Source organism: Gossypium arboreum, chromosome 2 (assembly GCF_025698485.1).
Source record: "Gossypium arboreum isolate Shixiya-1 chromosome 2, ASM2569848v2, whole genome shotgun sequence".
Lineage (NCBI taxonomy): Eukaryota > Viridiplantae > Streptophyta > Magnoliopsida > Malvales > Malvaceae > Gossypium > Gossypium arboreum.
Window position 1 is genome coordinate 109,308,545 of NC_069071.1, and position 125,128 is coordinate 109,433,672.

Sequence of the window (125,128 nt, forward strand, 5' to 3'; positions counted from 1 at the left end):
CATCTGGTTATGGATACGACCTTTCCCACCCCTTTCAAAAATTTTGGCCAAAGATTCTCTGTCCAAATTGTTCACTCATTCATGTGTCTACAACATTTTCTTATATTTATTTATTTTAATATTAAATTTTCAAAATTCTAAAGAAATCGAATTTAACTTTTATTTAATTGGTATTATTGTTGTTATAGTAATTTCGAGAATACAAGTTTAAGTGCGTTTAAACATATTCTTTTACGTTTTAAAAATTAAAGAAAGGCTATAGATAAACGTGGAGATTATATAAATTTTTTAAAGAAAACATAGATAATTAAAATAAAATAAAATTTAAATATACAATTTTTTTAAATAATCTTGGCATTAAATGAAAACCTCATTGGCATGATAATTTTTTGTTTTTATAAACTGGAAAATTTAACTCATGCATTCACACAAACACCCATTTAATCAATCATATAGACAAAACCTGCAAATCAATCCCATTAACCTTAAAAATATCATGTTGACTTTTTACTTCTTATCGAATATTGATTGCTTTTTGGAATAGTGCTTAATGCAAATAATAACATAAGACCTAATTTTAAAAATAAAAAAAATTACATAGGACTTATAGATAAATATTAATAATTTATTTAAATACAATTAAAGATTAATTAATTAAAGTTTAAGATTTTAAGTTCATATATTAATATTTTTATATTTATTTATAATTAATTATATTTTAATAAATCTATTAACATTTATTTATAAGTCCTTCATTTTTTTTGTTTATTCAATGATTATATGTAAATTATTATTTGCTCATAATAATTGAAATCATGAAATACATCAAATATTATTCTTGATTTTAGAAGTAATAATTTTATTGCTTTTTCTAAATGAAGTAATATAATGTAGTAACAAATCAACAATAAAATAAGTTATCTCTTTTTTGGTTCAAAAGGAATTATATTTATAAATTAGCAAAAGAGTCAAGCTCGATACACAACACAACCATGATTGTTCGCTAATAATAAAGGCTCCAAGCAACTAAGAGGATTACTACATGTATTAAACAACGTAATGGAGAAGTAGATTGGAAGTTACTTCCTAAATGGGCAAAGGTATCAACACATTTGTTTCCTTATCGAAATACATGAGACAACAGTCTAGGAGTCCAAGATCCTTGAAGCATTCTGCAAAAGGTTAGAGGATCACATTAGTAGAGATATTGTTAGTCATAAGATAAATAATAGTGGTAACCTCAACTTTAATCTCTAAGCCTTTGATATTTAATGAGGGCCGCTAATTGTAGCCCATATCTAAGAGCCTATAACTCAACTTGAACACTATGTACACAAGGGATATGTCTATAAGATCTGATCACTCAATTGCCTTAGTCATCCTGGATGAGGGCACGCGCTCCTTTCTTTCTCGGGTTTCCAAGAGCTGAATCACCCATATGGAGTTAAAACAAGTTCCTACTAAGAGGTTTTCAAGAAACTGGGGTAAATGTGGGGAGGGGAATGTGTCTTACCACATTTGAGGAAGCAACAAATTCCCTAGTTATAGAAATGAATCTATTAACCAAACTTTTGATGGGGCGATGGTTTCCAAAGATAACAACATTTCTAAATAACCATAGTTTTCAAAGGCCAAAGCAAAAACCGCGTACCAATGGAGGCTAAGGGAGGTTGTCCATTTTTTTGATGACAAATTATTCATGAAGCAGTCTATCTATGACGAAAGAGGGTGCGGTCTACACTGAACCTTAGTAGCCAAGGATTCTTAGAGGCCCTAAGAGATAGCACAATAGCAAAGGATATGAAAAACATCTTCAGGGGTCGAGGAACACCAAGGGTGGGGGTCCCTCGAGATGATATATTTTCCTCTAAGCAACGTTCACGTAGCAATAGCATTATGCCCACACTTTCATAAGAAAAAAATTAAACTTTGAGGGAAGTTTGGTTTTCTATATGATTTTCCAAAGTGATGCATTAGGACAAGGGGACTTGGAATCGAATTCAGCCGCAAGGGCATACGCATTAGCCAAAAGAAATTTCCATCATTAGAATAACTCCAACATAAAGTGTTTGACTCATTGGGGATATTAGGACGGGTGTACTAGGGAAGGTATCAATAAAAAACTGAGGTAACCTTAAAAATATGCTAAGAGGCTCTTGAGCCTCCCATCTATTACAAATTTGTTTGAATGACAAGAGCTCTTCACACCTAAATAGGGCTCTTTTAAAGGCCCCAAGCCAGACCAATTATTAAACCAAAACTTGATAGATTGGCCGTCCTTTATCACCCATCTAAATCTAGAATCCAAAAGTGAACTAATCTTATGAAAGGAACTCCATGATGAGGAAACATTGACAATCGCTAGAGGGTTTCTTAGATCTTGGGCATATTTGGAGAAAAGCAATTTGGCCCATAGATTATCGATCTCATGGATTAACTTCATTCCCACTTCATATGGAGAGATTACTTCTTATGTTTCACGATAGGGATACCTAATCTTTAGGAGGTGATATACCATACCAACTAATTGGGTAGAGTTTCCTTGCCCCTTTCATACCAGCCCATAAGAAGTCTTTATTAAGTTTATCCAGTTGAATAAGAACACTGACAAGCAAGAGCCTAATATACATAAATTAACTTGGGATGAAAGAAATTATAGATTGAATGAGGACCAATCTACCAACAGGAGAGAGAAGATTAGTCTTCCAAGCTTTTAATTTGCTACGGATCTTTTCCACAATATAATTAAAATCCCTTCGAAAAGAGCGACTGGTCATAGTCAAAAAGCCAAAGTTCCTTCCTATATCCTGAGTATCTTTTCCACAATCCATGATTTGATACTTTCATGAAAATTAGGGGAAAAATGATCTTGGATTTGCTAAAGTTAATACATTGGCTAAATTCCTTCATAAACATCTTCAAAACTTGCCCAATGGAAGCCACAATCATAATATCCATCTTACTAAAGAGAATAATATCATCAACAAATAAAAGGTGCGAGTAGTTAAAACCACTCCTCAAAGCTCGAACCAGTTTCCACTTATTATGCTAAACTGTCAAATAGATATAGAGATTAAGGAATTTTTTACATAAGACAAACAGGTAGAGGGCAATGGGTCTCCCTATCTAATTCCTTGAGAAAGGCAAAAAGAATTAAGCTTAGAGTCATTCAACAAGATTGTGGTGGAAGTAGTAGAGACACAACTCATGATAAGATTGACCCAATGAGCTAGAAACCCAAAGAAGTATAGTACTTTTCGAATAAAGCTTTATTCCAGATTATCTTATGCTTTTTTTCCAAATCAAGTTTAATAACAATAACCCCTTTTTTTCCTTTCATCTTCTTAAGAGAATGCATGAGTTCTTGGACAAGTATGGCATTGTCCATAAAATGCCTACAAGAAACAAAGCTACCCTAAAACAGGGAGATAATTCTGTGCAGTATAGGTATAAGTTTCATGATTAGAACTTTGGTAATGATATTATAAATCGTGTTGCATAGACTTATCGGATGAAATTGGGAAATAGAAGTAGCTTCTTTCAATTTGGGGATAAGGGTGATAAGAGTTTCATTTAGTGATGGAGGGATAGAAGCCTTAGCAAAAACCTCAAATGTAGTTTAAATTGCTTTTTATTCCACATCAAGCCAACAACGTTGGTAGAAAAATGGGTGTAGGTCATCCAGACCCAGAGCCTTTAGAGGTTTAAGAGACCAAATTGCCTTAGTAATGTCCAAATGGGAAATCTATGCAATAAGAGATTGGATTTTCGGATTGGAAAGATGAGGCCAAACAAGCAAATTGCCCTAAAAAACAAATGACACTACTTTCTCAAAGGTGGTAAAGAGTTGACCAAAATGATTCTAAACCAAATTCTCAATTCTTGTTTGCTCAGTAATCCACCTACCATTATTATTAAAAAGCCCAACAATACGATTGAAGTTTTTGTAAACTAAAGTGGATAAGTGGAAAAACTTGATATTTCATTTTCCATTGATAATCTAATTAACTCTGAATTTAAAAGCCCAAATAAGTTCTTCCCACTACAAGGTCTCATTAAGGTCACTAGACAAAAATTTATGTAGGTTAATTAAGAAGTCATTATGCAACACCCTGAATTTTGGGCCTAGAAGTAATGGGCCTTGAGTTTGGGATCGGTTAGAAGGCGGCTTAAATAACTTAAATGTGTTTAAATATTTTATAATTGCATGTTTAGTTTAATTTTTAAATGATTTAGGAAGGGTTGGTAGTATGGAAAAAGTCCTGGGTTCGAACCAGGGCTTTAGTAAAATTTTGCATTTTTTTTTCTAGAAGACCCTGAGCATTAGGTGGAAGGCTTATTAATAGGGCCTGGTAAAATTTGACACAAGAAAACGCTTGGCCTAGTGGAAAAAGGCATTGGTAGCAAGCAAGAAGTTTAAGGTTCAAGTCCTGGCCTTGGCGAAAATTTTATTGCGCATATGATTAGTAGGGAAGCTAGCGTTTAGGCTTTATAAATATGTTTGGTGGAAATATGGCACAAGACCGCTTGAGGGGCAGTGGCGAGAAGCATGCTATGGATCTAAGAGGTTGCAGGTTTGAATTCCAGGCCTGGTAAAGCTTTAAATTTTTATTCTTTAAGGAAACTGAGACTTAGGCATATAAGCCTTATAGTTAATTGTGATCGAATGGTAGCACAAGATAGGTGGCGGTGCAGTGGCCAACAGTGTGTTGGGAAGTTAGAGGGCTGGAGTTCGAGTGGTTTCATGTGCAAAAGGGAATTCAATTTTGCTATGCAACGCAATGAAGGATTGTCATTTAGTGGAAGCAACTTGAATGCAATTATTGGATAAAATCAAGGTTATGGTGGAGATAAGGATAATGATTAAGTGTGGATATGATGGTGATAAAATTGGAGAAATTGAAGGGAATTTAACTGGACGAGTTTAAGTTGATTAGAGAGTGTAGGTTTGTATTTTTTTTTAGTATATATACGTGTGTCATATGGGCAAGTAAGGGCATTTGTTATTTTTGTGTGATTCAGTCGCATATTCTTGGGGGAAATTTCTTCCAACCTCTTGACTCTTTTGTTTTGCAAATACCTGAGTAATCTCAAACCCTTCATCTCCTCTTTTCTTTAAGCCAAACTCTTGATCTTTTCTTCCCTATTTTAATCGAATCAACCTCTTCCCTCTTTAACTTAGCCGGTTGCTTCATTGTTCATTTAAAAGCCGATTCATACACTTTGGGGTTGATTTCTTGTTGGCAAGTGATCTCGCGATCGGTAAGTGAATTAGATCTTCTTCGGCTTTTGTTAAATATTTCTAAGTTCTTTCATTTCTACACTCTTAAAAGCCGATTTTTCTTTATCCTTTCCAATACCATTACTTTCGTTAACCTATAGTTTCTTCATTTATTTCTCTTTCTCCCTCTCATTCAAGAGTGTGATCGCTGGCTAAGTATTAGTTGATGGAAAAAGGGGGTTCTAGCAGAGAGGTTGGGATAGAGGCTCTCAAGTTTAAGCGACGTAAGGTGTCAGCCGTTAGGGACTTTCTGCCTAGATGCGGAAGGGGGACTACGTCATATTTCGAGTTACATAGGCAGATCGCAGCCGATCAATCTAGTCAAGGCAAGTATAGGTTGTTCTTTGGTAAGTAGTGGATTTATTTTGAATTAATGGGATGTGACTAATGGAGTATAATGTTAAATATAGGTTCGAATGATTATGAATACTTAGTACTCCAGGTGATAAGGTGTGTACTTCTACCCTATGATAGCTTGATATAAAGCCGAAGGTGTGTACATACACTGCACACACGTTAGATCGGCAAATCCCGAAATGTCGAAAAGTTGAAATGCCGAAAAGCCGAAAGTCTGGCTATGATAGTCTTGCGAGTGCACGAACACTCGTAAGGGGGAAATCAATACGTTATCAGAGACCCCATCAGAGATTTCATGGATCTGGGCCATACTTAGGCCATATGGGCCGGAATGGGCTAAATGGGTCCGACGGACCGTAGGCCCAAAATAAGCGAATTTGTTGATTTGGTAATAAGTGATGAGCTAGTCATATTGGTTACATGGCTTGAAATTGATCCGGGCCGGATGGGCCATATAAATGTGATTTGGGCCTAATGGGCCATATGAATGAGATTGGGCCTAGTGGGCCATATGCATGTAAGTAGACTTGTTTGGGCTTTGTAAGGGGTTTTGGGCCTAGTATCTGATAACTGCTTAAACAGACATAAAACTTAATTAATTAATTAATCGTGACTGTCGACAAGTCATAAGGTTAAAGTGTGGCAATAGGTATATGCATGTCTAGGATTGGATCTAGGAGAGCTTGGTACTTAAGCGGTCTTAATGACTCACCTCCTCTTCGCTAGAATCCTATCTGGCGCATAGTATCTGTTCACTTTAGCCAACGGGGACTTGTTAACGGGCTGAGATAGGTAATAAACTTATAATAAAGAAAAATTATCAAAATGCCCGTAAGAGCAAAAAATGACTAAAATACCCCTATGTGTTGAATGTAAGAATTATGGATGTTATATGTATACCTGCTGCATTCATATGATATTCTGTTTAGGTTGCATATGGGTTGGGAATTATGGAACGGAGGAAGTATATGAGAATCGCATGGTTATTTGACGACTGTGGATCCACCGATGGCTATTAAGCCCATTATTTGATTAGCAGCTTGCTGCAATGAAGGTAGTATCGCAACCGGGCTACCATTGATGTGTATCGGATGGGTGGGTCGATATTTATATCCCCACATAATGTGTACCGAGGGACGGAGTTGGTGTGTAGTGATTGGATTATTGGGGTGGGTTGCACAACATTGCTTGTATGATATTATTGTGATATTATTACGATGTGGTTTTTGACCAACTGGGGCTAATATGGACTAAGGCCCAAAGGCCACTGTTATTGAATTGGGCTCAGGCCCAGAATGACTGATGATTGCTTTATACTCATTGAGGGTTGTGCACACTGAGTTTTCGAAACTCACCCCCTTCCTTTTAAATTTTTCAGGTGATCCTCAGTAGGCGGTTCGACGGATTGAGGGACTTGGAGGTGGCCAATTAGCAAAAAATTTAGACTTAGTCTTTTATGTAATTTTTAATATTTTGATTTTAAATTATTTTTTATTTGGGGTGTAATAAGGCCTTTTTTTCAAATTAGGATTATTACTATTTTTATGCTTTATATTTGTTAGAAGTAGAACATGGTTTTTCCTAAACCATAACTTTTTTTTTAAATACACCTCGCTTTGAAAGCAACAAATATAAGCTGGGATTTTACTCAAGGTTTTTATTTTAAAGAAGGGCTTTTAATGAAAACAAGGTTTTTGAAAAACACTTCAATGTGACACGCCAAGTTCGACCATAACGTCTAGGTCGGGTTTAGGATGTTATACATTAAGATCATCAGCTAGGGCTCATTCAATTCTCGAAATTCTAGCTAAAAGATGTTTCTTGAATCAAAAGGCATTACCAAAAGTAGACATATTCCAACCCGATAAATAAGAAGTAAAATAAAAAATGGTTGACGGGAAAGAGCTATTTGAATCCAACAAAAAATGGTGAAGCATGTATTTAAACTCAAGGTGATCAACCCACATTTTATGGAAACGAAATGGAAATCTTCTAGATTTCTTAAAATCAGTTATCTCTATCGAATATAAAAATGTAAAATTTTCAAATTTGATGTTGTTGTTGGTATGCTATTATTAATAGAATTTCAGTTAAATATCTTATTATGGAATTTAAATCATATAAGAGTACCCACTACCTTCTTTATCAATTATTATTATTATTATTATGATTTATGTTTAGATTTGTGGTTTTCTTTTAACAATATAATTTTCAAAGTTCAAACCTACATTTACTATTGAAAATACACTATGCTTGATCATTGCACTCAACACTTACTAATAAAATTAACCATTATCTTAATTTGATGAGCCTTTAAGATGATAAATTTAAAATATTCTCATATATTTTTAATATGTCTAACTTGTTTTAAATTCTACAATAAACAAACAAATATGTTACCTTTACATAGAATTATAATATCAAACTATCAGGCCTATGTTTTGGGCAAAGTTTTCAAAAGGTCAATTAATTTGATTGGCTCGATTTAAAATTAATGCATAACATAATAAGTTCATCCAAGCATAACTTTGTACTCGATTATATTTTAGGAAAATCTTGCATTTTATCGTCTTAATTAGATAACATATTATAGTTATGAATATTAGAAAATTAACTATCTTTTGGCTAATTTTGTCAACTATAGTGTTTACAATAAAATTTGTACAATATATTTTTATGAATTAAATGATACATACACATCTTCAGTCTACTTATCTACAATTGACTATAAGTCATGTAGAAATTCAATTCCGAATATAGTAACACTTGAGATGGAAACTGTTAAAAAATTGAGAAACTTGAAAAATTCATCTGATTTTTCATTCATATATCTTACAAGATGATTTACAAAAATATATACAGTTGTCAAACCATCACCCAAGAAAAAGAAAAAACTATATCATCTGCTAACTAACTCTAACTAATTGAAACTAACAAACTAACTATTTGTTTCAACACTCCTCCTCAAGTTGGTGGTTGAAATACATCTTTAACCCCTAACTTGGATACTAAATGCTCATGTTGTTGTACCCCCAAAGTCTTTGTAAAGATGTATGCCATCTGCTCTGTGGAGGATACATGCTCAGTCTTTATAAGACCATTCTGAATATTCTCTCTGATGATATGGCAGTCCACTTCTATGTGCTTAGTTTGTTCACGGTAAACTAGATTTATTGTTATCTGTAAAGCAACCTTACTATCAAAGAAAAGCTTTATTGATTGCTTTCTCCTGATTCCAATCTCAGTCAGCAAACCATCTAGCCAAACCACCTCTGCTGCTGTGACTACTGTACTTCTGTACTCTACTTCTACTAAAGACCTGGCTATAGTGGATTGTTTCTTTGATTTCTAATAAATCAGTGACTTGCCAAGTTTTACATAAAAACCTGATATAGACTTTCTTGTCATTGGGCAGAATCCCAGTTAGAGTCACAATTTGCAACCAACTCACACTCACTTAAAGCATCAAGAAATATTCATTGTCTTGGATTTTTCTTGAAGTATCTCACCACTCTTAATCTTATATCCAAGTATGACTTTTGGGTTATTGCATGAATTGGCTCAAATGATGAACTGAGAAGGTTATATCTGGTCTGGTATGAGTTAAGTAAATAAGTCTTTCCACAAGCTTTTGAAAAACTGAGTTGTCATTCGGCAACTTATCACCATTCCTTTCACCATTCTTTTGCTGTAGATTTTCATCATATTCTATTGAGGTCAACTTATTATTCAGTTCTAGAGGAGTTGCAGCTGGCTTTACTCCCCTACCCCAATTTCTTCAATCAATTCTATTGTATACTTCCTTTGGTTGATTAAAATTTCTTCCTTTGTCCTTAGTATTTCAAGACCAAGGAAATATTTTAACTCTCTCAAATCCTTTCTTCTGAAGTTCTGATGCAGAATTTCCTTCAGCTCTTCAATCATACTTTTACTACTCCTAGTAATGAGTAAATCATCCATATAAATGAGCATGATTACTATCTTATTCCTTTTTTTCTTGGTAAATAAAGGATAATCATTGCCTACTCTGTTCATATCCAGCTGCTATAAGAGTCTCTGTCAGTTTTAAATTCCATTAACTTGATGCCTGCTTCAGGCCGCATAATGATTTTTACAGTCTACATACCTTACCTTCCCTCTAGCTACAAAAACCAGCAAGCAAATCCATGTAGACTTCTTCCACTAAATCACCTTGAAGGAAAGCATTGTAAACATCGAACTGAAATAGTGGCCAACTGAAATAGATGCCAATGCAAGTAAAAGCCTTACAGTAACCATTTTGGCAATAAGGGAGAAAGTGTCAACATGATTTAACCCATCTTTTTTATTGTAACCCTTAGCCACCAGCCAAGCTTTGAATCTCTCAACTTCACCCGATGCTTTGTACTTAATCTTGTAAACCCATTTACAACCAATAGGGACCTTTCCAGTAGGAAGAAAGACAACAGACCAAGTCTTATTGGACTCAAGAGCTTGAAGTTCCTCATTCATAGCATGGATCTAATGAGGATATTGAATAGCTTCATTATACGTGGTAGGGTCAATCAAGGAAGAAGTCAAGGAAATATAGTGTTGAGTATGAGAAGGTAAATAGACATAAGAAATGGCATTTGAAATAGGATACTGAAAAGGAAATGAGGTAGATTAATTGATTACTACAAATGAAAACATTCAACCACTAAGGTGGGTTTGAAACATGAGAAGACTTAGGAACTAGAGCTTCTGGACTAAGAGGACTTGAAGATGATTGTACTGGATTACTTGTTTTAACACCCTCACCTGTATACGATGCTAGGATAGGGTTCGTGGTGCTACCTGACTCAAACTCAACCAACTGTATAAAACTGGGCCGTGAAATTTCAAACAATTTAAAAACTTCTCTTTTCACAAGAAACTATCTCGTATATGGGCTTACGAGGCCCAATCATAAATTCAGGGTTGTTTGCAACCCAACCGAGACCTCATGAAAACTTAGAAAATTTTATGCATCAAGACTCCATACGCCCGTGTTCTAGGGACACGCTCATGTCCCAAACCCGTGTCTGAAATCATAAGCATCTTGCCAAAACCACACAGCCCACGAACACACCCGTGCCCTATAACCGTGTCCTTCACACGGCCAATACACATAGATGTGTCTCTTGTCTGTGTGCTACAAGTATGCATACTGACTTTATGACACAGCCTGGGCACACGCCTGTGTGGCCTACCCGTGTGGACAAACTAGGCTATTTCCCAAGCCCTTTTGTCACACATTTTGCACAACCTATACAAGATCATTTCAATATATAAATCTCATCATATTGGGCACTAATTCATCTATAGAAAGAACATTATATGCATTCATCAAAATGAATAATAGCCATTATTCCAGGCTTGATTACAAAATGAAGGGCCTTTGACTTAAGCCAAAATACATGAATCATTCTCTTAATACAACATCCTAGTCTAGCCCTATACATGCTACCATCAAAAAAATATAAATCCAACTATACCGGGTATTGTGGCTGATAGTGTGATCGATATCTCTAACTTTAAGGGATCTTTAAGTTAGCTTGATAACACTGAAAGAAGAGGGAAAGGAAAGAGGGTAAGCATAAAGCTTAGTAAGTTGCATATAAATAATTATACAACAACAATCTCACCATTAGTCATCATACTTATAGCTCGAAGGTAAACATAATTTCACGTACTCATTATCATCTACTCGAGTCACATTCTCTAAATTAAGCTCATTACTCATGCTTACCATATAGGTACCTATACCACTCACAACATGATTATTCTTTCTTTATCAAAATTTATCTATAACTCTCATCATTGAAACGTTTGAATTACTACTGGATATTCTATGAACCTTCAACATAGGATATATTGCCGATGCCATGTCTCAGACATGGTCTTACACTAGCTCTCATATACGCGTTCTGATGCATGTCCCAGACATGTCTTACACTAGCATAACTTTTAGCCGATGCGTGTCCCAGACACATCTTACACTGGCTATCTCTGTCGAGGCCGATGCATGTCCCAAACATGTCTTACTCTGGCACTCATCTCTGTACCGATGCCATGTCCCAAACATGGTCTTACGCTGGCTCTCATAATGTGGCCAAAGCATGTCTTAGACATGTCTTACACTGGCGCACAAATCACCCAATGCCTTGGCACGAATATCCAGTTCGTATCCTAATGTTTCAACGGGATATTTCTATTATCTCAAATATTACTAGACATTCTCAATTCATAACTTGAAAACTCATATAATATAAATTAAATGGCGATATGAATACAAGTATTAACAGTGTAGTTGTATCATTTACATACAACTTACCTCGGTTTACAAAAAGTACTTAGTTATTCGGTTTAGTCGGTTTGCTTGGCCTTCCCCCGATCTAGGTTTGGATTTGGTAATTCTTGATATATAATGACAAATGCACTCATTTATTCATTAATTAGGATTAAGCAATCATAAATTTACATCTTTGGTAAAATGACCATTTTGCCCCTAGATTTTGGCAAAATGACCATTTTACCCCTATGCCTGAAAATCGATTTTCATCGAATTTCGTTGTATCTTAGGCCTAACTGAACTATTTTTGCTATTATAGAAACTTCAAATTATCACTATTTCACATACTTATTAACTATTTTACAACTTATGCAAAATAGCCCCTTTAGGTGTTTTCATGCTAACACCTTTTACAAGAGTTGTTTATAACACAACTAGGACTCATATTCCTCCATAAAAAATCAATAAAACTCACAGATCATTTCATGGCAACATTCTAAACTCTTGACCATTTTGCAAGATATCACCCTCATTTGAAAACTCATGCTTCAGGGGTCTCAAAAATGCAAAAATCATCAACAAAGGGTGTGGGAATCACTTACTTGTGAGGGCTTTTAGTTGCTGAAAATTTTTAGCCTTCAAAACTCCATTTTTGCTGATATTTTCGGTGGAGAAAAGAGATGGAGAAGAAAGAAATGATAGCTAGGCTTTTAGGCATTATTTTTTCACCAAATCATGACATCATCCACCTAATACTTTGACTATTTGCTTAAAACCCATCACATGGCCGGCCAACACTAATAAAAAGGGTGTAATTGCCCTTTAAAATCCCTCAATCTAAGTTCTTTATCTATTTAACTCATTTGGGTACTAAAAAGCAACTTTTACCTTTTATGCGATTTAGTCCTTTTTCGAAATTGAGCTAGAAAACATTAAAATTAGCTCACCAAATTTTTTATGCACTAATAAAATCATACTATAGCCTCATAAAAATAATAAAATAATTTTTTTAACTTCAAATTTGTGGTCCCGAGACCATTGTTCCGACTAGGCCCTAAATCGGGCTGTTACAGTTGAGGGTGTAGAGCTTGAAACAATAGGTTGTAGTGAAAACAACTGTGGTGAGTGTGGGGTAGAAATAGTAGGCTGTGATGGATTTAAAACATGAAATTCTGAATTAGAGAAGGGAACTGAAGAAGGAAAAGAATGAGAAGATTTAGCTAAAGAAAGGTGAAAAGGAAAAGAATGCTCATGAAAGATCACATCCATGTTAACAAAAAATTTATGTGTTTCAAGATTGAACAAGATATAACCTTTCTATTAGTAGAGTATCCCATAAGCATATAAGGAACTACTCTTGAGGAAAGCTTATCATGATAATTAGACTATGTAGCATAACAAAGACATCAAAAAAATCATAAGATGAGCTAGACTATGAGGTTTTTTATAGAGACACTCATAAAGAGTCTTCCCTTGGCAATCTATTGATGAGGTAACAAGCAGTGGTGACATACTCACCCCAAAATTTAAGAGGTACTTTGGATTGAAAATGAATGGCTCGAGCTATTTCTAGAATGTATCTATGTTTACGTTCAGCCACCACATTTTGTTGAGGTATATGAACACATGAACTTTGATGCACTATACCAAGAGAGGAAAAAAGAGTAGAACATTCTATATTGAAAAATCTAGTTCCATTATCATTATGGATATTCTTATCTAAGACAGAAAACTGGGTTTTAACAAAGGAGAAGAAATGTCTAAGAAACAAAATTCTGTCACTCTTAACCCTCAAGAGATAAATCCAAGCCATGCGTGTACAATCATCTACAATAATAAGAAAGATCCTAGTCCACTATGTGTTGAAACACGATAGAGACCCCAAAGATCAACATGAATGAATTCAAAAGGTATGTCAGACCTTGAATGAATAAGAGGAAAAAGTAATCTATTCTGTTTGGCTAAAGGACATATACTACAATTTTTCATAGTATCAGTATCAAATTTGCAAGAATTAAAAACAGGTAACTATTGCATTATAGTAATAGAAGCATGCCCTAAACGAGCATGCCATACATGAGTATTTTTGTGCAAAACAGTAGATTGCTAATCAGCAGATATTGAATCATCATGAGAAACAACATTAGAAAAAGGAAAAACACTACATTGAACTAAAGATAACAAATTAGAAACTCCTTTAACTGACTAAAAAAGATACAGCCCTCTAGACTCTCTACCTATCCTCTTAATCATGTCATTCGAGAGATCCTGTAAGAGACAAAAGTCAAGATAAAACACGATGGAACAATTAAGTTCTTTGGAAAGTTTAGACACTGAAAGCAGATTGTGAGAAAAATTCAGAACAAGTAAGAAATTCATAATGAGGTGATCATGGGTCAACCTATAAGAACCTATATAGGTAATAATATATGTTTTACCATTTTGTAGATGAACATAACAAGGTGTAGCACATGAAACAAGAAATAACAAACTCTCAAAGTCAGATAAGATATGACCTATAGCCCTTGTATCCAAAATCCAACAAAGAGATCCATTAGTAGCAGGTAAACATCCAAAAATCGTACCTGCAAGATTCACAATGGAACCCTTCAAAGGAGCCTTGTTGATGAGACTCATAATTTGGTAAAGACAAGGCAATAGAAGTAACCGATGAACCAAGGTCAGAAGTTGACTGATCAGTTACCTCTGAATTGATGGCCATAACTGCTTGTGGAATTTTCTTCTTTGTGAACTTAAAATCTGAGGGGAAACTAATCAGTTGGTAGTAATTATCATGACGATGGCCCTTAATTTTGTAGTAGTCACAAACCCCATTATATCGGCAGTGATCTAAACTTCTGGAGGCATTTGAAAACATTGTAGTCGTCTCCACAATAGGAACTCCAGACAAGTGAACACGTGTGCTTCCTCTTGTACTATCATCGAATATGCTTGATTTACTGAAAGAAGTGGTTGCATAAGCAAAATCTGACTCTACTGAACCAGATGTGCATGATTCAATTGAAAAACCTCACAACCGCATGATGCAAACGGGACCAAAACACTATACTCATCCCACAAAATTTTGAGACGTGTGAAGTAAATAGAAACAGTAGACTCACCTTGGTTAAAAGTTGCAATCGATCGAGAAGGAAGAAAATCCTTGACCCATTAACTTTGTCAAAGCATTCCTTCAAATCTTGCTACGCTAACGCCACACTGGAAGCAAACACAATCCCAACCGAAAGTTCTTGATTCACGGTGTTGAGTATCTAGGATAACACGATTGCATTACATCTCTTCCATTGTGGATGCAATGCCAGCTCATAATCACTACAGGAAAACAGACTTTTAGCGGCGCTTTTTTTAGCCTTTAGCGGCGCTTTTAGGCGCCACAAAAACTTTTAGCAGCGCTTTCTAAAACGCCGCAAAAAACGCTGCTATATGTAACGCCACAAAAATTTGTGGCATTTATTGGAAAAAAACGCCGCTAAAGGTCAAGGCTTTTAGCGGTGGGAAAAGCGCCGCTAAAGGTCAAGGCTTTTAGCGGCGTTTGTGGGTAAAGCGCCGCTAAACGTCAAGGCTTTTAGCGGCGCTTTTTTTACAAACGCCACTAAATTTGGCAGATTTGTAGTATTTTTTTTCACCAATATCCAGCCCTTCCTGCATTAAAATCCAACCAAATACAACAAATATAATATAAAATGCAGCCAAAACAAAGAAATTTAACATAAAAATACAACTAAAAATATTAATTCTAAATGATACTTCAAATTTAACTAAAGATATATGATATAATTAATAATAAAGTATAATTTAAAATATCTTTACAATAATGTTAAACGTGACAAAACTTAAAACATTCTTACAATAAGAAAACTAATGTCTAGGACGGCTTTTGCGATTGTTGAAACATATGCATCATCTCTTCAAGTCAGAGTGGAGGTCATCGTACTTTTTGCTCGTTCGCTACCATCGCTCGTGCCTCGCCTCTCTCATTGCAGCATTGCCTCCCTCTCTGTTGCCTCTGCTCTAAGTTGTTCTTGGAGTTCTTCATATTTTCGTTGAGCCTCGGCAATTTGCTCAACCGTGTTCGCTTGCATCCGAGCTATCTGGTCTCTTAACCTCGAACTTCACTTGAGCTTGACTTAGGAAAGCATGTATTCTTGGGAGCCGGATCCAAAATATTGGGTCGGGTAACACCAGATCCTTGAAATCGAACCCGACCGTACCTTTCAGACCCAAAACTTCAAAGATAATTACATTATCAATGTTCTCAAGATTAACAGAACTATCACTCGAAGCAATCGCTTCATATTCCGCCTTCTTTTCCTTTAGTTTCTCCTAAAAATCAATTAAAGAGTTAGAAACGAAATATATAATAAAAGAAATGCAACATAACTTAACATTTTTAAAACTACTAATGATGAATTGAATTAAACAATTATAATTAAAGATTATAAATATTTAGAATAAATCAAATATTATTAAGTGAATATACCATAATTTCTCCACTTGGATGTCTTAGGAGATCCATCTTTCTTCCTATGCGTAATCTCAAAAGTCAAGGCGTCCAACTTTTGTCCGGATTTGACTTCCTACAATATAGTAGTAAGAATATTATTTAATAATAGAAAGTTGTTAATATTTGAAAGAATTAATAAATTCATAATACCTCGGCCTCATTCTGAAGCAAAACTTCTCGACCTGCAGGTAATGCGTGAATTTTTGTTTTTGCTCGCTTGTTCCAACTCGCTCACGGTCCTACATAATAAAATTATTATTACGTATATAGTAAACACTATATTTAAGAGTTTGGAAATACGCAATACCTCTCCTTTCTTTGAATTCCAAAATCTAACCGCATCTTCCCATTGATACCTCAAAGATTCTGGCGGAACATTTCTCGCTTTTCCTCGAGGCTTATGTCTTTCTTAAAATATTGTTTCTTTAAAGTGCTTTTATTGTCTCTCCATATTTTACCTAATGCCTTCTTGATATAATCATCGGAGACTTCTAAAGCAAATCTCTCTAAAAAACATAAGTTTAGAATGTAAATATAAATGAAACTTAAACCAAAGTATTATAAATTGCATTCACATTTTGTTACCTTAATATTAGCAAGAGCCGGTTTTTGTTGCTATCGGGCATGTGATGCCATGATTCGTAGTTGATGGGCAACATATTTGCATTTCGTGCTAAAATGCCCAAATAGCTCGCTAAAAGTCGAGCTTCAGATCCAACAGTGACCATGAGTATTTCTACTTACTTTAACACGCCGACAGGATCTAAGTCGTATAAATCTCTAAGTAGCGTCGTCCTCGAACTCTGCGCGTCCCACCACTTTCAATTTGAAAAATGATATACTATTATTATAGTAAAATTGACAAATAATTCAATAATAAAAGTCAACACATGTAAAATGAACATAATATTACTTTGAAATTCTTCAGTTCATCAAGTGTCTCCAAAGACATTCAAGATCCAACAACATCTCATGCTCACTATTTCTTTCTTCCGAATTTGGAGTATTCGGACAATACTTAAATCTCGTACTCTTCTTCTACCACTTTTCCTACAATACACATAAAATAATTAAAGTTTTAGTAACAAATTACAACAATAGTAGTACATATAAAATAGTTAAATTATATAACATGACAAAGATTAAAATTATAATATTACATATAATTAAAAATTGTAAAATCTTACTACATCATTATTCGTAAATATCTTCATCCATATCATGTCGAACCCATTGATGTTGTGTATTAGTACTAGGATATTTTCATCTAAGTTTTGTTCGGAAAAGGTAATGTTTCGATCTTTCGACGATGTCATCTCTACTTCCATTACCCATGTCAAACAAGTCTCTAGGGTGTTCCGAGTACAACATACCAACCCTCATCAGTTGGATCTTTCGAATAAAAACTTGTTTCACTTGAGAGGAAAATACATATGGCTCGTCCATCAATTGTTGTCCAGGTGAATCAAGCGAGAGAAATTCACAATTGTAAAACCAAATTGATCTTTTTAATTCCTCGGCAAAGATTAACATCTGTCCAATCACACGAAATAAGATAACTTTCCATCCGCCATAGTAATCCAACTCAATAATTTCGGTAAGAAGTCCGTAATACTCCACATTACCCTCAACCGGATTACTATCCCTAGCACTAGCATAACTTGTAATTGAAGAATTAACAACAACTCCACAATTTTGAGTTCTCCTCATTCTCTCGCGATACTTTGTATGAAATCTGTATCCATTGATGAGGAAGGCACTATATCTTTTATTACTCGTTAGGACCTTGGGAAAGCCATTTAACTTCGTCATTGACGTCCTTCCCACTCCAAACCTATTGAATCGAAAGTAAATTAAATAATTAAAAATGTATTATGTAAAAACATTCTTATTTGATTAACTAAATTTCGCGATTATATGTAACTTATTAACTTTAGTTACATACCGTTTGACTTAACCATTCATGAAAAGATTCTGTGAATAACTTATTAATCTCTCAATGTTGTAATCTTCGAGAGCGTGCACGAGATCTCAAAATTTGTTTGTACTCACTATATTAAAAACAAGTTTAATTGGTTACAAGATAAACAAATCAAAACGACGAATATGTAAGACAATTTTATAACTTACTTGCGCAACGGTTCAATTGAATCATGGTTAAAAAGTACATATCGATGTGCCTGTATCCACGATATATCATCTAATTCTACAATTTTAACTTTGCCGATTAGTTCTCCATAACTTTGAAATAAATAAGTTTCGCCAAGTCATTATCATTGAGCCCAAAGATTTCTACTTGGTCTATTCAATCGTGTTTCAAAGATCTTCTAAATATCTAGAATGAAGGTCATGCACTCTTCGCCAAGTAGCCTTCAAAGAATTGATCCTTCGGATAACGCTTATTGCGACAATATGACTTCAATTTGCTTAGGAACCTAAACACGATATACAATATTTATCAAAAGTCGTAACTAAATGTATAGAGGTGAATGAATGAATACTTGAGAAATAAATTAGCACCTTTCTATAGGATACATCCATCGATAAAAACCGGTCCACCAAGGATTGCTTCGTGAGGAGATGGATTACCAAGTGCACCATAATAGTGAAGAAGGAAGGTGGAAAGATCTTCTAAATTGCATAAAGTCAAAGCCGCCGATCCTCAGACTTTCTCAAGTTCTTCGACATTCAAAACTTTGCCACGATAGCTTTCATTATATTGGATAAGTTATATATTTATCTAAGCTATATAAGTTATATAAGTTATGTATGTTATATAAGTTATGTAAGTTATATATGTTATATAAGTTATGTAAATTATGATATCAAATATATTTATGTATTATGTAAGTTTTTATTTCACGATGTGGAAAATCACATGGATAATACATATCAAATATCAAGTATCTACAGGTAAGTAAGCGGATTAAATAATATTTAATTAAATAATATTTATAAAAATTATTTTAATTAAATAATATACATGTCGTTCGCTTTTATTTGACAAATCACATGTGCGCTTAAAATAGTCCACACTTAATTTAATTTATGTTTTACAAGTCATCTTTTCTTAAGTACATATTAAAGCACGTGTGGACATCCGTATTTAGCTTAAAAGCTATGATTTAGTTTGAATAAAAGTTTAACTTAAATGGTAAAACGGACGATAATATTTGTAATAAAACGGAGAATAATATTTGTGATAAAACGGACGAGAATATTTCAATAATAATTTAAATTTAAGTTAAAAACTATATAAAATATTTTATTAAATATTTGTATATTAGATGGGACATATTAAATTGAAACATTTGAATTTTTTAAGATTCATCATACGTGGCATTGTTACACCTAGGGAGGATCCATTATATCTTGCAGCTCGATATAAGGCAACCCGTCAGGTTTCCAACCTATATACTTTGAATCTTTAAAATATTTAAAATAAGATTGGAGAGAATGTCAGCTATTGTTGTAATTTTGATAAAAAGTAGTTATAACTTTTAAAGAAATTTAAAAATATTAAATATTAAAATAAAAATTATTAATATAAAAAATAGTAATTTGAATATAATAATATCAAAAAGAATCGTAGTTTAATTTTTATAAGTAAATTGGAAATAAATTAAGGTTATATAAATATTCAATAGTAAATGAGCTCGATAGAACTTTTTCAAGTCTTTTGAATTTTTAAGATTCATCATACGTGGCGTTGTTACACCTAGGGAGGATCCATTATATCTTGCACTCGATATAAGGCAACCCGTCGAGTTTCCAACCTATATACTTTGAATCTTTAAAATATTTAAAATAAGGTTGGAGAGAAAGTCACTATTGTTGTAATTTTAATGGACAAGCAAGCTACACGGTAATAAAATTAATTCATACCTATTCATACTTAAGTTGAATCAAATAATAATTAAGTTGAACCAAATATTTAAAATTAATTTGGAAACAAAATAGTTCTACTCCAAAAAGAACTAGCAATTAAATCTTTACAAAATCGCAACCCCAAAATATTAATTTTTCCAAAATCATCATGATAAAACTATTATTGATTAGAATTTTGAAATAAAGCCTACCTTAATAAAACGTGCACTGGTCTACTCCACTCTCACCAAAGAAAGCAGGTTTGGAGTCAAAAAGTAATATTTGTTAAGTAATTTAAAGTGAAAATGCATAGAAATAAGGAAAAATTTTAGCAACGAAACTTGTACGCACCTAGAACAAATGCCAATGGTCGTGGTGTATTTAGTTGCACCAAATATTAATTCAGTGCTCGATAGTACCTAGAACAGATGTAAGATTATAAGAGTAGCACCAAATATATTTCAGGTTTAAGCAAATATAGAAACTTTACCTATATCGGTTTTGCAAGTGCCCACTTGTACCAGGATCAAAGACACCGCCAATGAAGCTATACACCTTAGAAAAATATGGCAAAACGCACAAGAAACACATAAGTTGGATAGAAACATGAAAATGACCAAAAGAACATCTAAAAACAAAATGGAATCACCATTAGTATGTAAACATGAAAATGCACACTTTAAACAAACCAACTTTGCATGTGCGTAATCATACTCCACAAAACTCATAAACATTAACTTCTCCTAACCGAATACCAACTTTATGTTTACAGAGGCCTTGATCAAAACTAACATAATCTGTTGATTTATAACTTATCTAATAAGAATCACGAGATATGCGAAAGTACCGAGCATTTAATTTCAAGAGAACCATGTATTCGAAGGAAAAGAGCCAGAAAATGATCAATGTATGCAAAACCTGGTCTATATTTCAAAACTGGAGTAAAGCTTTCATCTAGTACCAAATACATACATATATAGAGACACAAACACACAGGCATACATCTTCCATTACCTAAATCTGTTTCTTGCAAATAAAAGATAAGTACCTAGAATAGATGTAAGATTATAAGAGTAGCACCAAATATATTTCAGTTTAAGCAAATATAGAAACTTTACCTATATCAGTTTTGCAAGTGCCCACTTGTACCAGGATCAAAGACACGCCAATGAAGCTATACACCTTAGCAAAATATGGCAAAAGCGCACAAGAAACACCAAGTTGGATAGAAACATGAAAATGCACCAAAAGAACATCTAAAAAACAAAAATGGAATCACCATTAGTATGTAAACATGAAAATGCACAGCTTTAAACAAACCAACTTTGCATGTGCAAAATCATACTCCACAAAACTCATAAACATTAACTTTATGTATTTATTTATCTATCATCAACCAAATATAACATCTCATCACTGCCATTTCCGAAACTAATGAATAAACAAATTACAGTCAAAATGTAATTCAATAATAAACCATACCCAAAACACATCCAACAACCATACTTAATTCACTTGAGATGTAAAAATAACAACCACAAATGCATATCATACCAATTAACAATCTTACCAAGATAAGCTAATTATAAACCATACTTATCATTACTTCATACCAAATCATATATCTAAGTAAAATGATTTTTTCAAAATCATCATGATGAAACTATTCTTTATGCGAATTTTGAACTAAAACGTACCTTAATAATTTCAACAAGTCGGTCTACTTCACTCTCACCGAGAAGCAGAGGTGGAGTCGAAAAAATAGTATTTGTTAAGTAATTTAAAGGAAAAATGCATAGAAATAAGTTAAGTAATTAAGCAATGAAACATGTACCTAGAACAGATGTCAATGGTTGTGGTGTATTTATTTGCAACAACTATTAATTTAGGTGCTGGACAGTACCTAGAACAGATGTAAGAAAAAAACAAAAATTGCTTTATGTATTCGGATATTTTCATAAGTTCTAAGAATTAAAGGCTCAAAAGAATCCATAGATTCACAATAATATAGCTAAACATCATGTACCGCATAACCGAATGATGATGAAAGATGAAGCATATGATTGAGTTCCTAAACTTATTGATGCCCACTTGGAGTATCATTAGCTTATTGATTTTTTAAGAAGATTTCTAAAAGATCTTGTGTTTTGAAGTAGTAAAACCACAAAGTGCAACCGACAACTAGAAACCGAGCATAAATAGTAAGGATGGCATAATAACCAAGAACGAAACAACATACCGCATATAAATGCTAACAAACGGTTCAAACTTTCTAGTAATATAAATGCGTAAAAGCACACAAGAATGCTGAATGGACAATTAAAAGCTATGCTATTTAGACTCAAGTGTAACTATCATATGCATACTATATTAGTTTATTTGAGGTCCATTTTATGACGATTTTATGGACAATAGGCGTATTGTTTTACCATTGCTGTGATTTCTCTTACCAATACATTAATAGTATTACTTAGAATCTTCAGCTTTAAGAGCCAAGTCTTATCACTAATCTCCGGTTTAATCCTACTATTACTATGAATCTGTTATGATCGGCTCCTAGAAGCTACCAATATAGTACACGGTTAAACTTTTAGAGTCGATGGACTTCTGTCCAATTTGGAAACAGGCTTATGAGTTGGGATTGACTTCAACTGCTATGCTCAATTGTTTCTTAGAAAGATGGCATGCCTTTTAATTGAAATAATGTTGTTTGTGACGTAGTTAACCGGTATATTGATGAAGGTGTTGCATAGCTTGTACCAGAGTTCTATTCATTGATGAGGTCTTGTTCTTTTCTTTAGTTGAGCTGTTTTAGCATACGATATATGTCCTTTAGATGCATGGATGCAATGTATGTTTCTATGCATAAGCATGCAAACAAATGTATATCTAAGATACTTCTTAGGTCTTGACCTGCACATGCTCAAAGCATTTTACACATCATGCATGTTTATGTTCACTAAATCATGGTTAGCAGTGCATATGTTGGACATGGAGTGCTTTTCATACTTGAATCGTGCTTTAGAGAGCTCACTATCTCCAATAGTAATTTTCGCTACAAATAGAGGCATTTGTAATGTAAGGTAAGTGAAATCGATTTTGTCGAATTTTTGAAATATCGGCACTTTTAGAGGGCTAGCTTAGTTTTACATGTTAACTTTCCGGCATGCGATGCAATTTAAGAATCAATATATTAGACCTCTTCGCAAGATGAATTGTAATTATTTTTGTTTTGGGCCTGAGTTATATTTTCTATCATCATAAAAACAGCAACTCAATTCAGTAAAACTAATGTTCCTACTATATTAGTTTATTAGTATAAAATTTTGGGGTAAAACAAATAATTCATAAAATTCACAAACTTCAGAATTTATGTATTTAGAATTATGTATTTATATAAACACACAAACAATTCATATAAGTTCAATCACGAAGACGACATCTAAACCTGACTAAGTTATAGAACACACACATGGATAAATATATATATATAACTCTTATTAAGCTTTCCAAGAACAAGATTCAAATTTCCAAATTCCAGTTTTCCAGCAGGAGCTATTAAAAGAAAATACAACTCCACTTAGTACAAAACTGAATCAAGCAACACAAACCCAGATAATAAACTTGAATGAACTTAGATTATAACATAGCAAATAACGAAAATAACCAGTCAAATTGAAATCTGAAGCAGAAAAGAAATATGCTTTTCCGTTGAACCCAAAAATTATCGAGGAGATGAGCAGAGAAGAACTTACAGGTGTAAATAAAAATGGCAAAAGGGATAGTTAGAAACCTTGAAATTAGATTTGAGCATTTTAGTGTTTGGTGTATGATAGTGATATCCCGATAAAACCAAATGAGAGAACCCCATCCATTCACAGTCGTCCATGAGAAGAACATTGCACGGCATATTAATTGAAGGTTTCAAAGAAAAGCAATTAAGTAAATCAAATAAGATAAAAAAACTTTTAACCATGGGTACTTAGTAATGCGATATATATAGTGGGAAATGATTTAAGGCTTCCGTTTTCTATCAATCACAAGAGCTTGAATGTATGGAAGATTAAATTACTTCATAATTTACTAGTGAATAGATATAAAAGAAAGGGACAAAGCAAAGACAATAAGCTAAAGGAGGCAAATTACTTGGAGCAAGGCTTTGCCAATGGAAAATAAACCTCGCTGAAAGGAATAACATATTGTTAAATTGGTTCAAGAATCAAGTAAGCGAACAACGCAATCCGCTTAATTCAATCTTTTACTCTTTGCTCTTTTATTTATTTAATTTTTCTTTTCAAAATTTCTTATTAAAGACTAGTCTCGTTTTGCTTGCACAGATTAAGTTAAACAACAAGTAGATGCCTAGATGACACTATACATGGACCAAAACATTTTTCCTTTCTTCGATTCAATACATGCAATCGCAAGATAAACAAGTATGTAATTAAAAAGCCTTCAATATCACATATTTGTAGAGCGTTTATCCTCCAGCTTTGACATTATCAAGGTCGGTTTAGGTGCATACAATAAAACATTGATACGCCCAATTACTTATCATCAAACCATTCAAATATCACATGCATAGAAACTCTTATCTTTATTTGCGGTAATCACAAATGTAAAAAAAAAAAAAGTCATCTTAAACTTTGGGAAGCTTTACGCGCATACCAACCCGCCGAAACAAGATTAGATTCTGTAAAACCATGAGAACACTTGTAGTTATACAAAAATAAAAAATAAAAATAAAAGAGTGCTTGAGCATTGTTGATTGCATGCAACTCTTTACCTTGATACAATCCAACTGATGTTTTAGGATATACAAGAAATAATAAAGACCTGGACACAGTTTGAAGTTGTAGTGTGATAAGCTTGAAAAATATTAACGCAAGAAACAATTCATAAAACAGACGGATGCATGTACTTCATAAAACATTTCAAACCTTGAAATGGCTCAAATCATTAATCGTTGAACTATTTTCTTACCTTGAACTGTTTTCTTCAACCCCGAAGCCAACTTCTGAAACCTTTCCTTTCTTAATCCAATTTTCTATAGATGGAAAATCAATGGCCGATGGGAAGGGTGGATTTTAGGATTTCAAACCGGGAAGAATGGGCTATTTTCGGATGTCGAATTGGGGAAAAAATGTGATGATTCTTTAGGGATTTGGGAGTAAGGCAGAGAGGGAAGGGGAAATGAACTGGGGAGACTTAGACAAAATTTCTAAGTGTTATCGTCTCAAAAATGAAGACAACAAAACGACGATGTTTTGACAAACTTAATTTAACATTTGCGGCGTTTTTGCAATAGCGCCGCTAAAAGGGTAAGCTATTGCGGCGTTTCAAATAAACGCCACTAATAAACTAACAAAACGACGACACTTTGATCTGAACAAAATAATATTAGCGGCGTTTATACACTAGCGCCGCTAAATCCAAACCTATTGCGGCGCTTCACAAAAAACGCCACTAATAAATCCTACAAAACGGCGCCGTTTTGTTTAAAAGATGATGCTCTTTTGCGGCGTTTTTCAATAAGCGCCACTAATTCTATATTTTTTAGTGGCGTTTTTGTAAAAACGCCGCTAATGTCTCTCAAGACACAAATCATAAAACGACTTCGTTTTGCCTGATTTGAAATTTTTTTGCGGCGTTTTTTACAAAAACGCCACTAATGCATTTAAATTTTAATAGTTTAATTATTTCTTAAATTCCTTTTAAACTAATTTTGTTTACTTTCAAACAATATATCTAATTTGAAAAAAATTAAATTATATTGAATAATTATTATTTAAATATTTAATATTTAAATTTTAGGTAAATAATTTCTAATAATTATTTAAAACATGAAATGAATTCAAATAAAAATATATATATATATATTCGTATAATACTAAATCCATGCGTAATTATCTGGGAATATAAACATATACATCGTAAATACATGTATAAACATGAGATCAAGTATTTAATTAAACCACACTACGAGCACTCCAAAACCTAGATTCAACCAGAACATCATTTAATCAATTAACCCTTAAACCCTAACACTAACCCTTATAACCTTAAATATTAAGACCCTAAACCCTAAATTAATACTTTAAAATAGTACCAAACCCCAAACAACAAACTAATTTAAAACACTATACCCCAAATCCAAGATAACAAACCCGACCCATACCATTAACTTAATATATATACTATACCATTGAACCGGCCTAAACCATAAACTTAAAATATATATATTAATTCTACCATTGAACCCTAAACCATAGGCTTTAAACCTTAAATCCTAAACCCTAAATCTAAAAATAAATTTAATCAATATTAAGTACTTCTTCCACAATTTATTATAAACATAAGCTTTTACATTAATATCTATATATATACACATCAACATGATCCATATGATTTCTTGTGGGGGGGTTTAGGGTTTTGGAGTTTATAGATTAGTGTTTATGTTTTATGATTTAAAATTTAGGGTTTAGGGTTTAATGTTTAAGATTTAAGGGTTTACAGAAAGCCATAAAACGTCGATTTTAACAGCTTGGTAACTTAAATAAAAATTTGTAAATAGTTTAGTTATCAATTTGTAACTTTTCATAATTAAGTAACAAAAATGAAACTTTCTCATAGCTAAGTGATGAATAGTGTAGTTCCCATTTTTTTATAAAGTTAGCTTTAAATACAAAAATAATCAAATTAAATTCAAAATAAAAATAAGAAAATAATATGAAAATTAAATCAGATCAAATCAAAACGAGTGCCTACCTACTAAAAATGCTCTAAACTTTTTGCGGCGTTTGGACTAAAAACGCCGCTATTAATCAGTTTTTAGTGGCGTTTTGGATAAAAACGCCACAATTGATCAGTTTTTTGTGGCGTTTGGGACAAAAACGCCGCAATTTAGTGGCGTTTGAGATTAAAACGCCGCTATTGATCGACTTTTAGTGGCGTTTTGATAAAACGCCGCTATTGACTGATTTTAGTGGCGTTTTGGCAAAACGCCACTATAGTTTAGCTTTTAGTGGCGTTTCGAACAAACGCCGCTAATGTATATTATTTGCGGCATTTTTTGTTAAAACGCCACTAAAAGCGCCGCTAAAAGTCTATTTTCCTGTAGTGAATCGTCTTTGTGATAGTTTCATCAATGAATCCCAGCTTGTTTTTTTACAAGAAGGGCAATCCACATCGATTTGCTCCATATATATAGTTTTTCAAACGCACAAGCTAATGAGAGACTAGATGCACTCTTAGCGTATCTGAGAGGTGTAGAAACAATGGATGATTGAAATCAACGATGCCTTTCATGCTTCACGCCTGAAACCTTAATTGAACTCAATGAAAAAAAATAAACACAATTGGGGGAATCTGATTAGGAAATTTGAAGGAAAAAACTTGCTCTGATACCATGTTAAAAATTGAGAAACCTAAAAAATTCATTTGATTTTTCATTCATATATCTTACAAAATGATTTACAAAAATATATACAGTTATCAAACTATCATCCAAGAAAAAGAAAAAATTGTCATCTGCTAACTAACTCTAACTAATTGAAACTAACAAACTAACTATTTGTTTCAACAGAAACTTGATTTATATTATGATTCACGCATGATCTCTTATCTCCTTACTCACTTTGATGTTTGATTTTAAGTATTGGGAAAACTCACAAATTTAGCTGAGTAGAGAAACGGATAAAAGGCTCTATATATAGTACTTTTATAAGAAACAACTCATTATGGTGTCAATACACATGCCTTATTCTTCCTCCTATTATATATAAATGTACAATTATATGAATCATTTTAATGTGATACAATTAAATTAGGAAGATTAACGTTAACTATCGTTAATCATTAAGAATACATAATTCGATTAATAGACTCGCAAAATTTTAATATATGTATTTTAATTTTACTTTCAACATAAAAAATACATAAATTTGGTCAATATATTTAAATAAATGATCATGAAAGCCACAAATTCCAACAAGAAAATGATATGAAAAATGTTTTATTTTTGGGAGACTACATTTAGATGGCAATTTATCCATATATAGCATGATTTCCATGCTTCATGGGAGAACAATTCTCATGATAATACTTTTCTATTATGATGAGTTTTTCCTGTTGATAATCCTAGTGGCAGTGGTTCATAATTAAAGGAAAAAAGAAAAGGAGAAGGAGAAATCAAAGCAGGGGTTAATTATATAATTAAAAGGACGAAGGGAAATACAAGTGATAGGACTGCTTGGATGCCAATTTGGTGGCAATGTTGGACTACCTTACCTATACCTCCAGCAAAGAATGTTTTAACGGAGATTTTAATTTATTTTGTTTCGTAAACTTCACATTCCATCTAAAAATGTGAGAAATATGAGCCAACCTGTTGCTTGGAAGAAAAAGGGTCTAACAACTGGAATTTACATCCTAGATTCCAAAATAAAATAATTATTTTAAACAATTGAAAATCTCAAAATCAGAAATAAATAAAATAATAATTTAACCTCTATCCATAGCACTTAATTGATGTTCAACCTATATACTCAAAGAGCTACCCATAAATCATAACTACCATATAGATGAAATTGATTGATGGATTGTATCTAATAAGGCTTATGAAAAACTCTCCGCTAATATAGGTAAAAAGAATTTTGAGAAAGTAAAAGACATAAGGTAGGGTAGTTACTAGACCTGATTATGAGTCGGATTGATACATAATTTTAAGTCCGCTTTTTAGATTTTAGTCGAAAATTTGGCCTAAAATTTTTTCCAAACCCGACTCATATTAAAAATGTTAAACTTGAGCCTGATCTGACCCGACCTTAATAAATTTTTTATATAAAAATAAATTTAAAAATTATAATTCATCAAATATATTGAAAAATTAAAATTAATGTTTCCCAACAAATTAAAAAAAATTTAAAAATAGTATAGGCATGTAATTTGGACCAAGCTCAGATAAAAAAAAAATTTCCCAAGACTCGGTCCATTTAAAAAACATAATTTTTGTCTAAACTCATTTTTTGAATCTCTATTTTTACCCACTCTCTCACTTTTTGAATAGGTGAGCCAACCTATGATTAAGTCTAGTAGCTACCATCAAATTCTCCCTCTCATTGTATTTAATCTCAGTAAAATATGATACTTACCCAAGTCAAAACTTTTACTTAATGGTAATTACTATAAATATATAAAACTATTTAATTTGTATTATAAAATTAAGCATCACTTGTATATGTTAAAATTTTTATTTAATAAATAAATATTCTAACATTCTTTCACTTTGTCTGAACTTTATAACAATATCTTTAAGAGATAAATATTAAAATTATAAATGAATTTTGGTATAATATATAATTGTATGTATGAATTTTAATTTGGTGTAATTATGTACGTGAAATTTTAATTGTGGTTCAAATGTATACTTAATAATTTAATTTTGATTTAATCATATATATTTAAAGAAATAAATCCATTAATTTATTTTTATATTGGATAAATATAATTATTTATATATATAATTACATATTAAACTATAATTAATATATAATTTTAGTATTTATCACTATCTTTATTAATATTTTTATACATCATATATTTAAGTAGCAGAATATATTTAAACGAGTCATGATAGTAAATGTATATAGTTAAAACAGAGGTATCATGATAAGTCCTATCAAAATTGTAGGCTTGATTGATAGGACTGGGTTTTACTCGGACCGAAAAATTAACTTAGATTTTGATTCAAGAAAAACCAATAATGTTCAAGAATTAGAATTCTTAAATAACAAAAGCCATAATATGGCTTCATAGAATTGTTGAAGGATGCAACAAACAATACTCTCTAGAAAGGAGTTAATCCCAAACAAAAATAAAACAATTTTTCTAGAATTTCATAGGGAAAGATGAAAAAATCCAAGAGATACCCACAAAAGGTAATCAATCCCGAAAATCATAACAACAGAAAGATACATTAAAAGAACTTAATTGTTTTAGAGCATAATAAAATTCAAATCAGAACAACCCATAAACAAATTAGATCTGAAGATAAGATAATACATCTGAAACTCCCACTTAGAAATCGCAACTATAGTGGAGAGAAAATAAGTATCAGTAGGCACTAAAGGGGAAGCTTAGAGACGAAATCCATGGCTGGTGAATCCATATTTATGGGCAAAAATCAAGGTGAATAGTTTCTATCTCTGTGGGTATATATATCTCAAGCATAAACATTAAACAATTGCAACTAACACAAGATTTCATCTTTTTAGTTCAATTTTTAGGAGGGAAAAGAGAACCCCCTTTTTTTTTTTTTAATTCTCCTCCTATAAATCAAAGGCAGAGCTTTAAAAAAAAAAATTAAGAGAGTTGAAAGAAAAAAGTTCAAAAATGGTGGAAATATTTGTGACTGAGAATGGACTTAAAGGAGACCCAAGGCTTCAAGCTATATCAATCGCCATAAGGGTTGTTACCTTCGGTTTCTTAGTCAAGAAGCCATAGTGGTGATTGGTGAACGATGATGAACCAGTGGGTGTGTGGTGGATCGGTGGTGATCGGAGTGGTCAACGACGATGGTGGTGGCCGGTGGGTGTTGGAGTGGAGAAGGGATTTAAAGGTGTTAATATTAGGGATTATTGGGAGGGCCGGTTGAGGATATCAGGGAAAGAAAAGGGTAGCCCGTTAAGCCATGCTAGTTTCTCTATTTTTTTGAGGTTATATTTTTACCTAAATTCTCACCTTTTAGAACGAATTTTGAATTTTAAACCAAATTGAGAAAAAAAACTAAATAAAACATTAGTGACAGTTGTAGGGATAATTTCATTTCAACCACGTAATCCTGAACAAGTTTGATGGTATGTCTTTTTTAGAGGATCAACAATCATCAGTTTTGTATATGTGTTTCAATGAGCATTTCGAAGGATAAGTACTTAAAGTTGATGTTTTTACTTCCACTTTCACTTTTGTTGTTCTTGGTAAAGAACATAATTGTCACTGTAATGCCTCAAAATTTTTGACATTTATAATTTTCACCATTTTAGGATATAATTAATTAAATTCCCAAGAACATGCATTTCATTATTCATATTATATTGTCAGATTAAATTAGACACTGATAAATATCGTTAATCGAATTTAAACATGAAATATTGAATCGGGGTATAGACTAACTTGTAAAAAGTTTAAAGCATAAGGTATGAATGTGAGATATAGAGAATTGTCATTAAAGTGGAATGAAGAGGACTAATATTAAGATTTTTCCAAGGACTAAAGTTGCAATAAGACCATGGGTAAGCCATTATTGGAGGAACTCCATCTAGACCGTTAATCTCCACCAAATTTAAGCTTGAATGAATCTTGTACATGGTTTATGTTAGTGGAATGTGATGAGAAACCACTAAGGAAATATTTAGAACCTTCCTTAAGACATTTTCTCACCATCTTTATTCGGCTAAGACTAAGGAATTAGAGGAAAAGAAGGGAGAACCTAGCCAAACTAAGTCCATCTCTTCATTCTTATGAATTTCAGTGTTATTTTGATTAAAAGGATGATGCTAAGTTTAAGTAGCTTTATTACCCATGTCAAGAGAGGTTAATTTGGAGACTTGATTGTCGTCAAGGTGGGGTCTTGGAAGGAGAAAGGTAAGAAGTTGTGCCATTCATACATTCATAAACCTTGAATTGAAAATTTGGAATTTGGAATTTGTCATTGTGTTGTCTTATAGTGATTAAGGTCTTAATGTTGTATATGTGTATATTTTGAAGCTAAGGAAACTCTTGGAGAAGGAGCAAGTAAAGGAAAGACTAAAGTGGTAGATTGATAGCTTGAAAGGTGGGAATTGGTATTTTGGAAGCTTAATCAAGGTTAGCGCTCCATGATTTCTAGTGTGTTTATTATTGATTATTAATGTGGCTAAAATGTGAGGTAATAGATAACTTTAGGCTTAATGGTAAAATAAGTCGTGAATTTTTTAAAAATCAAGTACGCTCTTTCAATTGAACCTTTAACTAATTAAATTAGTTAAATAGACCTTTTGATTAACGTTGTCCGCTAATATTTAATGGCAACGTTAACATGGTTGTTAACATACGTCATGTTAATATCGATTTGTTGACGTAACTGTTAACAAATGCCATGATAGCATTGATTGTTGACTTGACATTATCACATCAACAAAAAATAAAAAGATAAAAAGATTTTAAAAATAAGTACACAATAAATCTATTGTCCAGAAGGTTCATTTGATTAAGACACCGATTTGTCTAGATTCATTCTATAATTATAAAAGAAACATATTTTTTTATAAAATTATTAAAATTTATAAAATATATTAGATATTGGTTAAAATTTTAATTTTTTATAAAATTTATAGAAATAATTTATTAAAACCATAAAAATTTGAAAAAATAATTTTCTCATTTTGATCAAATTATTTGACTAATATAACTTGCTCAAATTGAAAAATGAGGGTAAAAATATAACAAAAAATTATTAATCTTGATTTTATGATATAAGTTGGTGATGCTTGTTTTCAGATTTAAAATATAAAAAATAAACTATTTTTATAAATTTTATAAAATATTATTTTTTAATTAATTTATAATAATTTTATTTTTTATAATTTCAGATTGTATTTGGATAAAATGGTGTCCAAATTCAAATGAATTTGTACAAAAATTTATCTAAATTCATTGTGTACTTATTTCTAATGGTCAACATTAGTCAAAGGGCCTATCGGCCAGTTTTTTTAGTTCAAAAGTTCAATTGGGTGCAAAAATTTTAAAGGGATTTAATTGATTTTTTTTAAAAAAAAAAGTTGGAGTACTTACCATTAACCCTTAACTTTAGTATGGAATAAATTGATAAGATGTGATATCTACATGAAGAAGAGAGTACTGTTTAAAGAGCTTAATAGTTGTTCAAAAGAGCTTTTAAAATTATGTGATTGATGAATAAGGATGCGAAAAGAATTATTAAATGATGAACTAAAGAACTTATGAACTATCTTGAATATAGAATTTATATAAATGTAAAAGTGAATTTATATAATGGTGTTATTGTTGTTTGATTGAAGAGATAGCAAACAAGCATGGCTTTATAGTGATCATAAACATGTTAAATAGTGAGTTAAAGGTATGGTTAACTTCATTTTAGCGATGTTAATAGCTTATTATGTGATTATAATTTTGTACGAATAAAGAACATTGATTATAGCCTTGTAAATCAGGTGTGAAACTAGTTAGGTATAAATAACATGTCATAAGATATAGATAATAATACTGCATAATTATGACATATGTATTGTGTATGTTACATTTTACATCTGAGAATATCATTTGCACTTCACGTATTGTATTTTGAACGATTATCGTTATCACTTTGCAACCCGTAAGTACCATTAGCCCTATTATTGGTGTAACCGGTTAGATTTTTGTTAGTGTTTATTCTCAATGGAATAAGCATTTCCAAATTAATAAGAGATGTTACTTTAAAAAAATTATTAAAAGAAGTGTCATCTTTCTGGGTATTTTCCCACAAGAATCCGATCGATTTCCCTTTTGTTTAAATTTCAAACATAATTTCAAAGTATATTGATGAAGGTTTAAAGAAATAATTAACTTTTCTGCACCTGTAAAAATGGCATGGGAGCAATCTATTATATATAATAATTTTGGACCCTTTCTTTTTGGGGGGCCAGAATTTTTGTACCCCTTGGATTATATATGTGTAACATGTATGTATATATATATATATATATATGCATTTGCATGTACATATATTTGTTACAAAAGATGTTTTATTCCGGAAATAGAAAAAATATATTTCAAAGATTGATATCATATGTATAAATCAATTTAACTAATTTTATATTTAACTAACATCTATTTTAGGCTTATAGTCATCGTTTGCCATCTAATCATGTTACTCGAAAGTGAGTAAACTATAATATTTCGTAATTATATATTCTAAAGAATCAAGCATATGAAATTATTAAGAGTTGAATGGAGTTACTAGTAGAAGTAAGATTTGTATATATATCTATATATATATATATATATATATAAAAGCTTTCTTTAATTTAATGTATGTTATTCCGAAATCATATTAACTTTGCATAAAGAAGTTTCATGTTTTTAATCTTAAGAGGTTAGAATAAAACTTTGCATAAAGAAAAGAACAGAGAAAAGTAAAAGATATCGGCATGATATTCCGGGCCCCATTGGGTCATAGTACAGGAAAAAGTTTTTTTTTTTTATTGTTTATGTTCAGATTTCATTACTACATCTCTTAATGATGTGGTTTCTAAAATTTAAATTCGGATGAAAAACTTGTGGTTTAAAGTACCATTATTGAAACTAAGAAAAGGGCACTAAAATCTCTCATTCAAGCCCAAAACTTAATTCAAATTATTAGAATTTTAATATTTATAACTAGTTTTTTTATTCATAGAAATCGACCTCGTTTGAAATAAAAACAGTTGCCAGAAATCCATGGCACTAGTGAAAGTGCAAGTGTCAGAAGACTGATAAAGTGAGGAAGAGATGACAATCACTGCAGGTTGCAGAAGCTGAAAGTCGAGTGCATCTTTGGGAACTGGCAAAGACTTGCTGTTGTTTGAAGCCCCCCACTGATTTTAAAATGTACCAACCAAAAGTGAAAACAAAGGATGAATGGTTTTAAAATCTGTCAATGCTTGAGATTAGCTCTATTGTTTTTTTCTTTTTTCTTTTCCAATCTATTTCTGCAATTTTCTTTTCTTTCCTTTGATGTTCTATTGCTTCTGCCTAGATTTTGGCATGTTGGTAGCAAATTTTCCCTACTTTTAATATATGTCCTTGTACCATAGTGTGAAGTTCAGGTTGGTCCTAGATTTTGTAAAAAATGGGAAAAAATCTGTTAATTTTACTAGGTGGAGTAGCATTTTTAAGTGAGGGATATGGCATATTCAGTCAACTAATTATAAGATAACCCGAACCCTTGTAGTTAACCTATACTTATGAAATAAAGTCGAGTTAAATGCAATGATTTTAAGGTACATGAGGTGGAAAGAAGATGACAGACACACATAAAATTAACAAAAATGTAGATGGACCAAAAATGAATTCCGTACTATAGACCTTCTTTTACCCAAATTTTCATGCTTCTTTTAAAGGCAGTGTTGATCCAAAACCAAACAGAACAGAAAACTGAAAACAGAAGAGGACCAAGACAAGGTAGGGCAGGGGGTGGAAAGTTGAAAGTTGAAATGTTGAATTACAAGGGACATTTTATGGTTACCACAAGTTATTCTGAGGGAATCAAATAAAGAAAAGATGATGCATTGCAATCTTCCAATGTCATTGATTTTATCTTTATCTAACATATTAAAGTTGGTTTGGTTTTTTTTTTTTCCCCTCACCTGTCACCAAGCAAAACCCTTTGCTTTATTTCACTGTGTTCCATAGATTCTCTTGAAACATCCCTGGTAATGTCAGGAGAGAAAAAAAAAATACAAAATCTTATCTTGTAATAACTTTACAATTCATTGACAGATCTTGGTTTAACGAACTTGTGATCGTTTTTTATATGGGTTTAGCTGTTCATGTTTTGTGAGGAGTTTTTATCTTGAAAATCTGTTGTTATTTGAGATACAAATCTTGATTATTTGCCCAGGATTATGTTTGACGTGACAGCTTAGTTGAAATGTTCCAAAGGATGCCTTTCTCATGGCAATGGGCATCTCATTTTGTTATTTGTGGATTAGATTCCTCACATTCAACAATGGATCCTGACATTACAGGGATTTGAACTGATGAATTGTTAAAATCCCAGCACCTTCAATGGAAATTAAAGAAAACATGATCTTTTGTCTGTCAGAAAAAATGACTTTTTCAATATTTAACTTTGATACAACCGCACCATAATATAGTTTTTGTTTAGATCCAATTAATTGAACTAATCAGCTATTAATACCGTATTTTAGATAAAATTACAAGTTAAGATTTAAGTTCATTTCACTCGCTAAATCTAAACCATTTCTTCTCAAAAATAGTGTAAATTGATTGATTCAATTTTATTTACATACAATTATACAGTAATAAAAAAAGTTTCTATTTAAACAATTAACGTGCTCTTCAATCCATCTAAATAACCTAACCGAGTTGTCAATGTATAAGGGTAAAAAGACTTGTTGAATTCACTTATTCCACTAAAATAGTCACTTAAAAAGATTTTCTGATAATCAACACGGTGGTAAAGATGTTCTCGATATCAAAACTCTGTGAAGATAAACTTTTCTATTTAAGGGAACTTTGATTATATTAAAAATATCAATTAAAGGAACTAAAACAATTTAATTAAAATATGTCAATCAAGTATGGCAAGCTATACCAATTTTTCTCAGTTATATATAGCACTAACAATCTCTTCTTTCGACATTTTTCGACAAAACCTTTAATAGTATATCAAAAAAGATGAGGAATCATCAAATAATATATTGGCGACATTTCACCACCAAGTACATATCGAAATATTATTAGTATCATTATCAAAAAAATTCTCCAAAAAAAAAAAACTTCAAGTTCATCGACATCAAAAAAGAACTTCAATTTTTTTAAAAACAATTCTTTAAAAAGAACCGGCAATCACCTAGCTAGCAACCAAAACTCTCACTATCTTCATTTGGAATTATCTCCTCAAAATCTACTACAACATGTTTTCCTGCCACTTGAAAGAATACTTCAATTTAGGAAGCATAGGCTTCTTCTATGTCAACTCTCTCCGACCTTTGCTTCATAAGAATCTAGAATGTGAGGGAGGAGAAAGGCGATGCCAGCCTTGTATTCTTGGTCTCTACGTGCTTAATAATTTCATTAAATATCATCTGGCCAAGCTCAGCTTGAGCAGAAGAAACAACCTTTCGAAGGAACACAACCAGCTTCTTAATAACGAATTCCTTGTTGCTATGGCTTGGAGTGTTGCATATATAAGCTCAAGCTCAAAAGCTTTAGTTTTCACATTGTTGGTTAACTAGGTTTCAAGATCATCATAGTCTACCTCTGATGGATCATCATCCATTGTTGGTCAAAGAAGGATTTTCCTTGCATCTTTCATCCCTCCTCAAAGGAAATTTCTGTTTATTTTATCAAACTTTGTCAAGATATTTATAAGAAGCAATCGACATGGCATAAAATAGGAAGGAATGACCGTTTTGGTAGATTAGAACACTGTAAGTCTATTAGCTTGAGAGAGGCAATTTCTTTTCCAAGCAATAATAAGCTTGTTTTTATTATACTTGAACAGATATAGAAACTCATTCTTCATTTTTGCATGCACAAACGGCATTAGGTGCATCCTTTTCATACCGTAGAAAGTAGTTTTTCAAAGGTGATCATTGCTTGAAATGTCTTTTTTTCTTTAATTATTATGTGTACATTAATGTATGTGTTGATACTAACTTTTGAGGTTCTTTGTAAATATTAATGGTTCACTTCAGCTAATAATTTTCATTTACAAGGCATTTACGGGTCATAGTAAAAAGAAAAAATAAATAAGGATTGAGGAAAATAACTTTTCCTATAATTTTTTATTAATTAATAAATATTACTTTACCAAAATAAATAAATAAAAATTCATTCCATTTATTCATTCATTCATATATAGTCAATAATACCATTAAAAAGTATATTTTAGTCCTAATATATTATTTTATTTAATTCCAAGAGACGAAAACTCATATTTAACAAATCTTAAATATCATTTTAATATCAAGTCATGCACCCTTACAATTAATATATTACAACTCATCACGTTTGATAATCTTAATACTTAGATAAATTAACTTTATTTTATTTTAATTTAACTTGGACCCAACACTAAAATATCGATATCACATTCCAAGTAAAATCTTTTAACTTTTTATTTTATGGTAGAATTCAAGCCCCGTAACTTCTGTTTTTAAAATCATTATATTTAACCTTCATTTGCTATAATGGGTCTCAATCAAGCTATTTTTACCATAATAATAGTAAGTTTGGATGGGTGGTATATTTACATGTAATTAAAATAAAAATAACAGTGATGGTGAGATTAGATATTATAACAATACTGTAGCGTAAAACAAAAAATAAGCTAAACATACTGTATTGCACCCAATTACCCATCCAAACCCATCTTCTAAGTCTACCAAACTCTCACTATTACTCTTCTTTTCCTTTTCAAGATCTTGGAAGAAAGTGACAAGTTTGGATTTTGTTTCTCAATTATTAGCAAAGTCAAAACCCCTATCATCTTCAACTGTATATAGTCAATCTAGTTTTTCCCCAAAGTCTACAACAACTCCCCAATATTATACATAATTTACTTCCTATAGCTACAACAATAAGAGCAAGACTGTCCAATATAGCTAAATAAGTGCTCGCAAGTTGGTGAACATGACTAATCTCAAATTGTAAAGTGGATAAGATGCATGTAAGTATGATACTTTCAAGGTTTGAGTGCAAACAAATAACCAATATGTTATTCCTTGGAGTGGTAATTTTGGCTGATAATAAGCCTTAAACATAGCCGATGTTGAGTTTCTTGTACACTGTTTTTAAAGATTTTTAGATGCTAAAACCTACGATAGATGATAGACCTCGTCCAAGTTACTTTACTAGTCTTGGGTTAATGCCCGAATGGCCCCAGTTACACTTTTTAAACAGTGAAAAAAAGTGACACAATTTCAAACTATGTAAGCGGGTCTTGTGAGGGATTAGAAAAGAAAAGCCTTGAGATTTGCTTGCTACCAAAATCCAAAAATTTCCCGGCCATGGCCTAAGATTCCAAGATATATGTGCTTATGAAGCAAATTGATAAAGAAATTACTGAGCTGATTGATGTTAAGCAGCAATTAAACACAATATAATTTAATAGTAGACTGTAATACAGGCTAAGGGTATTCAAGAAAGAGAATATAGGATTACTTATTAATCACATATGGTTGCTGGAACCAAACAATGTCTTATCAAATTCTAAAATCCATAGAAAAAAGGCAAAAGTAGGCAAAGAGTATTCCTAAATCTGCAAAGTCGATGGCAGTGTTTTAAATAACTCAAAAGTTGAGTGTAAATTACTAATCAACACCCTTTATAAACTCCATTTGAGAACATGGTTCTGGATTCCCCTTATACAATAAAAATGGTGGTTGGTCCTTCTTGCCTAAAAACCTTGCACCCCCTTCAAGCCTTTTCATTGAAATCACCATCTTCAACCTTAGGCTCCATGAAAATCAAAACTCTAATTCACACCCTTGTCTATGCTCAGTTTTGTCGTCTAATTCGAGCATTTTCCAAAGCAAAATCTACTTTCATTCTAATTTGTAAACAAAGCAAGCCTATTCAATATTTGATTTCCAACTCAAAGACCACAAGAAAGAATTACAAGCACAAGAAACTTTTCTTTGGTTCATTCAGGCTACACTATAATTGGTGCTCTTCTCATGTAACACCAGTTCCAGCTCCAGTTCTAGAAGCAACTCATTCAACCTGGAATTCAGTGGTTTCAACTGATCAGCAATGTGATGAGGACACTGTGGAGTCTGAGCTTTCAGGTTACCTTCAATGGCTAGAAGAAAAGAAGGGTAATGGTAATTCTACTGTTGAGATAGATATCAATGAGATTGATAAGCTAGCAGAAATGTTTATAGCTAATTGCCATGAAAAGTTCAGGTTGGAGAAGCAAGAGTCTTATAGGAGATTCCAGGAAATGTTGGCTAGAAGCATGTGAAGGGTTTTCTTAATTATTAGCTAATAATCCTTCTTTTTTTGTTAATTTTATATCCTAGTAAAACTTTTCACCTCTTATATATTTTGTGTTTGGAGAATTGTATACATGATAAGAGTGTGGGGTGCTTACTCCTATTCTTCCCTTAAATTTGTGATGACAATCCCTCCTTTGTTGGAATAGAAGAGAAAAATCCAGTGCAAATTTCCAGAATTGTATGATCACTTTCATTGAGACAGCTGGTAGATGAATGCTTATCCACTTTGATTAATATATTAGGTTAATTTGGGATCAGTAACTTCATCATTTATTAAAGTTATATATAGAGTTGTTATACTTCTACCAATGTAATTAAGCCAACTTTTTCAACCAACTTGTGTAAGAAACATGAACTTCTGAAATTAATTATTAGTTCACTGATTTTGTCATGGGAAGTGTACTAGATTCAATGTCTAAATGACATATAATGTTCCTTGTTCTAATTCCTTTATACCTAATTTTTTACGAAGTCAAAGCAATTGGGGGATCTTCTTATGTAATCAAAACAATGATATGAAGCCCCACAAAGAAAGGCAAACTAAAGGAAAAACATTTTGTTGAACCTACTCCAAATCCTAAAAAAGGAATGATGATCTTGATGAATCTCATATATGATGAAAGGCACATGTATATCGCCATGGCGTGAAGCTCTTGTGACATAAGGTACCCATTGACATAATCAAAGTCACATCCTAGTTAGCTTAACTTTGATGAATAAATTAGTTCAATTGATTGAATGGTAAGGAGTTTGATATTTTTTAAATAAGGTCTTGATTTTGAATCTTGTGAATGGGGAAAATAGATATTAAAAGAATTTTTCTTTGTCCGACTCGATATAATTTTGAAATAGTCAATGCCAATATGACTGCACTAAGAGATCTTTAATTAGATACAAAACTTTCGTAGAAGTCAATGATACGTTACACTCACCACTAAGATTTATGAGAAAATTTATATAAATATGAACCCCTATCTGTGATTTATTGATCAAATGTTAACCTTCCTAAAAAAACTTAAATTCAAATCATTGTTATAAAATTTATATAAATATTAAAATTGCATTATCATTTATTTTTCATTTTACATTGTGATGATTATTTTTAAACTTGTCAAATTAATTGATTTGTTGTAAATATTAATTTACAAATAAAATGATTATCTCTTAAGAGCATGTGATACATCTATATTGACCATGACAACTTCTTCATGAAAATTCGTTTGGGTCAAAGCAAGGGCATCAAAATTTCAAAGTGTTGTATGTTGATTACCATGAGCATAGATGCTCATTTGAATAGGCCTCAATTGTTGTTAGCTAGTTGATACTCGCATATGTCACTGATAGGGTTGATAGGGCATGGCTCGACTTTTTTAATTGTTGAAACTTCTCTTGCAAAATCTAACATAGTTGTTGCAACTTATGCAAGAGCACGTGAGGGCCAAATAAATACTTATACTTGTGTTTAGAACGATGCCCACTAGTCGTGCAATCCATGAGTTTGAGAACTGTGGAGAATATCCAAATGGTTAAAAACTAATATTGAAGTTATGTTGAAAATTCGAAATAAATCTAGTAAGATTCCATAGTGCCAACTTTGATTGGACTTACCAAAGTCTTTTTGACAATCTTTTGGTGTGATTCTAGCGTCTAATGAAGTATTATACGTCTTTTAATTTCATTACAAGTTCAAATCATATCTACTCTTTTTGATACAATGTCTAGAACTATCCATAACCACTCCTCAACTTATAAATAAGAGGATAATATGCTCTAACGCACTCGAACCCACGTCCTCTTGTATTAGCAACAATGTCCATGCTAATTAAGCTAAGATTCAATCGACTTATATAGAAGATTTCTAAAACCAAGTGTAAGATCCAACAATTTCAAAAATTGATAAGATATAAACACATTTGCATAAAACCAAGCATAATCTAAGATTAATCATTTCACTAGAAAAGCACTTCATATTTATGTTTATGTATATAAAAATAAGATTATCATGTATAGGAATTTATAAACAATTTATAAAATCTTTTGATGCGAAACTTCATGGGTTATATAGACTATACCATTCCCAACATTAACCAAGGAAAAAAAGTATGCAAGTGAGAAAGCTAATGCAAAATGGCATAAACTTTGACATTTACAAAACAAATATAAGGGTGTCATTCGGCATTAAAATTGTTTCAGTTTCGTTTGCTAAAACTTGAGATCATATAACTTGACAGGCAGCATGACTAAAGCTGAAATATACCACATCAAAAAATGGAAATCCTACAAAAAGAAAAACATTCTAGTACACAAGTTGTGGTTCAAATTCAGCAAAATCAACAGATCCAGATTCGATCGGCGGCATCAGATACGTAGCTAGGAGCTCTGAAGCCAATGCTGCAATTAATGGAATCCTCTTCAAGTTCTTCACCAATGGAATATCAGAGGTCTCCCCAACAGCAAGCAACTGTTCATTGATCTCAACCATTTTGTCCAACCTTCTCTTGAACTCTGGATTCTCCACATCCAGCACAGCAGGGAAAATCCTGGCTGTTGTGCGGTTTGTCTGTATGCAAGAAATTTCATTATTAACAAGTAAATGATGACCAAAACTCTAGAGTTCATCATATGTTATATGCCAAGGTCTTATAGAATGACAGTGGAACCAGAATCTAACCTCAATGATGACATGCATGTCAAATTCTTTGGTGTCGAGTCCAATGCCCTCATAGAAAGCAGTGCGCTGACAGTCGTTGAGGTACATAGTAACATACACCTGCAGGACAAATTTGTTAAATTTGAAGGCTATGTAGTATTGATATAAGTAACAAAAGAGCTGTACGCGATCAAAGATGATATGGAAACAAATGGATTACCGAGAGGCAGAAAAATCTAGACCATAGCTTAGCCTTCCAATCATTAAGGAATTGAGGCTGTGCCTTGAGCAATGCAGAGAAGAAATCACCGTGACGGTTTTCATCCTGGCACCAGTTCTCAAAATACTTGAAAATAGGATAACATTGGTACTCTGGGTTTTCTTTGAGATGCCTGTAGATTGTAATGTATCTCCAGTACCCAATTTTCTCAGATAAATAAGTGGCATAGAAAATGAACTTTGGCTTGAAAAAAGTGTACTTCCTAGCTTTTGTCAAGAAGCCAAGGTCTAATGCCAAATTGAAATCGGATAAACCCTTGTTCAGAAACCTGTAGTCAATCAAATGGTAAACTTATTTGGGTTTTTTGTTAATGGATTGGCCATAAATAAAGGGAAAAGTATGACTGTGACTGTGCTTACCCGGCATGCCTGGCTTCATCCCTTGACATAAGAGAGAAAATCTCAGCCACAACTGGATTGGTTTTCTGTAGTATCAAATATTAGGGAAACAAATGAATATGAGGGGAGAAAAAGAGGGTTGTGAAAGACTAAAATGAATATTACCTTGAGCCTCCTTCCAAGTTCTTTGTAGAGGAGAAAACCAGAGAACTCAGCAGTACAAGACCTCTCCAAGAACTCAACGAAGATTTGTCTCAAAGGACCATCAATCTTATCAGCAGCTTCTTTGAACTCCTTGTTCCTTACAAAGTGAGTCTGATTGTAATCAGTCTTGAACTCTTGCAGCAGTGCCTCAAATTCGGACTGGTTAAGGTTCTTGTTAATCTCAGTGTTGAAAAGCGCCTCCATTTCATCAAAGTCGGTTGTGTAAAACCTTGGTGTCAAAAGGGTCTCTTTGATGGCGGTTTTGGCAGCTTTCTTGCCACCCTTCGCGGCGGCCTTTGTTGTTGACTGGGAAGTAGATGACATTCTGACGGTGGTGAACTTCCCATATCGGGAGTTGCTAAAAATTGGACTGCTTGTACTGAATTTGGAGATAGGCTTCACAAGGGCCATCTCCGTTGCCATTTTTTCTTTGCTTTCAGTGGTAGAGACAGAAGAAACAGAGCAGAGGACAGTGGGTTAAGCTATTTTGTTTTATAGTGGACTAACAGTTGATTGAATCTCATCTAACGAAATCTGTGTCTGTGAATCGAAACCTGACACGTGTGATATCCTATAGCAGGTCTTGATTACTCTGTTTGTTTCTGATTATGGGCTGTATGGCTAAGGATTTGTGGTCTACCTTTCATGCCGCTGGATTTTAGTCCATAACCCAAATATCTCTCCCCATCCTTCCTCTTCTTCTCAATCCCCACCCCTCTCGCAAGGAGGAGTGAGTAAAATTTATTTGGGTAAACTATTTAAATAGTTTTTTTTTTTTAGATTATATTTTGATTATTTATGTTTGAAATGTTACGTTGTAGTCATTTGTGTTATCATGTTATAATATTAATGTTAATTATCATTAACACTATAACGGTAAACTAATGTAGTACGTTAAATCATCATTTTAAACGAAAATTTTAGGTTAAATTTTAGCTCTAAATGAAAAATTATAGGGACCAATTATATAATTTAACTTAAAATTTTTATTTAAAATGATGATTTAACATGTCTTGTTAGCTTATCGTTACACCTTTAACGATAATTGACTAAAATGTTACAATACGCTAACATAAGTAATGAAAATGTAATATTTCAAACATAAGTGACTAAAATATAACATGAGATAAACAAAAGTAACTATTTTAGTAGTTTATCCAAATTCTTAAACCCATTAAATAAATCAATTTAATCTTAATTAATTTATTCCATCGATTTTCAATTTTAATCGAATAAATTAAAATTAAATTTTAATTATTAAATACTAAATCTCTATTCATAACAAAGCCCGAATAAAATAAATATTTAATACTCAATATCTTAACACCCAACAATACTGTAAAGTCAAACCTTACTTCAAAGTTAGCTTAATTTCAAATAAATAAATAGATCTAATTACTCCAACATATATAAAAATTACAATTAATTTAAATTAAATGAGATAAATATCAAATTTATTTATAAATTTTATTCAATTTGTAACTTGATATATGATTTTTATTTCTAATGAGAAACACACTTTAGGAAACAAGAATGAGTAATTCTTCCATATATCATTTAACAAAGCAATATCCAACGATATATATACAAGCCATAGTTAATAGTTGAATAACAACAACTGATCAGTAACAGACTAACGAACTGCTAACTATACAAACAAACTAACTGCTAACAGCCACAACCATTAATTCCTTAATATGCCTCCAGCTTTCTCATGACTGATGACTGACCAGGTTTAACAATAAGCTTGAGACATGACCTGAACTTTGTAAACAAAGGCGCAGACAAAGGCTTAGTGAATACATCAGCTATTTGCTCTTGAGCGGGAACATGTCCTACTTGCAATCGCCCAGCAGTAACTCTTTCCCTGACAAAGAAGAGATCTAATTCCACATGTTTGAATTTCGAATGAAGAACGAGATTAGCAGAAACAGCAACAGCTCTAGAGTTATCGCACCAAATAGCAGCTTTGCAAGTAGGAGAGATATGCAGCTCAGAGAGGAGAGACTCGAGCCAAACCATTCCAGTGACAGTGTGAGCAAGACCACGATATTCTGCTTCAGCAGTGGACCTGGAGACTACTTTTTGTTTCTTGGATCCCCAAGCAACCGGATTCCCTCCGAGAAATACACAGAACCCGGTAGTAGATCGTCTATCATCCACATCAGTTCCCCAATTAGCATCCAAGTACCCTACTAAATCTAGATTGGCAGCTTGAGTGAAATGCAAACCATAATCCATAGTGTTTTGAAGGTACCGAAGAATACGTTTCACAGCCTTAAAGTGCTGATCTAAAGGTTGATGCATGAATTGGCAAAACTTGTTGACAGCAAAAGCGATATCAGGCCTGGTGATGACCACGTACTGTAATGCGCCCACAATACTTCTGTAATCCGATGCATTCTCCACTGCACTGCCAACATGGCAAGACAAAGCATAGGAGGTGACCATGGGCGTAGGTGAACCTGTTGCTTGATCCATCTTGGCTCTCCGTAGAAGATCAAGCACATATTTCTGCTGACTTAAAAATAGCCCTTCAGTAGTAGGAAGAACCTCAATTCCAAAGAAATAAGAAATATGCCCCAAGTCTTTCAAGGAAAATGTTGTATTCAAAATTGTGACAAACTCATCAATGCTACCTTTGTCCTTCCCAGTAACAATGATGTCGTCCACATAAACAAGGACATAGAGACAAATATCCTTAGTTTTCCGAACAAATAAAGAGCTGTCAGATTTTGTCAAAACAAACTGAGACATGAGTAGGAAGTCTCTCAACTTGGAAAACCAAGCTCAGGGAACCTGCTTAAGACCATATAGAGCCTTCTTGAGTTTGTAGACCAAAGTTTGATTATCATGTTTTTGTTCAAAACCAGGAGGTTGAACCATGTAAATTTCTTCGGACAAATCACCATTAAGGAAGGCATTGTCGATGTCGAGCTGCCGGATATGCCAACCGAACTTTACAGCAAGCGTTAGGACAACACGAATGGTTGTTGGCTTGACAACAGGACTGAAAGTTTCATGGAAGTCAATGCCAGCTTCCTGAAGATACCCTTTGACCACCAAACGTCCTTTGTATCGGGCTATGAAGCCATCAGTATGTATTTTAAACTTAAACACTCATTTGCACCCCACAGCTCTCCGGTTGGCAGGTAAGGAAACCAAGTCCCATGTTTGATTTCTAATCAACGCATCAAACTCCTGTTGAGTGGCCAGAGCCCATTCCTTAGATGACAAAGCCTCCTCAATTGTAGTGGTTCAGAAACACCAACCTCTGCTGAGAAGACACGAGGTTTGAAAATTCCACTCTTGGACCGGGTCTGCATGGGGTGAGTGTTCACAGGAGGAGCAAGTATCGACTCAACAACCGGAACACTACTGGACACCATTTGAAAGGCTTGTAGAAAGACCTCAGCAGGAGAAGGAGAAAGCCGAGTACTGCTAGTTGGAATGGGGGACAACATAGTAGCAGTTGGACGAGGCTGAATGGTAGCAGACCCTAAAAAGTGAAGATCAGACGGATAGCGTACTACTGGAACTGAAGATTCGTGACGCTGGAACTGAGATGAAGCAATAGCAGACACAGAACTATCTGGAGAAGCAGGAGTAGCAAATAGAAAAATAGCCTCATCAAATACTACATGGCATGAGACAAACAACTTGCCAGTGTCATCTAGGCATTTATACCCTTTGTGAATGGGACTGTAGCCAAGAAACACGCAAGGTCGAGAGCGATACTGTAGCTTATGAGTATTAAACGGCCTGAGATAAGGGTAACAGCGACAACCAAAAATTCGTAGATGCATGTATGGAGGAGGGGCTTTATGTAAGACTTCATAAGGAGACTTGCCATCAAGAACGGAGGTGAGAAGCCTATTAATAAGGTAGAAGGCACTGATAAATGTATGCGCCCAAAAACGAAGAGGAACCTGAGCTTGAGCCAACAAAGTCAAACCAACATCAACAATATGTCTATGTTTTTTTTCCACCAACCCATTCTGTTCTGAAGTGTGAGGACAGGAGAGGTGATGATGAATCCCAACCTAAGCAAGAACCTTAGGAAATGACCGAAACTCTCCTCCTCAATCAGACTGGAGGACCTTTATAGAACAGCCAAATTGAACAGCAACTAACTTCTGTAAATGAAGAAACTTCTCAAGAGCTTCAGACTTGTGTTTGATGAGATACATCCAGGTATGTCGTGAGTAAGCATCAACAAAAAACACATAATAAGACTGGCCTTCAGAAGAGACAGAAGCCGGCCCCCAAAGGTCTGATACAATAAGCTCAAAGGGAGCTCAAAACTTGGTAGTGGATGGAGAAAAAGGAAGTTTGTGAGATTTTTTGAGTTGACATGCAGAACATACTGATGACAGCTTACAATTATTAAAAGCTATTATTCTTATTTAGAACTGCAATGACAATCTTAGTACAAGGGTGGCCAAGTCTCTTGTGCCACAAATCAAAAACACAACTACTAGCACTGGAGGACTTCAAACATGCAGTATAAGCCATGGCTGAAGAATCATCATGGTTGACTTGGCTGGAATGGAAAGAATCAGTACAAGCAGTAGCTGTTGAAAAATCATTATTCTGAAGTCGCTTAGAGTTGCACAAATCAAACTGGTACAAACCATTATGTATGCAGCCTTCCAACAATACGATCCTTGTCTTGATATCTTTCACAAAACAATGGTGAGGATAAAATTCAAAGTAGACTTGGTTATCACCAGTAAACTGGGCAACAGACAATAAGTTTTTACAAATATGAGGAACATGCAAAACATTTTTCAAGTGAAAAACTCGATTGCCAGAAGTAAAACGACTGGAACCAGTGTGAGCCAACTAGTGTGAGCCACAGATACTGGCACAATGTTTCTCATAAAGAGCCTGTTGGTACCTGCATATGGTGCTGACTCCTGCAAGTTGCCTAGATCATTGGTTACATGATTAGACGCACCTGAATCTGGATACCAGACCTTGCCGTTTGTGGAACATAGCCCTTGTTTGGAGGAAACATTTGCTTGCAAACTTGATCCTTGAACCGGGCTAGAGTGAGAACAACAATGCGAACCATCACAAGACAAAGTAGAGGAACCTTGAAACTGATTATAGTGCACCTGCATAGGTTGATCAGAGACACCTTCAAAGGATTCATCGAAGCGATAATAACACTTCTGAACCGTATGACCAATCCGGCCACAGAGCTGACTCTGAGGTTTGTTATGGAAAAATTTCCTACCACGGTCTCTACCACGAGAAAACCGACCACGGCCCCTGTAAGAAGATCCAAAATCTTTAGCAGATTGACCAATGCTGCTAATAGTGAAACCACTCTGCTGAGCAACATTCGCTTGTAACGACATACTGGGCACCAAATCCTGTTGTCGAGTCTCACAATCCAACAACATTTCACCAAAAAGATCAAGAGAAACATTCATCACAGAAGCAACAATACGGATGGACTCAAACTCCACTGGAAGACCAGCAAGAACGATGCTAACCTGTTCTTGCTCAGAAATGAGAGTTCCTGCAGCCATGAGAGTGTCACATAGACTTTGGACCTTAGCCAAGTATTCTTTGACTGTTAAGGAACCTTTCTTCTGAGAATAAAGAGAATGGCGCAGAGTAGAGATTGCTAAAGTAGATTTTGAAGCAAACCTACGTGACACACTGTCCCATACTTCAAAACTCGTTCGAGCACCACTGAGATAAACCAAAATATCATCACTGATAGTGGATAAAAGCCATGAAGCTAACAACTTGTCATGTTGCATGTGAAACAAGAATGCAGGATTGGGAACAAGAACCCCATTAGTATCAACAACAGACTGTGGAGGAGCAGCAACAGTACCAAGAACAAAGTTATGCAAACCATATCCTTCAAGAATGAGCATCACCTGTTGTTTCCACAGAAGAAAATTACGATCGCCGAGTTTCACCGTACCATGTTTAGGAAACTGATGAACTGTGTGCAAAGAACCAAGGCCAGGATCAGGAGACGAGCCATCACCGGGAGCAGTAGTGTTGAACGACTGATGAGTGTTGTCGTCATTTCCGGAAACAGCGCCAGTAGCCATAAAAAAAAAGAAACGTGACTAAAAAAAATTATGGCTAACGAATGAGTAATTCTTCCATATATCATTTAACAAATCAATAACCAACGATATATATACAAGCCATAGTTAATAGTTGAATAACAACAACTGATCAGTAACAGACTAACAAACTGCTAACTATACAAGCAAACTAACTGCTAACAGCCACAACCATTAATTCCCTTAATAATTTCGTACAATTATATATATATAATTTGAATTGCGATTTATAAGCATACATGAAATTTTGATTATGGTTCAATTGTACACATTTAAATAACTGAATATATACATTTTTTGTTCAAAACAAAGAATACATATATTTATTTTCATATTTATTAATATAATTGTTTGTGTATGTCATATGGTAATGTAAAATAGTACTAATTCGATAATATTGTCAATAATTTATGAAATTTGAATCAAATCAAATTTTCATATATAAAATTGCAAAAATCAAAGTTTTTATATAATATTTATCTCAAATTAAATTGATTGCAAAAACCTATATCATTGGCTTTAATTTAAGCTTAAGGCGGATATTAAATGAAGAGTAGTTTTATAAAATAAAATAAGGGTAGAAGGTGACTCTAAAATACAGTTGGTTTTATTTTGATTATTTTAAAATATTTTTTCAATTTAATTATTTCAATTAAAATAATTGTGTGAATTAATTATTGTTATTAAAAATTCCGTTTATCATTAATAGATGATGACATGGCACATTAGTGACCGGCATGTGACAATTTTTTACTAAAGCTTAGGTACTTTTTATAATTAATTAAAATATTTTTCTTTTTAAAATATATTTAGTTATTTTAATTAAAATAATTGTGTGAATTAATCACAAATTGATATCATTAAAATGTCATGTGCCAATATATTGAACTAATGTATGACATCAATAATCCATGACTAATTTGTACAATTGTTTTAATTAAAATAATTAAATTTAAAAATATTTAAAAAAACTAAAATAGGACTAATTTGTTATAGAAAAATTAATAAAACAATAAATAAAAGAGGATGAAAATACGAGAGAATTTCATTATTTTACTTACAAGGTGCTATTTATAAGCTCCTTTACATTCAATTAATAAATGTATTACATTTAATGAATTAAAGTTTCTTAATTACTCTATTTAATAATCTCTTGATTATAAATTAAGTAAAGAGTTTTATCTCATTACTTTAATATGCTTAAAGGGGTTATGACATCTATTTAATTTACAACACTCCCCATTAGATGTCTTTTAAATAAGAATGTGCCTCATTAAACCTTTATTAGAAAAAACCCTGTGGGATAAAAATCTAATGAAGGAAAAAGAATACACAATCTCCTATTACAAGTTGCCTCGTTAAAAACCTTTACCAGGAAAACCCAGTGGGACAAAACCTTGGTTAAAGGAAAAGAGTACAACATGTTTTATACTCCCCCTAATGGCAACATCACATTATATCTTTGAGTCGACGCATTCCAATCTTGTTTCATAGTCTTTCAAATGTTGAAGTTGGCAATGCCTTGGTAAAAAGGTCTGCTAAATTATCACTAGAACGAATTTGTTGAACTTCTATGTCACTTGTCTTCTCAAGATCATGAGTGAAGAATAATTTTGGTGAAATATGTTTCGTTCTGTCACCTTTGATATAACCACCTTTTAATTGAGCTATACATGCTGCATTATCTTCGTATAAGATAGTTGGAATATTTTCCTGTAAAGGCAAATTACATATATTCTGGATATGTTGGGTTAATAACCTTAGCCAAACACACTCTCGGCTTACCTCATGCATTGCAATTATTTTAGCATGATTTGAAGAGGCAGCAGCTAATGTTTGCTTTGTCGAACGCCATGATATGGTAGTACCTCCACATATAAATAAATATCCCGTTTGAAATCGACCTTTATGTGGATCCGATAAATATCCAGCATCAGAATAACCAACTAATAGGGATTTTGAATCATTTGAATAAAATAACCCCATATCAATGGTCCCTCTAAGATATCTAAATACATGTTTAATTCCATTCCAATGTCTACGTGTTGGAGAATAATTAAATCTTGCTAACAAGCTTATAGCAAAAGCTATATCAGGTCTTGTGTTATTTGCAAGATACATCAATACTCCTATGGCACTTAGATATGGTACTTCAGGACCAAGAACTTCTTCATCATTCTCATAAGGACGAAATTGATCTTTATTCACATCTAACGATCATACAACCATCAGGGTACTCAATGGATGTGCTTTATCCATATAAAATTTATTTAAGATCTTTTTCGTATAAGTTGACTGATGGACATGAATTCCATCTTTTAAATGCTCGATCTGCAGGCCAAGACAAAATTTTATTTTTTCGAGATCTTTCATCTCATATTCTTTCTTTAAATAATTTATTGCATTTTAAAGCTCTTCAGGAGTTCCAACAATATTTAGATCATCAACATAAATAGCAATTATCACAAAGTTTGATTCAGACCTTTTTATAAAAACACATGGGCAGATTGGATCGTTTTTATAACTTTCTTTTAACAAATATTCACTAAGACGATTGTACCACATACGCCCAGATTATTTTAATCCATATAAACTTTTCTTTAATCTGATTGAGCAATTTTCCCGGGAAACTCTATATCCTTCAAGGATTTTAAATCCTTCTGGGATTTTCATATAAATTTCACTATCAAATGTACCATACAAATAGGCTGCAACAACATCCATTAGACACATGTCAAGTTTTTCACGTACTGCCAAACTAATAAGGTATCTAAACGTGATTGCATCCACCACACGAGAATATGTCTTTTCATAATCAATGTCGGGCCTTTGCGAAAATCCTTGAGCTACAAGTCGTGATTTATATGTTACGACTTCATTTTTCTCATTTCGTTTTCGCACAAATATCCATTTATATCCTACCGGCTTTACATATTTAGGTGTTTGGACTATAGATCCAAAAACCTCACGTTTAGAAAGTGAATTTAATTCTGCTTGAATTGCGTCTTTCCATTTTGGCCAATCTTTTCTATTTCTACATTCCTCAATAGATTTAGGCTCAGGATCCTCATTTTCTTTTGCTATTTCAATAGCAACATTATAAGCAAAATTGTTGTCGGCAACTATAGTTTTTCGGTTCCATCTTTTTCCTGAAGTAACATAACTTATTAAGATTTCTTCGTTATCACCATTTTCAGGTACCTGAACCTCTTCTGGGATTTTTTGATTAGTTATATCTTTGGCCTCTTCTGGGGCACTTGCCTCCACAATATTACCATCTTGAATAATTGATCCTTTCCTTTTACGAGAATTTTTATATTTGGAACCGATTGGCCTTCCACGCTTCAGGCGTGGATTACTTTCTTTTGCACTAACAATTTGCCTTATTGAGATATCAATTCGTATTGGAACATTTTCAGCTGGTATATGAGATTTTGTAATTCTCTTTAGGTCAGTAAATGAATCTGGCAGTTGATTGGCAATGTTTTGCAAATGTATAATCCTTTGAACTTCTTGTTCATAGACTTGTACGATGATCTAATTGAGATAATGATGATCTATTCCATGTAATTTCTTTGACCAGTTGTATTTTCTCTCCCCCTAATATTGGGAATGTTGTCTTATCAAAATGACAATCAATAAATCTTGCAGTAAATAAATCTCCAGTTAATGGTTCAACATATTTAATTATAGAAGGAGATTCATAACCAACATATATTCCCAACCTCCTTTGAGGACCCATCTTTGTGGGTTGTGGTGGAACAATTGGAACATATACTGCACATCCAAAAATTCTAAGATGGGAAATATTTGGCTCTTGACCAAAAGCCAATTGTAATGGGGAGTACTTATTATAACTTGTTGATCTTAAGTGCACAAGTGCTGCTGCATGCAAAATAGCATATCCCCAAGCTGTAACAGGGAGTTTTGTTCTCATAAATAATGACCGAGCTATTAGTTGGAGGCGTTTGATAAATGATTCAGCTAAACCATTTTGTGTATGAACATGAGCTACAGGATGTTCAACTTTTATCCCAATTGACATACAATAATTATTAAAAGCTTGGGATGTAAACTCACCAGCATTATCAAGACGAATAGTTTTGATTGCATAATCTGGAAATTGTGCTCTTAATCGAATTATTTGAGCAAGTAGTCTCGCAAACGCCAGGTTGCGAGTCGATAATAAGCATACATGTGACCACTTACTAGATGCATCTATTAATACCATAAAATATCTGAATGGTCCACTTGGTGGATGAATGGGCCCACATATATCATCTTGAATAAGTTCCAGAAATGTTGGAGATTCAATCCCAACCTTAGCTGGTGATGGTCTAATAATCAATTTTCCTTGAGAACAAGCGACACAAGATAAATCCTTGAATTCAAGAATCTTTTGGTTCTTTAATGGGTGTCCAATTAAATTCTCGATGATTTTTCGCATCACAATAGATCCGGGATGGCCTAATCGGTCATGCCAAATAGTAAAAGTATGTGGTTCTACAAACTTCTGGTTTGTAGTAACATATGATTCAATTGCATTAATATTATGTGCATAATATAAACCTGATGAAAAAGCAGGTAGCCTTTCCAAAATATATTTCTTTCCACATTCAACATTTGTAATATATAGATATTCAACATTTGTAATATATAGATATTCAACATTTTTCTCATTCATAGTCTCAATACGATATCCATTAAGACGAATATCTTTAAAACTCAATAAATTTCTTTGAGACTTGGTGGAATATAAAGCATCATCAATGATAAATTTTGTACCTTTAGGTAATAATATAATAGCTCTTCCAGAGCCTTCAATAAGTTTTGAACTACCCGATATTGTATTAACATGGGCATTACTCATTGTCAAATGAGAAAAATATTTTTTATCTTTGAGTATCGTATGTGTTGTAGCACTATCTGCAAGACACATGTCTTCATTGATTTTGGGTCTATCGAAATTTTGTTGAATATTCATATTCTTCATAAAAACAAATAAAATATAATATGAGAAACATTACAAATATTTATTAAATATATAAATTATTTTTTTATGCAAGAAAACAAAATATACTTAAAAAAATGTCAAAATAACATCAATTTTTCTAATGATTCTCAAAGAAATCTGCCACATCTAGGTGAGTTATATTATTAAGGTCATTAAATTTATCATCCTCGTAGGCATGGTCAGTTTTATTATTATAGTGAATATCTTCATCTTTTGCCTCTATTTTATCATTTTGGGATATAAAATTTGTCTCCATATGCTTTCCCTTCCTTTTAATGGATGCTTGAAAAAGTTTCACTAAATGCTCAGACGTACGACAGGTACGTGACCAATGCCCCTTCATAGCACATCGGTAGCATATATTCTCAACAATCTTTGAAGGATTATTTTGACCACTTCTTTCTTGTCTTTCATTGTTATTCTTTTTCTGGTGGTTAGAAGTATCATTGTTATGACCAACATGATAACGATTACTAATACGTCCTCGACCACGTCCCCCACTACGTCCATGACCACGACCACGACTTCTATATTTTCTATTTTCATAATTATTGTGTACTGCTACATTCACTTCAGGGAATGGTGCAGAACCAGTGGGACGAATTCCATGATTTTTCATCAATAGCTCATTATTTTGTTCAGCCACCAAAAGGCATGAAATCAATTCAGAATACCTTTTAAAACCTTTTTCACGATATTGCTGCTACAGGAGCACATTAGTAGCGTGAAAGGTTGAAAATGTTTTCTCTAACAAGTCCTCATCAGTTATGTTTTCTCCACATAATTTTAGTTGAGAACTAATTTTGAAAAGTTCTGAATTGTATTTACTTACAGTCTTAAAATCTTGCAACCGTAAGTGCATCCAATCATAACGAGCTTTAGGAAGTATCATAGTTTTCTGATGGTCAAATCGTTCTTTCAAATTTTTCCACAACTCAAAAGGGTCTTTCACAGTGAGATATTCCACTTTTAATCCTTCATGCAGATGATGACGGATGAAAATTATTACTTTTGCCTTGTCCTGATTAGATACTTCTTTATATGCTAATATAGTATTTCCTAGACCTTTAGCATCTAGGTGAATTTCAGCATCTAACACCCATGACAAATAGTTCTTGCCTGAGATGTCTAAGGCCGCAAATTCAAGTTTGGCAAGATTTGACATTATAATCACTTGAATAAAAATAAAAAAAATTAGTAAATTAATAAGTATTCTCAATCGTAAAATAATTCAATTATATATACCAAATTTGCTAAATAATAATATGTATGTCAAATATTGACATAAAGAGGAATAGTCATAATAATAACTTAACACAAATTAAATTAATTGAAATTTCTTTAAATAAAAAAAATATGTATATATAATTATCATTATTAGATTTTAGTTGTAAAAATAAATGTGCAAATGTTACCCAAAGCAAATATTTCATCTAGAAAATAAAATAAAAGAATTATGAAAATACGTATACCGTATATAGTTTAACGGGAGTTATACGGGCAAATTATATAAAGTCGAAATGACGTGAACTTCACTATGAACTTGTAGAAACTCGTGCTGATAACGTGTTATATAAAAATTAATAAAACAATAAATAAAAGAGGATGAAAATACGAGAGAATTTCATTATTTTACTTACAAGGTGCTATTTATAAGCTCCTTTACATTCAATTAATAAATGTATTACATTTAATGAATTAAAGTTTCTTAATTATACTATTTAATAATCTCTTAATTATAAATTAAGTAAAGAGTTTTATCTCATTATTTTAATATGCTTAAATGGGGTTATGACATCCGTTTAATTTACAAATGTAATTATATTTTAGACTTTAGTTATCTAGAAGGAAATTCTTAACACGTTATGGAAAAGGGAAAGTAGAAAACAAATATTAATTACAATTATTTATGTAAGAAGATGCTGCGCCATATGAAATTTAATTTTCACTATTACCATTCACAATCTTGGTTAATGTTTTATTTTCATTCATTATCTATAAAAGTTGCACTTCCATAAATTTTTCTAATTTTTCCGTAGTGCATTCTTTAAACTCATTCAATATTTGTATTATATATAATGATACATCTTCTAATTTTATAATGGATCAATTGCAATGGTAATTTTGTCCTTTTAGTTTTTAAGTAAATAAATCATAAAAAAGCAAAAGAATTTTTTTTTTGAAAAATCGATTGAACTGAACTAAAGATTTTCGATTTGGTTCAGTTGATTTTAGAATTATAATCAGTTCAGTTTATTTGGTTTGCATAATTTATTTGATTTATTCAAATTTTAATATAAAAAAATTAAATCAATCGAATACACACCCCTAAGGCCAATATATTAATTTATTGAAAGTGTTGCTTGTATTGTTGGATGACGCGTTGTAATATTATGTATGACACCTTATAGATAGAAGAATAAAATCACAAATACATGCGCACATATATATATATATATATATATATATAATTTGTTTAAGTAGATCAACGAATATATCTATGTATGTAAGGCTCTGCTCGTAGAATAATCTCTTAATAAGTTAACAGTACAACTAAAAACTTAACCTAGTGTTGCTGATGGAGACTTGTGATTGTGAGGGTTCACGAACAAAGTGCACCATAGGTGAAGGTGGAGCGGATGAAGACTCACGACTGTGCCCGACTGAGAGAGAGAGGCTTTGGATTGTTGTGATGATGTCTTGAACAAGTATAAATGTCGTGGGTGCTTCAAGGGAAGAGTGATGATCATGGCGAAGCCTTTGGAGGGTGGTGAATGTCAATAGTGGTTCAAGAGAGTGAACTATGGTTGAAGTGAAACCTTCAAACAAGGTATGACGACAAAGGAGTGTGCTGCAGTCGAGGTAAAGTCCTCAGATGGATGTCGGGCATTAAAGAAACTTCAAGGCCAAGATCTTCGAAAGAGTGTAGGTGAAAATTAAGCCCTTCCTTTGTGATGAGCATTCCTCAACACTTATGAAGAGGAAAAGATTGTGAGAAGGTATTTGAGGTTGCCTTCCAGGATGCACTCTAACGGTCAAGTCAATCTATGTGACAAGAATAAGTAAAGCAAATATAAATAAACTAAGAATGATAGCAATGTAGATGACTTGTGCTTAAGTTGCAACTGTGATGAGGCTCTTGGACGAGGTGTGAAAGCGTTGAATGGTGCCTTTTGCTAGTGAAGGGATCTACAATCATTGAGAGAGAGAGAGATAGAAAGATGTTTGTTGGTGTACTAATCATGAGATAATTTTAATACCCCAAAATTTTGGTTTCCAAGAAAGGACAAGTATTTTAAAGGTAAGTATTTGGAGAGAAAGTATGAATAACGACATTTAGTAAGGATTAAATTGCAAAATTTTAAAGTTAAAGAGCTAAAAGTGTAAATTTACTATTTTGAAAAAAGAGGAGAAAATTCAAGAAAATTTTTTTATGAATGTGACGTGGAGATATATTGATATGTGAGGTTGAAAAATTGAGATGAGGACTAAATTGAATAAAGTGAAAAAGTATAAGAATTAAAGTGCAATTTTAATGCCATTTTTAATTGATATTTGGAGACATAATGATGAGATTAAAATTTCTAAGCAATGAGGTGTACAGGAGAGAGAGAATTTATGGAAATCAAGGTTGAAAAGTGTTGAAATTTGATTGGATAATGGAACAAATGGACTAAATTGAAGAAAAAAAAATGTAGACTTTTTACACTATTGGAAGGCTGAACAGCATCAGCTGGGGCAGCAAAAATAAAAGGGAAAGAAAGGAAAGAAAGAGAGGGAAAAAGGAAAAGAAGGAAAAAATCTCTCATGCATTTCTCGAGTTTTTTCCTTGAAACAATAGCTTAATTTCATGTCCTAAAGTGCTATGGAAATATTTTTAATCATGGAAACAACTTAGATGAAGAAGAGAGGGAAGGAAAAGCTTGGGAAAGTAAAGAGAATAGTTAATTTAAATAGAAGAAATAGGTAAGTACTTAATTAAATTCAAGTTAGTTTATTTTAATTTGAATATTTGAGTATTTAAATTTTAATATGAAATAATTAAATAAGATATGATTAAGATTATTGAATTTAGTAGTGAATTTGTAATTTAAGGTATGTTAGTAATGCAATATATGATAAAGTGATAATTTAGTGACGTGTGAATTTTTATGAAACTAAGGATTAAATTATAAATGGTGAAAAGTTATTTATTTTTCATTGATTGATAAGTAACACCACTAACCTAAACAAACCGATACATCTCAAGTAAGGGATGTCACATTTGGTCACTAAGAGTACTTAACCTTAAAAATCAATTTTTAAAGCTTGTTTAACATAAATACTCTTTTGAAGTTAATCAAATCATTTCTAGGCTTCCTTTAAAGTTTGGTTACAAACGGGAATTATTCGGGCTTTTTTGGGTTAAAAAATAGGATAAGTAAGGTCAATGTTGTGACATTAGAGAATGGAAGTCGCAACTCTGGGAGCAGATTGCTCCAATGACATCCAGTGTCATGACACTAAGTTCTGATGTTGCGACACTAAAAACAGTTTACCCTTATTCCATCTATTTCCAATACTATCTGTCACCAATCTTTTCATATCACTTCTAAACATTATACAATATAATTCTCCATTAAAACCTTATATAATTCGACATATAACTGAATTCAAATTTTAACTAAATTTGTAAGGTTAACAAAATGATTAATATTTTTCAAATATTTTCACTAGGAATCTTGTGCAAATTTTTTATTTTAACTTATGTACATGTCATGATCTATTGTTAAAAGATCAAAATCATACCCTTTTCCAATTTTTAAGATGTGATGAGTTGAAATTATATCTTCACTCTAAACCTTCAATTCGAGTCTCTATTACCTATGTATTAAAAAATAACGCGTTAAGTTAATAAAAGTTTAGTAAGTATATCAAGAATTAAAGTTATCATTACCTTAATTACATTTAACATGCCAATACTTTAAATATAACATATTTAATTAAATGATCATTAAATGCCCATTTTCACTAACAATATTACCATATTTCACTTACCCGGATTCAATATTAATTTTCACTTAACACTTTTTGTTTGGCCCACGGTAGACTCAACTAAACAAGCAGGATATGTAGAAAGAACACTGAAATGATTATTTGGTTTTATACTTGAGTTGCTTGTCAATTGGTTTGATTTAATGACTTTATTTTTGTGAAGATTGGATGAAAACATGTATGGAATTATTTGAATTAGATACCAAATGTGCATTTTGGTAAAAACAAGGGCACCATCGCAACGAGAAGTCTTTGACGTTGCAATGTCATTTGACAATGATTGATGTTGCAATGTGGGTATGCATGTCGTCACAATGTAACTCACTGAGATGACATCGTCGCGACAAGGAAGCTTTGAAGTCCTGACGTCGATCTGAGACTTTTAAAATTAACAAAAAACTTTCGTAAGCTCGTGTGAGACCAAAAATGATTGTGTCATGTTATAAATATATTTCATACTGAATTACATGTTTAAATGGCCAGAAAGTGTATGATTGCCGTAGTTACTAGCAAGATCATAGCATCCGTTGACTGAACCTAATGCTCGGGTTGAGTAAAAGGTGTTATCAAATTATTTAGAAAAATTGGAATGACAATATTTTGAGGATGTAAACAACCACCATTACAGGCTCTTGCCTAAATTTATACAGTGGTGGCAAAGATATGGAATGCTTTTTGAACTCACTTTAGAGGTAGTGAGGGAAGATCTATCCATCAAGAAGAAATTATGGAGATCCAAGTTCATCATGAATTTGCCACCAATTGAATACAAGGATGCATAGTGTTGTTGCTATTGCACAAGAAAATAAGGAGAACCAGTTCATATTCTAGAGAACAGTGAAAGGAGCATCAAAATTATACTGTAGAATTCTCTTTCTCGAATTGGTTTTGATTAGGCTTAGGAATGTGCAGGTGAGAGGCAATATTTCCAAGGATGCCTCACGAAAGTGGATCAACATCGTATCAAACTGATAGAAGGGGACATAAAGTCACTCCTGTCAGAAGTTCATATAGCAAGCGTGCACAATAGCAATACGACACAATCACGATTGAACAAGATGACAACCATGGAATCTCATTATCGAGTATCTTAGAGTTGGCCATAGGGTTTGTTCACCACCAAAAGAAAATGGAAAAAAAAAAATCCAATGCCATAACAAATTAAAAATCCATGTATCAAATAAAGCGAGAAATACTTGGGAAAGGGGGTTAAGATTTCTTTTTGTTCTTGTACTGTTTTTGGTATAGTTCACTTTAAAGAGAGTGGAATATACTAAATATGATATAGTTAACCGAACCTAATTATTGTGTTAAGCATGATAATAATTAATTGCCGGTCTTGGAAATGGATAAGTTCGGGGAGAGGGAGAGGGAGAGGGAGAGGGACCACAGGAAATTGTTAAAGTAAGCAAAGGGGTAGATAGAGCGGAAACTCGAAGTGGACTTTTTCCTTTATTGAGTGAGTTGCTTCTAAGTCGCAAAAATCGTCTGTCATCATCTTTTACTATTGTAGGATTGCTAGAAGTGGCGGACATGACAAAGGCTGGAACTTACAAAGTGTAAATTACATTGTTTTGCTGTCGTGAAAGCAAGGCAACCCGCATACCGAACCGTGGAAGCAAATCACTTGTCCTGTCTTTTCCGCTAACAATTTACTGTCCTCGCGTCAGCTCCGTTGGAGGTAGATCTTTTTCTTCCTCAACACTCTTACTCTCTACTCTATCACTTATTCTGAAATCGTATTGGATCATTTGTTTTGATTTCTTCACTATAAAATTCTGATTGATTCATCCCATCACTCCCAATACTTTCATCTTATCTGGGTTTCACTTCTTTTTCTTTTTCATTCTCAATCTGTCTGTGCAGTTTCTAAGGTTTGCCCGATGATGGGTTTTCGATATTAGGCATAATAACAGACTGTTTTTATTCTCTTCTTTTTGTTTTTGTTGCCCTGTTCATTGCTTTGACCTAAGAGTTTAATTGAATCAAGTGCAGTTTTTGTTTTGCTTTGACCATATCTCTTTTCGACGGTCAATCGTGATACCTGCAAGCAAGTATAGTGTCTAATATTAGTAAATCTTTACCTCGGATTTTAATCGAATAGCTGTCAATCAATCATGGGAATTAGCTACTTTTTTCATGATTGCTGATTGCTGAGCTGATATTTTTTATTTTACTTGTTTTCGTTTAACTTCCAGTTATCGTCATATGATTTAATATTCCCCTTTATACCGATTTATGTTCTTTTTCTGTTTACACCAAAATCCTCTATACAAACAAGTGTTCGAGTCACGCATTGTATTTTTATATCAGTGCTCTGAATGCTGTTTCCTCATGCTGGATGTGGTGTAGGCAATGGGTTATTGGAAGGTTCCTTGTGTGTTTTTACTATGCCTCTTCATCAGTTTCTGCCTTCCCTGTCAATTGTTGGCTGATGAAGTTGACAAAAACCTGACAGCTCAGCTGTTTATAGATGCTTCCGAACGGTCAAGCCGTCCAATACCTCAAACACTGTTTGGAATATTCTTTGAGGTTAGTTCAATTAATATTTGACTAAAATCACAGACAGTTACATAAATCACTTGATTGCTCTAGAATGTTTTCTTCTTAAAAGGAAAAAGCCTTCAACATATCAGTCCATGAGATAGTAAGATGTCATCTAATGATACATAGTTTTACTTACCAAAAAGATGCCATTAATGAGAAAACTAACAATTTGAATTACTTTCAGTTTACAGCTTTCTGAATTTCTGCAGTGCTTGATTACTTACCTCATTTAGCGATGTTGTAACATTTTCATTTATTCCCGAGCAAATGATCCTTTTGAATTCCTTGCCCTACAGGAGATCAACCATGCTGGTGCTGGTGGGCTGTGGGCAGAGCTTGTAAGCAACAGAGGTTTGTTTGAGAACCTTATAATCATAAGAAGTAGAGAGAAATAATATAAGAGGATATTCTTTCTTTCTGTGTTTAAATTACATAATTGGTGGAAATCCTACTATTGAAGAAAAGTATGAGCTTCAGAATCTTTAGATTGCAAAATTTTCAAGGATATATTTGGTTTTTTGTCTTGTCTAAAGTACTTGTTCTGACTAATAAATTTAGGGTCCAAATGTGTGCCCTTTGGGAGGGGATTAGACATTGGAGGGTCTGTAGGAGATGGTGAGCAAATAAAAAATTTTAATCACCTGATGGGTCATACTCCATTTTCATGGAAGAGATATTTACCTTTTGGGTGGATTTTGTCTAGAAATTATTTACTTTTCCCCATTTAGGCTGTTTGATTTTTCTATTGCGTTCTTTTTAATCTCTCTTACGCAATGAAGTTCTCCCCTCTTGTTATTGATGTGACTTCTCTGAACTTGTTGGTTTGATTGGCTTTTAAGGTACCTGATCTGTTCAGTCATTTGGGAGAACTCAATTCATAACTAGATGCCTAGTGCAATTCCTATTAGGCTGAAGTTTCAATATGATATGCACGTTTGTCTTTTTGTTCACGTTCTTGCGCAAGTTCTTCTTTTTTTGGTATTCTGCTCAACTTGTTTTTTTTCCCCCCCCCCTCAAGTTTGATTGCTTGGTGGCCATGAGCTCGCTTCAACAAATTTGGTTGACTACAAATGATCGAGTCACAGAAAAGAACTTCTGGGATAGGCCCTTATAATCCCACTCTAAAAATATAAATTATCAGTAAACCATCTGCAGTTGCTAATGCTTAGAATTATCATAATGATATCTTTCTCCTGTTTTTTTCTTCCTCCAGGATTTGAAGCTGGGGGTGCTAATATTCCTTCAAACATTGACCCATGGTCCATAATTGGGGACGAATCATCTATAATTGTATCAACAGACCGGTCGTCCTGTTTTGAACGTAACAAGGTGGCTCTCAAAATGGAAGTGCTCTGTAATAGTGAGGGCACTCATATCTGTCCATCTGGAGGAGTTGGTATATATAACCCAGGGTTCTGGGGCATGGTGAGGATAAACTGGCATTATATCAAATACATTATGTAGTGTGTGTGTTTCCCCTCTCTCTCTCTCTCCCCCTCTTGCTGAAGAAACTTTTCTCTGCCAAATGCTTTCTTAGTCCATACTCTATTTTTCCCTAGTTGTTTAGACAACAAGATTGCAAAATCTCAAGCAGCTTATCTGCAAATTTTAGTCTTTTACATTGTCTGCTGTTCTACAATTTATGTAGTTTCTACCTTGATTCTCATGCAGAATATTGAGCAAGGGAAGAGCTACAAGATCGTATTTTATGTTCGCTCAACAGGAGAAATTGACATTTCTGTATCTTTTACGAGCTCAGATGGCTTGCAGACACTATCCTCCACCAACATAAAGTAAGAACCTAATTAATATTCTCATACTCTTAAAGATATTGTCCACTTAATGATTCCTTCATACAAAAATTATCGTTTGAGATGCCGTGGAGTTCATCTTCTTGTCCTCGCAGAGCTTCTGCTTCTGATGTTTCAAACTGGACAAAGATGGAGGTTCTGTTGGAAGCCAAGGAAACAAATCGCAATTCAAGGCTGCAACTAACAACATCGAAAAATGGTGTGGTATGGTTTGATCAAGTTTCAGCTATGCCTTTGGACACTTACAAGGTTTGTGTTTCTTTCTTAATCGTGACATACTGAAAAGTGACTAATTTATGTTTTTGATTAGTTAAACTGCCAGCATTCGTTGATTATACAGAAACTGATTATTATGAGATTTAGAGTATGACAATTGCTTTGCATGTTTAAATTGGCTGTCCTGTCAGGCATATGTTTGTATATGTCTTCTAAAATGATGATGAGGATTTCTAAATTAAAATATGTAGTTGATGGCTTCAAAACTCTATAAATATAATTGAAGCATGTACATTTAATGAAAATCCATGTCTAAAATAATTTTGATGAGCAAGCAACTTGTACATACCAATCAAAGCCTAATATGATCAGAATAGTTCTTCAAAGTTTTAGATGCCATTTCTCAACTTGTCATACAGTTGAGTAAATAAGTAGCACTTCTCATGTGTAGGCACTGTTCATCTGCATGTTAACAATACCAAAAGCACCTTTTGGATTTTTTTTCAGAAAAAATATAGTCATTACCGAACAATTTTTTAGTTTCAAAAATAGAAACAGAATTGGGAAACTATTCTAACTTGATGGAATACTAGCTTCTCTATTTTCTTTGATTACAGCGAGTGATTTGCAAAAACGTTAATTTATATTTTTGCTGGTTTGCTATTGCATGAGCTTGTTTCGCAATTTCAAACTGCAATACATATATTATATAATCTAATTTTTTGTGTTGTAATGATTTTGCAACAGGGGCATGGTTTCCGAAATGAGCTTGTTGAAATGCTTGCAGATATCAAACCTCGCTTTATTAGATTTCCAGGTGTGTGCTATGTTATGTACCTTGACAGCTTAGGTCAAATTGTTTTGTATATAGTCACTATGCTGAGTTTTTTTTTTTTTTAGGGGGGGGGGGTGCGGTTTTATTTTTCAATCTGGTGATGATTTCTAAACTTCGGTGTCTTGGTTATCTAATTTTGTTATACTAAGACTACTCCATTGTGATAATTTTCTTTTGGTTAGACCTTCCTTAATAGCCGCTACCTCCTAGAGGGGGCAATTGGGTGGGTGGGTTCAGGTTAGTTCCATTTTGGGTTTGAGTAATTTTTCAAACCATTTTTGGTCAAAGTTATTGAATTTTAAAAGGCAAATTCAGTTGGATTAGGCAAGTCATTGAAGTTGAGTTAGAATTTATCAACCTTAATTAAGCTGGTGTTTTTGTTTTCAATTGGTAGCAGTCCTTCAACACTTTTTTGTCCTTTTTTAATATCAGAAGATAAGTTCTTTCAAAATATCATTAGATCATATCAAAGAACAAAAAGCAGTAACTTGAAAGCCATTTACTAATTTAGAGTTATATTACGTTGGATATTAACAGATTTCTCCTAAAAACCATTAATTATTTATTGATTTTTAATATTCATCTTTGATGCATTGGTTTATATGATTTTGTTTACTAATCTTGCTAAAAGTTTGTTAAATTTATTAGTTGTAACCAAATTAATGTTTGAAAGGGAAATGGAATTATAGCTAATGTAAGTTTGGATAAGGTTGGGGTTAGGTGGGTTCAAGTTGATTTCTTTTCTAAAGCAAGTTGGCTCAAGGTAAGGTTTGGGTGTTTCTTTTCGAGTTCATTTAGCTTTGCTAGCTCTATATCCATCTCATTATTTTTCCCCTCTATGCCTTCTAGCTACAAGGACTTTGGATAGGTTGAGAAGGGTATGTCTTTGAGATGGCAGACCATGTTCTTAGCAATTTATGCACTGAGCTTGATGGTTTAAGTGCAATATCCATAGAGTAGTTTACTGTCCATGAAGTGTCAGACAGCTCTACCAGGGTAAAGTGATAATACATGTAACATAGAGTGCACTATTTATTTGAGCCAAGTTAACATGTAATAGTTTTTTCATATTGATTTGGTGATTTTGTTTGGTTTTTCCGCTTTGATGAAGGTAACAAATGCACATTCTAGTATCTTTCTAGGGCAAACACCTATCGGTTTGTGAGGTCTGCGACACCTATCGTTTTGATTGTTGGTAAAGAGAAGGAATAATGGTGTGGTAGTGTTCGATTTATTTAATAAAATGTCCTTTGACTACATTGATGATCGATGGATGTATGAGTGTCGGGCAAATGTCGATTACTATTGAGGAAGGTATCTTTTGCCAAGTTTATTCTAACTCTGAGCTTGATGACAATCTCTTTTTCCAGGAGGAGAGTATTGTTGTGGACGCGTAGTAGTTGTTAGGTAGGACTCTCAGATGAAGTTGTTTTAGGACTCTTAAAATAGAATATGTTTGGTAGGACTTCATTTAGTTTGATATACTTCCTTTAATTATTGTAATCTCTATTTAAAGGGACAATGAATAAAACAAAGGCAAGTCGAATTTTATCAAAACCCTAAAAGGATATCTAGGTTTGTCTCTAAGGAGTCCTAAAGGTTTCAGGCTCTCTAACTTGAGTGATTTTCTGTCCATTGCTTGGAACTCAATCCCAAACTCACGGATGTAACAGTATATAATGAACCATATTTGTGGATGCTTAGAATCATGGAAATTTTAGAATGATTGAGTTTAACCACTAGCTTAATTCCCTAATGCATTATCTGTCTTGTTACTTTTATCTGTACTTGCTATTTTTTTTCTTTTTCTGCACTGTTTGCTTAAAATTTTCACTTGGTCTTGATGTAAAATTTTATTAGATGGCTGTTTAGAATCTCAGAATGCCTGTTTAAAATCTCAGAAACCTTTGCTGAGATTCAACCTCTGATCTATTTCAGTATGGAACTCTCTCAATAACATTTTATATGCAGTATCTCTTGTACCAGGTTACCTTACAAAATTTGTTTTTGTATGTTAGTAGATCATTGAATTATACTCTGCTGATCGTTTGTCTTGTAAGTTTTATCTGACACTTGCTGTCCTGGTTATGTTTTTAAGCACTAGCGTCATATATACACACATATATACATATATATCATGAGTTATAAACATAAAAATGATGTATTTTCTTAATTGTACTTTATCAGGTGGCTGTTTTGTGGAAGGTGAATGGTTAAGAAATGCTTTTCGCTGGAAAGCAAGTGTTGGACCTTGGGAAGAAAGACCAGGGCACTTTGGTGACGTTTGGATGTACTGGACTGATGATGGACTTGGTTACTTTGAGTTTCTTCAAGTGGGTATCTTATTTATTTGTAGGGTTTTATAGATTTCTCCTGAATATGGAGTACTTCTATTTATGCTGTTTAACTCTTGGCATTCTAAATTAGTACTATCTTCTTGCAGTTAGCAGAGGATCTTGGTGCATTGCCAATATGGGTGTTCAACAATGGTACTGTGCATGTACACCATTCTGTTCATGATTTAATTTTTTTTTTTTTAAAGTTATAACTAATATACTAGTGGCTAATGCCTCCGTTCACTTTACCTTTTTCCTTGGGCTTTATCAAAATTTACAGGAATTAGTCATAATGATCAAGTTGATACATCCAGTGTTCTGCCTTTTGTGCAAGTATGTCTATGCAATTCTTCCTTTTGCCAATGATATTGGTTAATAAGTGTTGTCTGATAATATGACTGAAGTTGGTTTAATCCCACATGGGTTTAGTGTTTGTTTAAGATAACCTGAATCTATTTTGTTTCCAAAACTTGATATCTAGAGATACCTTAGCTTAAGCTTAACTGGAAAAGGGTGAGGATCTGTACTTGATTTGCTGGAAATTTAAGGTATCTAAATCTAATTGGTGGGAAGAGGTAGCTGGGTTGGGATTTTAGAGTTTTCAAATAGCTCAAAAAATTTCTTCTTTTTTTCTCTTCTTTTCCCAGAAACTAAATATTATATGCTTCATATACATTTAAAAAAAAAATTAATTATGTATTTTGAGAACTTTCCAATGAGAGCTTTAATTAGATTATAAGAAAAAAATAAATTTTGAGTCATTCTTTATGTTTTGTTTTTTATGATATTCTTTATAATGTGCTGATTGCAGGAGGCCCTTGATGGCATTGAGTTTGCTAGAGGTGATGCTAGTTCTACATGGGGTGCTGTTCGAGCTGCAATGGGACACCCTGACCCTTTCGATTTGAAATATGTTGCTATTGGGAATGAGGATTGTGGGAAGAAGAATTATCGAGGTCAGCAAAATCATGATTGCACATGCATATTCATGTGAATTTGGTAGTGACATGGCAGTTATAAATGGGAATCTTTTATAGCTTCTGTAACATTTTAATGCATTTCATTAATATCCTTTTTGTCAAAAGTTATTTAGTTATTGAAGGCAAATTCTCTTTGTATTGTCCATAAGAAGGTGGATGTAGAGTCCAGCCCTTGAGTTTTTTTGTTGCAAAATTTTGGAAATAGAGCTTTTCTGGGAGACGTGGAAAAGTTTTATCCTTCGCTCAAGGATTGCTGGTCATATCACTCTACCACTGTTTTTATTGGACTAGTTACCGGAGTTCATTATTAGTGAATTGTTATTTCATTTAGAAATATCAGAGTATGGAGACACTTTTTTTTGTTTAATTTTCTTTTCCTATTTTGGATTGAACAGGAAATTACCTCAAGTTCTATGATGCTATAAAGCGGGCCTACCCAGATATCAAAATCATTACAAACTGTGATGGATCTTCTCGCCCGCTTGACCACCCAACTGATCTTTATGATTTTCATGTAAAGTTCTTGACAGCTAGCATAATGACACTAGAATGGCTTTTTAGTTTATCTCCTTGTTTCTTTTGTTTTCTCATTTTCATTTTCTGTCAAGAATATGGATGGCAGGATGAATTTTTTTCCTTGATCTCTTAATAGGTTTATACATCTGCGAACAACTTGTTTTCCATGTCCCATCAATTTGATCGTACAACACGACAGGGTCCAAAGGTATGTGAAGGTGGTTATGAGTGATATTTGGATTTGTTTGTTTTCTTATTCTTTTTTTTTTTCAACACATTCCAGGCCTTTGTTAGTGAATATGCTGTGACTGGGAAAGATGCTGGCACTGGAAGTCTTTTAGCAGCACTTGCTGAGGCTGCATTCCTTATTGGTCTGGAAAAGAACAGGTTTTGTTTTTTAATTTTTTTTTTACTTTTTTGTTAATCTTCCTCTTCAACATATTCTATTTGGTCTCTTTCATTTAATTCTTCAGAATAGGCTTACCCTAGTATCTTCATGAAAAGCCCTATTGGCTGGCTCATTATTAATTGTTTTTAAGTGTTTGTTTTACTAATCTTGGATCCTTTTCATTAACTTTGAAGTTTTAAAACATTTGACTCTTCACCGAGGACTCTTTAAATATGCTAATTGAAATGGGAAATTGGCAAAAAATTGCTGTGCAGTGATTTTGATGGTTTTTGTATAACTATTAGAAGTGATTCTGACTCACAATTGTTTATATACCTAAACTATGCTTAAATATCATTATATAATCTTCCTCAGTGTAAGCTACTGAATCTATGTTTGTTATACTGCAGCGATGTTGTGCATATGGCTAGCTATGCACCACTTTTTGTGAATTCCAATGACAGACGGTATTTTTCTCACTGTTTTTTTTTTTAAATGTAATCTCTCTCTTAAATATGTTGTAGATGTGATTCTGATAAAAATTTGTTATTAAGGTGGAACCCAGATGCAATCGTCTTCAACTCCTTTCAGGCGTATGGAACTCCTAGCTACTGGGTGCAACGTTTCTTCACAGAATCAAGTGGAGCAATTCTTCTTAATGCAACACTGCAAAAAGATTCCTCTAATTCCCTTGTTGTATCTGCAATTACTTGGAAAAATTCAGAGGATGGTCAAACCTACATAAGGATAAAGGTCTGTAACATGGAGATCATGACTTTTCTCTCCAACTGTTTTCCCATGGCTACTTTTTGTTCATTTTTCCTTTTGCCTAACAAGAAGTCCATGTGCTTCAAGATCTCATTTGTTATCTAGGGCCTGTGATGCTTATCAATCAACCCACATAATAGGTATCGATATAGATACATTTAAAACATATTTAAAAAAGGATTATTGCTTGATTTCCCTGATAGGCATGCATTAAATGACTGCATTGTTTGCATGTATTTTCACATACTTGTTTTTGCATATATATTGACCTTATGTTTCTTATGGCTATTTGGCTCTCAGATGGAATCGATAATAATGATTTAACAGATGATTTCTCATTATCAAAAGATTGAAGTAAAGTTGGTAGCTTAAATTTTGAACTTGGCTAGATCAAAATAACCTTAGAGAACACAACAAGCTACTTCTCAAGTTAAAAAAGAATGCAAGTTAGGCATTCTTGGATCAAACCTAACATAAATTAAAATCCTTAAATCTAAAAAGTCTCTGCCACTTGCTTAATTCTAGCATCATCTTATTAATTGAAAAGATATTGATTGCCTTTTATTTTTTGGCATATATTCCTCTTACATTCAAATATATTATAATGAATCCAGGTTGTAAACTTTGGGAGCAATTCAGTCAACCTCCAAATTTCTGTTGATGGATTGGATCCAAATTCTGTAAAGCTGTCTGGATCAACAAAGACCACTCTCACATCTGCTAATCTGATGGATGAGAATTCCTTCAAGGAGCCAAAGAAGGTTAAACAGCCATTTTATTCTCTACTTTTCAGTCTTCTGTTTTTGCAAAAAAGTCCTTAAAGTCTTTGCATATGTTCATGTTAATGCAACCTGACTGCTTGGTTTGCATATGTTCTGGTCCTCATTCTCACCTTTGTTGATACTTAAAATTTAGACCATAAAAATATTACGACTAAATTTTCATGGTTGATACATGCAGGTCGCACCTATTCAAACACTGCTGGAAGATGCGCACAAGGAGATGAGTGTGCTACTGCTACCACATTCTTTCACTTCATTTGATTTGTTAAAAGAGTCTGCGAGTCTTAGAATTACAGAAGATGATTCTTCTCTCGTATCTTCCATCTGAAATAAATTAATGGGAAGCAGTAATATGCAAAATGTAAAAGATGCGTGGGTCTATATTTATTAAAATAATGATAGTTCACCAGCGGTCTGGTGGATATCAAGTCTTTGCATTCAATCAGCTATGTATATAAAGTCTCCTCTGCCATTAGGTTTTCATTTTAGGGTTCATCAAATATCACATTACATTCCGTAATCTCACATCCCTGAATAAAATTATGTGTTTGGGTTTTAACATTTTGATCACCTTCATAATCTCATGTTTCCAATTACTATATTGCTAAGCATCAAAACCTTAAGAGCGAGTAAGCAACGTAGACAGACAAAACATGAGAAATGGATGAACCACAAGCATTACCATCAAGAATTTTACCTGATACCGTGTATGAAGAGGAAAAACTGAAACAGCCGAGGCATTGTTGGTCAAGTGATGTGTAGCACCGGAATCTGGGCACCAAGATGCGTCAGCTCCACTGCAGCAATGTTTACTAATGGTGAATTCTAGTATGCCCTTGTATTGTTGAAGGTGACTCAACAGTTGGCAGGTGGGCCTCCTTGGCCAGCTGAATAACTACCTTGACCAACTGAACTTGTTGCTACATTTGCATCAAGTAACACCCCACTTACACCCTGCAAATTATGGGGCTGTCTACTTGATGTAATCATGGAATACCTTGAAATAAAATGAGATTACAATTTTTCCATATACGCCACACAGTGAGACCAAAAAAACATTGTCAATCAACATGTCCCAGGTGAATCTGATGATGGTTTTGTAGGTTTGTCACTAGCCACTTTAGAAGATCTCCTGAGAAGAATAGGGACAACTTATCAGTAGGGACAACGAGCTTCCAAATGCCTCTAGTTGCAAGGCAATCTCTTAAAACGTGAATCACATCTCTAACTCATAATGACAGAATCCACAAACTATCCAGACTAATACGTCTCCTCATTCTTCCCAAGTTAGTAAGCAAACGTTGTTGAAGGGCAAGCCAAAAGAAGAATTTAACCTTTCGAGTCCTCAGAAATTTCCACGGAAGCTGCCAAACTATCTCTTTTGGGTTCTATGAGTTACCTCGAATTCTTCCATAGGCACTTTTGAGTATAAAGGAACCTGTTGTTGAGCCACTCCGTAGGACTCTGTTTGAACCGACCACTGGATACGGCGAGGGGATTCCCACAATCCTCCGAATGATCTCGTCTAGGAGCTAGAGTCAGAAAAGATCAAAATTCCAATAACATTCCTTAATAACCATCTCTTTAAGTGGGCAATCCATCATCAAGTTAGAACAAGAAGGCATACGATTACAAAGAGGGCCAATAGTAGGAATCTAAGGATCTTCCCAACAATTAATACTTCCACCATCTCCCATCGACCAAATTAAATTTTCTGAAATGAATGGCCATAAATTTGATAGAGTTTTCCAAAGAAAAGAACTACTAGTTTGAATCAAGGCTTCCGGTAAACCTTTTTGGATCCTATAGTTTGTTTTAAGAACACAAACCCAAAGGGCTTTTGGGTCTAAAACAATCTTAAACCCAATTTTCATCATGAAGGCCATGTTATGATCTCATATATGCCTTAATCCCAAACCACCATTGGGTTGTAGTTGACAAATAGACTCCCAACAAACTAACGCCATTTTTTACCACTAGTAGAAGATCCCCAGATAAATTGCCTTATCAAACATTCGATTTCATCACAAATACCCTTAGGAATCATCATAGGCTACATAAAAAAACTTGGGATTGTTAAAAGAACAAACTGAGCAAGTGTGACTCTTCCCACTAGTAAAAACTTTCGCGCAACCTAACTATTCAACTTATTTCAAATTTTGTCTACCACAAACCTTAAGGTGCTACTGGTAACTCGCTCATGAAAAAGTGGCATGCCCAAGTAAGATCCCAGATTATTCACTCTATGAAAGTCCAATAAATTACTAATCCTCCACGCTATATTCTCATCAACCCCTTTTGAGAAAAAGATGTTAGTCTTTTGCAAATTTATCTGATGTCCGGAAAACTCACAAAACCTGTCTACTATACCTTTCAGAATCTGGGCTTGTTGAACATTGGTGTGACCAAAAAGCATGAGATCATCTGAAAAAAATAAATGAAAAAGAGGTGGACTCGAATGGGTCAATTAATCGGATCCCAAAGATTGCAATCAATGTGAGCATGAATGTTGTGACCAAGCCACTCCATACACAAGACAAATAAGCATAGAGATAAAAGACTGTCTTGATGAACACCTCTAGTCGGTTTAAATGTTTGTATAGGAACGTCATTCCATAGAATCTGCAAAGTAGAGTTCGTAATAGCAAACATAATTGCATTAATAAGGAGATCATGGATACCTGTAGTCTTCAAAGAAACCTCGATACACTCTCACTGAACCCAATCATATGCCTTTTCCAAATCTATTTTAATGGCCAGCCATTTTTTATTCTTTTATTGAATCTTCATAGAATGAACAACCTCTTGCGCAATGATGATGTTATCAGTGATGTTTCTACCTGTAACGCCCCAATTTTCGGGAATCCTGTGAATGTTGGCATAGGTTTAATTATGTTAGTGAGCCTCTAGAAGGCCCAAGCTTAAGATAGAACCCGGCAATTTTAGTTAATTTTTTTGTTCCATAAGAAAAAGGGGGTGAAATTATGAAATAGGACCTATGTGAAAATGTTTGAAAATGCTATAGCCTAAATTGAAGTGGCCAAATAAATAGGAGTGTAAAATAGGAGGATTTGCATGACACACCGCATCATTCTCTTTTGACACATTTGACCATGACGGATAGCCTTTAGCCTCTTTTCTTCAATCAAGTTCAACTGGTCGTATCGTGACTGGATCCATTCTGCTTCATCTAATTTTAGTTCTGAAAGTACGCGTAGAGAGGGAATCTCGATCTCAATAGGCAGAACCGCTTCCATTCCATAAACTAAAGAAAAAGGTGTTGCCCCGGTAGAGGTTCTGACTGACGTCCGGTAGGCGTATAAGGCAAATGGTAATTTCTCGTGCCAATCTTTATAGGTCTCAGTCATTTTTCCTATGATCTTCTTGATGTTCTTATTGGCTGCTTCGACTGCACCATTCATCTTTGGGCGATACGGTGACGAGTTATGATGTCTGATCTTGAAATGGCTACAAACTTCCGCTATCGTGCTGTTGTTCAAGTTCAATACATTATCGGATATGATTCTTTCAGGCATCCCATATCGACATATAATCTCTTTCTTTAAGAACTTACTAACTGCCGACTTTGTGCCGTTGGCGTAAGAAGTAGCCTCTACCCACTTGGTGAAGTAATCTATGACCACAAAGATGAATTGGTGTCCATTAGATGCCTTTGGTGAGATCGGCCCAATGACATCCATGCCCCACATGGAGAAAGGCCATGGAGAAGTCATGACATGAAGGGGTGAAGGGGGTATATGTATTTTATCTCTATAAATTTGGCATTTATGGCATTTCTTGGCATAGTTGATGCAATCTCCTTCCATGGTGGACCAATAATATCCGAATCTCATAATCTGTCTGGCCATGGTGAAACCATTAGCGTGTGTTCCGCAGACACCCTCATGAACCTCTTCCAGGATTTGCTTAGCCTCGACAACGTCTACACATCTTAAGAGTACCTGATCCTTCCTTCTCTTGTATAGGATCTCTCCGTCCAAGACATAGTCACTAGCCAGCCTTCTCAGTGTCCTTTTATCATTCTCAGTCGCTTGGTCTGGGTATTCACGACTCTTCACATATCGTAAAATATCCTAGTACCAAGGATGATCATCTTTCTCTTCTTCTTCTTCTTCAATGTTGCAGCAATGAGCCGGAGCTTCATAAATACTCATTTGGATAGGCTTCATATCCTCTCGTTTATTCACTTTGATCATAGAAGCTAAGGTTGCCAAAGCATCAGCCATCTGGTTTTCATCTCGTGGAAGGTAGCAGAAAGTGATATCATCAAACTCCTCGATTAACTCAAGAACCAACCTTCGATAATTGATCAGCTTAGGGTCTCTTGTCTCCATTCCCCTTTAAGCTGATAGATCACTAATGCAGAATCCCCATATACCTCTAGCACTTTAATCTTACGTTCTATTGCTGCACGAATTCCCATGATACATGCTTCATATTCAGCCATATTGTTTGTGCAATCAAAATCCAGTTTGCTGGTGAAAGGATAATGATCTCCGTTTGGGGATACCAAGACTGCCCCAATTCTGTTACCCACAGCATTTGAAGCTCTATCAAAATTCAGTTTCCACAGGTGACCTCCTTGAGAGCCTTCTTCCATGGTCGCAACGTACATTAGGTCTTCATTCGGGAAGTCAAAGCTCAATGGTTCATAATCTTCTAAAGCTCTACTGGCCAGAAAATCTGCTATTGCACTCTCCTTTACAACCTTTTGGTTTACGTAGACTATGTCAAATTCAGAAAGTAAAATTTTCCAACGAGCCATTCTTCCGTTCAAAGCATTTGACTCCATCACATACTTCAAAGGATCTAGTTTCGAGATAAGCCAAGTTGTATGGTATAACATGTATTGTCTCAGTCTTCGGGTTGTCCAAAGTAAAGCACAACACAACTTCTCGATCGACGAATATCTTGTCTCACATTCAGTGAATTTCTTGCTGAGATAGTATATCGCTTTCTCTTTTCTTCCTGACTCATCATGTTGGCCCAACACGCATCTCATGAAGTTTTCAAACACTGTCAAGTACAGTATCAGTGGTTTATCCGGGCAAGGTGGCATCAGTACTGGGGCACTGGACAAATAATGTTTGATTTTATCGAAAGTTTTCTCGCACTCCTCATCCCAAACACCTGGATTATGCTTCCTAAGGAGACGAAATATAGGGTCACATTTCTCCGTTAGTTGTGAGATGAAACGGGCGATGTAATTTAATCTTCCTAGGAAACCTCGAACTTCTTTTCGAGTGCGTGGCAGGGGTAATTCTTGTATAGCCTTGACTTTCTGGGTCAATCTCGATTCCCCTCTCACTGACTACAAACCCCAACAATTTTCCTGACCTAGCCCCGAAGGTGCACTTTGCGAGATTAAGCTTTAGTTGAAACTTTCTTAATCTCAAGAATAGTTTCCTCAGGACTTGCACATGCTCCTTCTCGGTTTTGGATTTTGCAATCATGTCGTCAACGTAAACTTCGATCTCCTTGTGCATCATGTCATGGAACAAAGTTACCATGGCTCTCTGATATGTTGCTCCTGCGTTCTTTAATCCGAATGGCATCACTTTATAACAAAACGTTCCCCACATGGCTACAAATGTTGTCTTTTCCATGTCTTCAGGATGCATTTTTATCTGGTTATATCCCGAGAAGCCGTCCATGAAGGAGAAAAGTGAGTAACCTGCCGTGTTGTCCACTAGTGTATCAATGTGAGGTAATGGAAAATTATCTTTGGGGCTGGCTTTATTCAGGTCCCGATAGTCCACGCACATCCGTACCTTCCCATCTTTCTTAGGAACTGGGACTATGTTGGCTACCCATTCTAAGTACTTGACCACTTGTAAGAAACCGGCGTCGAATTGCTTTTTGACATCTTCCTTTATCTTTAACAAAACATCAGGTCTCATCCTTCGGAGTTTCTATTGTACTGGCCTGCATTCTTCCTTTATGGGGAGTCGATGTACCACGATATCAGTATTCAATCCGGGCATGTCTTGATATGACCATGCGAAGACATCCTTGAATTCCCAGAGTAACTCGATGAGGTTTTGCTTTGTTTCTGCAGCGATACTAGCTCAATTTTCACCTCTTTTCCTTCTCCTAAGCTAACAATTTCCACTGACTCCTTATGAGGTAGGATTTGTTTCTCCTCTTGATCTACTATCCTTAACAAATCAGGAGATAGGCTGCAATTTCAGTCATCCTCAAAATTCTCAGTGTCCTCCATACACAAATCTTGCTCGAAAGGAATCTCTGGGTCATTGGCAACGTTACTCACATCATTGATATCTAAAGACCTGTTATGGATGAAGAAAGAAATCCAAAGAACAAAAGAAACTAAGAATATTTGATTTGTGGCATGATTATGAATGAAGTAGAAAAAATAAAAGAATATTTGCTCAATATGATACGCAAGAATACATTTTTATTGAAATGACGATATTTGGACATATGCTTATTTCATAAAAGGGTTCTTATTGCCCCTGGGCATAGAGCAATAAGTTTGTTTTGAACATTACTCTGAATTAATTTTAAAAGTTACAGGGATCTCCTCCACGGTCCAATTGTTCAAAACACTTCCAGGAATGTAAGGGCAAATTCCAGATAAATCCCATTATTCAGCTTTTTCTTCAGATATGGCGTTAATGTTCCAACTTCCCAACATCTCTTCTGCCACTTTCTGCATTATCATCTCTTGTTTTGGATGGATAGTTCCTCCGGACACGAACGTTCGGGATAAATGAGGGAAGGTCATTGGTTCCCATTTGACCTCCTCACCGCGCAGACGTGCTCTTATCAACTCTTGCCTTTTTTCTAGCTCCTTCTTCTTTTGCTTCGCGTCTGGCTTGAATCCTAAGCCAAAGCGATCTCATTTTTCTTTTAGCATTGGTATCTCGCTCTTTCCTTAGAGGCACCTTCCAAGTCCTCTTCCCGGCAGGGCTCATTTGCCGACTGTCAATCGCAGGCCCATCCTCGTAGCTTTGGATATTTTGGGCATCGGGATCTTGTTTCCTTCGACAATGAATGTAGCATTGACGAATTCTAGCGATCGAAAGGAACATTCTATCGCCCCATCATCCGCACCTATGTACGGTGCGTCATTGGTGACGGATGCAATAATATCTTCCTCCGCGTTTATCGTTACCAACCTGCCCTCAGTTACCAACTTTAACTTTTGGTGTAGGGATGACGGCACTGCCCCCGCCGAGTGAATCCACGGTCTCCCCAACAGGTAATTGTATGATGGCTTGATGTCTATTACCAAGAAGTCCACATTGTATGTATTTGGGCCAATCAAGAGAGGTATCTCGATCCTTCCCATCACTTTTCTTTCCGTACCGTCGAATGCTCTCACGACGTTTTGACATGTCTTCATGTGAGAGTTATCCACTGGCAACCTATTTAACGTGGACAAGGGCATGACATTCAATGCTGATCCATTATCAATCAATACCCCTGGCAATGTGTATCCTTTGCAGCGAGTGGTAATGTGTAGGGCCTTTGTAGATCTCATGCCTCCCGGTGGTATTTTATCATTATTAAAGAAAACAAAATTATCCGCGCTGATGTTATTAACCAGACGATCGAGTTTTTTGACAGAGATGTCATCCGCAACATATGTTTCATTTAAAACCTTCATCAATGCACTTCGGTGAGTTTCTGAACTCGAGAGCAAGGCTAGTACGGATATGCGAGCTGGTTGTTTGTGCAATTGGTCCACAACGCTGTACTCGCTGTGTTTTAAGAATTTTAAGAATTCTTTAGCCTCTTTTTCAGTTACAGGCTCATTGACGGGTGATTCAGGTCTGGTCGTCTTTTCCTTTTCTTGTTCAATGACCATAGATTTTCCTTTAGCTGATTCTGCCTTTGTGTTCGAAGTATAACGCCTTCCGCTGCATGTATAGAAACCCTTGTCTTGACCTTTCTCCGAAGTGCCAACTGGATTCTCCCTTCCCGGAATCGTTACGTTGCAGTTGTAATTCCAAGGAACCCTTTTGCTATCCTTATAAGGGAAAGTAATGGGTTTTTGAATTATGACCTTTGGCGCAATTGGTACTCCGACTTCATTGACTCTTGGTCGGGATATAATTACGACCGGATGATTGACCCCTCGGACAATGTTGGTCGGCCATTGCTCTGACGTGCACACATCTTCTCCCTTCGGGCCCTCGGTGTACTCAAAGAATTCGATCTCTTTATTTTCTATCAATCTCTGTACCAGAGCCCTGAATTCATTGCACTTTTGGATCTCATGCCCTTCCTCATCGTAGAATTCACAATAGTACTTCCCTCCTTCAGGCTTCTCCTCTAAACCTTGTATAAGTAAACCTTCTTCCACCATTTTCTTCCAAACCCATCTCATCGGGGTCTTTACCTCCGATACGTCCATTTTAGTTCTCCTTCCTCCACTTTCGTTTATCGCGTTTACCCCATTGTCTGAATGACTGGGTAACGGGTTTCCCGCCACATTAGGTTTTATGGGATCATCGAACTTCACAATGCCCATCTTTATGAACCTTTCGACTAATTTTTGAAGGCCGTGCGCTTCTCAATTGTGTGCCCATAATTCTCGCATGGTATTCGCATTATGCATTTGCATCATACCACTTTGGGAATGGAGGTTGCATGGGTTTTAGGTAAAAGGGAGACACTACATGCGCATCGAACAGGTTCTGGTAAAGCTCCCTATACGTCATTGGGATTAGCGTGAACTAGACTCTTTCCGTGTTAGGCCTTGGGTTGGAATCTTGACTCGCGGAGCCCTGATGGCTAGTAGTCACTGCCCTCAGCTGGTTTACTGTGACCGGCTTGGAATAACCCTTATGATATGCGCTCATATTGTTCACCTCGTTTTCTTTCCTTCTTGGAGCCGTTCTCTTGGCATTTTCCCCTACTTCAATCTTCCCACATCTTCTCGCGTTTTATCGTCTCCCGGACATTACTATGTCCGAGAAGCTTTAGTAGCACTTCCTAACATGTGGTTAATGAATGGGGCCTTTAGAGTGTTGATAAATAGCATGGTCGTTTCCTTCTCCAAGAGGGGTGGCTGGACTTGCATCGCTATTTCCCTCCACCGTTGTGCATACTGTTTGAAGGTTTCACTCGGCTTCTTTTCCATGTTTTGTAAGGTAATTCTGTCAGGTGCTATGTCCGTCACGTGACCGTATTGTTTCATGAAAGCTTGAGCCAAGTCCTTCCACGAACCAATTTGGGCACGGCTGAGCTGGTTATACCACTTGGCCGCAGATCCGATCGGTATCTCGAAATAGTGGATCAACAGCTGATCATTGTTAACATACCCTGTCATCCTTCGACAGAACATCGTAATATGAGTTTCAGGGCAGCTCGTCCCATTATATTTTTCGAACTCCGGGGTTTTAAATTTTGGTGGGAGCACCAGATCTGGGACCAAGCTTAAGTCCTTAGCATCGATCCCGCCACAGTAATCAGCAGCTTCCATTGCTTTGAATTTTTCCTCAAGCCATTTGCACCGATTATCGAGTTGTTTTGCCATATCTACTTTTCCTTTCTCTATTTCTGCCATGTCATCAAGGTCCGGGACAAATGGATTAGCTGGATTATCCCCGGGATTAGAGCCTGATCCTATAGGAATGTTTATTGGTGTCGAGGTATTGGCCTGGTATTGCTGGGGCTTAATAGTGATAGATACCGTTCGTGAATGCACCTCCGATTGTGGTTGGGTGTTTATCGGAGCAAAGCCTGGAGGATAGATAGGGTCTTCATTATTGTTCCCCATGGTGCTCTTCCCTTTCTCGCGTTCTCTAGCCAGCAACTGCGCCAACTGGCCTATCAGATTATTTTGGGATTCTTCCATTTTTTCCTTCATATCTTGTTGTATCTTAGCCAGTTGCTCTTGCATCTGTGCTTGTAATTGCTCTTGCATTTCCCTTTGCATTTGTTCTATTCTCTCTAATCTCTGATCCATTGCTTTGGTTTTACGGCGGGTATAGTAGCTGTGTTCGGTTGGTTGATTCTCGTTGGTTTCCAGATTAACTGAAATAATTTTGTTTAATCAGGGTCTTTTCGCGAAATTTAATACACATGATGAAATGTAATGCAAATGAATGAATGCAAAAAAAGAGGCGTTGATTCCAATTCAATTTCATTAGAAGAACTTCACTAGAAGAAAAATTTCTTTACATAGAACGGATGATTACATATAAGACTTTGCCCTAATTCCCAAAGCCTTAATTTTTCTAAGGAGCCAAGCTAGTTTTCGGCCTCGATCTGATTCTGACTCGTACTTTAAGCTATATACATCAGCTTGGACTGCCAAGGTTTGCAAGTGATCGACTACCTCTCGAACCTGAGCCACAGCTTCGCCCATGACATAATCTCTATCTCTAATCTGGTTCTGAGAGTGGTGAAGCTGTTCCCTGCAATGGTCGTTGTTTGCTTCAAGCAGTTCCACTCGAATTTTACTATCTCGTAATGCAGTCTCGAGTTCTTCTACTTTCCCTTTCAACTCTTCGATCCTGCTCAGACTAGCTTTCAGCTCAATTACCGAATTACAACTACGATGTTGATAAAGTGATTTTTCCAATTCAACTACCCGAGCACGTAACTTCTCCTTTTCGTTTTGGCTTTCTAACAAACTCTTTTTCAGAGTGTCCTCTCGTATTTGGGCATCTTGAAACCTTTTCTCCCAATGGTCGGCTCTAATCTTTTCCACTTTGATCTCTTGACGCCATTGCTCCGACGTTTTACCTAAATCGGCAGTTCTTATTGACATACGCAGCTTCTTGTAATCGGTTTTCAAACTATCCAAACCTTCCTCGACCTTGTTCTTTCATTTTCTTAACTTCTCAGCCTCTAGCTTGTGGACATCGACGTCTAATCCCAATTTCATTTTCTCTTCTTCTAGCTGCTCTATCTTCTTCCCCAACTCTGAGTTCTTTTTCTCAAAGTCTTGTTTAATAATCTCTAACTCGGATGGGATAACCCGTAAATGCTCCTCTATCGGTTGAGTATTCCCTTGATTCGGTCTAGGGATGTTGTCGTTGACTCTCCTACCCCACCACCATTCATACCCGAGGGTGGTCATCGGGCCTGTGGTAAATCTTTTCATTCTTCGAGCTTAGTTCCATGCATCTGACACCTCGCGAACCCTCTTCTTATAATTATTATCTTTATAGAAGAACTCACATTGTGCTAAACCCTGTGTCACTGGTATAAATTGCCTTGATCGATATTGCCTTAACACTATCAGTGGAGCGTATCCAACGGCTCCTCATATTCCGGCCAAAGGGACCCAGTCAAAATCACCGCACCTATATAAGATCTCGTCAGGAATCAACCACGGAGCTCTCCATTCAACGTCTTCGGCCCGCAAATTCTGGAGAATAGTTATCCATTTCTCTTCTGAGATGTCGTCCTGCCTCGGTATGGTCACAAATTCCCTTAATGGATAATCCTTAGAGAAAACCCGATAAGAGACCTTCTCCACCCTCTAGAAATGGCTATGGAACCAAGCCAAAAGAAGCTGAGCACAACCAATAAATCTTCCCTCACCCGCTCTCCGGCATGCATTCAAGGATCTGAAAGTTTCTGCTAGTATTGCTGGGACAAGTGTAGTACCTTTATCAAGCCGATCGAATAGATCTGAGACCGCTTCATCTATGTGTCCTAGCGCCTTGGGAAAGATGATCAAACCGTAGAGGCTTAAGGCAAAAACATCAACCCTTTTCTTCGAATCTGGGTGCGCAAGAATCAAGTCCCTCAAATTCCTCCAAGGAATACATTTACTATCCCCTTTTTGCTTGATGCGGGCTGCAACCCATTGCTCGCTCATCCCGTTACATTCATCAACTTCTTCAAAAGGAAGGGATGTTGACAGTCTTGAATAGGCCCTATCACCTGAATCTTCTGCAATTAAGTAACGCCATGTATTCCTCCACAAGAGGTACTAAATCAACTTCTCCAAGGTGAAACAACTATGTGAGGTTCCAAAAGCTCACGAGAGCCCTAACAAGTACTTGTCCACCTTTACATCGAGCAAATAGGGTAAATCGCCGTAGTTACAGTAAAAGAGTTGCTTAACTTCGCCATCCCAACTTTTCCATATATCCTTTAACTCTTGCAGGTCATTTTGAGTCACACTGATGCGAGTGAAATCCCACAACTCCGATTCATATCCCTCGATCAAACTATCTCCTTTCTCTTGTTGCGTTCTCTCAGACCACACTCGGATGGCCGCATTATCCTCCACTCTATCAAGAAATCCTTTTTCCATGCTAAACTCTTCTATTTAGTAACCGAACGTAAATCAACACCCTTTTATGATGAGATGCCATGCGAAAACAATCAAAACACAACAAGTTAGTATTATATACAAAGAATAGAATTCAAAACAAATAAGGAGTAAATAAACGCCTAATAGGGTAACCACTAGGGTTCGGTGTGGTTCTACCTAGGGTAGGCTCCTAGGGCTCATTACATGTAGTTCGATTTTAAGGTAAAGGTACCTGAACCAGCAGATTCCTCGACCCTCGCCCATTATAGGCTCATACGGACCGAGTTTGATTCAGGGGAATACATTTCCCTACGGCTATACGGAGATGAAAACCTCACGAAGACGCAGGTACGGATGTATCCCGAAAGCGATCCACTATCCTATACGGAGGTGAAGACCTCACGAAGGAGTAGTTTCTCACTTCCACTTAAGAGGGTGAAATTGACCAATAATGCGATGCAATATGCAAAGATACATCATAGAACTAAACTACTTAAAGCAAGCATATTATGAAAAAGGCCACGAAAATAACAAACAATATGCAATGCAGATAATTTAAAACCGATTTTCAATTTTCGAAAAAAGACAAAAATTAACCAATTTAAGGCTTGACTCTCGAAGTCCCCAGTGGAGTCGCCAAGCTGTCGAAACCAATTTTTTGAAAATGGGGTCGATTTAGTTTGAAAGCGAAAATTAAAACGGGAGTCGCCACCGATCTTTATTAGGTGTGATCGGATCACCTTTTGTTTTAATAAAACAATTTTTAGTTTACTAAAACGGTATTTTTAATCTACAAAACTCGAGAGAATGAGTTCGGGAGTCGGTTACGTGCGATGAAGGATTAGCACCCCTGACACGCCCAAAAATTGGTACCGAATTGATTAGTTAGTGTCTTAATGTCGAAAATTGAAAATCGGGAATGGGTTTGAAATATGATCTTTTCTATTAATAAATGATTTTAAAATTCTCGAATTAGCTTAAATCGATTGTTTAAAGATTTCCTTATCTCGAGATATTGGAGTATCACATCCCGTAAGTTAGGACACAATACCATGAATTCTCGAGCACAAGGTCGTCTTTCAATTTAAATGAGAATTTCATGTGTTTTGAAACTCGAAAAGGATATTTAGCTATTTAGAACCAACGAGAGAACTGAAACCCCGTAAGTTAGGGCACAATTCTTCGATGTTCCAAAATGCGAAACATTGCCTTATTTTGAAATTTTTATATATTTGTTTAATAGTAGCGAATTTGATATTTAAACGGCGTGTTATTCGTTCGGATTCACATAAAACAATTTATTGGATGAATATAACGAGGCTTGATTTATGGGGTGATGATATGAAATGAAGGTGTAATGCGACATAGAACGATGATAAAAATATTACGCAAGTGAATGACAATAATATGACAATACAAATAAACGAATCGTGCAATGGCAGTAATCGCACTAACATTAATAATCAAAGATAAATGAATTAAATAATCAAAAAGATAATAAATAGCATAAAGTTAATTAAAATGGATAAGACGTAAAATGAAACGAAACTAAAAGGATGATAAATGAGTTTTAAATAAATAAATAAATAATATGCAAAAAGAATTTTTAAAGAAAGATCAACCATATACAAAATAATTTTAAAAGATTATAATAAGGTTAAAATAGACAATGTATGTGTATACGAAAGTGTGAAACAAATAATGTAAAAATCTTGAAGTAAATAATAATAAAATATTCCAAAATAAATAAATAGGGTTTTAAAATAAAGTATATATATATCGACTTAAAACAAGTAATGAAAACAATAATTCATAAAAGCAAGTTAAAAATAGTTTATAAAGCAAATTTAGAGTGAATAATATAAAATAACTTAAGATAGTTAATATATGATTCCAATTTAAAATAGAATAAAATAATATATATATATATATATATATTGACCTTAAGTAAATAGTTTTTAAAAAAACATATGAAAACTTAAAATAAATGACATGTGGATAAAGAGCTTTAAAATAAATAATCTATAAATCCGGTCTTAACAAAAGTAATAGAAAAGAGTTTGAATAAATAAAATATATGGAGAATAAGGATAAATGATGCTTAAGTGGTTTAAAATAAATAGTGTATAAGAATGATTCAAACGAATAAATAAATAAGAATCTCAAATAAATAATTTAGACAAACTTGAAGTAAATAATAATAAAACAGTTTGAAATAAACTATATGTGAGAATTTTGAACATATAAAATAATTTTAACTACATAATATATAAATTTAAAATATATGATATGTAAAACTTTAAAGTAACTGGTATATACATAAAATCATAAAATAAATAATATATAAGATAATTTGAAGTAATATATAATAAAACCGTTTAAAGTGGCTAATTAAGAAAATATACTCATAACCTAAAATAATATACAATAACAATTTGAAAAGAATACCATAAATCAGTTTTAAATAAATGGTTCATAAAATGATTTTAAGAGAACTAATATATACATATATATAAAAGATCTAAAATAAAATATATAATTGTTTGACACAATACATGTTTTTCTAAAGAATAAGCACGCAAAATATGCCAAATAGTTTGTCATTAGAAGGTTTATGACCAAATTAAAAACAAAATTAAATTAAAGGGACAAATTTAAAAGAGAAAGGACCCGAATGGAATGCATGCAAAGAAAGAGGGACTTATAAGGAGAATATCCCCGCCCTTATACGCTTTATATCATGCAGGACCAAAATGCGACTAGTGTAAAATCCATGGGGGCCAAATTAAAGCGCAAAATTAAGAGCCAAAGGGGGTGTTGAAAGTGGGTAGTAAAACTGAAGGACCCATAGTGCAAATGCCCCACTTTTGCCTTGAAAACAACTCTGCCGTTTCATGTTTTTTTATTAAGGCCAATTTTCATCTTCTTTTTTTTATATTTTTTGCATTCTTTTTCTTTTAGAAAGAAACAGAGAGTTCTTTTAACTCTCTTCCTCTCCCTTTTCCTTTGGCCAAAGGGCCACGACCGTCCGTCGCACCACCGCACCACCATCAAATCCGGTGACCGATGATGCGCAAGAAGAGACCTTTAGCCCCCTTTCGAACAGATCCGAGGATGAACCCCTCCATGCCCTCAAAAATTGAAAGAAAAAGGCCCACTTTCACTACTTTCATGCCCGATTCCGACCGTGGAAAGAAACTTCCGACAACGGGCCACGAGGAAACTCAGGTGAGCCTTTCCTTTTTCTTTTATTCTTTATGCCCACTTTTGTTTAATAGATTTGTAAGTACAGATAAAAAGAGATTGAAAAGGAATTGAAACGAAATGAAAAAAACAGATAAGATAAACTCAAAAATCAACCTTTTGTATATAATTTTTGATTGCTGGTGTTCGTTCTTTTTTTCCTTCCCTTTTTACAAAATTTCTCCCTTCGGTTTTATAACCGATTATAATAACAATAAAAATATGCTCCCATTCCTCTGTTGCGGCTGCTGTTTTTGTTGTTTGTGTTTGCAGGGCATGGGTGTGTCAGACGCATGGAGGGAGCATATGCCGGTGGTGGTGCGCGAGGCAGCTATTGGTTGGCCGAGTATGCTGCTGAGGCTTGAGGGCTGCTGCTGTTTTCTCTTCTCTGCAGAGGGCTAGGATTTGGGCTTTAGGGTTTGTATTTAATTGGGTTTGGTCTTTTAGTTTGGGCTGGGCATAATTGGGCTTGTATACATGGTACAAATTGATAATGGGTTAGGTAAATATTTCATGATAATGGATTAGGTAAATATTCCATGATAATGAGTTAGGTAAATGTTCCATGATAATGGTTTAGGTAAATGTTCCAAGATGGGAATTTCATGTCTTTTGTATTAAAGAATTAAATGGATGAAATATGAAATTTTATTAAAAAAAAGGGGTGAAAAGAACAAAGTTTTGTCCATCTTTGTCCATCATAGCCTAAAGTTAGAGAAGAGAAAGGAGAGGAGAAAACTCTTGAATGTTCGGTCACTTGGGGAAGAAAATTGAAGGTCGGCTCATGGTAGTTTGCTTTTATTTTGAGGTTCATGAGTTCTTCTTGATTCTACCTTAACTTTTGAAGTATATTTTGGTTTTTAGTTGTGTTGTGAGCATTTAGTCATGAATTAAAATGAAGGAAATGGTTGTTGTTTCATGTTCTTTTGATGAAAAATGGAAGATAGGTGAAGTTGAGCCAAACAAATGAGCATGCATGTGCCTTAGATGCTAAGGGGAAAAATCGGTTAACATGTTGTGCTTTAAAATGATGAAATGGAGATTATACTTAAGTAAAATCATAGATATGTGATGATTGATTGGTGATATACATGTTTAAATAACAAGCATGCAAGTTAGGTGTGAAAGAGTGATTTGGTAATAAATCTGCTTAGGGCAGCAGCAGTAACGTGACTTTGGAAAATCACCATAATTGTGGGAGATGAGTTAAAAGCTGCATAAATTATGTAATTAAAGCTTAATGAGTCTAGTTTCAAATGGAATAAATAAGAACATATTTTGAATTCTGTACAATGAGAAATTTGATTCGTAATGAAGAGTGGTCAGATTATTCAAACAGTGAAACATTGGAAACTTTGAGAAAAATCTGGTATTGATTGGCTAAACCAAAAATTTTGAAAATTTTATGAATAGAAGATATATGAGTCTATTTTCAAGGAAAATTAACGGTACTTGATTTGGAGTTTCGTAGCTCCAGTTATAAATGATTTAGTGACTGTTGCTCAGGAAGATAGCTTGCAGTGAAATTATGATTATGTGGTAAACATTGACAAAAATTTGTTAATGAGTTGCTTATTGTTTTCTTATAAGCTTACTATGATCTGTAGGTGTGGTAGGTCGAATATTGTAAGGGGTTAATACGTAGTTTGTATTTGAATAGTTAAATTAACGTGTTAGTAATCCAATTGTAGGCAGTTCGTGTGTGGATCTTGTCAGCATATCGTCGCAAACAAGTGTGTAACTGACACCCTCTTTTTTAGTCTGGATCGGCAAAAGTCGAAAAGCCGAAATGTCGAAAATCGGTATTTTGTAGATTTGCGAGTGTGCGAATGCTCGTGAGGTAAATCGATTAATGTTTTTGGTAAGCTGCAAAATTTGGACTGCAAAGTGCATGATTTCTGTGCCCTCGATATTTTTGGGCTTAATGGGTCAAAATTGGAATGATGGGCCAACGGGCCCAATTCGATAAGAACCCTTGGTATGTGATTCTATTAGTACGTGAAAAGTAAGAATATGCATGAAAAACCCTAAAATAGATAAATTACTGAAATACCTTTAAAAGTGGAAAATTTATAGCTTTACCCCTAGAAGATAAATTACCGAAATACCCCTAGGGTTAAATTGACCTAGATGCATGTTTGACTGTTGTTATTTACTGCATGCCATGTTGTTATTATCTGATGCATAGGATTAGGATATTGACTGAGGAAGTACTGAAAGTGGCTTGTCCATGTACTGGAGGCTTTGCCTCAATTTATCGATAACTGAGCAAGAAGGTCGCAAATCGTGGAGTGTTAAATTTGGGTGGGTTGAGCTATTCCCAACATGGAGTGTAGAAATGGTACGGGTGCAGTGTAGTGGTTGGTGGGTTGAGTAGTCTCCCAAATGGGCTTGCATATGTTATTGATGTTGCATGTATTTTAAAATGGGCCTATGGGCCATACTTTTATCTGAATAAAGGGCTAAGGCCCGGTTTATTATAATCTGAAAGGGCTCGTCCAAGAACATCATATTACTGAATGGGCTTAGGCCCAATAGGCTTGAGCTGACTTGGGCTTTGAATGGGTTTTCCTTACACACCGAGTTTCCCCAAACTCACCCTTTTATTTTCATCCACGCAGAAATCCCCAACCATAGTGGGCTTGAAGTCATGAGGGAATTCGAGTGGCCACCCGCTCGAAAGTTTGATTTTCTTCCGTGAACTGGACATCCTTTGATTTACGTTTGAAGTTTTGGGTTTTAAATGTTATAAGGTCGCTTAATTATTTTTGATGGTTTTAATATGTATTACTAAGATAGGTATTACTTATTTTAACTGTTGAAATTGGACAGCTTTAGGGTGCGTTTTCAAAAACAACAATTGATTTCAAAATAACACGACAACAAACAAAGCTTTCGCAATGAAAGTATTTTCCAAAATTAATCACTTTTCCTAAAAATCACTTAATCAAATCGATTTCCTAGAAATATCCATGACGTTAAGGTGTGGCAATGGCGGTATGCATGTCTAAGATTGGATCCGAAGGTAGCTTGGTACTTAAGCAGTCCGATGGACTCACCACCTCTTTTCCGGTTTCCTACCTGGTGCACAGCTTCCATTCACTTTAACCTATAATGAAATTATCTTTTAAAACACTAAGTAAGTTTTTTTTGGACCAACAATATAAAATGTTTTGAACGCTTCGATGTGGCATGTCGGATCCGGTCATAACGTCTGGGCCGGGTTTGGGGTGTTACATTTAGTGGTATCAGAGCCTAGGTTGCAACAACTCGGCTGTGGAATGGGTTTACAAAAAATAAAGATTTTCAAAAATAATTTTTTTTTGCGAAAAATGCGATTTTCAAAATTTAGATCTTTAGAATGTGGCACTCTGAATCTCCGGCCCAAGCCTGTAAATTTTACTCTGAACTCTTCTGAATATTTTTCTGACTTATCTGTCATCTTCAAATCTCGCTAGGATACTCTAGATAGGATGATATGAAACTATAGGAAAATCGATAAGAGATCAAATCAGTAGCTAGACTTCGATTCTGCGAAAACAAACTCGAACTCTTTGTTCGATTCATAAAACATCCGTAATAAACACCGGAATACTAATTGATGCATAAAATTGTAATCAAGATAATACGATATGAGTACAAGAGGCCGTGGATGGAGCTGAGGAAATGCTCGAGCGAGATCTTCGTCTTCGAGATATATGCCAGTGGTGGATGCACCGGTACCACTGACAACAGAGGTAGAGTCTCATGACCGTTGTGCCGAGGATGATGCCCTATCACAAGCAATGCTTCGTGTTCTGGAAAGGGTTGCCGGGGCAAGTACGGGCAATGGAGTTCGGGGATCTATTTCTGAACGACTTCGGGCTAACGGAGCGGAGATCTTTAGGGGCGTGTCTGGTATAGCCATGAATATGGCGAAAAATTGGTTGGAGGCCACAGAACGGATTATGGACAACTTGGACTGCTCTGAGGAGATTGTGAGTGGGGTATTTGTACTAAGTCATTTGAGTCACTCGGTTAGGGTAGACAAACTGTATAGGGATGTACCCTTAGAAACTCAAGGTAAGATTTTCCCTAGAGATCTGATGGAGTTACCGTTCGGAGAGTTTGATCTCATTTTGGGAATGGACTGGCTTGTTAAGCATAAAGCGACTCTGGATTGTGCTGTTAAACGAATGGTGTTAAGGATCACAAAGGATAAGGAGGTTATGGTGATAGGTGAGCGAAGGGATTATTTGTCCAATGTGGTGTCGGCATTAAGAGCCGAGAAGTGGATTCGGAAAGGTGGTGAGGCCTATTTGGCATTTGTAAGTCAGTTAGAAGAGGAGGGACTGACAGTGGATAAGGTTAGGACCGTAAAAGAGTTCCAAGATGTTTTTCTGGAGGAGCTTCCAGGATTGCCTCCGAACCGAGAAGTTGAGTTTGGAATAGATTTGTTGCCTGCAACGGCGCCTGTGTCCATCGCACCATATAGGATGGCACCGAAGGAGTTAGTGGAGTTAAAGGCTCAAATTCAAGAGTTGTTGGATAGGGGCTTCATTAGGCCAAGCGTGTCTCCATGGGGAGCACCGGTGCTATTCGTGAAAAAGAAGGATGGTACGATGCGGATGTGCATTGATTATCGCCAGTTGAACAAACTGACGATTAAAAATAAGTATCCACTGCCAAAGATTGACGATCTGTTCGACCAGCTTAGAGGAGCTTCTGTATTTTCCAATATCGCTCTTCGATCTGGATCTCATCAGTTAAGGGTCAAGGAGGCAGATATCCCTAAGACAGCATTCAAGACTCGGTATGGTCATTACGAGTTTCTGGTTATGCCATTTGGACTGACGAACGCTCCTACAGCGTTTATGAATCTGATGAATCGTGTGTTCCAACCATTTTTAGATCAGTCCGTAGTCGTTTTTATTGACGATATCCTGGTATATTCTGAAAATGAAGCGAAACATGATAAGCATCTCCGTATAGTGCTACAAGTGTTAAAGAAGAAGGAACTCTTTGTGAAGTTTAGCAAGTATGAATTTTGGTTGAGGGAGGTAACCTTCTTAGGACATATGGTCTCTGCTGAGGGGATTAAAGTGGACCCTCGAAAAATTGAAGCGATTTTGGAGTGGAAGCCGCCTAGGTCAGTGTCGGAAATACGGAGTTTTCTAGGACTGGCAGGATACTACAGAAGGTTTGTGGAAGGTTTTTCTGTGATGGCAGCACCTCTGAAAAAACTCATAAGGAAAGGAGTACCGTTTGTATGGACTGAGAAGCAGCAGGAAGCTTTTGAGAAGTTGAAGAAAGTTCTGACTAAAGCACCTGTATTGATTCAAATGAGTCAGGAAGGATTTTATCAGGTACAAGTGACGCATCACACGTGGGTTTGGGCTGCGTGTTAATACAGGAGGGTAAGGTGGTTGCATAAGCATCACGACAGCTTAAGCCTCATAAGAGGAACTATCCGACTCATGATTTAGAGTTGGCAGCAGTGATATTTGCACTTAAGATTTAGAGACATTACTTGTACGGAGAAAGGTGTATTATATACACTGACCATAAGAGTCTTAAGTATTTGTTGACTCAAAAGGAGCTGAACCTTAGGCAAAGGAGATGGATTGAGTTACTTAAGGATTATGACTGTTCGATCGAGTATCACCCAGGCAAGGCTAATGTGGTAGCCGATGCTCTAAGTCGTAGAGCTGTATCTGATCTGAGAGCAATGTTTGCTCGTCTGAGCTTGTATGATGATAGAAGTCTGTTGGCTGAGTTGCAAGTAAGGCCAACCTGGGTGGATCAGATTAAGGAAAAGCAGTTGAACTATGAGTCTTTGGTCGCTCGTTTCCAACAAGTTAAGGAAGAGGAAACTTCTGAGTTTGGGTTAGATGGCGAAGGAGTTCTGTGATTCCGAGGAAGAATTTATGTTCCGAAGGACTCTGATTTGAGGCAGACAATATTGAAGGAAGCTCATGGAGGACTTTGTGCCATGCATCTTGGAGGGAACAAGTTGTATCACGAATTGCGAGAATTGTACTGGTGGCCTGGACTTAAACGAAAGTAACTGAGTTTGTAGGAAATGTCGACATGCCGATGAAGTGAAAGTGAACATCAATTACCTTCTCGGATCATTACACCCAAAGTGAAGATACCACTTTGGAAGTGGGAGAGGCTAACCATAGACTTTGTGAGTGGGTGCTCTTGACACCATCGAAGAAAGACTTCGGTGTGGGTGATTGTGGATAGGTTGACCAAATCGGCCCATTTCATACCTGTTCAGATCGACTTTTCACTTCAAAAGTTAGCCAAGTTGTATGTGGCGGAGATTGTGCGACTTCATGGAGTCCCAGTTTCAATTATTTCTGATCGGGATCCCAGATTTACATCTCGGTTTTGGAAAAGTTGAATGAGGCGTTGGGGACGCGATTGAATTTTAGTACAGCTTTCCATCCCCAGACTGATAGTCAATCGGAAAGGGTTATTCAGATTCTGGAGGACATGTTGAGGGGATGTGTAATTGATTTTCGAGGTAGTTGAGAGGATTACTTGCCATTGGCAGAATTTGCATACAATAACAGCTTACAAAGTAGTATTCGAATGGCACCGTATGAAGCATCAGATGGATTTAAGGTGTCGTACACCTAGTTGTTGGACTGAACTAGGAGAGCGACAAGTTCTTGGACCAGAGTTGGTAGCTGATACTGAGGATAAGGTCAGAATTATTAGGGACCGGTTAAGAGAAGCATCTGATAGGCAAAAGCCGTATGCAGATTTAAAGCGTAAGGAGATTGAGTACTCAGTAGGTGATATGGTTTTCTTAAAGGTTTCTCCTTGGAAGAAAATATTAAGGTTTGGTAAGAAGGGCAAGTTGAGTCCGCGATTCATTGGGCCTTATCGGGTTTTGAAGCGAGTAGGCCCAGTGGCTTATCAATTGGAATTGCCTCCAAAGTTAGACAGGATTCACGATGTTTTTCACGTCTCCATGTTAAGGTGTTATCGTTCTGACCCTGCTCATGTCGTGCCAGTTGCAAAAATTGAAGTTCAGACTGATTTGACCTTTGAGGAGGAGCCTGTACAAATATTGGCTCAAGATGTTAAGGTTCTCAGAAGGAAAACTGTCCCATTAGTGAAAGTGCTTTGATGTAATCATGGCAGAGAGGAAGCCACTTGGGAGCTAGAAGAGGCGATGCAACAGCAATACCCTCATCTATTTGGATCAGGTAAATTTCGAGGACGAAATTTCTTTAAGGAGGGTAGAGTTGTAATGCCCCAATTTTAGGGAATTCTATGAATGTTGGCATAGGTTTAATTATGTTAGTGGGCCTCTAGAAGGCCCAAGCTTAAGATAGAACCCGGCAATTTTAGTTAATTTTTTTGTTCCATAAGAAAAATGGGGTGAAATTATGAAATAGGACCTATGTGAAAATGTTTGAAAATGCTATAGGCTAAATTGAAGTTGCCAAATAAATAGGAGTGTAAAATAGGAGGATTTGCATGACAAACCTCCCATTTTACATGAAGTGGCCAGCCATCATGTTGTTGTAGACAATATGAGCACTTGATATCCATAATTCATGGTACAAATTGATAATGGGTTAGGTAAATGTTCCATGATAATGGATTAGGTAAATATTCCATGATAATAGGTTAGGTAAATGTTCCATGATAATGGTTTAGGTAAATGTTTCAAGATGAGAATTTCATGTCTTTTGTATTAAAGAATTAAATGGATGAAATATGAAATTTTATTAAAAAAAAAAGGGGTGAAAAGAACAAAGTTTTGTCCATCTTTGTTCATCATAGCCTAAAGTTACAGAAGAGAAAGGAGAGGAGAAAACTCTTGAATGTTCGGTCACTTGGGGAAGAAAATTGAAGGTCAGTTTATGGTAGTTTGCTTTTATTTTGAGGTTCATGAGTTCTTCTTGATTCTACCTTAACTTTTGAAGCATATTTTGGTTTTTAGTTGTGTTGTGAGCATTTAGTCATGAATTAAAATGAAGGAAATGGTTGTTGTTTCATGTTCTTTTGATGAAAAATGGAAGATAGGTGAAGTTGAGCCAAACAAATGAGCATGCATGTGCCTTAGATGCTAAGGGGAAAAATCGGCTAACATGTTGTGCTTTAAAATGATGAAATGGAGATTATACTTAAGTAAAATCATAGATATATGATGATTGATTGGTGATATACATGTTTAAATAACAAGCATGCAAGTTAGGTGTGAAAGAGTGATTTGGTAATAAATCTGCTTGGGACAGCAGTAGTAACGTGACTTTGGAAAATCACCATAAATTGTGGGAGATGAGTTAGATGCTGTATAAATTATGTAATTAAAGCTTAATGAGTCTAGTTTCAAATGGAATAAATAAGAACATATTTTGAATTCTGTACAATGAGAAATTTGATTCGTAATGAAGAGTGGTCAGATTAGTCAAACAGTGAAACATTGGAAAATTTGAGAAAAATCTGGTATTGATTGGCTAAACTAAAAAATCTGAAAATTTTATGGATAGAAGATATATGAGTCTATTTTCAAAGAAAATTAACGGCACTTGATTTGGAGTTTTGTAGCTCCAGTTATAAATGATTTAGTGACTATTGCTCAGGAAGACAGTTTGCAGTGAAATTATGATTATGTGGTAAACATTGACAAAAATTTGTTAATGAGTTCCTTATTGTTTTCTTATAAGCTTACTATGATCTGTAGGTGTGGTAGACCGAATATTGTAAGGGGTTAATACGTAGTTTGTATTTAAATAGTTAGATTAACATGTTAGTAATCCAATTGTAGGCAGTTCGTGTGTGGATCTCGTCAGCATATCGTCGCGAACAAGTGTGTAACTAACACCCTCTTTCTTAGTCTGGATCGGCAAAAGTCGAAAAGCCGAAATGTCAAAAATCGGTATTTTGTAGATTTGAGAGTGTGCGAATGCTCGTGAGGTAAATCGATTAATGTTTTTGGTAAGCTACAAAATTTGGACTGCAAAGTGCATGATTTCATACCTCGATATTTTTTGGCTTAATGGGCCAAAATTGGAATGATGGGCCAACGGCCCAATTCGTAAGAACCCTCGATGCGTGATTCGTTAGTACGTGAAAAGTAAGAATATGCATGAAAACCCTAAAATAGATAAATTATGAAATACCTTTAAAAGTGAAAATTTACGCTTTACCCCTAGAAGATAAATTATCGAAATACCCCTAGGGTTAAATTGACCTAAATGCATGTTTGACTGTTGTTATTTACTGCATGCCACGTTGTTATTATCTGATGCATGGGATTGGGATATTGACCGAGGAAGTACTGAAAGTGGCTTGTCCACGTCTTGGAGGCTTTGCCTCAATTTATCGTTAATCGAGCAAAGAAAGGTCAAATCGTGGAGTGTTAATGGGTGGGTTGAGCTATTCCCACATGGAGTGTAAGGCTGGTACGGGTGGAGTGTAGTGGTTGGTGGGTTAAGTAGTCTCCCCAAATGGGCTTGCATATGTTATTGATGTTGCATGTATTTTGAAATGGGCCTATGGGCCATACTGTTATCTGAATAAAGGGTTAAGGCCCGGTTTATTATAATCTGAAAGGGCTCGTCCAAGAACACTTTATTACTGAATAGGCTTAGGCCCAATAGGCTTGAGCTGACTTGGGCTTTGAATGGGTTTTCCTTACACACGAGTTTCCCCAAACTCACCCCTTTTATTTTCATCCACGCAGAAATCCCCAACCATAGTGGGCTTGGAGTCGTGAGGGAATTCGAGTGGCCACCGCTCGAAAGTTTGATTTTCTTCGTGAACTGGACATCCTTTGATTTACGTTTGAAGTTTTGGGTTTTAAATGTTATAAGGCCGCTTAATTATTTTTGATGGTTTTAATATGTATTACTAAGATAGGTATTACTTATTTTAACTGTTGAAATTGGATGACTTTAGGTGCGTTTTCAAAAACAACAATTGATTTCAAAATAACACGACAACAAACAAAGCTTCCGAATGAAAGTATTTTCCAAAATTAATCACTTTTCCTAAAATGACTTAATCAAATCGGTTTCCTAGAAATATCCATGACGTTAAGGTGTGGCAATGGCGGTATGCATGTCTAGGATTGGATCCAAAGGGAGCTTGGTACTTAAGCAGTCCGATGGACTCACCACCTCTTTTCCGGTTTCCTACCTGGTGCACAGCTTCCATTCACTTTAACCTATAATGAAATTATCTTTTAAAACACTAAGTATGTTTTTCTAGACCAACAATATAAAATGTTTTGAACGCTTCGATGTGGCATGTCAGATCCGGTCATAACGTCTAGGCCGGGTTTGGGGTGTTACACTACCAGCTATGAAGCCTGCCTATTCCTAAACTATTATTTTCGAGGAGACCACTTTGAATTGATTGGCGATGATTTTCATAACCAGTTTATAAAGAACTGAACACAAACTAATTAATCAGAATTGAGAAAATTTTTAAGACTTCTAACCTTGGGAATAACAACAATTAAGGTGTTATTTAAATTCGATTCAATAGGATTCCCAGCAAATATCCCCTTAAACTATTCACACACAAAGCCTCTATTTGATCCCATTGATTTTGGAAAACAAGGGCATGAAAACCTTCACTATCTGGCGCTTTCAGGAAGGCCATATCGAACATTGTCTTATTAATTTCCTCATCCATAATCACTTGCCTCAAAAACTAGATATCAAATTCATCAAGCTTAAAGAAAGCACTTGAAGGATGGCCTCTCATTGGACTTGTTGCTCACCATAGAATTTTTGAGAAAAAGTAACCGCCTCATGTTTGAGCTCCTCTTCCTCATACATTCAAGCCCCTTTATCATTTTCCAAAGCATTGATCTTATTAACCTTCCTCTTTTGCAAGATGTGCCTATGGAAAAATTTGGTATTACGATCTCCCAAGTTCAACCAATCACACCTCGCCTTCTATTCCCAAAAAAGTTCTTCATGATACAAGACGCTTTCTAACTCTTCAGCACTTCTATTTTTAATTGCAAAAGATTATCAAAGTGTACAATATTCAATTCCTTCTGGATGTTCACAAGTATATAAGTCCAATATGTCCAGACACATCCTTATTCCAAGTCTTACTGCAAGAAGTAAAACAGTTCAGAGAATTTGCTATACTCCCATTATAATTCCAATCCTCTTTAACAAAGTCAAGAAAATTTGAAGATTCAACCTAACCAGCCAGGAATCTGAAGGGACCCCCATGGAATAGCAAAACTTTGGTTTGAGAGAAAGAAGTAGAGGCCTGTGATCATACTTAAGTCTCGGAAGGTGGGTTACCAAGCTGTTAGGAAAAGCAGAAAACCAAGCTTCATTACACATTGCCCTATCCAACATTTCTACAATTCCTCCTCTTGTCCAAGTTAACTCTAGACCCCGGAATTCTAAGTGATGAAGATTAGTTGAATCCATAAAATCACCAAATAATGAACATCTCCTTCCAATGCCCCGCCCACCCTTTTTTCATCAGTTAAGAGAATAGCATTAAAATCTCCAATTGCTAACCAATGGATCCTCTTACTTTATATGGTCAAACTCAGCGCTTCCCAAAGAAATCTTCGTTTTTTTTTATCAAGACTACCATAAACAAAAGCAATTAAAACTGAATGTCTGAGAGAATTATCTAACATAGATAAATTGGGGTTGACCTTTAATATCCTCTACACAAACAGAATCCTTCCAACCACTCCAAATTCCTCCCGGAAAACCAATAGATTCAACCCAGTGTGAAAACTCAAAACCAGGTTTTTGTATGATTAAATCCGCTTTACACCAACTAACTCTCATTTCTTAAAGTCCAACAATGTTCGGCTTAAACTCTCGATTATATTCACAAAAAATACACGGGAATTTACGACCTACACAACCTTGACAATTTCATGCAAAAATAGAGAAACTCATAATAATAGATAGACAAAGAAAATTAAAACTAACCTCTATTGGCCAGTCGAAGCCCTTGCCGCATAATGCTCACCATTCGTGGTCTTTTCACCTTTATCCACTTCAGTTTGTATTTATAAATTAGTAAGCTTGGCCATCGAGTTCATCGTTTCCGACAATGGAGCCCTAGAGTTACTTGCATATTTAAAACAATCTCCACGACCCCTTAAAGTCTTGTTGAAAGTCTTACCATTACGATTAATATTGCTTTTGTTTTCAACCCTGTGTCTTTTTTGTACCCTCTAGTATCTTCGAGTCTCTCATCCTTTATGGAGTCACTGCCCTTCAGAACCAAATTCTCGAGTGTTTCTTTGGGTCTAAAACCTTAGTAGATAATTTCACAACCGACTCAATTGATCCTTCAAATGTGGGATTAAAATGTGAGTTAGTTTTGGATTGACGGATGTTAGAATTTAAAAAAAAAAAGTTAACACATTCAACAATGGTCGTAGGAGTATTTGGCACCACAATCAAATTAACAGTGTCTATTGCATCTGGGTTCATCGCACCATTTTGAATTTGTTGGGTGAATTTCTTGTTCGGGCGGTTCTCATCTTTGTTGGAAAAATCACCTTGGTGGACTGAAGTCACCAAACCCACATTTTTCAACACTAGCTTAGACTCATTAATGTCCCTCTCCCCATTAATCCGTGCTAGCAACCTATTAGTAGGGGTGAGAATTTGATCGAGTCGAGTCGAATCAAGTCAAAAAATTTCGAGTTAGTTGAGTTGAAAAATCCTATTTTAGCAACCGAACTCAATTTGAATTTTTCGAATCGAATCGAATCGAGTCAAAAAATTTCGAGTCAAATCAAATCGAGTTAACGAATCCTATTATTTATACTTAATGTTGCGTTTAGATGGACCAATTATTTAACTAGTTGATGAAGTACAAGATTATTTAACTACATGAACAATATAATGATTTTGCCTTTTAACTTAATAGATAAACATTTATCAAAACGACATAGTTTTGTGTTTTCTTATTTGGATTTTCGGATAACTCAAATTGTGTAATTCATATTCGAGTTAAACTGAAAAACTTAATTTTTTTTTGAGTTGATCCAAATAACTTGATTAACTCAAAAAACTCGAACTATTTAATTCAAAATTTAAATTTTTTATCGAGTTTTATGAATCGAATCGGATTGGATTTTGCTTACCCCTTCCTATTAGTGTCATTACCAGTCTCGTTTGTTCCTTTGGGCTCTACATCAGTTACATTTTCAAGCCCAAACTTCAACCTATGATCAGCCGTTTAGCCCACTTTCCTTTATTTTTTCTTTTAACCTACCCCGTGAAATATTCTTCAAGAATTCTCTTCTTTGAAAAGTAACTGAAAGCTTTCCTTCTTTGGCCAATTCACTCACATCCCCTCCTTCATCATCATCAAATAATGCACAAAATCTAAAACCCACCAAATTGCCCTCTGATTATTAGGCCTTTGATTACTGCTTTCCCTTAGATTTCGCCAATTTTTTCGTTCAACCAGCATCCACGACCCAAAAGCCTCCGCCCTTCCCCCTTCGCCTCATCTGTAATTCTCATCTCCAACGATGTTTCCTTCTCATATGACCCTCCTCGATAATAAACAAAACCCGAGCATGAATCTTTTATATGTCCATATCAGCCGCATGAAAAACAAACTGTTGGTAACGGTTCAAATTCCACTCGCTACAATATACCATTAACCAAAATTTGTGACTAAAGGTGGATCCAAATTCACATACACTGCCATTCTAGCAAATCTTCCCCTTATCCCTGTCATAAAGTTTAGCTTTGCTACCTTTCCCACCAGCCCTCCTATTTCCTCTAAAATTTTCCTTTTATAAAAGATACCTGGCAAGTCAGGAAGACGAATCCAGGCCATCAACACTCTTGGAAACAACTACATCAGGTTAAAATCCAGTGTCCACGACTGGACTGTGAGATACTGACCAAACATAATCCAAGGTCCTTGGTAAACCTTCTCATAATCTTTTGCGTTTTGAAATTTGACCAAAAAGTAATCATTTTCAACGTCCATAAGTTGAAACAGCGAATATGGTTTTCATAGGCTAGATATTCAATTGTATAAGGCAGCATAGCCTATGTTTCATCCGAGAAGTTTCACCACCACCGTGGTAGCCATATCCATAACCAATATCTATTGCACCGTGGTGTCGGGTCCATCACCATCTCAATATCATCCCCATCATCTTTTTTTGGTATTCCAATCAACATCGGATTGACCAACACCATTTTCCTTAATAGACTCTATTGCGTGTTGAATATGAATTAATTTTTTTTTAAAACAAAATACATTTTCTTTTAGTGAAATTAAAATGACGGCAAAGCCCTAACAACAATACGACTCGATCCTAAACCACGTGAATACTCTGACTATTAAACCAACACACGGGGTTCAACTTGTTGCATATATTAATTATATGAAATTATATTTTAATATGTATTCGACATTAACATTAATGTCTATTTGACACATTAAATGAAGTGCCATTAAATCATGTAAAATATGTTGTACGGATTTACTTAACTGTAAAATCAATTTTACTAAATTTAATTAAATGAGTTTAAATTAAATTTGTTAAAGCTTTTAAATGAATTTTATTTAATATGTTTAAATATTATAGAATTAGTATATATTCGTTTTGAAACACAGCTTTAAATGTGGATATTATTATCCAAGTCAAGTAATATCTGAATCTGCTAGTTAAAATATTAAAATTAAATATGATTTAAAACCGTATTATCCAAACCAATAAATAAATAAATAATTCACAAATAAGATGACTAACAATAAAACTGGATTTTATAATCTTTCCACCATAGTAACTGAACACCAAATAATACAAATATAGCTCTGTGAAGGATAACATGAATATTATATAATAACATTTCTATTTTTCTGTAAATTTTTCTATGTGAACATTTTTTCTTTTTGAAGAAAATAGTTTTTCTTAACACAAATCTGTCAAAATCCTATTTTCACCAAGAACATGAAAACTCAAATTCTCACTTATCAAGAGACAAAATAGTTTATATAGCTATATATTCGATACTGTATTTGAGATTACGGATCCTAACATATAATTTGGTAGAAAACTTGTATTCTCATATTTTCCAAATCAAATATGCATTGAGATCAAGTACCCATGAACCAAAAGTACACTCTTAATTTGTTCAGACAAAAAAAAAAAAAGTAGGCTCTTAACTGCTGGAAAGGCTTAACAAGCTTTTGAGAACTAGCTGCTACAATCATTTATCGACTTTAGTGAAGTGAGCACAAATAAAAGAAAATTTAATAACATATTTCTCAAAAGCTTAGTACGGTTTGAAGTTTGAACAGAACAGAATGTCTAGAAGTAGACAACCAATATTTGACTACATGAAACAGATAAGAACTGTGCATAGAAATAGAGGTTGCCATTAAAATGGAGACCTGAAGTAACCATTGAAATCCTTAGTCGAGCAAATCAGACACTGAAGTCCTCCTGAATGCATCAACTTGAGGCAACAGAGCAGCTAAGGACTTATTAGGGAATATGTTATCTGCTTTCATTCTCTCCCTGATCCCATAAGCTGGAGCTTTGGCATTTATATACGCTCTGACTAGAGTTTGGAACTGACTAACTCGAGCTACATATCCGGCCTGTCTCATTCTATGTAACATTTTTTCGGCGTTATGGATATCACCCTTCCTAGCATACTGCTCCATCACAACCATGAAAGTAGTAAACATGGGCTTAATTTCATTTTGCTGGCATGCCTTCTGCAAGATTGAGTCAGCCTTTTCCACATCCCCTGCTTCCACATGAAGCTTCACAAGAGCATCCCAAGTGAATGGGCCAATCTGGCACCCATTACCAGCCATTCGCTTAACAAGATCCTTCCCTTTTTCGAGCATCTTATGGTTTGAGTATACCTTCAAGAGATGGGTATAATATCTTGCAGGAAGCTTTTTTGATGTTTTTAACAGCCTTTCGAAAATTTCCTCTGATTTTTCAATTTTACCTAACTTTCCCCAAGCTTCAATACCAGCCAGATACTCTTCAAAGCGGGGTTTTGAATCACAGATCTTCCAAATTCTTTCTACTTCATCAGCCTTTCCAAGACCAGCATACAGAGGAAGCAAAAACCTGTAAACCCAACGATTCTCTTTTATGTTGTCCCCTTCCATTGCCTTCAGAACTTCCTCAGCTTTTTCCATTTGGCCTGCTGAGGCATAGTGCTTAGCCAGGACAGATTGTATCTGGATGTCTGGTTCAATACCTTCAGCCTTCATTGTCTCAACAATTTGATCCATCCCATATATGTCATTACATAAACCTTTCGTGTCAATTAAGATTCTATAAGTAAAGAGCGTAGGTTTGACATTTTCTTTCTCCATTAACAACAGCACGTCAGCTATTTTTTTCTTGTCAAGCCTCTTATAGAGGAGCAACAGCTGGTTGCAAGCAAAAGCAGTACTCGGGAATTCTAGGTCCTTCATTTTGTTAAAGACCTCTTCTGCTTTCTTGAGATTGTTAGATACAACACAGTTAGCCAGCAGGGTTCTGTAGATTATCTCTCCTCTGAAAGATTTTGGGATAGTCTGAATGTAGTCTTCTGCCTTCTGGAGACCTCGTATTTTGGCAATCAAATCAAGACGAGAAGCATAATCTTTCTCATTAAATTCAAGCTGCTGCTTCATCTCCAGCCACTCAGAGAGCTGCAAACAATCAAATCCATAAGCAAACAGAAAGGAAAGAACAAAATGCAATTAAGTAAAAACCTACAACTTCCATGACTAAAATCATACACAATAGAATATCATTTCAATTTAGGCATTTATATATATATATATCAAGTAGTTTAGCAAAATGGATTAAAGAAAAAAGTGCCTAAACAGGGTATTGGTAATATTCTAATATTAGAAATCATTTTATCAACCGACCTAGAAAATCCATAACATTTCTGCAGTTGACATTGTGTGAGAATGCTAAACGTGCAGTGTAAAAACTAGAAGCCAAAGAAAGCTAAAGGAAGCTGCAATCAAATCTTTGAGCCTTCAGGTAATAGCAAGCACGGCACAAAAAGGAAAAAATGACTTTTTTCGCAAGAGGGTATCCAACTGTCTCCCAACTAAAGGAAAATGAAAGGTGAGCCAATTCCAAGGAGAAATAACATTAAACTAAAGGAAGAAATTTTAGAACTTTTTTTTGTGCCAAATTTGTGAGACCAAATTTCTAATTACAAAAACTACCAGATTACCATAGGATGTCAGATTATTGCAAAGACATCTCCAACTAGATGACTAGATGAGCATCTAAAGATTCTAAGGATCAGTTATATTTTTTAATTGAGAGCAAAAGATTGACAAATGCAGAAACAAACAATGCACCCTGCAGGCATGATTGATGAAGGCACAATGAGTACTCCTTTGACAAAGAAATATACTAATACATCAGGTAAAATAAACGATAGAAAGAAACCAAAGTTTTGATACCTCCAGCGACATGCATCAAAAAGTGAGGTGGGTACTTATCAAATATTTTATTTGAAATGGTTTGTAATCGAGTTAAAATCCAAACAAGAAGTTTTACACATATGCTTACAAAATCCAGTGATTGATTGCTTGCACATTTATGACATACTATCAGCACAAAAATTCATTTCTTGTTTAGATCATTTTTTTGACAGAAAACTCAATTTGTATACTTTATTATTTAACTTAATACCAAGGAACTTTAAACAATCAAGTACTGTTTGGTTTTACAGTGAAAAATAAGATACACAATTAGAAGAAAATAAGAAAAGTTCTCTTCCTTGCTATATTGAAGAAAAGGAAAAACAGAGAAAACCAGAAAATCTTTTATTTCCCAGTTACCCTATGATGGAATGATATTGGAAGTTCCAATCTGCAGCTACTAGTACTACTTACCAAAAAATCAAAAGCCCTTCCTAAAATAGAAAATTTTAAAACAAAACATCAGAGGGAAAACGAGAAACAGATTTGCCTAAATCATATGTAATTTTATCCTCATGCACTTACAAACAATACAAGAATAGTGCTTACAATTTATTTAATATTTTTATAAGAAATTATTTAAATAATTTTTTTAATGGATAAAATTACTTGAATCATGAAATCGCATTGCATATACACTTATATGCAGAGAAGGTAATTTCATACCCAATAAGTTGACCTTAGTTTAATCAACATAAATTCTCAAAATAGATACAATGATAATTCAAATCACCTGCAATGCCCTCCCATACATTCGGCGCTTGCGAAGATTGAGCGTTGCTGATGAAATCTCAGCTCTGCTTAGATTTTTTCCTTCCTCAAGCCACTTATCAAGAACCTTATGAATAGAAAGACCTGGAGCAGAGACAAGAGCTTTGAATAATCCTGAGGTAGTCCTCCTTCCAGATGACTTTTTATCACTGACATCAGTCTCAGCCCCAAACAATTCTAGTTCATTTGAGGCAGTTTCTTCGACATCAACAGAAAATTCTTGATCAGAATCCAGTCCATCTTCAGTTTCATCCTTAGCAATATGATCTCTTTTGTTCTCAGAATTACCAGCTGTTTCAAGTTCTGAAAAACCATCTTCCAAGTCATCTTCCTCCCCACTGCTTTCAGTACCAGCTTGGGAAGAAAGGCCACATCTCCAAACAAAGAAATTAGAGGAAGCATGTGTTGAGCAGTAAAATCTCAATAAAGATGGACATGTATCAGAAACCAGTTGAGAAGAACCAGAAAAAATAGCATTTTTTTCAATGACGGTATTTGAAGTTTGTAATCTAGCAGAAGCAGAAAAAGAAGCTCCAGTTCTGATACTTGTATCTCTGGAAACCAAGCAAAAAACATTCATGGATCATTATCTCAAAGCAAAAAACATGAAAAAGAATATTAATTTTCTAATTTCAAAAGGCTAAATGTAGAACTATCAAAGAGAGACAAGAGAAATGACTATTGATGAACTTTTTATTGATATTTTGTAAATGCACGGTTAAATAAAATCGAGAGCACAACCAAAAATAGCAAATACACCTATTTGGCTTCCAGGGTATTTTAGAATTCAATATAGTGACAAAATGATATATGAAAATGGGATTATTATAATTGTTTGATAGTTACGTGTGCAAACAAATGCAGAGTCTTCAACTGGTAATAAGGAAATTGAACAACGTAGGATCAACTCAACTAAATGATATCAAGCAATTTTCAGCGGATTTGTAGTACTTGAAAGTAAACATCTTTTTCATGTCAAACTGTAGCACAGGCTGTTTAGCTATGGAAGAAATAGTCAGGAAAGTAAGGGCAGGGCTAGTTGGATTCAGCTTAGGTTAATTAATCTCTACCAAAGAACACAGATATATATATAACGACCCAACAACATTTTGCCTTTCCTTCTTTTTCTCCTTGCAGGTTTTCTCGGTAAACGAACAGAAACGAAAAAGAGAAATACAAGTAAAATGCAGAGTATAAAAGGAGAGAAAGAAAAAGGTACCTGAGCGGCTTAGGAACTCGGCGTAGTGCCCACATGATGAAGATACGAAGCAGAAAATGCCGAAAGCAAACACACTTCAGTCTTAGAAACCCCCAAAACCCTCAGCAGCCAGGACTTGTCAGCCTTAAACCCTAAAAACCGAAGGCCGAAATTTTCGGTTTGCGTTGCTCTGTTTCCCGTATATATATTAATAAGCTTTATTGGCAAATGCATCTAAAACTATATTTAATTTCTACTTTCGTTTTAGAGCTAATTTGGTAATATTTTTATTTAATTAATTTTGCAATGCTTTTATTTAAAAATGTGAGTTTTTCGTATTATTGTCAAAAATATTTTAAAAATAAAATATTTATTTTAAATATGATATTATAAAGTAATAAATATGTATTTAAATAATATTTAAATTAGTTAATATTATGATATTTTAACAATAATATAAAAATAATTTATTATAACTTATTGTTAATATTTTAATATTAATTTTAAATATTTTAAGTAATTAATATTAATTATTTATTAAATTTAATTAGAATATATAAACTATATTTAAATATTTAAATATAATAATTAAATATTTGTAATTAGATATTGATTATTCATTAAATTTAATATATATAAACTATATTTAAATATTTAAATATAATAATTAAATATTTATAATTAAATATTTGGAAGAAGAACAAATAAGGTTGAAAATGTAATATCAACCCCAAAAGCACTTTTCGAGGAAAAAAAACATCAAATTTCTGCTTTTTCATCTGAGAAAAAGCACATTTCTTAAGTTGAAAAAGTTTCTGTTTTTACGTCTGTTCTTTAATGCTTTTAATATAAAAGTACGTTTTCTTCTAAAAGCCCATCTAAAAATTAAAGCCGAATAGCGCCTTAAAGTTTCTTTTTTTTTATCATAATTATCAATTTTATCTTAGGGTCCGTTTGTTTATATGTAAAAGATTTTACGGAAAATGTTTTCTATATTTTCCTGTGTTTGTTTCACAAAAAATAGTTTGGTCAACAAAAAATGACTTACAGGTCAATGTAAAATAAGCTCTTTTTTCTATAAAATGACTTATCATTTTGAAAAGCGTAAGTCATTTTCAAGAAAAGAGTTCATTTATAAATAATTTTATTTTTATATAAAAATTAACTTAAATCAAGCTTAATATTATTATATTGATAATAAATTTATTTTATTTTAAAAATATTTAAAATATTATATTTTTCAATATTATTAAACATACATTTTTTTTTTGAAATTATAACTGATACTTTATTGATGAAAGAAGTAATAAATGTCGTAACAGGCCTTAAAAGAAACAACCTACAGCTGTTTACCTCCTAAAAGGCACCGAAACGATGCACCAAACAAAACCAAATAATTAAACAAAAGAAATTAAAAGAAGCAGTCCTTTCAGTCACAAAAGAAATTAAACAAAGCTAGACCTTGTTACCCTCTTCTTTTTTATTAAAAACTAGATCTATCTTGTATCAGCTACTCAACAGGACCGAAAGCACCCAAAATCAAAGAAAGCACCCAAAATCAAACCTAATACCATCATCATTTCGGCCTAAGTACGAGTTCATCGGACAAACAGATTATTGCAAAGTCCTGACTCTAATTCTTCACCTATCCTTCTTCTCTGTTGCCTCTCCTTTCGCTGTTCACCAATCCTTCCACCTCCTGCGGGACCTCCTTTGTAATAGCAAGAATTTCAGCAATGTCGAAAATAGTGGTTCAAGACCATCAAATTTGACAAATGAACTCGTAGATTATATTATTTAATATTTACGAGCCAAATGTAGTTTTTAAAAGATTTTGAAATAGTAAATTGTGTTTTATAAAGATTTATTTGATCAAGAAATTGAGAAAAAGAGGTATCGAGATCTCGGTGTTATAAATCGAGCCATAAATATTTTTATGAATATTTACGGAGTGTCAATAAGGTAGTATTAAAATTTCGTTAGAAAATTTTGACGTTTGGATGGTTAATTAAATAAAAAGGACTAAATTGGAAAATGTGTAAAAGTTGCTAAAAGGATTAAATAGCTCAATTGTCAAATGAAGAAGGACCTAAAGTGCAAATAATCCCAAAGGATATATTTTGGGTGGCAGCTGAGAAAAATCAGGAAATGGGTGAAATAAGGGCAAAATTGAAAAATTGCCAAAATTAGCTAAATAAAAATGGGACTAAATTGGAATATTTAGAATTCTCTTTATTTCTCTTCACATTCACCAGCTGAAGAATAGCCATGGAGGAGGGTTCAAGCTTGAATATTCATATAAGTAAATAGTAAAAATTATAGATAATGTTACTTACAAGTTTTATTTATACTAAAGATGTGGATGGAGAGGAGGAGGAGGAAAAATATATGAATGACTCATGTATAAATTGATCACATGCCCGATTATAATGGATAAATGTTGAATTAGAAATGATATAATGTTTTATTTGGAACATTTATTATGAAATTATGATTATCGTTTTAATATAAAAATCGAACTTGTGAGTTTATATGGCTTAATTTTAGTGATCATTTGTTAATTTTATAAATTTCATGATGTGTTATTTCATATGTATTGATGATAAAATCGTGAATAATGTAAAAGTATGAAAATTGAATAAATGATCAATTTGAGCACTTTAGTTCAGTGACAAGATGAATTGACGGAAAAGACCATGGTTGGACCATGGCAACAAGTGATAAGTGATAGCTTCGGCTACACTTATCTGATCAAGAACAAGTGAAACTAATAAGTGATAGCTTCGGCTACACTTATCTGATCAAGAACAAGTGAAACTAATAAGTGATAGCTTCGGCTACACTTATCTGATCAAGAACAAGTGAAAGTGATAAGTGATAGCTTCGGCTACACTTATTTGATCAAGGACAAATGACAAGTGAAAAGTGGTAGCTTCGGCTACCTGATCAGTGAAAAGTGGTAGCTTTGGCTACCTGATCAATGAAAAATGGTAGCTTCGGCTACCTGATCAGTGAATAGTGGTAGCTTCGGCTACAAGTGACAAGTGATTTCCATGTAAAATCATATCTGGGATATGGCATCAGAGTGATAAGTGCATTTGTGTAAGACCATATCTGGGATATGGCATCGATCTGATATGTGTATAAGATGTAAGACCATAGCTGGGCTATGGCATTTTAGTAAAAAGCGATGAATTGACGAATAAGTCCATGGTTTCACCATGGCATAATGAAAGTGAAGAGGTAAGACCATAGCTGAGCTATGACATTCTAGTGAAAAGACCATAGCTCTGCTATGGCATCAGTGATTATCAGTGAAATTCAGTGCATATCGATGTAGACCAATTCTGTAAGACGTTCACTAATTTGACAAAGTTTGGTAAGTGTTACATGGAATTATGTGATACAAGGAAGTATGAGTTGATAAAATATGAGTATAGAACTTGGTTGATAAATGAATCATTTGTGATTATATAATTATTCATCTTGAATGTACTGTCCATATGTATTGGTAATTCAAATGTTTTAATGAATAAACTTCCGACATAGAATAAATTGAACACGAGAAAAATAATTATGAAATTGAACTCGAAATTCATGAAAATGACTGTTATTGATATATGGAGACATGAGACATTGATATATGAATATGAAAATGTTTGATAAATGTGTTCATTCATAATTATAGAATTATATACCTCATGTGTACTATTTGCATAAAGATGATATTTCAAATACTTTGGTTATTTAAGCTTAAATATGAAATAGTATGAAATCAAGATAAGCTGTTATGAAAATATATTTAGATTACAGAGATATGACTGATATATATTGTATGATTACATAACGTGAAATTGTGTATATATATATATGAGAAATTTAATGAGATTGAGCCCATACATGTTTCTTGTTATTTATATGAAGTGTACGACTGACAAGGGTGATGAAGTTATAAATAGAGAGTTACACGGGTTGAAAACACGGGCGTGTGACTCTCCAAAGTGTGAAAATTTTCTAAGTGGTGTAAAAGTTTCATATGTTTACTGTTTGGTCCCGAACCACCCTGAATGTATGTTTTGGGCCCCGTAGGCCCATATAAGGGATGTTAAACATATGTATGAAAGCTTTTAATTTAGAAGAAATTTTATGGTTGATTTTCATATGATTGATCATATTAAGTTCGGTAATGCCTCGTACCCTATTCTAGGCTCGGAATACAGGTAGGGGTGTTACATCATTTATCCAGTATTGGGGGTTTTCATGTCGACATCCTTCCATCGCCATCCCATGAGTTGCCTTATTAGCTTCCCTTGGTACGTACCTAAAACTCACACTTCTGAAGATGAGGGCTCTTCCCTTAATTTCTTTAACCAAACTACTTATTTCAGATTTATCTTCTTCTACAGTGTTTAACTTGCGTATAACTGTTAACGAATCTCCTTCGATGCAAATATCTTGGAAGCCCATTTCCTTTGCCATAGAAACGACTTGCAAGCACGCCCTTGCCTCGGCCATGACTGGATCTGAGATATACACCCATGGAAAGGTACATGCTGCCATCACCAGACCATCTCTATTTCGCGCTATGACTCCTGAACTAGATCTTCTCGTATGTTGGTTGAACGTAGCGTCGAAGTTAATTTTTATTGTGTCATTCTCTGGTGGACTCCAGTCCGTAACTGCCGGCTACCTGTACATCCCGCATCGTAACCTTCATGGCTGCAATTTCTGTGCAATAAGCTTTGACAAAGCTCACTACTACATTGACTTGTTCGCGGACCCCTTCATGGTAAATTTTATTCCGATTATACCAAATAGCCCAATAGATTAAACATATTTAATTATTTATATTTAGTCATATAATAAATTGTTAATATAATAAATATATTTTATTATTTTAATAAATTATTTAATATTTCAATTTTATTTTAAAAATAATAATTTTAAATAATATTATTCACATATTATTGAAAATATTTAATATTAATATTTTAATAATAAATATTTATTACAATTATAAATATATTAATAAAAATGTTTTATAGTATAAATGTTAAAATATGTCATAAGTCTATGTACACTTTACTGATTTATAATTTAGTTTTTGTACTTTTATTTTCAAGAATTTAGTCCCTTTACTTTTCAAATTTAAAAATTAAGTCCAATTGTTGACATCGTTAATTTTTTGTCAATTTTGTTGATGTCACATTTTAAATAAAAATACTCGCTTATTAGTCACGTAATTAAAAAATGATGTTGTAATGAATCAATTTAACATAGTATTTTTAATATATGCAAAACAATGTAAAATACAAAATTATAGATAAAAATAAATTTAATTAAACAATGAAAAAATAACCTCAAATGTATGTTTGTTTAATTGAAAACAACTTTTATGAAATATTTTTATGAAATCTACCAAACAACGAAAAATATTTTACACAGATTCATCTAAACACAAAAAAATATTTGCTTTTCCAGAAAAATAAATCATTGTCCAGAAATCATTTTCTGGAAATCATTTTCAGTGAAACAAACGGAGCCTTAGTTTTAAAAAAAATACTAGCGAATAAAGACCTCACTAGAGGTAATCATGGGTCGGGCCGAGTTTGGGTTTAGTTTCAATATAATTTTAGATCCGTTTTTCAGGTCAGGAATGAAGTAAACCCAAAAAATGGACTTAAATTCTGTCTCAAGTCCAACCCGGTTCGCTCGTATTAATTTTTTTTTATGTTATTATTTTATATAAAAAATTTAAAAGTATACTAAAACATAAAAAAAAAAAGTTTCCCAACAAATTAAAAATAAATTAAAAAGTATTTAATATTTATGCTTAAATAATACTAAAATAAGTGTAACTTAGCAAGCAAATGTCTATAAAATAGTAACAAAATTAACAATAAAATAATAATATATAATATCCAAATAATAATAATAATATAGTAATAATATTATAACGAAATGACAACAACAAACCAGTAGAAACAATAGTAGAATTTTCTTTTCTTTTTTTTTCAAACTCAGACTAAGCTTAGGTCAAAAAAGCTTACTTAAGACTCGACTTATTTAGAAAATAGTCCTTTTTTTTTTCCCTAAACCTATTTTTTAAGCTTATATTTTTATTCAAATCATCATTTTTTTTCAGCCTATACTTTAAACATACATCATATAGTTTTGGGCAAAAAGAATAAAATGATAGTTTAAATATATTTTGAAAAAACAACCATAAATACCAAATTGAGATATAATTTAAGGATGGATTTACTGTTAATGCTACCTATAATATTTACAACAATGGTACACGTGTATGGTGTTAAAAGTTTGGGTTGTTGAGTTTAATTAATTTAACCATAAATTTAGGCCAAAGAATAAAAATAAATACTCAGTAAAAAATTCAAAAAGAAAATCAATTGTGTGATAAAAGAAAATTAATTCGCCTTTCCATAGCTAGCATGACAGACGGAAGCAATGAAAGGCTGATGATATATTTAGAGTACCGCGTTATGTATATTTAAAAAATAAAAAATGAGAAGTTCAGGGTGAACCTCGACATATGAACATCGTCCAAGTTCATCTGAATTTTTGGACATGGTTTATGGTTACCCTTGAGCGCCCAGCTAGCACATAGTTGATTCCGTTAGTGGCTATTCTATTTCATGACAATACTTGTCGAAACTATTTTTTTTGAAAACGGGAATCGACTTGATTTTGAAAACGAAATTTAAAAAGGGAGTCGGCACCGATCTTGATTTGGTGTGATCGGGTCACCTTTATTTTAATAAATCAATTTTAGTTTACTAAAACGGCATTTTGGTCTACGAAATCCAAGAAAACAGGTTCGAGAGTCGGTTACGTGCGAGGAAGGATTAGCACCCTCGACACGCCCAAAAATTGGTACCAAATTGACTAATTAGTGTCTAAATGTTGAAAATTGAAAATCGGGAATGGATTTGGAATACGATCTTTTCTTGTTAATATTGATTTTAAAATCTTTGAACTAGCTCAAAACAATTTGTTTAGAGATTTCCTTATCTCGAGATATCCCCGTAAGTTAGGACACAATACCATGAATTCCCGAGCACAAGGTTGTCTTCTAATTTAAATGAGAATTTCATGTGTTTTAAAACTCGAAAAGGATATTTTGCTATTTAGAAATAACGAGAAAATCGAAACCCCGTAAGTTAGGGCACAATTCCTTGATATCTCAAAATGCATAACATTGCCTTATTTGAAAATTTTCATTTTTGAATAGTAGCGAATGCAATATTTAAACAACAAGTGTTATTTATTTAGGTTAAAATAAGGTGATTTATTGGATAAATGTAGCGAAATTCAATTCATAAGGCGATAATGAAAAAAAAAAATGATGCATACATGAATAAAGTATTACGCGAGCAAATGACAATAGTAGAAATACGAATGAACGAATTATAACACACAATGGCAATAACATAACATATGTCAATTAAATAATAAGCTTAATAAACACGAATTGAGGTAATAATATAAAATGATTTGAATCAAACCAATAGATAGTCTTAAATATAAAATATATACATAAAGAATTTTAAAATAAATACTATAAAGGCAGCTTAAAGTAAATAAAAAAATTTAAAATCATTAATGAAAAGTTTAAAATCATAATACATAAAAAGGAGTTCAAAATAAATAATATACATAGTATAAAAACTTATCATAAATATATGCATAAAAAATAAACAATGTACAAAGAGTTTAAGATAAAGACATATGAAAATTTGAAAATAAATGCCCTATATGAAAAGACAGTTTAAGAATAATCATTATGTAAATTTAAAAATAATAAGTAATTCAAAATGATATATAAAAAGGTCCAAAATGAATAAATGAAAAGTAATGTAAAATGATTAACATGTATATAATAATTTAAAATGATATGTAAAACCAAAGCAAGATAAAATAGACAATATATAAGATAGTTTATGATGAATAATAAAAATAAGTCAAAAATAAATATTATGCAAATAGAAATTTAAAATAGATAACGTACAAAACATTTAAAAAGGGTATACATAGAAAATGGATAACACATATAGAAATTTGGAAGTAAAATATACAAAAAAAATTAAAATACATAATAAAACAGTTTAGAATAAATAATACAATTTAATGAATTTAAAATAAACAATGGATAAAGCAATTTAAAGTATATGAAATAATTTAAAATAATGATATCTAAGACAATTTAAAACAGATAATATATAAAATTTAAGGTAAATGAAAATAGTTTAAGATAAACAAATAAAAGAAAGGCTTAGATTGATGTGAAAAAGGGGGAAATTACAAATAACAATAAAAATTAAGGGTCCAAATTCGAATAAAATGAATACGAATATTAAAAGGACTAAATTAAAATCTAAATAAAATTAAAGAAAGAATTCAAAAAGAAAAAGAAGGGTAATAGACTTATTTAAAATGTGCCGAAACCTCAAGGGACTGGTTTGGAAATTTTCCCCAACCCCTTATGCACAACATTTAATTTGTCTAGGTGAGGGACCAAATCAGCGATGAAACAAAATAATTGGGCACTATTTGAAAGGATAAAAACGCAAATTAGGATCAAATCAAGGGTCAGAAAAAAGGGAGGGGTCAAAGTGGGCAATTTCCCATTCAAGGTAGACATGCGGACCCCTTCCCTTTCTGAACGGTGTTGTTTGCTCCTTTCATTTAAGCTAAAAAATTTCCTTTTTTTTTTTTTTAAAGATTTCATTCTTTTACTGCTGTTTACAAACTTTTAAACACCCCTCCATTTCAATTCTTCTGCTAGGGTTTTAAGCCCCCCATTTTGCTCAGTCATGCGACCACCGCACCACCACTGTGTTTGGTGGCCGGTGATACACCGAAATGAGTCGCTCGGCCTTGTTCCAAGAGGAGTTCGAAGGCCTGGCCTTCTTTGAGTCAGAAGGAAATGAGGAAAATGGATCCCCACCCCTTTTTAGTCCCGACGACAGAGGGGAGACCTCCGGCGACGCAACAGCGAACGATTCAGGTGAGGTTCCTCTCTCCTTTTCTTTTCTTGTTTTATATCTACTCTTACTTAATAGATTTGTGTTAAAATCAAAATGAAATATTAAAGAAATGAAAAAAACGAAAATGAAGATAAAGAAAAGTAAAGCCAGACATCAACCTTTTTTGCTGGTATATTGCTTTTTGATTGCCTAATATGCGTAAAAAACAAAGAAGTCGAATGTGGCCTTTTATAGCCGAAGATCGACTCATTCTACTTCTATTATCTATTTTTTCTTTCTTGTTTTTGCTCTTTATTTTCTGCTTCTTTTTGTTTTTTTGCTTGTTGTTTGTTTGTCTGTTGCTTGCGTGCTTGCAGGTGTGTCAGATGCGCGTGAGGCCTGCGATTGGTGGTGTATGCTGTGGCCATTTGGTGAAAAGTGGCGGCAGACAAGGTAGGGGTTAGGGTTGCTGAAACATTTTGGGTAGTTGGGCTATTAGGGTTAGTTTAGGTAATGGGCTAACAGAATTTTGATTTGGGCTTGTTTAATAATTGGGTTATTTGTAAATTGACTGTTTATATTTTTTGAACTCTTTTTATTATTTTGGGTCTATTGACTTGGGCCAAAATTGGCCATTACAATACTCTTTTATACCCTACTTTTTATTCATCATCTCAGTATTCAAAAATACAGTATAAAGGCACCAAAACTAAACGACCATATATAAGATTTTGTGGTAGTGAGGTTCTCACGTAGCTCCTGGCAATCACGTAAGCAAAGCACCGAGGGACCCTTACTCGACTATACCAGATAGCTTTTGGCTGACTTCTTTCTTATTAGATGGCCTTACTGTGGCGTGGAGTATAGGGGTGGAATTGAAGGACTTGAGGTTGAATGTGATAGTGTTGATTACTTTGGTGGCAAGTTTGAACACCAACAGTTATGTAAGAAATCATGGCTTTTTAGTTTTAAGCATGTGTTTCGAGAAGCAAACTCGGCAGCAGACTTCATGGCAAGGCTTTAATCTGGCACACTGCACTGGCTGAATATTCTTTACTCTCCTCCACAGGACATGGAGTCGTTACTGTTAAAAGACAAAGCAAGGGAGTTGCCCCGCATCCCATAATGTAAGCCTGTCAAGAGGGGGAAAGGCCAAAAGGGTCCCTAAACTACTGCTTATTAATCAGAAATATGAAAGATATTAACAAGTTGAGGCGACCAGATCTTGACAGGGATTAAATTAAAGTATAAGCCAACTTGGGCGTGGAAAAATTGTGAGAAATAGAAGAATAGCGAAGTGGATATATGAAGTAGAGAGATTGGCTGATCTATATCAACCTGCTTCAACTGACATCCTATTATTTCCTATGTACACATCAACTCATTCTAGTAGTCAACTTGTTCTAGCCGTTTTTTATAAATGTCAGCAACTCAATATTGCTTCAAGGCATCAATGGAGCCTAGCATTCAACCATTACAAAGATTACAACCACCGCTTTGTTGTCTTTGCTGATGATGGGTGGACAGGAGGCGGTGTCCTGGCATTCCTGTTATTGCTCATAGGTGTACCTACATAAGAAAATACCAAAACAAATTTCCATCATCATCACACAAAAAAATGTGTTGGGAACACAAAAAGAGATCAGAATGATGCCAACACTTGTACTTACTCAACTCGATTGGCTTCCCTCCAAGGGAAGATCTGCGGGACCTGTCTGACCCTGATGTTTGGACACCGGTAAGTGATTCCCTACGTGCTGCTTTTGCATGAGCCGTGACTGGTGGTGACTTGAGATCGTTCACATTGCCCGCTCCCCTGACAGGTGACTTTAGTTCTAATGTCTTCTGTAGATTCCTGTAATTTTTATGCAGAGATGTTCATATTGAATTACAGTCAAGAAGGCTTACCCTGTTAAGGTTTTTCACACCTTGACACAACTGCATACAATATTAGACGTTTCTAAAAGAATGCATATGTCAGTATTCTTCATTATGATCCATGTTGCATGGGCCAACAACTATAGTCCAAGTTAAATAAAAAGTTAATAAGAACTGAGTTTTGCCTACCTTTTTTCAGAGCCACTAATCAGTTTCCCAATGGTTGTTCGCAGCGATTTTCTTACTTGAGATCCTTTACCATTTGCCGTTCTGGACTCTGTAGAAATTACTGTTTGCATGAGATTCTGTATGTCATTTCTAGAGTATACTTTAGGCTCAGGTGTACTAGGTAGCTCAAGTCTAGGAATTTGTGTTCGACAATCAGTCTTTAGTGCTTGCTTTTGGAAGGATGAACTAGTAGGGCTTCGATGAGGCTTAGAATGATAAGCCTCCATCACTGAGCTGCCGTTGCTGAGATTCCCAAACTGTTTTGTAAGTGCTTCTTCATCTTGAAACTGACTGTATTTCTGTACGGATACTGTGCTAGCATGTAAAGACCTACTAACATCTGCTGATACTTTTATCTGACTATTGTCCTCATTTCTTGAGCATTCCGAGCTCAACCTCCTTGCCCGAGTTATAGAAGATGGAATTTTTGGTCCTCTCCTGTCTTCTGCATTCATTGCCTTCTCAGATTTCATGGTGCTACCATTCTCAATGCTCAACCTTCGAGTACGTGGGGGAGTTTTCTCAATCGCTGCCATTTGTTTCTCAAATGGAGATTTAGGTTCTTTCATTTTGTATGAAGGTGTGCTCGGTGCTTCCTTATTTGCCAATGCCTTCTTGAGGTTCTCAATCTACAAGAATTTATTCAATAGTTACAAAAGCAGGGTCAATTGAATATAATTTACATGCAGGCAGCGTAGTAGATTTGAGTAACCCAAACCAAAACGTACAGTGTTGAATCGCTCAAGTAAATGACACAATTAATTATATGCTTACCTGCTCTTTGAGCTGCATAACCTCACTGCTCTCTTTATTTAAACGAGCAGCACCAAGTTCTACTGTTGAAACTCTCCTAGCAAACTTCAAGGTACTTAATGTTTCTCCAAAAGAGTCTTCTTCCGGACTCACATGAGCAAACATCAATGTCTTAGCATGTCCACCTAGACATTTTCCATATAAAAAATATCAGTAGAAAAGAAAAATAAAAAACATAATCTAAATGAAGAACAATGTGTGCCATTCTGAAACTAATAAGCTGGAGGTTTTGGTAACAACCTAATGAGTCTTGCAAGAGAAGCGTGAGTTTGCTGTTTCTGTAGGGTATGTGAGAGTTCTTCTGAGCCAAAGCGGTGACCACATCTCCAAGACAAGAAAGAGACTTATTAATATGTTGAGCCTCCTTTAGCCTATCTCCAGTAACTTCCGATTTGTCCACCCTTTCACTTCCCGCAAGGTCAACCAAATGCAAGCAACTACGAATCATGTTTCCAGATGTATATTTCCCATGCACGTGTACTGTTAGGATACTGCAAAGTGAAACATACAATCCTTGTGATATCTGTCTTGGACACATGCTCATTATCTGACAATCACCCTCAAGTCCAGGTAACATTGCTATAACATAGAAAATATAAGGTAATTCTTTATATAAAAAAATTGAACCTTTGAAACTGACCTGTGGGAGCGGCTACTTCTGTTGTTGATTGCAGTGGAACAGACAACACGATTCACTTCTCCATATTTCATTAGATTTAGCACATCACTTGTGGACTTCACTGTATGCAATGTAGCACCTGGAAGGCTTAAGCCATTATCATTACTGCAGCTACGAATCTCTAACTTGTGCACATTAAGGATACCATTTACATGAATGCTTTAGAAATTGCAAGAATAAGCAAATTATCATTTTCCGAGACAGAATTCAGTAAGAAAGGATATTTGGTGGATGATGAATCTTCTGAAAGAAGGTCTCTGATTTGTTCATTATATATCTCCACCATTTGAACTTGAATCTCGTAACTTATTATATCTTTCCTTTGATTAGAAATTTCAAAGAGATCATTGAGAGCTAGATAATTAATCCCCAAATCCTTGGTTGATTCACCTGATGGACCACTCTGTCACCATATGAATAGGAACCAAACTAAGTCTAACTCAGATAAGTAGACCAAGATGATACGAAGCAAATTGAAGGTCTTACCATAGTATAAGTTTTGCCTGATCCAGTTTGGCCATATGCAAAGATACAAACATTATAACCATCCATGACAGATCGAACCAAAGGTTGAGTGTCATTAAACACATCATCTGAAATAAGATTGTGTAAAGAAATCAAATCCATGTACAAGACAAGACATCATAACCAACACACACTAGACTGAATTTTGTTACAATTTACCTTGTGTTGCACTTGGACCAAAAACACGATTAAACTGAAAGACTTTTCTTCCATCCTTTTTGGGTTTTGATGGGTCCGAAATCACAAGTGAACCATCCTCTCCAATAAAATCTATTACATTTCTAGTTCCAGCACAGAAAGCAGGTCTAATTCTGCAGAAAACCCGGATATTTCCTAGAAGGTAAAACTTTTTATCAGGACATGATGATTCTGCAGCTCCAAATTAAAACAAAACTATGATGAACATTGAACTTGTACCTTTCAAATCTTGTACCATATTGTATAACTTTCTGTTCTCTTCCACCACCTTGTGATACTGAACTGCAGCAGTGGACATCTCTTCTACTTGACTTCCTGAGACCGTGTAAGTAATGATGGGAAAAAATTCTCAGAAGAAGAATTCATGCATTTACCCCGGTAAGCTCCATGAGTAAAATTAGGAAGTACAATTTATGATACAACTATTTTTTGCATTTATACAGTTTAGCTGAATTCATCATGAGAAAAAGATGACTATGGAGAAGCCATAAAATCTAAGAAAAAACTAAAACACATGCATTTGAAGTTAAAAAGTTTAGGAAGAAAAATCTAAATGACAAAGCATTTAGGAAATGGAGCAAATAATCTCAACAAGGGTTACTCAATTTAGCTACAAGATGATTGCTAGCGTAATATACCTATATTTTTCAAATCTATTTGCAGTTGTGATTGTAAGTCTTCAAACTCTCTTTTTGCTGTTAACAACAAATCCTTGAGGTCCTGACAATAAAATTTAAAAAAAATATATGATTAACAACAATATGAGCATTTCTTGTTATCAGGTTGGTTAAAGATTCCAGACCTGATCTTTCAGCTAAAACAGAGAAATGATTCAATATATTTGGAATTTTGGATTACTCCATCACTATTAGACACCTCATATGTTAGAATAGTCTAAAATGAGAAGGAATCCTTGCACTTTTTGCTGTCTGGAATATCCAAGTGGTAGAATAAAACATAGACGGACTTTCCATTTTTCCTAGCGAACCCATAACCAAAAATTGTGTCCACAAGACATGTTTGGACATAAATATGGATATGATCCTCCAAAAAAACGATATTTTAAAAAGTTGAGCATACCCGTATTTGACACATGCATGTATTAGACTCAGCCAGCAGGTAACATAGTTTTCCATAATGTTTTTGCAACTAATACAGGATAGGTGAAGAAAACGAAATACATACTGAAAGTTCCTTTTCCTGCATTTTCAATAAATTTATGTGGTTTTGATTAGCCTTCTTCGTGCAAGCCCTTGATCCCTGTAAAAACGATGAAGGTCTCATCAGATTTTGCTACATCAGACATGGTAATAATGCCAAAGCAACAGAAAAAGTTGTTATACAGACTGACACAAATCATATGGAGACCTAAATATCTCCATATTATGATACTGAAGCAAAACTACCAACAGGCTTTTAATGAATAATTTCAGATTCTCAAGTGTTAATTATTTTACAAACAATGTTTAACTTAGAAGCTGCAGTATTTGCCAGATACGTAAATGATGGGTTTTAAAAATTACTATTTATCCCTAGGATTTTGCATTTTATTGCTGAAATTGATAGCTAAATTGAGGTTAATGCTATTTAAGGTAATTAGCAACTTATGCAAAGACAAATCTATATCATCCTATTCATCATTTTTCATAAAACAGTCTCCAACATCTGTGTCTAACACATATTCAGATATGGATATGGGTACGATCCTCGAAATACACTGAAAAACTTTGGAAATGTTGAGTGTACACATTTGAGGCACATAGCTATATCCTAACATAGGTCAAAATGTTAATTTTCTGGCAGACTGACATTTAAATTTGTAGGCCTCGTCAATTCTTTATAAATTATATACAGGCCTCACCAATTCTTTAAACATGGATTTCAGCTGTTTTGGAACATAAAGGGCATGACTATACTCACTTAAAACACTTCACTAATAAAGAAAGAGGGGGGAAAACGGAAAGGAACCAGCCGGTACTCCATAATAAGTTTCAAATCCATACTGTCAGAATTTAGAACACATAAAGCACTCTTATAGGTGTTCTTTCAGAAATGTAGATTATATTGAATTTTCATTTGGAGAAGGTAAGAATTTTTTCTTGGCTGCTCTGAGCTCACCTCTGGGATCTTATTTACAAGTTGCTCCTCCAGGCAACTTGAAATCATCTTGCTCAATACTTTGACTGAATCCTGTATCAGAGGAGAATTAAATACAGAAACTGAAGTCTATACATTCAATTTGTTGAATAAGAACAAGGTCCATATACAAAACATATATTACCGGATTTCTACTGTGGAAAGAACCCAAAAAGTTGTCATCAAAGTTTTCCTTTGTGTCAACCATGTAGTCGGCTAGTAACTTCACAATTGTATCTACAAGCATATGCATCACATAAACGTCAATTAATAAGGAACTTGATTAACATTCTCTCTAAAACAACAATATTTGCTTCGGATAATACATATGTTAAGGTAAAAAGACAACAACAACAAAAAAAAAAAAAAAAAGCAAGTAGCTAGAAATAAATGTGCCTCCCTTTTATTTAGCGTTTAGACTACAAGACCTATAACTTTTATTAAGAGGATTCCTATGTTGACCGCGTCAAATGCACTATTTGCCAACAGCTTGAACAAACAATGTTGCTGTAGAAGTTTAAAAGTTTTTAAGGGCAACTCAAACAAAATGAATCAGAACCTTCAAGTTTATAGACTTCGCCATTGGCAGGCGGTCGTTTATCACAAGCAGCTGGCATGTCCAAGCGCCTACAAGATTCTGATGAGGCTCGCGAGTTGATCTTAGTGGAAGAATGCATTACCATGGGGGACCTTGTAAGCTTATAATATCCATTTGCAGTTCCGCAATTAATCTGCTTACATTCATGATATGACTTGAGGGCTAATATGCAGTCTACAACCTTAGCTGAAGACCCTGCGTCCAAGTTATCCTGTTCCAAAGTTTCAACATAAATTTGCAACCAGAAACTACAACAGTTATTCAATGTGGAAACGGAATTTACCCTTTCGAGATCACAAGCTCCAAAGGCTGGCAATTTAAGGTCTTCAATGGCAACAAGAAAATTCCTGACATTTTCAAAGTATTGATAGGCTGCTGGAGGCTGAAACTCCCGATTGAGTGATTGTGCATGTGAATTACTCTCCACGACCTTGAAATTCATGGGAAGAGTGCAATTTTAAAAGATAAGGATGAGGCTTAGCTTAACTTTACGTTAAACAAAAGATAGTAAATCTGGTGATACCTTGGGTACTGCACCAGGATGGATCTTGTTAATTACATTGCAAAGAATCAAACCATTTCTCAAGCAAGAAATGAACTCTTTTTCTGATGGCTGGTTTGATATCCCCAGTGGACCAACTAAGGTTTCTAACCAAGCAAGAGCCACATATCTTCTCAAAGCTGCGAAAACCAGTGAACAAAATGGTAATGTTCATCAACTTCTTTGATTAAAATAGTAAAAGAACTAAAGGGTTGAATAGTATCAAACTTTTTTCTTAACAAAAAGGAAACTTTATTTGCAATGAAAAAAATAAATATATGAAAACTTCACTTTCTTGTTTCTTTGCAATCTCTTTGCAAACGTAGAAAGAAATGAGTAAAGGAAACCAACCAGCTTCTTCAGCTTTTCTTGAAGCCAAATTGAGGTCATGGAACCCAGTTCTTGTAACATACTCCATTTCAAATCCCTTTTTTCTATTCTTCCTTTCACATATCAAATCAAACTCATCAGAACAAGTTGAAAATAAAGAAAAAATATATCCCAAACTTTAAATCATATCAGATAAAAACCAATAAATACCCATTAATTCATTTATCTCCCTATATATTAAAAACTATAACTTGGACCAAAAAATTGAGGAAAAGGAACATACTTTGATAATCTTTTCTGGGTATTCTTTTTTAACCAAAACCAAAAACAAAAAACTAAAGTTAACCCAGAAAAAAGAAAAGGAACTTAAGGAGCAAAAATGGTGTAGTCGCAGTCAAATGAGGATAAAAAATCAAAGGATGTTAAATTCTTTTTTGTGGGATCCCTCTCTTCTTTGTGTCTGCTTTGATATTTTGCAATCTTGTAATTTTGTTTCTTCCAATGGCCTTGGCTTCGGTGTTTGGCTTGGATCCGAAGCTCAGGCCTTCAAAATCGTAACGTTAACTTTTCTGAGCAGAAATTTGAATTCAAATACGTAGGTCCACGCGGGGGATAATCCTATCCGTTGTTTATGCCACGTGGAATACCTGAACCTATGGATGAGATTTATCGTTGTAGAAATGTTTTGGCGATGATTTGAATAGGGCGTGGTGGGCACATGCTTGAGAATTAATGTACGTGCATAGCACGTACAACATGTGCGCGTGAGATTTGTGGTATGTGCATTCTTAAAAAGATAAGTAAAAAGAATTAGGATTTTACTCTGTCCAGTACAATCATTGGTGTTGCACTAATTTTCACGGAATTTAAAAAATATTTATTAAAAATTATATAAAATTCACAAAAGAAAATTAATTGATGTTTTAAATCTAAGGGTAAAGTTAATTATTTATTTCAAATCTCATGTTTATGATGAATTTTTATTAATTTATTATAAAAATAAATAAAAATATCCTTAAAAATATAATTTAATTTGTATATGAAAAAATATTTTTAGTAATTTTTAATTGAATGACTTCGATTGATCAATGGCAACAATTCAATAAAACACTTAAAAATACAAATAATATTAATATTTTTATTAATTTTAAAATATAAAAGATAAAATGTTAAAAAACATAAATTTAAAATATTAAAACCTTGACATATAAATAATATTATTTGTGGATTAAATTTTAACTCAATTAGTATTATTACTATTCAAATAATAATAATGATGTGGGATTGAGTATGCATAAACATGTATTTTCTTCCATGTTAAGGATTTGTAAATAATGGGTAGAAATAAATTTTGTATAGATAAAAGGTAAATTTTATTTTATTTTTAAAATTACTCATTGTTAGTGAAATATTTTAATTCATAAGCAGAATTCAAATATGGTTGCATGTGCTCATTTTTCAATTTTTGAATTTTTTTACCATTCCTTAAATGAAACATGTGTGACCCTTAAAAATCTACTTATGAAGTTTAATTTTTTTTACAAATTTCTAAATAATTTTATTTTTTCCCCAAAAAAATGATTATTTTTACTAAAATGCCTTATGCTTTGCCATGTGGTAGCCCTTATTAGGCATCAACTTATTTTTTGTGTGTGTTTGTAGTGAAAAAATTTTAAATTAATTATTAAACGTGGTGTATCAAACATAAATTATTATGTATTAAAAATGATAACATTATATATAACGTCTAAAGAATTTAAATTAATAAATAGATAAATAATAAATAATTATATTATTAGTAATCTATAGACTAAATATAAAAGGAAGCCCTTTTCTTGTAACACAAGTTCATTTTTTCATTTCAATTACAATGGTAAAATTTCAGTTTTGATAGTTAAACTCAAATATAATGTCTAATCTTTATATTTTTACGCTCTATTTTTTTCTTTTTTTTTTGCTTTTTCAATTATAATGGCAAAATTTTAGTTTTGATCCTCTTTTAAACTCAAATTTAAGATTTAATCTTTATATTTTTACACCCTTTTGTTTGTCATTTCAATTATAATGGTAAAAATTCAGTTTTGATCCTCTAGTAAACTAAATTTAAGATTTAATATTTATATTTTTATTTGACATAATTTAGCTCTCTATTTTTACAATGATATTAGGTAATCCAAATAATTAACATATTTAACTATTTTGGTTAATTTTTCTGTCCATTTCAAAAATACTATTAAATCAAAAAATTATTTTGGCATAATAAATTGGAACAAGTGTTATTAAAAAATTCAAATTAGCTACTAAAAATATTAAGAGTGCTAATTATTTGGATTAACTAATAATATAACTTTTTTATATATTTTAATCATTATAATATAATGATAAATTTT

General features: G+C 34.2%; 6 protein-coding genes and 2 long non-coding RNA genes across 11 annotated transcripts; 3 read left to right on the forward strand and 5 right to left on the reverse strand.

Moving 5' to 3' along the window:
- Window positions 1-22,174: 22,174 nt before the first annotated feature.
- Window positions 22,175-24,209, reverse strand: LOC128285547 (uncharacterized). The gene is made up of 2 exons (XR_008276003.1): window positions 24,116-24,209; window positions 22,175-22,225 (listed from the first exon to the last, which is right to left on the reverse strand). It is a non-coding gene; the product is annotated as an uncharacterized LOC128285547 (long non-coding RNA).
- A 7,490-nt stretch (window positions 24,210-31,699) lies between these two features.
- LOC128284041 (uncharacterized) lies at window positions 31,700-35,046 on the forward strand. Of its 2 annotated transcripts, none has more exons than XR_008274346.1 (3): window positions 31,700-31,965; window positions 32,089-32,187; window positions 34,775-35,046. It is a non-coding gene; the product is annotated as an uncharacterized LOC128284041 (long non-coding RNA). The 2 variants fall into 2 exon arrangements; XR_008274345.1 differs by having other exon boundaries at window positions 34,803-35,046.
- A 4,380-nt stretch (window positions 35,047-39,426) lies between these two features.
- Window positions 39,427-40,279, forward strand: LOC108466273 (uncharacterized). The gene has a single exon (XM_017766609.2). It carries the CDS (start codon window positions 39,452-39,454, stop codon window positions 40,067-40,069), a length of 618 nt encoding a protein of 205 aa, XP_017622098.1. The 5' UTR covers window positions 39,427-39,451; the 3' UTR covers window positions 40,070-40,279.
- A 1,969-nt stretch (window positions 40,280-42,248) lies between these two features.
- On the reverse strand, window positions 42,249-44,072 carry LOC108460633 (magnesium-protoporphyrin IX monomethyl ester [oxidative] cyclase, chloroplastic). Its single transcript, XM_017760203.2, has 5 exons — window positions 43,537-44,072; window positions 43,393-43,457; window positions 42,974-43,301; window positions 42,775-42,873; window positions 42,249-42,663 (listed from the first exon to the last, which is right to left on the reverse strand). The coding sequence occupies exons 1-5, from the start codon at window positions 43,996-43,998 to the stop codon at window positions 42,400-42,402; spliced, it is 1,218 nt and encodes a 405-aa protein (XP_017615692.1). The 5' UTR covers window positions 43,999-44,072; the 3' UTR covers window positions 42,249-42,399.
- A 16,703-nt stretch (window positions 44,073-60,775) lies between these two features.
- On the forward strand, window positions 60,776-71,459 carry LOC108467026 (alpha-L-arabinofuranosidase 1). Of its 3 annotated transcripts, none has more exons than XM_017767481.2 (18): window positions 60,776-61,402; window positions 62,035-62,253; window positions 62,565-62,619; window positions 63,482-63,693; window positions 63,940-64,061; window positions 64,175-64,328; window positions 65,043-65,112; window positions 67,318-67,463; window positions 67,574-67,619; window positions 67,747-67,799; window positions 68,278-68,422; window positions 68,842-68,960; window positions 69,099-69,170; window positions 69,246-69,349; window positions 69,761-69,817; window positions 69,905-70,103; window positions 70,733-70,879; window positions 71,079-71,459. In XM_017767481.2, exons 2-18 carry the CDS (start codon window positions 62,077-62,079, stop codon window positions 71,226-71,228), a joined length of 2,028 nt encoding a protein of 675 aa, XP_017622970.1. In that variant the 5' UTR covers window positions 60,776-61,402; window positions 62,035-62,076; the 3' UTR covers window positions 71,229-71,459. The 3 variants fall into 3 exon arrangements, with proteins under 3 accessions (XP_017622970.1, XP_017622968.1, XP_017622969.1); XM_017767479.2 differs by having other exon boundaries at window positions 60,779-61,402; window positions 62,074-62,253; XM_017767480.2 differs by having other exon boundaries at window positions 61,400-61,595; window positions 62,074-62,253.
- Window positions 71,460-77,855: 6,396 nt separating this feature from the next.
- LOC108466274 (uncharacterized) lies at window positions 77,856-79,421 on the reverse strand. Its single transcript, XM_017766611.1, has one exon. The coding sequence runs from the start codon at window positions 79,419-79,421 to the stop codon at window positions 77,856-77,858; it is 1,566 nt and encodes a 521-aa protein (XP_017622100.1).
- A 22,045-nt stretch (window positions 79,422-101,466) lies between these two features.
- On the reverse strand, window positions 101,467-106,055 carry LOC108467186 (pentatricopeptide repeat-containing protein At1g80270, mitochondrial). Its single transcript, XM_017767748.2, has 3 exons — window positions 105,847-106,055; window positions 104,590-105,181; window positions 101,467-103,058 (listed from the first exon to the last, which is right to left on the reverse strand). Exons 1-3 carry the CDS (start codon window positions 105,879-105,881, stop codon window positions 101,811-101,813), a joined length of 1,875 nt encoding a protein of 624 aa, XP_017623237.1. The 5' UTR covers window positions 105,882-106,055; the 3' UTR covers window positions 101,467-101,810.
- A 10,029-nt stretch (window positions 106,056-116,084) lies between these two features.
- On the reverse strand, window positions 116,085-123,294 carry LOC108461062 (kinesin-like protein KIN-14L). Its single transcript, XM_053025152.1, has 19 exons — window positions 123,022-123,294; window positions 122,760-122,851; window positions 122,391-122,548; window positions 122,151-122,297; window positions 121,829-122,078; window positions 121,415-121,506; window positions 121,252-121,323; window positions 120,319-120,393; window positions 119,772-119,853; window positions 119,353-119,448; window positions 119,095-119,268; window positions 118,897-119,003; window positions 118,613-118,813; window positions 118,372-118,535; window positions 117,972-118,222; window positions 117,693-117,856; window positions 116,880-117,547; window positions 116,483-116,667; window positions 116,085-116,381 (listed from the first exon to the last, which is right to left on the reverse strand). Exons 2-19 carry the CDS (start codon window positions 122,824-122,826, stop codon window positions 116,296-116,298), a joined length of 3,039 nt encoding a protein of 1,012 aa, XP_052881112.1. The 5' UTR covers window positions 122,827-122,851; window positions 123,022-123,294; the 3' UTR covers window positions 116,085-116,295.
- Between the last annotated feature and the right edge of the window lie 1,834 nt (window positions 123,295-125,128).

Excerpts from the sequence above, each read along its gene's own strand:
- LOC108467186 (XM_017767748.2), bottom strand. The coding sequence starts at position 105,881 with ATGTGGGCACTACGCCGAGTTCCTAAGCCGCTCAG. Across the intron at positions 105,182-105,846 it reads CGAGTTCCTAAGCCGCTCAG|AGATACAAGTATCAGAACTG; the intron begins GTACCTTTTTCT and ends CTTGGTTTCCAG. Across the intron at positions 103,059-104,589 it reads TGTATGGGAGGGCATTGCAG|CTCTCTGAGTGGCTGGAGAT; the intron begins GTGATTTGAATT and ends GATTGTTTGCAG.
- LOC108466273 (XM_017766609.2), top strand. The coding sequence starts at position 39,452 with ATGGTTCTGGATTCCCCTTATACAATAAAAATGGTGGTTGGTCCTTCT.
- LOC108467026 (XM_017767481.2), top strand. The coding sequence starts at position 62,077 with ATGGGTTATTGGAAGGTTCCTTGTGTGTTTTTACTATGCCTCTTCATC. Across the intron at positions 68,961-69,098 it reads CTGATCTTTATGATTTTCAT|GTTTATACATCTGCGAACAA; the intron begins GTAAAGTTCTTG and ends ATCTCTTAATAG. Across the intron at positions 70,880-71,078 it reads CCTTCAAGGAGCCAAAGAAG|GTCGCACCTATTCAAACACT; the intron begins GTTAAACAGCCA and ends TGATACATGCAG.
- LOC108466274 (XM_017766611.1), bottom strand. The coding sequence starts at position 79,421 with ATGGGCATTGTGAAGTTCGATGATCCCATAAAACCTAATGTGGCGGGA.
- LOC108460633 (XM_017760203.2), bottom strand. The coding sequence starts at position 43,998 with ATGGCAACGGAGATGGCCCTTGTGAAGCCTATCTCCAAATTCAGTACA. Across the intron at positions 43,458-43,536 it reads AACTTGGAAGGAGGCTCAAG|AAAACCAATCCAGTTGTGGC; the intron begins GTAATATTCATT and ends TTGATACTACAG. Across the intron at positions 42,664-42,774 it reads ACATGCATGTCATCATTGAG|ACAAACCGCACAACAGCCAG; the intron begins GTTAGATTCTGG and ends TCTTGCATACAG.
- LOC108461062 (XM_053025152.1), bottom strand. The coding sequence starts at position 122,826 with ATGGAGTATGTTACAAGAACTGGGTTCCATGACCTCAATTTGGCTTCA. Across the intron at positions 122,298-122,390 it reads ATCCTGGTGCAGTACCCAAG|GTCGTGGAGAGTAATTCACA; the intron begins GTATCACCAGAT and ends ATGAATTTCAAG. Across the intron at positions 118,223-118,371 it reads AGAAGTAGCCGCTCCCACAG|TATCCTAACAGTACACGTGC; the intron begins GTCAGTTTCAAA and ends TTCACTTTGCAG.